General features: G+C 39.7%; 3 protein-coding genes across 5 annotated transcripts; all 3 read right to left on the reverse strand.

Annotated features, from left to right (window-relative positions):
* Positions 1 to 18,587: 18,587 nt before the first annotated feature.
* On the reverse strand, positions 18,588 to 34,606 carry UBAP1L (ubiquitin associated protein 1 like). Its single transcript, XM_078151624.1, has 6 exons — positions 34,429 to 34,606; positions 29,471 to 29,678; positions 29,013 to 29,332; positions 26,358 to 26,567; positions 20,016 to 20,117; positions 18,588 to 18,722 (listed from the first exon to the last, which is right to left on the reverse strand). Exons 1-6 carry the CDS (start codon positions 34,546 to 34,548, stop codon positions 18,588 to 18,590), a joined length of 1,095 nt encoding a protein of 364 aa, XP_078007750.1. The 5' UTR covers positions 34,549 to 34,606.
* A 9,489-nt stretch (positions 34,607 to 44,095) lies between these two features.
* Positions 44,096 to 53,210, reverse strand: PDCD7 (programmed cell death 7). Its single transcript, XM_020983405.2, has 5 exons — positions 52,284 to 53,210; positions 51,027 to 51,165; positions 47,717 to 47,953; positions 47,203 to 47,290; positions 44,096 to 45,542 (listed from the first exon to the last, which is right to left on the reverse strand). The coding sequence occupies exons 1-5, from the start codon at positions 53,130 to 53,132 to the stop codon at positions 45,416 to 45,418; spliced, it is 1,440 nt and encodes a 479-aa protein (XP_020839064.1). The 5' UTR covers positions 53,133 to 53,210; the 3' UTR covers positions 44,096 to 45,415.
* Positions 53,211 to 53,565: 355 nt separating this feature from the next.
* Positions 53,566 to 103,435, reverse strand: CLPX (caseinolytic mitochondrial matrix peptidase chaperone subunit X). Of its 3 annotated transcripts, XM_020983376.2 has the most exons (14): positions 103,147 to 103,434; positions 94,533 to 94,693; positions 91,588 to 91,705; positions 82,801 to 82,955; positions 80,885 to 81,044; positions 77,852 to 77,893; positions 75,670 to 75,846; positions 74,931 to 75,095; positions 73,948 to 74,036; positions 72,200 to 72,364; positions 69,497 to 69,796; positions 60,848 to 60,940; positions 60,301 to 60,407; positions 53,566 to 55,434 (listed from the first exon to the last, which is right to left on the reverse strand). In XM_020983376.2, exons 1-14 carry the CDS (start codon positions 103,217 to 103,219, stop codon positions 55,344 to 55,346), a joined length of 1,896 nt encoding a protein of 631 aa, XP_020839035.1. In that variant the 5' UTR covers positions 103,220 to 103,434; the 3' UTR covers positions 53,566 to 55,343. The 3 variants fall into 3 exon arrangements, 2 of the variants coding, with proteins under 2 accessions (XP_020839035.1, XP_020839044.1); XM_020983385.2 differs by lacking the exon at positions 77,852 to 77,893; XR_013485339.1 differs by lacking the exons at positions 53,566 to 55,434; positions 60,301 to 60,407 and adding an exon at positions 61,060 to 61,192 and having other exon boundaries at positions 60,879 to 60,940; positions 103,147 to 103,435.
* Between the last annotated feature and the right edge of the window lie 33,015 nt (positions 103,436 to 136,450).

The following is a 136,450-nucleotide window of genomic DNA, read 5'->3' on the forward strand; positions in this document are numbered from 1 at the left end:
TGGAAATAATATGACCTCTTATACACTTCTAGGACTCCCAGCCTAGGCAATACAACAACCCCAGATGTCTCCAATGACCCCCACAGTATCCAGAGGAATTCACCAAAGATTGTCAGTAGAAAATTAATTTTAATTCACTTTAATTTGAAATGTGGATACCCAGGCACGTAGCTATTAGATGATTCTCTATCTAAAGTCTCTATCTAGGATTTAGTACAAAATAAATCCATCTTGGATACCATCTGAGGATCAACCCTCTGGAAAATTATGAAGTGGTTGAAATCTATCTCTGATATCTTTTTCCACCTTAGAGATGTGCCTGTGCCTACATGTAGCAACTTCTTCTCATTCCATTTAATTTCTCCCCAGGAAGATCAGGAGAGATGCACAGAGGAGAGGAACGGCTCTGGCCACATGTAGTAATATGTGCCTGTACAAAGCTTTTGGTTATTGACGTTTGTCCTTCATTTTTGAAGAGGAGTAATGACCTCCATGTGATGGGTGATATCTTGACTTGTTGGACTTAAGTGAGGCAGGATTGCACAAAGTCGTCAGCCCCATTCTCTCTTCCAGAGTATTCGAAGTCTAGTGGCGAGACAAAAGTCAGGATGACTGGCAATGGCCCGAGATGCCATGGATGACCTTGGTGTCAGAAGTCTTCTCATGCTTGGTTTTACTGAGGAAAAGGAAAGAAATGCCTTGTTAAAAATCTGATTTTTTTTTTCTGCTTCAGAGACAGAGATCTTAATTAGGAGGACAAACTGAACCTACCTGACAAGGTCCAAAGATGAATCAAGAGTAACTAGATGAGAGTTTGAAAGTCATTTTGTCCTGATGTCCACAGGCTTCCAGTGGCCTCATTCTATCTTAGCCCCTGGCCATCTTGGGACCCTATCAATGGTATTCCACTTAGACCTGGATTCTCTGGGCAGTTTCTACCTCTATGAGGACTCTGTTCCAGTGTATTGGGCCAAATTGGAGACATCCAAGACCCAAATACTAAAGTCATCCTTGGAGGTGGAGGGTGGGGGTAGGGAAGAGGAAGAGTATTGGAGATACATGGTTAGGACCCTCCTAGCAGGGGGTGATAATATAAAAAGTAATAATATAAGTAATAAGTAATATACAATTAAGTATTATATAATTAGCCTAGAAAGATTATTAAAAGCTTTAAATGCAAAACAGAGGAATTTGTATTTTATCCTAGGGGTGATAGGGAGCCAATGATGCTTTTTGAGCAAAGGAATGACATGGTTATAATTGTGCTCAAGGATGGATTGAATAGGGAAGTTTAAAGACAGGGAGAACAATTAAGGAGGCTATTGCAGTCATCAGAGCAAGAAGTGATAAGGGCCTGAAGCAAGGTGGTGTTGTGTCCTGGCCCTGAGTCAGCTATTCATTAGTTATATGACCATGGGGCTTGTCATTTCACATCTCTGGCTCCTAGTCTCTTCATCTAGATAATAAGATCCTGTTTTCCAAAGACCTTTCCAGATTTACACGCTGTGATTCTATCAGTGGTTTAGCCAATCTACCTAACTGGGGCTTCCCCAGTGTATATCTGTAGTCACAGCACTTTCATTTACCAAAGATGTTATAGAGGAGGGGTGCCATCCAGAGATGGAATACCATTGATGGGGTCCCACGATGGCCAGGGGCTAAGATAGAATGAGGCCACTGGAAGCCTGCGGACATCAGGGCAAAAGAACTTTCCAACTCTCATCTAGTTACTCTTGATTCATCTTGGGAGCTTGTCAGGGAGGTTCAGTTTGGAGCTGCTAGTCAAGATCTCTGTCTCTGGAGCAGAAAAAAAGAAAAATCAAATGTCTTTTAACAAGGCATTTCTTCCCTTTTCCTCAGTACACAAATACTAAAACCAAGCATGTGAAGAATGAGTGGTATAGGGGAAGCTAGGTGGCGCAGTGGATAGAGCACTGGCCCTGAAGTCAGGAGGACCTGAGTTCAAATCTAGCCTCAGACCAAACACTTGACACTTACTAGCTGTGTGACCCTGGGCAAGTCACTTAACCCCAATTGCCTAAAACACACACACACACACACACACAAAAGAATGAGTGGTACAAAGTGTCTTGGGTGTTCAACCTCAAATGTCAACTCAGAACACATGTGAAGGACCTACTCATCTTGACAGCTTTGGGAAGTCCCTGGAGGGTCCTTAATGAGGAACTCCAGCTATCTCATCGTCAACAAACCCTGGCAACACAGAACCAGGAAACTCAGAATTGAATGGATTCTCTTTTCTGATGGATGGGAGACAGGAAGACCTAGGAACTGAAAAGCCTTCCTCCTATATATTCATTATCCCCTGAAGTATTGCTTGGGCATGATATAGACCCAGAACAGCTCTGCTTATTTTCTTTCCTGCTCTGAGTAGCTGGTCTTTTTTCTTTTTACATGTTAACTGTTTTGTTATAAATTGCTGTCACTTCTTAGAAGCCAAGGGAAATTACTGCAGTAGGAAATTCAACCACCAGCCTGCCAAGACTCTATTTATCACCCTCACTGGCTGAATCATCTTGGAGCCCCGAGACTATGGGATTCATGAGCTTGCAAACACATACTCGTGCCCAGCTCACGTGTCAGGTATACCAACTGGGGATATCAATCAGGCACTGTCTCTTGCACCCATGTGAATCCCTCCCAGTAGCACTGACATTGCTGGGGTGGGGCTGGGGGGCACGAAAAAAGGGAGTCCCTCTTCAAGAAAGTGCTTTTACAAAGGGTAAGAGGCCCCCTTTTTTACAATGCCAGTTTGTAAGGGACCTTGGAGATCATTTAGTCTAGAGGTTCTTAACCTTGGGTCCAAGAGCACAATAAAATATTTTTTTAATAACTGTATTTCATTATAATTGGTTTCCTTTGTAATCCTATGTATTTTATTTTATACATTTAAAAACACGATTCTCATTCCACCGGACTGCCAAAGGGGTCCATGATGCAAAAAAGGTTAATGATCCTTCTTCTAGGCCAACCCAGTCATTTTACAGAAGTGGAAACTGAGATCTATGGGGACTTGGCCAAAATCTCACAAGCTAGCCTGTGGCAGATCTGGAGCTGAAATACTGATGACTAATAGACTGGTCTTCTCCTTATATCATATCATTTTTATTTTGAGAGATTTCTACTCTGAGGAGGAAGCACTTATGCTCCCACTTGCACTTCTGCTCCCATCCTGAAATATCTTTATTTGAGATGCTATATGGGAAATCCTTCTGTCCTCCCTAAACCCTGCTCTTGGGTAGAGCTCAGACAGGCTCCTGTTGTGCTAGGGAGACTAGGCAGCAGAGAAGTGGGGTATGGAAGCTTGGGTGATTTAGTGGGAAACACATTGAAGTCTAGAGGCTCTGTCAGGGTAAGGAACTCACTCTGTAATATTGGGCAAGTTACTGGATTTTTCTGGGTCTCTCTGATTGCTCAAATGCATAATAAGGCAGTCAGCTTAAACTGCCAGTAAAGTCTTTTCCAATTATTTTTTTTTGCTATTGTTCAGTCACGTGTGACACTTTGTGACCCCGTATAGGGTTTTCTTGGCAAAGATACTAGAGTGGTTTGCCATTTCCTTCTCCAGCTCATTTTACAAATGAGAAAACTGACGCAAACAGGATTAAGTGACTTGCCCAGGGTCACACAGCTAGTAAGTGTCTAATGCCAAATTTGAATTCAGGTCTTCCTGACTCTAGGCCCAGCACTCTATCCACTGTTCCACCCAGTTGCCAATGCTTTAGTAGTCTATAATTTCCAACCATTGTTTCTAGAAGACTCCTTTTTTTTCCCCCGAAGAAAAGAAGGCAGATGTTCTAAGGTCTTTACATAACAGGGGCCCCAAAAGGTCAGATTTGGTTCCTGTCAGACTCTGTCAACACATCTAAACACTTCTAAAGTGCCCAAATCCCATGGGGAGTCAGCAGCAATGTTGGTTAAGAGCAGAGATGACGATTCTTTCCATTTGGATAGGGCAGTCCTCATTACAAGGCACTCTCATATTCATTTATCTCATTTAATCCTCACAGCATTGCTGAGGTAGGCCAGGCAAATTAGTTTTCCTATCATTAATAATGACTGTAATGAGTCAGCCTGACAGAATGGGGGAACGGGGGAGGAATGACAAATGAAAGACATAGGAACACAACAGGAATTAATAGCCAGGGTCTCATGGCCTCTGGCACATGATAACAGTGAAGAAAACAATGACCAAGAGAGTGTTAGCCTAGGAAACAAGAAGGCTGATATGTAAGGCCCATGTGGCTGCCTCAGACACTGTGTGACCCTGGGCAAATCACTTAACCTCTTAGTGCTCAGGCAGCTCTCTAAGACAGTAAATCAGCAGCTGATCTGGAACGATAGAAAGCCTTTCTTCCCTGCAATTCCGTATACTGTTGAAACCATAGATTTGGACTAAAAAAAAAATCATTCTTGAGTAAGGGGATTGAATTTAAATCCTGCCTCTCATGATTTTTAACCTGTGTGATCCTGGACAAATCACTTAACCTACCTGGGCCTTAGTTTCCTCATCTGTAAAAAAAAAAAAAAAAGAAGGGGTTGGACCAAGTGGCCTCCATGGTCCTTCCCAGATCCAGTTCCATGATCTTAGGAATGTCTGAGGAAATAGGGAAGGGCTCAGAAGGTTTGTTCAGGACACAGACCTTGCGGAGCATGTGACAACAGCATCATTGCTGTTCTCTGTGCCTTAAGACTGCTAGCAGCTGATAATGCAGCAGTCCATTGCATAAAGTTCTCCCCAGGGTCACAACACATGTGCACATACATACACACACACACACACACACACACACACACACACACACACACACTCAGAGCAAAAAGAGGGAAAACCACTCACTTGGGGAGGTTTCCAGAGATGCCTCGCTTCGCCTCAGAGGGATCTCACCTGATTCTCTCCTGCTCCCTTTTAGCCCATTTAACAACACCTGCCCCAAAGCTTAGGCTAGTGTTGTTTTTAAAGGCTAGTTATAGGCACCCTCAGAGAGGGAAAGAAAGTCAACGTCCTCCTAGGTATTACTTGACAACAGCAACTGCATTCCAACTACATCAATTGGTCTGCTTCAACCCCCCACCTCCACCTCCCCTATCGTGGTAACACCAGAACCAAGTGGTTATTGCACAGCTGGGTGATGGAGAGAACTCAGGGCACCGGGGAAAATGTGAATTTTGGTCCCATCTTAGTAGTCTGATTGCACAATGATGGGAATGGAGAGGAATGTCTTATCAAATATTAGAGAGCTCAAGGGGAGAGGGAAGGGGAGGTCCGTGTCTTAGAAACAATTTGAATTTAAAAAAAAATCTGGCACTTACAAAGCTTAAGATGAGTAGTTGGAAATACAAACAGAAACAGAGCCAAATGTTCCTATTGGGACATGCGTGTTCACTCCAGGGAATGAGACTTCGGATTTTTTTTTTCTCAAAACACATATTTAAGAACCAGGGTCCAGCTGGAAAAGTCCACTTGGTGTCCCAGGCTTCCAAAGCAGAACTGTTTGACTTTGGTACCACGGGGCTGTTATTGCACAGCCTTGATGACCATTCTCAGCTCTGTGGCAGAGGCCACGGCCTCAGAGGATGTAGGGAGGTCCTAACCTTGTTGACTAGGTGCGCTACTCATTCTCCCTTTAAGCAACAGCAACAGCAACAGCAGAGATAATCCTATAGGTGTAAAAGTCAGGAAGATCTGAGTTCAAATCTAGCCTTAGACACATTAGCTGTGTGACCCCAGAAAATGTCTTAACCTGTCTGTTTTAGTTTCCTCAACTGTAATGGTTGTTATGAGGATCAAATGAGATAATACTTGCACAGTGCCTGGCACACAGTAGACACTTAATTAACACTTGTTTCCTTTTCTTCATCCCTTCCTGTGACATAGGTGAAAGTATTTTTATCTCCATTTTATAGGTGAAGAAACTGTATCTCAGAGAAGTGAATGGTCTTGCCGAGGGTCAGCTGGTAACCGCTGTCAGAGCTCAGACTCAAACCCAATGTTCTAAGATCGGTTATCTTTCTGCTACACCACCTGGCTGCTTGACAGAAATGCAAACAAGCCTCCGTTTCTTCAAAGCTATCATTAAAAATTCACCCTCTGCAGTAACCTTGGCTGTATCTGCATACACAGTTCCTGTGCTTATTTATACAACCCAGTCATGTTGTAACTAAAGTGCCCCTTGACTAGTGGAACTGGAGCCAAAGTCAGGTGGCCCGGGCTCCCACTCTGGTTCAGCAATTAATTTATTGTGTAACTAACCTCAGGCAAGTCACTTTTTCCTTCTCTGTGCCTCAGTTTCCTTATTTATCCTATTTCTCAACCCTCTCACACCTACCATGTATCTCTCCATTGTCCTCTGGGTGATAGCTGTTTTCTGTCTTTGTCTGATGATCTATTATGTGTCTCACAGTGACACCATAATACTAGCAAAATATTGGGATAAAAATGACGAGCCCTTGTTTCTGGGAAAGTGTGGGGTCATTAAAGGAGTTTCGCAATTTACTGAAAAAAATCTATCTTACTTTCCTCCTGGTTAATTCCAGGCTCAACTTCTTCCTTTATATTATCGTTCCAGATATACATTTTGATGACCAAGCTCTACACATCGTGGATGATAATGTGAACAATGGATACTCTTCACCCGCTTGGTTTTTTTCTGTGTGGGTGGTCAGGCTTGACTCTCTGGGGATAGTTATAGACCTCTTCTAGGAGGCTCTGCAATGTCCTGGGAAAGTATCTCAGTGTTCTTTTTTCTGGTTTTTTTCTTAGCTTCCAGATTGTGAGTTCCTTGAGGGCAAGAGCTACATATTTTCCTTTTTCTTTTTTTCTGTTCTCTCTGACATGGCTGAGTCATTTGGCATGCTGGGCCTTCGAAGAGTCAAGTCAGGACACCTAACTTGGAATCCTGGCTATGCCACCATTGTATTCGCTATATGGTTTACTGTCAAATCATTTCCCTCTCTCTGAGTTTCAGTTTCCTCTTCTTTTAAAAAAAACAAAAGGCATAGCAGAGGGCCTCTTAGAGAGCGTCTCTAAGGCCCCTGGCAGTCCTAATGTCCTAAGACTCTATAGTTCCAGAGGCCTTTGTTTGGAAACAGAACTCCTTAATTCCGCCCAAGTTGTTGCTCAGAAGACCAGAGCATCAAGCCATACTACCCAGGTGAGCCTTGTGGTCTCTCCAATCCTGTACCTGAAGGGCACAAGGGACAGACTCGGGGAGGTTGAGGCTGTAGCTTCCTTCCCTGCTGTATCATTTCAAAAACTGGGGGATGCACCCAAATACTCTGAGCTTTTGTATCCAGAAGCATAGCTAAACCTTTCTTCAGTCAATTTATTATATTTTCACCCAGGGCCTGCTATCTGGGTGATGTGTTCCATCCACTTACTCATTCCCCCATTGAGTAGAACTTTAAAAATTTTGTCCTGATATTCTCCTTCAAGCTTGGGGGGAGCCCTTTATCCCTTCTGTTCTGTGATGATGAGGAAGCCTATGTTCACTCATTTGAGTCAGCTGGATAACATAGTGGATAGAGCCCCAGGCTTGAAGTCAGGAAGACCTGAGTTCAAAACCACCTTCATACACTTACAAACTGTGTGTTCCTGGGCCAGTCACTTAACTTCTGTTTGCCTCAGTTTCCTCAACCATAAAATGTGGATAATAGAGTTTGTTTTGAGGGTCAAATGAGATAATGTTTGTAAAGTGCTTAGCACAGGGTCTGACATAGTAATAGGTGCTTAATAAATGCTTATTTCCTTCCTTTCTATTCATATCTGTCCTGATATTATGGACTTTGGTCCTAATTCCTCTCAGTTTTCATCTTTTCAGTCTGAAGAGCCCCAGACTTTTTGCTTTAATGCCTGACACATTTCAGTCATTTCTTGGTTGTATCTGACTCTTTGTGACCCCATTTGGGGTTTTCTTGGCAAGGATACTGGAGTGGTTTGCCATTTCCTTCTCCAGCTCATTTTACAGATGAGGAAACTGAGGCAAAAAGATTTTCCAGGGTCATACAGCTAAGAAGTATCTGAGGCCAGATTTGAACTCAGGAAAGTAAGTCTTCCTGACCCCAGGCCCAGCATTCTGTCTACCACACCACATAGCTGCCCCTTTCCTGACACACAGTGAGTGCTTGATAAATGTCTATTTGCTGATCTATCATCTGTCTGTCTAGTTACAGTCTGAAGAATAATAGACTTAGAACTGGAAAGAATCTTAAAGTTCACCTAGTTTAATCCCTCTCTTTCTAGATTGGGGAAATGATGTTCAGAGAGGCAAAATGACTCGCCCAAGGGCCCATAGTGAGCAATTGATGGAGCTAGGATTCAAACCTAGGATTCAAACCTAGAATCTTTGGCTATAAATTTAGTGTTCTTTCCAGTAAACCAGAGGATTTAGAGTTAGAAGATCTACCGGGGGGGGGGGGAAACCTGTAGCCTCAGTTTACTCTTTTGTCAAATTAGAGTGTTGGACTAGGAGCAGGGGTGGGGAACCTTTGGCCTCAAGGCCACTGGTGGTCCTCTAGGTCCTCAGGTGCGGCCCTTTGACTGAATGTAAATTTCACAGAACAAATCCCCTTAATGAAAAGATTTGTTCTGTAAAATTTGGACTCAGTTGAAAGGCCACACCCAAGGCCACATGTGGCCTTGAGGCCAAAGGTTCCCCACCCCTGATCTGGTCCAATGTATTCATTTTATGGATTAAAGAAAATGAGACCCAGAGAAAAGAAGGTCACACCGTTAACAAGCAGCAGGAGCATAATAAACACAAGGTCACACAGTTGATAAGCTGTGAGAGTGTAATTTGAACCCAGAACGTTGATTCTAAATCCAGTGGTCTATGTACTAGGCTAGTCTCTCTGTCCCCAGAGGGCAGTCCCTCCTACTTTACTTTATGTGAGTTGCCCTTCTCCTACTCTGTCGTTTGTTTCCAGAAGGGCAGCACCCAGATAGACCTATATACAATTCAGTCCTATATCATCTGGTCAAGAGCATCTTTTTACAAGACTTGATCCACCAGTCATCTGGGGTTACTCTTCAGAACTCTACATTGGATCCAGCCCTTATCTCCCACTCTTACCTCTCACTCTCCAAGGCCTCTCACTCCATCTATGACTCAACTTGGACTGGAAACCTTTATTTTTATTTTAATCAAAGGTTAAAAATTTCAAGCTTTAAAAAATGAGATGACATCACTTTGGCCACAGCCAAGAAGATGCAAAACGTTGGTCTCCCAAGTGGGGTCTCCTTATAAGGACGTGTTCAGAAATAAGAGCCCAGGGGAGCAAATCAAAATCACACACTGGCGAGGGAGAGCGAGCTAACTAGGGATTTATGTGACAAAAGCTGTTGAGGAAGACTGGCTTGATGAGTGTGGAGGAGGAGGAAGGAAGGGTTTGGCAGGATGGAAATGGAGACAGCTTTGAGGAAAGACATGTTCAGTCATTTTCAGTCATGTCCAATTCTCTGTAATCCCATTTGGAGTTTTCTTGGCAAACATATTGGAGTGGTTTGTCATTTCCTTCTCTAGCCCATTTTATAGATGAGGAAACTGAGGCAAACAAGGTGAAGTGACCTGCCCAGGGTCACTAGTGAGTGTCTGAAGCTAGATTTGAAATCAGGAAGATGACTCAGGCCCAGCGCTCTATCCACCAGTGGAAATATAACAGTGCAAATAACACTCCCTTTGTCTCTTCTGCACCTATCATCTTGATCTATCCATTAAAGTATATCAAAATCACTGGGAAGTCAGACTTTGAGGGGACTTTAGTTAAAGATCATCAAATCTAATTCCCTTGTTTGACAGATGAGGAGACTGAGGCCCTCAGAGGTTAGATGGTTTTTCCTGTGGTCACAGCATCAAGAAGTAGTAGAGTCAGGATTTCAATCCGGGTCTTCTGAGGTCCAAGTCCAATACTTTTCTACTCTATCACATTGGCCTCATCCGTAAAATGAGCTGGGCTAGGTGGCCTCTGGGCTACCCTCTAGATCTGTAGCTGCGAGTCTAACTCTCAGTTACATGTTTTCTTAGATATTGGTTAATTGCTTCATGGGTAGTGGCTTCTTCTCCCCAACTAGGGTCAACACCTTTAGCAAAGGAACTACATCTTCTATTCAGTCCAACTCAACAAACATTTGTATTTAGCAAAAAGTATAACTAGACATTCTTAGTCAAATGGGGCAAAAAGAGTTAGATATGAAAAAATGGTCCCTGTAAGGACTGGGAGGGGGCAGGGAGAGAAGGAGGCGGCAACCTGGGGGTCGTTGTGACATAATTATCATAAACAAATTAGTTCAGGTGGAGGGCCAAGAGGGAAGTTCAGGGATAGATGTTACTTCAGAGAGAAAATACCCCTCACTGGATGTCAGCACCCTGGAAAAAAGCCCCATTCACCCAGTGTTAGTTCTGGCTCTGGGCAGCTACATGGTAGAGCAGATGGAGAGCCAGGCTGGGAGTCAGTAGGATCGGAGTTCAAATCTAGCCTTGGACACTTACTATCTACATGATCCTGGGCAAGTCACTTAACCCTGTTTGCCTCTATTTCCTTATCTGGAAAATGAGCTGGGGAAGGAAATGGCAAATCACTCCAGTATCTTTGCCAAGAAAATCCCAAATGGGGTCACAAAGAGTCACACATGATTAAACAAAAATAAGTTCTGGTTCTCCTACCATTAACTTCCTGAAGCATTAAACTGCCTGGCAAAGCTGCCCCTTGCATGCAGACAAAGTAGGAGGTTGTTTGCCTACATTATATGTTTGAGGAATGCTGGAAAGGCTCCATAGCCCAAAATATCTATCCCCCACTAGATTGCCACTGATGCCTGAAATTCTACTTTTACTATATCATTCCTTTGGAATAAAGGTTTCCATCTCCCTGAGGGTCCTCTTCAAAAATGTTTTTAATTAATATCTTTTGTTTTTATATCACTCTCACTTCTTTATTCACTACCACATCCTTCTTCCTCCCCCTTCAGCAATCCCTTGTAACAAAGAGGAAAAGAAAGCATTTCAGCAAGATTAACCAACATATCAACAGTAGATCCCATACTTCACACTCATTCAAGGAATGGAGGAACCTATATGTTCTTCTCCCCAAAGGCGATTTAAAAAAACACAAACGTTCTTGAAGAATTACACCTCTGTAATGGAAAGATTGGAAGCCAGAAGTCTAGCTTTTGAATCCTGCTCCTGACACTTATTAGTTCTTTGGTCCTGGAGATGTCACTTTGTCTTCCTAAGCCTCAATTTTCTCATCTATATAATGGGAAGGGAGAGGAGATTGGACTAAATGATGTCCAAAATCCCTGCCAAATTGAAATCCTACATTCTGTCTACTTCCTTAGTGTGAGGGAGAGTATTGAGATGAAGAAAGCTCTGGGGGTGGGAAGGAGAAGCTGTAATGGGAGGTGAGAGCGAGCTTAAGGACAGGCTTTGCCAACTTCCCAGCATTGCCAAGGCCTGGCCCTGCTCCCCGTAAACCAGGCTGCAGGCTTGGAACACTCTGTCCCAACTTAGGTGCCCCAGGATGTAGGAGGCCAGAACAAAGAGGAGGGTTTGGCTCAGAAGCCAGTGTGGGGACACAGCGGAGGCCTTCCGAAGTAAACCCAGAGATCCAACAGACAAGCCCCAGAAGTATATTTATTTAAGTGAAGCAAAAGCATTCCAGGGAGTGTCATTGGACTATGTGTCAGAGAGTAGGGAGTCATTTAGATTGCCTTGGCTAGAGATTCCCTTCATTGATGAGTTTGCTCAGATCCATCACTTTGGGTGGTGGCTACTCCTAGGTTCTTACCTACATACAAGCAGAATAGATGACCACTTATAGAGTGGGATACGAAAGTTACCAGAAAGGCTTCTTCCCATTCCTCCCACCCTTTCCAATTATTTTCCTGGCTGATGACTGAAATTTTACCATTAGTGATTAATTCCTTTTGGTTAAGCATTGTCTTTTTCCCCCATGGCCCTTTTTTTAATTAGAAATCCCCTCAGGAGGGATCATAGTATTTATCACAGGTATCATCGGCATTCTACTGGAGGACAGATATTTGGGGGCAGCAGAGCCTTTCCAGCATTCTTCAAGTATATAATGTAGACCTTAGGAATGGTTTCCTAAGTTATCTGTGGCCAAAAAACATTTATTACTCTACAGTCAAACTTCTGGCAATCAGCCTTTCTGAGCTTAGCTCAGTGGATTGTCAGAGGATGGTTATAAGATTATAGGATCAGAGATCTGGAGATGGAAAGGACCTTACAGGCTAATCTCCTCATTGTATAGATAAAAGAAGTGAGGCCCGTGGGGTTAGGTGACTTACCCAAGATCCCTGAGCATAAGCTCAGTCTATCAGAAGCTCCCAAACTCTCTGTACAGCTATTATCTTTCATATCTCAATGGCAACTCAGGGAGGCCATACCTATCTCCCTAATTAGACTGCAAAGTCCTTTAGAGTAGAGATTGTGTCTGGTATATTTTTGTGTCCCTCTCAGTAAACCTTTTACACAGTGTTTTCATGTATGTGCAGGGCACAGAAAAATCACTAGTGGCTAAAACATGGTATTTGGAGTTAGGAAGGCTGTGGTTCAAATCCTGCCTCAGCTGTGAGACTCTGAGTCTTAGCTTCAGTTTTACCATCTGTAAAATGGGAATAGTACCTGGTACCTACCTCTCACAGCTGTCTTTAGGGTCAAGTGAGATAATAATGCAAAGCATTTTGCAAAGCTTTAAGTATTATGGAAATTCTAGCTGCTCTTACAATGATTATTGCTATACTAAAATCCTACTGGCTGCCTCATTGTGGGAAGGAAATGATGCTGGGGTTTTGAAAGCTCTGATGACTGAGCTTAAACTCTGGCAGGTGGTACTAAGCTGGAAAGGCTTTTAGCAGTGGCCTAACTGGTGAGTGAGATAGCACAGTGTACCGGAAAGATCGTAAGTGGAGAGCTCTGGACACTGATGAACTGGGTTCAAATCCTGTCTCTGAAGGCTAGCCTTCCCTTCTTTGCAGATGCGTGGGACTATGGATGTGGAACACTGCTGGTAATGCCAGTTTTTTTTAATGTGTTGGCTAGTTTTGGTTAAATGTTTTCTCTCTCTCTCTCTCTCTCTTTTTTTTAATTATGAAAGCTAATTCTGAATCCAATGACCAACCAGTGTTCTAAAGGATGAAACATGCTATCATATACCTCTAGATAGAGAGCTGGTGGACTCAGAACTGAAGCATATTTTCTTCTCTTTCTTTTCTTCCTTCCTTCCTTCCTTCCTTCCTTCCTTCCTTCCTTCCTTCCTTCCTTCCTTCCTTTCTTCCTTCTTTCCTTCCTCCTCCCTCCTTCCTCCTCCTCCTCATTCTTTTTCTTCTTGGACAAGGGTAATAAGGGAATTTGTTTGGCATGACTATACATATTTGAAATGGGTTTTGGTGGTGGTTTTTTTTTTTTGCCTTCTCAGCGAGTGGAAAAGGGGGGAGGGAGAGAATTCAGAACTAAAAATAAAATAAAATTTAATTTGAAAAATAAAATAAAAGATAGCTGTCCAGGAGAGGGAGAGGGAGGACTACACTGGGAAATGCAGGTGATGCAAAGACAAAAGCTATCAATAAAAATGAAAAACAACAATGACAAATCCCACCTCTAACACTACTTGTGTGATTTAGGGTAGGTCTCCTAACTTCCCTAGGCCCCAGTTTCTTCATCTGTAAAACAAAGGAGGTGGATGTCATGTCTTCCATGTTCCTTTCCAACTCCAGATCTCTGAACCTATCATCTTATGCCCATTCTCTGATGATTCAACCAGTGAAGCTCAGAAAGGCTCCTTGCCAGAAGGTGGGATCCTGAGGTAATGAATTATTTTTCTCATTTTTTCAAAAATTATTTTAGGTCAGCTAAATGGAGAAGTGGATAGAGCACCAGCTCTGGAGTCAGGAGGACCTGAGTTCAAATCCAGCCTCAGACACTACCTGTGTGACCCTGGTCAAGTCCCTTAACCCTGTTTGCCTCAATTTCCTCATCTGTAAAATGAATAGGAGAAGGAAATGGCAAGCCGCTCTAGTATCTTTGCCAAGAAAACCCCAGAAGGGAACACGAAGAATTGGACACAACAGAAAACGACTGAACAACAATAAATTATTTTGGCCAAAGAAACTTATGAAGCCATCCACAAAGCCATGAGGGCTGGAGTAGAGAGAGGCACCTATTCAAATGAGACTACAGACCTTTCAAAGCATTGCAGTATTATTATGATTACAAAAAGTTGCCCTATACATAGCTGCTGAATGAGTAAAGTGTAACCACAATCTTCTTCAAGAGTTCATAATAATAACAGGACTTTGAAGGTTTTTTTGAAGTGCTTTTCATAGGATCACACACCCAGAACTAGGGACCTCAGAAACCATCCATTCCAACTCTTCATTTTACAGGTGAGGAAACTGAGGCCCGGGGAAGGAAAATGATTTGCCCAAGATTGCACAGCTAAGAAGCATACGTGGTGGGCTTTGAAGCTAGTGAACCTTCCAATGGACTTTCAGTGTACCATACTCCTTCCCACAACAATCCAATGAAGCTGGTCATATGATCATTATTTATTTCCATTTTATTATTATTAGGAATAGCTAACATTTACATATCACTTCAAGGTTTGCAGAGTGCTTTACCCAGAATGCCTCATTTGACCCTCACAACAGCCTTGTAAGGAGGTGCTATTATTAATCCTATTTTACAAGGGAGGAAGATGAAAGTCAAAAATTAAAGGACTGTGCAGGGTCACACAGCTAGTTTGAACAGCAATTCTCAAATATATCTGTTTCCTTTTAGAGGAGGGCTAGAGATGGAATTGGACAGCTAGGTGGCACAGTGGGTAGAACGCTAGGCCTGGAGTCAGGAAGACTCAATTCCTAAGTTCAAACTAGCCTCAGACAGTTACTAGCTGTGTGATCCTGGGCAAGTCACTTAACCCTGTTTGCCTCAGTTCTTTATCTGTAAAAAAAGAAACTGCAGAAGGAAATGGCAAACCACTCCAGTATCTTTGCCAAGGAAACCCCAAATGGGGTCATGAAGAGTCAGACATGACTGAAACAACTGAACAACGAAAAGAGATTGAGCTATCAAAATGGAAAAAAGAAGAAAAGTAAGAAAATAGGGTCATTGATGCATTTTTTAAAAATGCAAATGAGAGAACAGAAGGCAGGTCAGTAGGGAGCCCAGAAAATCAGGATAGCTTTAAAAATAACATATTCTGTAGTGTACTCCAAGGAACAGTGAGCTTTACATATTAGACATTGGTGGCTGCTTGAGTAAACTTCTTTTCTGTTGTTCTATGTAGATGGAAATGCTCGTCTTGGTGTTTGTTAAGTTCAGAATAAAAATGAAACAGAATAAAAAAATTCATTTGGAAAAACATAAGATCTATAATGTCAAGGCAAATAATGAAAAGAAGAAGGGGCATAGTACTTTCAGACCTCAAATTACAAAGCAGCAGTCATCAAAGCTATCTTGTATTGGTTAAAGAATAGAGAGCTAAGCACCAGCCCTGAAGTCAGGAGGACCTGACTTCAAATCCAGCCTCAGACCTAACACTTGACACTTACTAGCTGTGTGACCCTGGGCAAGTCACTTAACCCCAATTGCCTTAAAAAAAATAGAGAGAGCTAGATCAATAGAACGGACTAGTCAAGGGAGTTTCAGAAACAATTCAATAACCTAGTGTTCGAGAAAGGACAAAACATAAATTAACCAGGAAAAAAAACCATGTTTGATAAAAACTGCTGGAAAAACTGGAAAGCAGTCTGGCAGAAATTAGGCTTATACCAACACCTTACACCACATTCCACAAAACATTCTAAATGGCTTCTTGTTGTTTTGTCAATTAGTTGTGTTCCACTCTTCGTAATCCCAGGGGAGGTTTTCTTAGTGAAGATACTGGAGGGGTCTGCCGCTCCCTTCCTTGGACTCAGGTCCTCCTGACTTCAAAGATGGCATTCTCTCCACTGAGGCACTTAGCTGTACCTCTAAATGGATAAGAAATCATAATATTAAAGATCATACTAGAAAAAAGTTAGAAAAGAAATAGATCCTATACTTCTCCTAGCTATAAAAGGTGTATTCTTAACCAAATAAGAGTTAGAGGACTTTTTCAACATATCAATCAGTTATATTGATTTTATTTTCTTTCTAAAAAATACTATTTATTATATGGGATGGCTCTCCGGGAAGAAGGAAGGAGGGATACTTGGAATGATTATGATGATGTACGAAACAGAAGATATCAATAAAAAACTTACTTCAAAAAATGAAATAATTTTAAGCCAAAATGTTTTCCTTTTCAAGTTATTGAAGTTCCCTTTTTACATCAATTTAGTTCAATGGAAGTGTTTGTTAGCGTATCCTGAACAAAAAAGTCACAAGAGAAGGTTTTAGTTGGGTAAAATGTTTGTTCAATTGAAAAACAGCCTTTTGGGGCAGCTAGGTGGCGCAGTGGATACAGCACCAGCCCTGGATTCTGGAGGACCTGAGTTCAAATGTGACCTCAGACACATAACACTTTCTAGCTGTGTGACCCTGGGCAAGTCACTTAACCCCATTGCCTAGTCAAAAAAAAAAAGAAAGAAAAGAAAAGTAGCCTTTTGATTAATTTTCTTCCAGCTTCTCTTTTTCATTTTTTGGTTGGAGGTAGGGCCTGGGGTCTGGATCTATAATTTCATCATTTTAGGGACCTAGTTGCCTCAGATGCAGATCAGCAACTGGTCTGTAACTTAGTCTTAAGAAGATAACTGGGACACAGAGAAGTTAAATTTGCTTGAAGTTACACAGTATGTATCAAAGGAAAAATAGTGGGCTCCAAAGCTGGCATTCAATCCACCGATTATTGAATCAACAAGTATTTATTAAGCACCTGCCACTACAAGCTCCACCATGCCAGACTCCTCCTCACCCCAGGACCACCACCCAGAACTATGACCCAGATCCAAGCATGGGCAAAGCAAGAGAATCCTGCCTCAGCACCAGCAAAGAGATCCCTGAAATCCCCCTCTGATCAGCAACCCGATTCCCTCTCAGTCTGTGGGCAGAGAGCTCAGGAAGCAGCCACTGCTCTGGGTCTAAATCTTTTCTTTTCCTTTCTTTTCTTTTCCTTTCTTTTCTTTTCCTTTCTTTTCTTTTCTTTTCTTTTCTTTTCTTTTCTTTTCTTTTCTTTTTCTTTTCTTTTCTTTTTTCTTTTTTCTTTTCTTTCTTTTTTTCTTTCTCTTTTTTTGGGGGGAAAGGCAACCAGGGTTAAGTGACTTGCCCAGGGGCACACAGCTAGTAAGTGTTCGAGGTAGGATTTGAACTCAGGTCCTTCTGACTCCAGGGCTGGTGTTCTATCTACTGCTCCAGTTAGCTGCCCACTCCTGGCATTTTCACTGGCTGTCCTTGCCTGGAAATTTTTCCCTCCTTGTTTCTGCTTCTGGGTTTCTCTAGATTCTTTCAAGTTCCAGCTAAAACCCTACCTTCTGCAAGCCTTTCCCAATCCCCCTTAATGCTAGTACCTTCCATCTAAAATCAGTTTCAATTTACTTGGTCTCTATCTTGTTTGTACACAGTTGTTTGCGTGTTATTATCTCTTTGCTGAGACTGTGACTTCCTTGAGAGATGGGACTATTTTTGTTGCTGTTGCCTTTCTTTGTATCCCAAGTGCCCAGCACATAATAGGTTCTTAATAAATTTCTGTTGACTTGACATGACATTCTGTAGAAGGCCATAGGCCTGTTTTTGTATAGCCCATGGGCTAAGAATAGTTTTCACATTTAAAAATACAACAAACCTTTATTTTAAAATGCAAAAACCATTCTTAGCTTGCTATATGTACAAAAATAGGTGGAAGCCAGCCAAGGCCCATGGCCCAGAGTCTGCTGGTTTAGGTGATCTCTGAAGCCCCTTCTTGCTCTATGATCCTGTGAAGAAGTTGATTAAAAACACTTGGAGTTGAACAGAACCTGAACCTGAGTTTATTTTACCCCTCTGGTCCTCAGTTTCCTCATTAGTGAAATGAAGAGGTTTGACTAAGTGGATTTCTAAGATCTCTCCTACCTCAGAAATCCAGCGAACTTTCCAGATGGGTGATAATTACATTTTAGAGCTTTGAAGTTTGCAAATCACTGGACCTGTACAATTTCCTTTGATTCTCAGAAAAGCTCTGTGAGGTAAGCAGTTGTATATTAGCATCCCCATTTTATAGAAGAGTAAACTGAGACCCACTGAGGTTAAGAGGTTCATGGTAACATGGGTAATAAATAGCAAAGTCTTCTGATGCCAGACCCGTTTCTACTCTATCATGCTGTCTTGAGAGGTTAGAGCCCTTCCAAGGTTTGCACAAGCGTTTATGACAGTGGACTTGTTTCTAACTCTGGGATCATGTCAAGATTGGGCAGACACCTAGATTGGCCAAGCCCACCCTCACACATTGGGTCAAAACTCCCAGGCTCAGGAGATGCACTTCTGAAATGGAGAAGCCCTACTTCTTCTGCTCCTGGCTAGGGGTTCACTAATTACCCAGTGAGGAATCCCTTTTCCCCCCAGAGTCCATCAGGGTGACAGTCTTAGTGTGACACCTCACTGGGCTCGAGTCATGAGCTCCTCCAGAGCATGCTCCCGGTGATTCTCATGAAGCAGGAGGACCTCCTTGATCCTGTCTTGTTGGAAGCCCATGTCACTGAACTGCTCCCAGAGATGCAGAAATTCCGATGCCTGTGATACCGGAGAGAAAGAAGAAAAGATTGGTGGGTCCCAGCTCCAGGATATGAAGCAATACACTCCAACACAGGAGGCCAGAGCAACTGCTGCTTCTCCCCACAGTCCATCTGGAACAGACTGTCTTTGATGGGGACAGAAACAGTACAGACTTGGCCACTAGTCAGGGAAGAGGTGTCCTGTCACTGGACACAGATGTTGCCCCAGATCCCTGGAGACTTGCAAAGATTTGGCTTTCCTAGACTAAAAGAAGGTACATAGGAATAGCTAAAATCCATCTCTCACATAGCAAGATTCCATCTTCTCATTCCCATCAAGGAGCAAATAAGCAATAGCCTTCCTTGGGGGGAAAAAAAGTCCTGACTGCTCTTCTCTCTGCCCCCTACTCTGACCCTAGCCCTCTTCTCCTTCCACCTGGCCTTTGGTCATTCATCTCTGCTTCTCTCTCTCTCCTTCCTCCACTTGACCTTTTGTCTTCCATTTTCATTTATGTCTCCTTCCATCACCCTCTTCTCTGCTGTCATCCTTCTGTCTGCTCCTTGCCACCCTCTTTCTTTTTGCCTCCTCCTGAGGATTGAGAATAAAAGTTGATTTAGGTTGCTAACTCCAACAGGTCAGGCAAAGCCATAAGTAGGAATATTTTCACTTGGAATATTTTTACAGTTGAGCGGGGTCAGGAAGGCAGTGGCACCAAGTACAGTCTGACCATGGGTGCAGAGGTACTGGGCAGGGATGGGGGGGGGGGACAGTTCAACCCTTGCTGAGGATAGAGAAGGAAGGAAAACAGATCCTTTGAGAGGGACTTCAGAGGAACTGGACTCTAAGTATATTGCTCTTCCCGCTGGGCTACATTGCCTCTCCCTTATAGGCTTCCATCTGTAAAACTCATCCTCTCACATTCCGTCACCCCTTCCTCTAAGCTCCTTCCAACTCTAACATCTTTCTTTGCTCCCTCATCACTGCCTTCTGGTCCCTCTTGACTCTGTCCCCTGGGTTCACCCCTCCTCCTCCTTCTGCTCTGACCCACTGGCTTCCTCTGTACCTCATGGAATCCTGCCTGGGCTGAGCTGTTCCAGGATTGCCATAGTCTCAGATGTTCCCTCAACTCTGGACATGAAACCTCACAAGCTCAGACTTCAGCAGGGCCTTTCTCGCCAAAGAGAACCGTGAGGTGGTGGGAGTTGGAGTGGAGAAGCAGAATGAGGAATGCATAGGCTGGCCTCAAAGGCAGGTTTAGGGGCTGGGGTCTAGGTATAGAGCTCTGTGCTGAGCACCTGAGCCTGGCCTGACCTTGCTCTCCGAGTACTGAAACATCTCCATGGACTCCTCCACCAGGCTCTCGGAATAGCCCTGCTTGACCAGTCGATCACATGTACTGAGGTAGCTGAGAAACTACAGCAGAAGGCAAGAGACAGAGAAGGGAATGGTTAGAGGACCCAAAATAGGTTATTGGGGGTGGTTGGGGATAATGAGGAAGAGTAAGGGGATGGCTGAGTTGGAGGTGGGGAAAGGGGGAGGATAAGAGGAAGGTAGGGGGAGGATTCTTCTGGAAGGGGAAGGATTTGGTTCATGGAGAAATGTTGTTGGAAATGAGCCAGGGACAAGAATCTAGGATTCTTGGGCCTGCACAGTCCTGGCCCCTACTTAACTCAGCAGCCCTGACCTCCTCATGGGTTAGCATCTCTAACTTGCTACCCCTCCCCAGAAGCACGTAGCCTGTGGTCAAGTGAATAGGGGTCAGTACTCCTGGGCATCCCTGAGTACTGTCCAGGGGTGTGTTAGAATCACTTCTTGCTGGTTCAGAAGAACAGATACATTTTTAAGATTTCAGAATGCACATTTATACCTTGGAAATTGAAAATCAATGCAAACCAGGTTGATCTATTATTTTGTTAATTGTCTAGACTTAAAAAAGTGAGGGGAAAATGTTAACAATTCAGATTAAATTTAAAAGTGTGTCCTGCATATCCCTGGGTGTTATCTATAATTGAGGCTTCCTTTGGGGAATCTCTTGGAACCTCCACAGACTTCAGTCTACCTCCTCTTTTTCCTTCCTGGCCCTTGGGAAGAGATCCTGAGAGCCCAGGCTGAGCTCCAGATTAAGGAGGGTCCTAATCCTTGAGTCAGTCTGAGACCTTTCCTCACCTGTAGGGAGGGAGCATGGCAGACAGGTAGGAAACTGAAACCAGAGAGGCATGGGGATTCAAATACTGTCTTATTTACACATTCACTAGCTGTGAGACCCTGGTCAAGTCCTTAACCTTGAAGGGTCTCAGTTTCCCCATCTGTAAGATGGACTCAATGGCCTATAGTGTGTCCTTTTCAACTTTATGTCTATGATCCTATGACCCTTACTCCAGCTCCACAGGGGTAGGGGTGGCCAGACCCTCAGGGCTGGGAGGCTGAATCTCCAGCCCACTCATGGGCTGAAATAACCTTCCTGCTGGTCTAGACCTGCAGTTTTTGAAGAAAGCAAGGTAAAGCTATGGAAGCTTTTAGTGGGGAATAAGCTCAGATTCATTGAATTTTTGGAGCTATGAGAAAGAGACAGAGAGAGACAGAGAGACAGAGACAGAGAGAGACAGAGACAGAAAGAGAGAGAGAGAGAGAGAGAGAGAGAGAGAGAGAGAGAGAGAGAGAGAGAGAGAGAGAGAGAGAGAGAAACTTAGAGGTAGGTAAGTGGCACAGTGCTGAATCTGGAGTTAGGAAGACCTGAGTTAGAGTTCAAATCTAGCCTCAAACACTTACTAGTTGTGTGACCCTGGCCAAGTCATTTGATCTCTGTCTGTCTCAGTTCTCTTATCTGTAAAATGAAGATAATAATGACATCTACCTATTAATAGCACCTATCTCCCAAGGTGGTTGTGAAGAAAAAATGAACTATTTGTAAAGTGCTTTGCAAAGTGCTATATAAAGTGCTATAAAACATTATATAGGGTGTTATATAAACAGCCTTAAAACACTTAAAGTTCTATATAAACTTAAAGTGTTCTATAAACACTAATTATTATTATTATGCAAACATATCTTGTGTTCTCTCCTTTCCTTGGCCAAGTGGGCTGCTTTCTGTCTAGTGTCCCCATCTAGAAGACCCTTCCTTCCATTTTTCTTTTCTATATCAGGGTCCTATCCATCCTTCAAAGCTCAGCTGAGCTCCCCACTCCTCCATGAAACCTCTGAGAAGTTGACCATGCTGGCACCAAGTATCTCTCAGTCTTTTCATCTACAGCCCTGATGATCAACCAGAGCTTTGTACCTGGCACACATTGTCACGGTTATGTTAGACATACACCATCTGGTAGTTATACTTTTATGTGTATACGTGTGTCTGCCTTTCTTACAATCACAGAAAAAAAGAATTTCGGAATTTGGTGGGACTTCCACAGGTCACATAGTTGATAGGCATCTGAGGCTAGATTTAAACTCAGGTCTTCTTGAGCATCTAAGTGGTGCAGTGCACAGAGTGCTGGGCCTGGAGTCAAGAAGACTCCTCTTCCTAAGTTCAAATCTGGCCTCAGACACTTTACTAGCTGTGTGACCCTAGGCAAGTCACTTAACCCTGTTTGCCTCAGTTTCCTCATTTGTAAAATGAGCTGGAGAAGGAAATGGCAAACCACTCCAGTATCTTTGCCAAGAAAACCCCAAATGGGGTCCCAAAGAGTCAGTCACAACTGAACAATAGTAACTTCCCAACTCCAGGCCCAGCAATCCACTGCTCTACCTAGCTACCTCCATAAGCCTTATTGCAAGACTCTGTGTCTTATGTATAGACACAAGCACAAACATATATGCAGGTGTGCATATATGTCTGGGGAGTGGGGAGTGGGGGGGGGAAGACACTGGGGAGAGATGTGTTTAACCTCTGAGTACCACCTCCCAGGATGAATCTCCTCTCACCACTTACTATAATGGGGCCAAAAATAATCACTGACATTTACTTAGTAACTTAAAGTTTACAAACCACTTTATATGCATTTGCTCATTTGAGCCTCACAACAATCCTTTCAAATAGAGATGATAGCTATTATTAATCCCATTTTACAGATAAAGAAACTAAGATTGAGAGTTTAAGTGATTTATCCAGGGACACCTAAACTAGCTAGTGTCAGAGTTGGGATACAAATTTTCTAACTTCAAATCCAGCATTTTTATCTGTTATGTCACAGTACGTCTTAAAGGACATCTGCTTGTAATTATTTGTATTTAAAGTGCATTTGCACAGATGGGAGAAAGACATATTTATTATCAAAATAGATTTCCTTGTCAAGTGACATACCTGGTCCCTCTAATGTTTAACCTCTCTGGGACTCAATTTCCTCATCTGCAAAATCAGGATAATAATGGCACCCGTTTCACGGGGTTGTGGGGACCAAATAAGATAATATTTGTAAAAGATGTTGCCAACCTTAAGGAGCTATAGAAATGCCATTATTATCCTCATTTTGCAGATGAGGATACTGAGGCTCAGAGAAGTTAAACATTAGAAGGGTCAGGTATGTCACTTGACAAGGAAATCTATTTGCTAGCTATTGTTGTTATTATTACATTGTCACCTGGGAAACAGAACCATACTCCAACTCCTGCATAAGACCAAGCCAGCCTGGAACCAGCTTGGATGGAATCCCGCTGGCTCCAAAGGAAATGGGTTCAGAGTGTCACCTTTCCTCCAAAAGTTTGAAAAAGTCATAAACTCTGTGTCAGGGAAAAGAAGCACTGTGTGATGGGCTTGGCAAGATCAAAGAGGTAACAGCACATTCCTTCAAGCTACACTTAAGATGGAAAGAACATCGTCCCCTCCCTCTCCTCCATCCACCTCAGGGTGGATGCCCTGGCATCGTCTTATCTGCAGGGAACATCGCTTACTGCCTGTCTTTCCTCTTTCTGGCCCTTGCAGGGCTTCACTTGTCAAAGCCTGAATTTCTTGGCCCCTTATCTAGGGATGAAGGTTCACGGATCTTCCCCTGCCCTCCTCCACATCGCTTCTAAAGGAAGCGGGACATAGACTCTGACATTTCATCTGGACAGGCTTTTGGAGTCTAAGCAGAACCTTCTACAATCATGGCCCGAATCTGGAGACAAAATGTTCTCCTTTCCCCTGTCCCTAAGTTATGGCCTGGATTGCTCTGTTCTTATTCCCAGAACAATTTTTAAAAAAAGTTTTAAATACTAGGTCTTTGAGTTCTCTCTGTCCCTTTGGTCAGGAAGGGTTAAGTAGATCTGTGTCAATGTTCCCCTCTCACCTAACAACGGCCTTCATAACGAATCACCTTGTAGCCTCTCTGATATGTTCCAGGACTTATCTATTATCAAAGATTTGGAATTACATCCATACAACCTGCTTGCAGGACTCTCACAGACATTCGGGCTGTTGGATCTGTCTTATAAGGTTCTTGCACATATTTGTTAATAATAATAATAATAGCTAGCATTTATAGAATGCCAACTATATGTCAGGCATTGTGCTAAGCACTTTGCAAATATTATTTCATTTGATTCTTACAACAACCCTGGTACTATTATTATCTCCATTATACAGTTGAGGAGATTGAGACAAACAGAGGTTAAGTGGCTTCACCAAGGCCACATAGCTAGTAAGTAGCTGAGGCTGGATTTGAACTCAAGTCTTCCTGATTCCAGGTCCCAGTACTCTGTCCACTGTACCACCTAGTTGCCTCCTACAAGGACTTTGTTTTTCTCTTTTTCCAGTGGGGTATAGAAAGGGTGATAAGGATAGAAAAAAAACCCAGAAGCACTGGGGCATTTTTTTTTACAAATATAATGGGGGTCTGGTGCCTTGCGCAATGGCAGTCTAGCTTGCTTAGACAGTATCTTCCTGTCTGCCTATATGCTAGACCCCACGTTTATACTAATGCAGAGGAAGAAGGCAGAAGGCCAGAAAGAAGCACAGATAAGTGGACAGCATTGAAAGCTACAGGTTGAGCTTATTATATACTTAAAAAGAAAGCTGGACATAATAGAGGTCTGCAACTTCATGGGCAATCCTCTTTTTCTATTCTATTGTGTATATGGAAATGCTATAATGTCAATCATCTTAACTCTTTCCTCTCCATCACTTCCCATATTGATGAGTTGGGGTTTTGGTTTTTTTTTTTTTTTTTATTTCAGTCATGCTTGACTTCGTGACCTATTTAGGGTTTTCTTGACAAAGATACTGGAGTGGTTTGTCATTTCCTTCTCTAGCTCATTTTACAGATGAGAAAACTGAGGCAAACAGGGTTGAGTGACTTGCTTAGGATCACACAGCTAGTAAGTGTCTGAGGCTGGATTTGAACTCACCAAGAGGAGTCTCCCTGAGTCCCAGCGCTCTATTAACCGTGCTACCCAGCTATCTACTTCCCATATGCAATCAATGGCCAAGCCTTATTGAGTCTACTACCATAACACATCTTGTATCTGTTGCCTTCTCTCCATTCTCATGGCCGCCAGCTCATCACCTCTGGCCTGGCTCACTGTAATATTCTTTGGATTTGCCTCCCATTCTTCTCCTCTTTCTTTTTTTTTTTTTAAAGTGTATTTATTTTTCTTTTATTAATCTCTTAACTTTGTACCTCCATCTCTCAGATAACTTTGCACCGCTATCATATGATTTCTTTTGTCTTCTTGAAAGATTCCAGATAAGTTGACTGACTCAGGAAGGAGCTTCTTCAGAGCAACAACACTTTGTGTCTGTGTTTTAAATTCTTACTCCCTTACAGACAAGTAATAAGGAACAATGTCTTGGCTAAGTTAAAAAATGCATAGTATCAAGTCAATTCCTCAAGAATATGTTATTTCATTTGGTCCTTACAACAACTCTACAAGGTAATTCCCAAGCTACAAGGAGCTCTATAATAATTTTTCAGGAAAATGGGATTTGGAGAGGTTAAGTGACTTGCCCAGAGACAATGTTAATAAGGATCTCTAGCAGGATTTGAACCTAGAACTTGGTGACTGTAAATTTAGAATTCTAGCCAATATGCAATTCTGCCTTTTTTTTTTTGCAGGGGGAAGGGGTGGTTTTGAACATTCCAAAACTATCAGGATTTTTACTTTCTGAAATTATTTTAAAAAATCCAAAAAAAATAATAATCATTATTTTCAGCTGAATAAGCTACCCTGGGGACAGCTAGGTGGTACAGTGGATAGAGTGCCCCTGAAGTCAGGAGGATCTGAGTTCAAATCCAGTCTCAGACCAAACACTTGACCCTTACTAGCTGTGTGACCCTGGGCAAGTCACTTAATGCCAATTGCCTATTTAAAAAAAATGAATAAGCTACCCTGTATAGAGAGAATCTGTGGGGTGACTCCCCTTTCTTGATTTCCCAAATCATTATTGCTTTCTCCCTCATCAAATTCTTTTGTATTTCCTTCTGTGTTTATGTTGTATTCTCCTCTTCCTCCAGTAGAATGTCAGGTCATTGAAGACAGGTACTGTTTTTGGTTTTATTTTTGCATCCCCAACACCAACCTAGTGCCTTGCAAACAGCAAGTGTTTAACAAGTGTTTATTGAATTGAATTATTGAAGTAAATGGCTTTTCAAGCCATCTAGAAGCAACACTTCCCTGCCCCACCTTCTACCATCTGCCTGCTCCAGACTGTCTCACTTACTTGATTTGGATTCCATCACTCACCTGGCTCAGGCTCTGCCTCCCTGTCCTCTGCAGAGCCAGAACGGCCCTGCGCAGGGGGTACCCTAGAGCCAGTACAGGTTCAATGAGGTCTCGCTCCTCCTGACTCAGGGCAGACAGCAGATCAGCAGTGGAATCTGGGTGGCTGTTATCAGAACTGAGAGGACTTGGAGTGCCAGGACAAGGTGGGAGGCAGGAGTATGGGCTGAGAGACTGAAATATGAAGAAAGTGTAGATTTTGTATGAAATACAGGAAATGAGGTACAGAAATCTATCCTGCCCTACAAGAAAATAGAAGGGGAAGGGGATAAGAAAAGGAGGTGGGGGAGAGATAGAAGGGAGGGCAGACTAGGGGAAGGGGTATTCAGAATGCATGCCATCTTGGGGTGGGAGAGGGGCAAGATGGGGTGAAAATATGGAATTCGAAATCTTGTGGAAGTAAATGTTAAAAACTAAAAATAAATAAATTTATATAAAAAAAAGAAAGGGTAGATTTTGGGAAGGTGCACTGAGATCACTCATGGGCAAATCCACAATGAAGGAGGAAACAGGAGGTCCTGTTGGATCTTAAAATTCTGTTTTCTTCAGATCTCAGTGGACACGTGAAGCACAGTTTGGGTGCCAGCTCCTATCTGGGGTCTTTCCTGATCCCCCTAATTGTTTTCTGGTCCCCTCTTGCAACAAACTACTTTGCATTTACACTGAATATATATTATGCAGACTTATCTGTGCGTATGCTGTTTATGTAAGTTTTTTGAGGGTAAGGACTGTTTCACTTCTACCTTACTACCCCCAGCACCACGGACAGTGCCTAGCATGAAGTAGGCGGTTAATAAATGCTTGTTGAATTAGATTGTGCTCTTCTCTCCATGAGCTAGAGTTAAGTCGAGCAGACTTAACTTGATCTATTCCAAGAGTGGGACACAAAGGCAGAGGATTTTCCCTCTTGTCTACACTAGCCTTTTTTCCCCTATTATATTCTCTTAAAAAAGCGTATTGCCAGCTTATTTCTGCAACAAACAGACTGAATCTAATATGCTTTGTTATGTTGCTTGGGAAACCTCAAACAGTCCTGTGGCCAAAACTGATAAAAATCAGAAGACAGAAGGCTTGGGAAAGTCTCAGTCTGTTTTGTTTTAAACATCTCCCTCTCCCCCAGATGAAAGAAAATCTCCTTTTAGTTATTCCATAGGTCACCTGGAGAAAGAAACATGTAACTATAACGAAAACCATCCTTCCAAGACTCGCCCCAGAAAACCAGACTTAGCTATTGGGGCCTGGATGGGAATTCTTCCTGTACCTGTCCCACTCCTCTTCCTTGCCATGGTTCTATGATGTAGCAGAGAAAATGCAAGACTAGGAGTCTGGAGACAGGCTCTAGTCTAGGCTTTCCTACTAACTTGCTGTGTGATTTTAGTTACACAACTTAATCCTCCTTCTCTGAACCATGGTTTCTTCAACTATAACATGGAGTTGGACTGTGATAAACTTTAAAGATCCTTCCCCCACAGCAGCTAAGTTTGGTGCAGTGGACAGAGCCCTGGAGTCAGGAAAACCTGAGTTCAGGCACTTACTAGCTATGTGATCCTGGGCAAGTCACATGAGCCTGTTTGCCTCTGTTTCCTAATCTGTAAAATGAGCTGGAGAAGGAAATGACAAACCACTCCAGTATGTTTGCCAACAAATCCCCAAAAGAGGGCACAGAGAGTCAGACATGCCTGGAACAACTCAACAGCAACCCTCTGTAGTATTCTATGATTTTAAAGCACAGGATCTGTATATTGTGTGCCTGGCACATATTAGGTGCTTAATAAATGCTTATTGACTTACTGACAGTTCAGCTATCAGTAGGAAAGCCCACTTCTGTCTCTGTCACTATTTCTCACTACCAACCTATTTGTCCTTCGTAGCCTACCTCCTCTCTGAAGATTTCCCAAATCAAAGCCCTTCCATACATTTAGGCCAGTGCCCTCATTTTATAGATAAGGAAATAGGTTCAGAGAGGTTAAATGACTTGTCCCAGGTCACATGGGCAATAGATGGCAGAGCTGGGCCTTGAACCCAAGTTGTCTGCCTCTAAATCCAATGCTCTTCTCACTTGTCTGCACCATCCATTTGGCAGTCACCACGTACTGCTTTGTGACATCTGCATTCTTATTGCTACTTCCTTTTCCATGTGTTTGTCTTCTTTCTCTACCACCTGTGCTTTTATGCCCACATAAAAATATTTTAAGTTCTATACCCATTAGGGCATCTTGTATGTATGCGTAAATGCTATGTCCCTCCCTTCCCTCCAGTATTCCTGCACCCACAATATTTTCTTGTGCATAGCAGTCATCTAATATATTTGTTGAATTGAATTGGTTCAATGAACGTTTCCTGCCTGGCTGATTGATTAGACCTGGCACTGGCCAATGCAGGTAAAGCCCCTGTTTCTGGGAGGCCCCAGGATCTGCCAGTCCACACTATTTCTCTCCTCTCTCTCTCTCTCTCTCTCTCTCTCTCTCTCTCTCTCTCTCTCTCTCTCTCTCTCTCTCTCTCTCTTCAGGTTAAAGCTTGGTGGTTTTTTTTGGGGGTGGGGGGACATGGGATAGTCAAGGGCACTGGTGAGAAAGGTTTTGTGGATATGGGATCTGAGCCCACAACTCCTAGCCTTACTGGGACCGTGGGCTTGTGACTCCAGATGGGAGGGATACAGCCGGCTGTGGATGGTCTTGGAGGCGTTGTTGGGGGTGCCGGGGGAGGCACGTCAAGGACAGGTGCGGTAGAGGTCATGGTCCTGTTGTTCCTGAATCGGTGGTAGAGAGCCAAGGACTTGGCAGCCAGTCTGCGCTCGGGTGAAGCGGCCCGACTCAATGGAGGCAGCAGCAATGATAACCTTCTTCGGACACCCTCCAGCTCGTTCTTCACATTGTGGAAGATGTCTAGAGACCTCCTCCGATGGCCTAGACTTGGTGACCCTGGGGAGCTAGTATAACCTTTTTCAAGGAATGGCCTGGGGCCCCGGAAAGAGCTGGGAGATGGCATCTCCTTGGGGCTACTATCCTCCTCCTCCTCCTCTTGCTCTTCCTCCTCCTCTTCTTCTTCCTCCTCCTCAGTGAATCCATCTTCCCCACATTTCCAGCTCCCAAGTTGAGTAGAGTTTTTCTCTCCGTCCTCTTGTTGCTCAGCTTCAGCTGCACTGGATGTATCCAATGAGTCAACCAAAAGGAGCCAACACGGAGGTGCAGTGGCCATCCCAGGGGCCTCATTTCCCCAACTCATCTCTTGTCTTGTTGCAGCCTCCAACCAGTAAAGCACCTTTCTCTCCAGGGAAAAATCATGCTACAGGAGAAAAAGCAAGAGTGAGATCCAGTATCTAAGACCCCAAAAGACAAAATTATTTCAAACATTTTTAAGTCTCCCCTTTACTCCCCCCTCCCCAGTTGTTTTGAGGCAGCTAGGTGGCACAGCGGATAGAGCGCCCAGCCTGGAGTCAGCAAGACCTACATTCGAATCTGACCTCAGACACTTACTAGGTGTATGACCCTGGGCAAGTCACTTAACCCTGTCTGTCTCAGTTTCCTCATCTGTAAAATGAACTGGAGAAGGAAATGGCAAACTGCTCCAGTATCTTTGACAAGAAAAACCCAAATGGGGTCACAAAGATTCACATATGACTAAAACAATTGAACAACAAAAGACAGTTCTTTTATAAGGTGGTGTGGTTTAGGTCAAAGGTATAGAGACCTTCTGGTTTGGGGGTTTTTTTGGGGGGAGGGTGTCTCATCATCACCTGCTTCATCTTCCCTCAGAAAATTGTAAGCTGTCCACCCATTAGGGTATCTCGTGTGTGTGTGTGTGTGTGTGTGTGTGTGTGTGTGTGTACGTACCATATCTCTCCTCTTTCCTCCTCCTCTCCCTCTGCCCCAATATCCCTAGAACCCAACCCAGTGGGTACTAATAAAAAAAGAAAAGAAAAAGCAACTGAGAGTTACATAAGCAAAAGTAATAAAGAAACTAATTTAGTTAGGTGGTTTGCAGCTTTTTCTTTTTGAGAGAGAGAAATAGGAAACATTCCATTCATTTACTTTTAAGTTTGAGAATAGGGTACATAGAATTCTATTTTTAAAAAATGTTAAAAGACAACAACCTCACACTCTAATTATAGCCAAGTTAGGAAAGAAAAGATGGGCAAAGTTTGAGGTGGGCAGAGGAGTAGGAAAGAGACAAACATGAAAAAAATGTATGCAGAGACACACACAAAGAGAGTCCCACACCAGTGATGAATGGGGGACACTCTGAGAGGTACTCACACAGAGATACACAGAGAAAAAACAGAAATAGACACATACAAAAAGAGACTCAGAAAGGAAGATTCACATGTGAACATAGGTTCACAGATTGAGAGCTGGAAGGGATTATTAGAGGTCATCTAATTCCAAGCTCTCATTTTACAGATAAGGAAACTGTAATCCTTAGAAGTTCATCAATTTGCCTGAAGTCACCCAGGTAAGAATTGGCAGAATCAGAATCTGAACCCAGGTCCTCTGTCTCCAAAACATCTTAATATTTGTTCTGTAGCTTTGTATAAATTCAGCCTCTCATGAAACAGGGAACACACCAAAGGTTGTTCTCAGCCACAAGTTTCTGCCCCTGTTTGTCATGTTCCAGTATTACTTTTGTTTTGTTCAGTCATTTCAGGCATGTCCTGCTCTTTGTGACCCCCAGGACCTCTGTCCATGGGGTTATCTTGGCCATTTCCTTCTCCAGTAGCAAACAGAGGTTAAGTGACTTGCCCAAGGTCATACATGTTTCTGAAGCTGGATTTGAATTCCGGTCTTCCTGACTCCAAACCCAGCACTCTATCCACTGCACCACCTAGCTGTCCCCTCCAGTGTTGCTACTTGAGGATATGAAGACTATGACCTTTCTTCATTCTTTCCTCCTCTCCAGAGGTGGTATTCCTTCCTCCACTGTATCCTTAAGTCAGTCAGTTCAGGCGCATGACTACACTTTACTACCATGTGAAGAAGTTCGAAGTATGGATGATACACAGCTTGTACTGAGTTCTGGTGGCGCAGGTTTGGAGCACCAGACAGGAGTTTCCAGGGCTCCTTGGCACTTTCCTCTTCAGGCCAGAGAAGGACCTGGCTATTGCAGTGTTACTGCAAGGATGAACTCACCCTCTGGGTCTCCCAGGTCCCAAGAGAAGCAGAACTTTTTTCTGTCTGGGCCCCAGAACCCCTTTCTTTGGCTTCTGGTTGAATTGTTCTTATGGCTGCCCCCTAGACCACCCATATACTGGGGATCCCACAGATTCTCTTTCTAACACAGGGGTTCTTAACCTGAGGTCTGTGAACTTGTTTCAAAAAATTGAAGGAGGGGGTTTAACTAATTAATTAATTTCCATGTAATTTTGTGAATTTGCTGAAATTTGCCTTTGGAGGTTCCATTTCTCTTTCCTATCCCCACCCCCACCCCACTACCTTTAGTTCCTAAATCCATAAGACACCTACTATGCTCATGCTTCCCAAGTCCCTCCTTTCAGGATGGAAAAAGATACTAAATTTATTGACTTATTCTATCCCTTTGCAGAGGTGGGGGTGGAGGGGTGGGGTTTTTTCAGGATTTTTTTGTGTACTGATCAGTTATGCTGATTTTTTCCCTCTATCTGTCTCTCTCTCTCTGCCTTTAAAAATATTATTTGTTAGATGAAATGGCTCTTTAGGAGAGGGAGGAAGAGGAGTATGTGTGGGAGAGTATGGTGATATAAAAAAGACATCAGGGCAGTGAGGTGGTGCAGTGGATAGAGCTCTGGCCTTGGAGTCAGGAGGACGTGAGTTCAACTCCAGTCTCAGGCACATGACACTTACCCCTTTTCTTACTGGATGAAATCTAAGATCCATCTGAGTACATAAATCTCTGGATAAAAGGTTTTTTCTCTTTTACTCATAACTTGGTAGTTGCCATCTTCCAGGTCAAGAGAACAAGATGGTGGAAGACTCTCAGAGACACTGATCTATCACTGGGGACACTGTGTTTCTATTCCCAAAAAGCTAAACTTTTGGATGGATTTAGCAATAAATCAAAGGAGGCCAGATCACCAATTTTCCATTCTCCTCTGTTGACAAGTTTGATTGGTGCCTCAGAAGGACAGTGTAATACTGCCCCCCTCAGCTGAGACTGGGTCAGAGGGACTTGGAGAGCTCTCGGTTGATGCCTATCTATCTGTGACTCCCCTCCCCCCGCCCCCCATACATTTCTATGTGTCTGTAATCTGGTTAAAATGAATGTGGATGAAATTCCGAGTAATTGCAATGACCAGTCTTGGTTAGAGAGACCAGATAATGACGAATATCTTCCTCCTCCCGGTAGAGAGAGAGGGATGATAGGACCAGAATGCCGCCTATATTCTCAGATATAGGCTCACTGGGTTTGTCGTTTTTTGCTGACTGAGGGTTCAGTGCTGCAGTAGGGTTGGGGCAAGCTTTCTCAGAAAATGACTGTGATGCAAAAATAAAAGGCCTCAATAAAACTCACAAAAATAAGTAAAATGAATGCCAAAGGAAAGCTTGAAGGCAACCAGGCGGTTGCCTTAAGGTGACCGCTTCAGTTTCTTCATCTGTCAAAAGGGGATAATCATAGCACTGTGATGCAGTAGATAGAGTGCCAGGCCTGGAGTCAGAAAGACTTCCTGAGTTCAAATCTAGCCTCAGACTAGCTGTGTGACCCTGGGCAAGTCATTTAACCCTGTTTGCCATAGTTTCCTTATTTGTAAAATGAGATGGAGAAGGAAATGGCAAACCACTCCAATATCTTTTCCAAGAATTTTTTTAAAGTCCCAGATGGCTTCTTCAACCCCATCAAATTTACAAATGGGGTCATGAAGTCAGACATGACTGAAATGAGTGAATAACAACCTTTCAAGGGTCGTTGTGAAAATAAAATGAGATGTATTCAAAGTGCTTCACAAATCTTAAAGCAGTAATGTAAATACTAGTGATGATGATGACAATGAGATGATGACGACCAGAAGACAGCCCAAAGGGGTTTTATTTGGGGAGGAAAGAGAAACAGGGTAAACTCCTTCAGGAAAAGGGATGGTTTCATATTTGTCTTTGAATCCCCAGCGTCCAGCCCAGTTTCTGGCATCATCACAGGTGCTTAATGACTACTTGTTGATTGAATGATTGATTGATTCCCTAAGGGTAATTCTCAGGGAAATTTGGAAGGGTTGCTCTCATTGGGAGATGAGTCCAGACCCAATGAGGTCCAAGACGTGGGACAAAGGCTCCCCCTTGTGGTTCAATAATGCCATACAGCCTGCTATCAGTCACAGAACCTGATTCCTATAGAATGTCAGAACTGAAATGGATCTAAAAGATTACCAGTCTAAACCCTCCCTTGTACGGAACAGGAAAGTGGGATCCAGAGAGATGAAGTGATTTGCTCTTAAGGTCACATGGGGGCTAGAAGTCAGATTTCAAAGCCAGAGCCTTTGACTCTAATGGTCTACCCGATGCTCTACCCTGCTTCTCTCTATTCCCATGGTGTAGCTATATTCATTTCCCATATCTAGAACTGCAACAGAGCTGGCAGAATTCTTGGGAAAAAGGAGTCCAGGAAGTAAATAGTTCCTTCTCTCCAAAAGACATTTAACTTGAGAGATTCTCAAAGGTACGGGCTGGATTAATGTGTTCTCCACTTTAGGTAACAGTTGAATCTGAATGGAGGCTTTCAGGATTCACTGCTTCCACCAATGGCTTGCCAATGGTTTACCATATTGGTGAGGTAGAGGTGTTAGTCAGAGGACTCCTGGGGACCCTCAAAATTATAGCTAGAGGTCCGTTTACCCCACCCTTAAAGCTAACCAAGTTATTTAGTCTAACTGCTTCATTTTTTCCAGTCTTAAAGGAATGAAATCACCTGGTAAAATTTTTGCCCTATGCACATAAGAACACACGTACCGTTAACTTCTGACAGCATGGGCTTTCCTCCAAAAGACCGGAATTCTGGGATTCTCTAACGTTCCATCAACTACAAGTGTTCATGGTCCCAGACTAAAAGGGAGCTGGCAGACAGACATACTCACCATGGAGCCTAGCAGGAGCTCTCTGCAGTCAGGTACACAGAAGTTGGAGGCTGTGGTTGGTTCCCATTCTACCATAAAACTCTTGGAAACCCTGAAAGGGACTCCATCCAGGTAACTCATCCTGGACCCCTGCTGTTCAGTAGTTCAAAGATGATCAAAGGAATCCAGAAGACTTCACTTAGGCTCTGAACAGCAGATTGTGGAATTTGGAGGAAGACCCAGGAAGGAAAAAGGTGAAGAGGCTGGCACTGCCCAAGGAAGAAAAAAACAACAATCCAGGGATTACGTTATCAACAATTATACTATAAACTGCTGATATTTATATAGTGTTCACTTAATAATAATAATAGCTCATATTTATATAGAACTTACTATGTGCCAGGTACTGTGCTAAGCACTTTATAAATATCTTTTTTGAGCCTCATGACAACCCTGGGAGGTGGGTGCTATTGTTATCCCCATTTTACAGATAAGTAAACTGAGGCTGGATTTGGACTCAGGCTTTCCTAACTCCAGGCTGGGTGCTCTGTTGTCTCCAACATCTAGCTGGCCCCCAATCTACCTTTCTAGCCTTATTATTTCCCAAACTCCTATTTCGACCCTCTTCTGCCAAAAATGGTTTATTAATGAGCTAAACCACCTTTCACTCTTCCTCTTTCCACCTTCTGTTCACGCTATTTCTTCCAGATGAGATGCTTTCTCTACTACTATCTATTAGAATTCTATGTGTCCTTCAAGGTCCTTTGTCCTCTGCCAAAAGCAGTCCCTAAATACCTGTGCCCATGGTACTCATGCTCTCTTCTACACAGCACTTCTTGTCTGTACCCCCTCTTTGGCACATAGAAAACACCATCATGGTTATCCCTTTTACTGTTGTTTTGAACCTTCTTAAATCTTAGGTTGCTATCTACCTTTTCAAGTGTTTATGTTCTCTTTCCCCAACTAGACTGTCAGCCGCTTGAGGGCAGGGATCATGTTTAATTCTGCTCCTGTATTCTTCACCTCCACAGCATCTAGCACAGGACCTTACATACAGATGGTGCAGTGGATAGAGCCATGAGCTTAGAGTCAGGATATGGAGTCAGGAAATCCTGAGTTCAAATCTGTCCTCAGATGCTTACTAGCCTTATGACCCTAGGCAAGTCACGCTCTTTGCCTCAGTCTCCTCATATGTAAAATGGGGATAATAATAGCTCCCTCAGCCTTGTTGTGTGGATCAAATGTGATAATAATTGTAAAGCACTTAGCACAGTGCCTGGCAAATAGTAAGCACTATATAAATATTAGCTATTATGATAACTATTTATTCATATTGTTTTGAAGAACTTTACATATATAACTCAGTCTATAAAGGTGTCTATTTGTCCTGAATTACATATAACAGTGGAGCTGCTCAGAAAAGCTTCGAGCTTGGAGCCCTCCAGGCATGATAAGTGACAGCTTCCCCCTCTCTCATGGCCATCCATGACCCTCATCCAAGCCCTTTCCCCATAGATGTCTCTGAAATGCTTTAGTGATTTTGAAATTTCTTGCCTTTAATTATAACAGGTTAAGAGCAAAGAGGAGTCTCAGAGGTCATTTATGCTAATGCCCTCATTTTCACAGGTGACATCATTGAGGTGTTCAGAGATAAGGACACAGAGTCAACTAGTGGCATAATCATGACTTATGATAATAATAACTCACATTTACAAGGCATTTTCTTCACAATCACACTTGAGGGAGGTAGGTGACTCTATAGTGTTACAATAATCCATGTTGTACGGGTCAAAGAATCAGATTTTATATTATCTATATCTTTATCTGTAAAGAACAGCTAGTTGGTGCAGTGGATAGAGTGCTGGACCTAGAGTCAGGAAGACCTGAGTTCAAATGTGACCTCAGACACTTATTAGCTATGTAACCTTGGGCAATTCACTTAACCCTGTCTGCCTCAGTTTTTCCATCTATAATATAAAATGGGCTGAAGAAGGAAATGGCAAACTACTCCAGTATCTTTGCCAAGAAAAACCTCAGATGGAATCAAGAAGAGTCAGACATGACTAAAATGACTGAACAAAAAAAAAACCCTGCAAAATATGTTTTTTCCCCTTGACATATAGCCCCAAGAGACCAGGGACTCTCTCTTTCATGACAAAATTTAGTTAAATGTAAATATGTTGCCTTTTTTACACAAAAAAAAATTATCATAGTAGAGGATGCACTTGGAAGAAGTAATGAAGGATTCCAATGAGTTAGCCACACTGCCAATGGGTCTTCCTTGAGAAAAAGGGAACGTTTTGGCCAGATAATTAGCCATGGAGAAGACCTAGTTAATCTAGAGAGATATGAAGCAGAGAAGAGACTTACTAGTACTGCTCTCTAGACAATGAATCAAGGTACTGTGTCTAGCACAGCGCCTTGTGTAATCAGAACTGCCCCCCAAGATAGACAGGGTGGTCATTTTGGGGTCCAGTGGGTTTTTTTTTGGGGGGGTGGATCATCTTGCTTCTCACATCAAAAAATTGGAGGCAATGGCTCCAGTCATTGGGAGAGAGGAAAATATAATTGGCACACAGCAGACAATAAGTACTTGTTGGCTGATGTTGGCCGGTGCTAAAAAGGACAGGGGGCTCCCGTACACTCAATCAGGTTTGTAGAGTACCCCGCCATTAGGAGACCGTGATTAACAACCAAGTCCCCACCCTATTTTCCATATTCTCTCTACTCTGGCTGCCTGAATGGTACCCTTTTGTACTATCTTTTCTCCTTCTTTCCCTCTTCAAGGCTGCCTTTCAAGTTCGTTGAAACTAGTTTTTGTTGGCACCAAAATGCTTGGGGCGGAGGCAGGGGGAAAGCAAGGTGTGAATTCTTCAAACAGCATCAATTTAATATCGTTCATCAGTAACTGGTGATAAATTGCTCTGCTAATGGGAAATACTCCACATTCCAGGGTTACCCCAATTTTTGTCCATGGTACTTTCTTTGCTGGTACCAGGGGGAGGCATAGCAAGGGATGGGGCTTTGTGAGAGAGAGAGACACTAGAAAGAGAAGCTACAGAATTCCACAATGGACTAAAGAATAGAACACACGGAGCTGCCTAGAGGGAGAGGTGTCAATCATTGCATTTCCTTTTTTTTTTTTTTGAGCCAATCACTACAGACCAAAATGACTTCATCTCTTTCTTCCTTCTTTCCAGATTTACATATTTACACACTTAGGATGTTTCTCATTGGCTAACCCCACAAAGATGATCTGTATCTAAGGAGCCAGCACTGTGAGATGGTCTTCCAAGGCTTTCAGATGCTGTAATCACAGAGGCTCCAGGGGATGTCTCAAGGTCAATAGAGAGCCCATAGACACATCAAAGAACAAAGGAGGAAAACTGGGGTCTATCTTTGTGGTTGAATGTTGGATCGGTCAGATCATATTTCAACAAAACAGCAAAGGTGGGGTGCGTGGCGCCGTTTTCCCACATTTTGGGGTCTTGTTGGTCTTTTAGGTGACTTCCCCTTAAATGGGTTCAGGCAGGAATAGAGTGAAAGTTTCCCAGACATGTCAAAAGTAGATGTGTATGTGTAGACGGTTGTTGTTCGATTGTATCCGACTCCTCACAACCCCATTTGGGGTTTTCTTGGCAAAAATGTTGGAGTGGTTCACCATTTCCTTCTCCAGCTCATTTTACAGATGAGGAAACTGAGGCAAACAGGGCTAAGTGATTTGCCTAGGGTCACACAGCTAGTAAATATCTGAGGTCATTTCTGAACTCAGGTCTTCCTGACTCCAGGCCCAGGGCTCTATCCACTGTATTTCTTCACCTCAACGCCTGGTGGCTTATTGTTAGATCAGTGTGAATTTTTACACCATGGAAATCAGCAAACACTACTAATCTATGACTTGATTTATTGTTCTGTTGACTCTTTAGACATAAAAAAAGATGGAGAAAACATTAACAATGAAGATTAAAGTTAAAAGTGTGTAGTTTGTGCAAACCTACCTCCCCCTTCTCATCCCCGAAGAGAACCAATTTTTTAACACTTACCAGCACATACCTATGGGTATCCCTAAAGTAAGAAACAAGGTAGCTCTTTTCCTTTTAAGGACAAAATTTAAGATTGTACTGATAGGTTATAATACCCCACAGGACCTAGGTTCGAGTCATTGCCTGTGCAATTTTGGGCAATTCATTTCACTTCAAATCTCATTTTCTTCACTTGAAAATGAGCTATCCATTCAACCAGAGGATAAGAAAATTAGCCTTGCAGGCTTGCTGTGCGGAGAGGTCTAGGAGGTCCCCAAGGTCCGTTTCCTTCCTAACCTGAATGCTGTGATCCATGAAACAACCTTTGCAAGGACTTAGTAAGCTTCAAAGTGTTAGAAAGATGGGACCTACTGCTCTATCTGTTGGTAAAACGAAGCTAGTTAAATTTGTTGATAATCTGCAGTTATGCTGGGCTCTTTACCTCAGCCAGACACTTTGGCACAGTCAAGTGATTTAACTGTTTTTCTTTGTTACAAAAGAGGATTCAATGAGGTGAGGGCTGAGGGGGAGGCCTTGCTTACTGTGTAAGGGATTAGCATAAATCCCCCACCACTTCTGAACCAACAGCTCCAAGCATCCTCTTACACAAATGATGACATCATTCCACGTGGGAAATAGGGTAATCTGAGCCTGGAAAGGTAGCATAAGGCCATCTGGCTAAACCTCTTACTTGTCAACTCTGCCCCGGCTCTGCTCACTGCAGCCCTGCTGTGTGGCAAGTGTCTGCTCTCCCTCCACAGGGGAGGAAGAACAGAGGGGCAAAGAGCCTAGTCCAGTGCTCAAAGGTAAATCATCGTCAACACACCTATCAGGGAGCAATTATGTCAAAGGCGCTATGGAAGGTGCCGTGTGTGTGATGTGTGGAGAGTAGGAGGGAATATGCAGAAATGAGGGCACACCTGAGTTCAAGGATTTTACAATCATCTTATTGGTGAGGCTAAACACATCCCAAATTGCTAATCGAGACAAGACACCATATACTAAGCGCCAAACAATAAATGGGAGGTCTACATTTATTATAAACATTTATTAAGTGGCTACTATGTGCCAGGCACTGTGCTAAGTGCTGGGGATACAAATAAGAAAAAGGCAGTCCCTGCCTTCAGAGAGCTTACAATCTGATAGAGGAAGACAATAGTAATAATAATAATATTTAACACTGTCCCTACTTGGGAGAAAACCCTGTGGGTTTGAACAGTTGCTGAAGGCCTTATAGTAGGACTTAAGTTCAGCCTTAAAGGATAGGTTGTTCAATTGTGCCTGACTCTTTGTGACCCAACTTGAGAGTTTCTTGGCAAAGAGTGGTGTGCCATTTCCTTCTCCAGCTCATTTTACAGATGAGGAAACTGAGGCAAACAAGGTGAAGTGACTTGCCCAGGGTCACACAGCTAGTAAGTGTCTGAGGCCAGATGGGAACTCAGGAAGATGAGGCTTCCTGACTCGGGCACTCTATGGACACTGACGCCACCTAGTGGCCCTCAGGTAGGACAGGCAGGATTTAGTTAAGTGGAGAGAAAGCAAGTCATCACAAGCAGTGCAAGCAAAGGCACTCACTATAACAGTGCCCTGTGCTTTGGGGAAAGGGAGTATTAGTTTGGCTCTGGCAGGTGACACACGGGGAAGACTGAGGGAATAAAGCTGGAGAGGTGGGTTGTGGCCAGATCGTCGAGGGCTGTGAAAGCCAGGCCAAGGAGTTTGGACTTGATCCTCTTTGGAAGCAGACTTGTGTGTAGGATCTTGATATACACACAAAGCAGTGTTCGAAGTAGAATCTTTCAGAGATGGACTGGAGATGGGGGAAAGCTAGAGGCAGGGAGATTCAGAAGCACAGTGGAAGCTTCTTGAGGGGAGGGTCTGTTTCATTTTTATCTTCGCATGGATCCCCAGAGCCCTAGCACAGTATCCCGTCCCTAGCAAGAGTTTAATAAATGTTTGGTGGGTGGTCCAGCATCTAGCCACAATTGACTTAAAAGATCTGGACCGGGGTGGTGTTAGTGAGAATGGAGGGGAAATGAAAGGCAGAGCCAGGAAGCAAACTCCTAAATTACCACATAGGCATAGGGAATGCAGTGAACTGGGTTTGTTTGGAGACTTGCTGCCGTGATGAATTTGCTATACGTTAAGTCTCAAATTCTATTTTAGGTGATATCTGTTATAGCGAAAAGCTCTGTATAGACTGTTTTGCAAAGTTGACTTTTGGGAATCCAAATCTTGAGACGTTTCCCTTTTGGCCTGAAGAGAGAAATCCTTTCAGGAATGGAAACTGCAGCAGAATCACCATCCTAACTCACATTTCCCCCCTAATAACTAACGTCAGTGAGGTCTCTAAATGTCTGATATTTGATTAAAACACCCTTGGTTCTGCAGAGTAGGTACTGTCAGTTGAACCAAAGACCTTGTCCATGTCCAAGAATCTGAATAGTAAGCAAGAACACAAGACTGCCTCCAAAAAGTTAAATCATAAAAAAAAATCTAAGTAAATTAAGTGGTTAATTTAAATTTAGTTAATTAAAAGTTAATCATATTACATCCCACCCACCCCTATCCTGTTTTTATTTTTGCTTCAATTTTATGTTCTGAATTCTCTCCCTTCTACCTCCCTCTCTCTGCCTCTTCCTCCCCCTCCCCAAGTCAGAAACACAAAACAAGTTATAAATATGTATAGTCAAACAAATCAAATTCCCATATTAGCCATGCCCTCTGCCCCTCAAATGTGCCTCAATCTGTACTCTGAGTTCATTATCTTTCTGCCTGGAAGTAGGTACCATGTTTTATCATGAGTCCTCTAGAATTGTGGCTGGTCATTGTGTTGATCAGATTTCCTAAGTCTTTCGATGTTGTCTTTACGATATTGTTAACATAAATTTTTCTTCTGGTTCTGTTCACTTCTGTTTGCATCAGTTCATCTAAGTCTTTCCAGGTTTCTCAGAAACCATTTCCTTCATTATTTCTTACAGCACAATAGTATTTCATCACATACACATACTAAAACTTGCCTACAATTGATGGGCACTCCTATGCACAGTTGAACAGTTTTAGGCACATAGTTCCTCATTGTTCTCCAGAACGACTGGACCAGTTCACAGCTTCACTAACAGTAAAGTACCTGTTTTCCCACAACCCTCCCAGCACATCATTTTCCTTTACTGTCAACTTAGCCAATCTGATGAGTATGAGGTAGTACCTCAGAATTGTTTTAATTTGCATTTCTCTATTAGTGATTTACAGCATTTTTTCATTTGGCTACTGATATCTTGATTTCTTCCTCTTAAAACTGCCTATTTATATCCTTTGATCATTTATCAACTTGGAAATTACTCTTATTCTTATAAATTTGATTCAGTTCTCTATTTTAGAAATGAGACTTTTATCAGAGAAACTTGTGGCAAATTTTTTCCTCCAATTTCTTTCTTCTCTTCTGATTTTAACTGCATTAGCTTTATTTGTTTAGAAACTAATTTTATGTAATAAAAATTGTCCATTTTACCTCCTGTAAGCCTCTCCATAACTTGTTTGGTCATAAACTCTCTACTTGGGGTCTGTTTTGGAAAAAATTCTATGTGGTAAGGTTAGGTTGGGCCAAGTTGGGAAATCACCATGTGGACAACTAGTTAGCCTAATGCCAGCCATTCATTATCTTGGAATAAATTATCAGTGCTAAATTAAAATATCTGTCTGTCTATAGATATACATTTTAAAAAGAGGAGTATGATTTACGGTGTTCCTCCCCCACAACCTGGTAATATATTGCCTTTCCCCTTAAACACACAAACATAAAACAGTAATTCCATATGTAATAAATGGCCCACAGATCATATCAAATGCCAACATTCCATGCACACGTTAGTGCTTACCTGGCAAGGATGCAGGGCAGCTTCCTTCTTCTCATTGGAGTGGATGGAGCAGTAAGGCTGCCTTGATGGCTATGACACGTGGATTTTCTTTGTGTTCTCTTACATGTGGAGGCAGTGACATAGGCTTAGCAATGTGAATGGCTTTAGATCACAGGAAGCAAACCTAGTGGTTTATAGCTACAAATCCTCTCACAATGTAACCCTAGTTACTAGGCTGAACATCCCCTGATGCTGTATTTATGTAATCAAATTCTGCCGTTTAGCCTTCCACAAATCTTTGTACTGGATTATCGCATCTAAAATAAGCTGTACTTTCCCCTAGCATGGCATGTCTCAACTCAGATGCCCTTTCTACAGTGAGAAAAAAAAATGTATATACAATAACCTCGATGTAGAGATACTTTATAATACGGCATTGAACAAATCAACTGTCTATAATGCTGATTAAATCTGTTGTCAAAATAACCCAGTTTCAACCTATAGGCATTATGGCTCTTGAGTTTGGGGTGGTGTAATAAAGGGGAAATGAACTACATATTCCCTAATATGCGTTGAAAAATTCTAGACATGGCAAACATGATTTCCTCCTTGTCTTTTTTTTCATAATTCTCTATGCTTTCCTCTTTGCCTATTAAATTCCTTTCCACCCTTTAAAGCCCAACTCAAAACGCCACTTTGACATATCTGAAGTCTTTCCTAACATTCCCGTTGGGTAACTAACCCTTCTCTGTCTCAAACTTCACATTGGTTTTTCCCCTTAGGAGACAGCACGGAGGAGTGGAAAACAAAGCACTGGCTCCAGAATCAGAGAACTCGGGTTCAGATTTCTTGATACTATGAGCTGTCAGCCTGATTATCACCGAGTCTCCCTAAGCCTATACCCTCATCTGTAAAATGGGTGAGTTGGAGTAAGTAGTCTCTGAGCAGCCTTCCAGCCAAAGATCTACGCTCCTGTGTTCATCATGGAAAGCAGGAATTGGCAACCTACAGCAAGTGGCCCGTTTTTGTAAAAAAGTGAAAACTATTCTTAGCTCACTTGACTGGCCTTACAAAGACAGACATGAGGCTGGATTTGGCTCTCAGGCCACAGTTTGCCATCCCAATACATTGTCTGGTTTTCTGTCTGTGTCATTGTCTCACCAGCCTACATGCGCAACAAAAGAAGAGATCGTGTCTTTCCCAACTTTCTATTTCCCCCAGCACTGAATGGAGTGTTCTGGACATTTCTTAAAACTCCATTATTTCATAGGTCAAAGATTTCATCCATAGACATTACCTCCACTAACGAAAATCATGACTCTTCTATAATTTACCCTGTCTCCAAGTTTCTGTGGCTGACCTGATGAGATACATTTCCAAAACTGGAGAAGGCTAGTCCTTGGAACAACAGACATGGAGCCCATCACGTAGCCCACACTCAGATTATTTGGTTGGATCTGTCGGAGCCTGTGCTCTGTTGGCAGATGTTTACACACATTTGTTGAATTGAATTAGAGGGGCAAAATGTAGAAGTGGTCTATATTCTTTAAATGTCTTTAAATGGGACAAAAATTTTTGTCTCACACTCAAGGATTTTCCAGGTTGGTAATAATATTTGCCTCTAGGTTTGAAGGTGGCAAATGTTCTATTTCATTCATCAAAGGAGAAAGGTTTCAGCCAGTAGGACCAATTTTTCTGAAGAATTACTGTTGCTTTCACAATTTTAAAACAATTTAAATATCTTTTGCATAGCAGGCTATGTACTTTATACAATCATTTGTGTGTGTGTCAAACAACTGAGAAAAGCCTTGATTTAAAAAATAAAATATTTATTTGACTTTATAAAAATATAAATTAATTTTATACCATCTGGCATAAAGCATGTGTAAACTCTTATTTTACAGTACTGAACATCTTCAAGAACACCATTTCATTGATGAAAATAAATTTTACTCTGTGAAAATCTGCCCTCTCAGCCTGTGCTATATATAGCTACATATACATAGCTACATATACATATTTGCATCTATATCTCTCTCTATATATATATAAATGCTTTAGCAGCATTTCAACAGACAGCTCATCTACAATCAATGAGCTAGCAACAGGTAAACAATATGACTGACTGTATATACGGCTTTTACATAGCTGTATATTTCTTCCAATGTGTAACAGTTTCAGGTTAGGAAGTCTGCTCCCAGAGGCACACTACAATCTTTATTAATGAGGATATGGAACCTTCCAATCTCTATACAGAAATGTATTTACGTTAGAACTTTCAATCTGCAGAAAAGGCATAGCTCTACAATTAAGGCAGATTCATCTAACCTGTGGAAAGAAGCATTCAACACCTTGTTCAAGTTTCCTGAAGAAGAAAGCCCGGATCAGAAGACACCCTATCCAAAAACCACAGGTGACCCAATGCAGGCTGGAACCAGTGGAGAAGCACCAACATGTTTTCTCCTGTTGTATGGATAAAAGTAGTATTGACAATGAAGCTACAAAACTATGGTTGGGAGAGGGCCGGCAAGAGGAAGGCAGCTTACGGATCATTCTCATCAGTGCTTTATCTGTTTTTAAATGTGCAGCCCTTACTCCAACAAAGGACTTTAAAACAAGCTTGTGTTATTTTTGCTTTATAAAGACTATTAGTTAAAAAAAAAAGACCATTAGTATCAACCTAGGACTTATGACTTGAAGCGAAGAGAACGAGATATTTGGCCTTAACACACATTAGAACCCTCTGTTTTCAGGAAAGATCAGCTTTTTTTCAAATCTTTCAGGAAAGATCAACAGTGCACACCTGGATTTTCTCTTTGTGTATGTGAACACACCCACACATATTGCATAAGAGAGGTTACATTTGACCAACCCCCTCAAAACAGGGACAAATTAAATTTAAAAGTGCAACAACAAAGGCCATTCTATACAGTAAGAGTACAATTTGCATCCCTTCCTCCCTGTCCTTTGCCTTTCCTGAGGATCAGTATTAATCTACTGACTCCTAAGGTCCCTCTAGCACAGGACTCTACATCATGAAAACAGAACTTTCACTCAGAGCTGCCCAAGAGAGTTCAAAGGTTCTGTCCTGGCTCAGTCTGTAGAGACACAAGCATGTTCATGAGACCATCTTCATTGGTTCAGTCTGAGAGCAGCTGCCCAGGCATCACTGCTGGGGAGTGTAGGAATGACCCATCCTTGAGGAACTGAGGTTGCTTCAGGGTGATCTGCGGGCACCAAATACTGATCCCATTCGTGCCTTTTGAAGAACATTTCAGAACAAAAGTTTATTTCAGTTTTACTTCAGCAAAAACATACAATTTATTTTTGTTACACTATTATAGAACCTGTCTTGTTCTAAAATGTAAAAGACTAAGTTTCTCAAATGTAAACAAAGAGAGGAAAACATTCTTTATTTGTTTCTTTTTTCAACTACAAATACTATCAATTGATTAAACTCCTGACTAAAATATGGGAAGTTATTTTTGGAGGTTCAGAATTGTATCCAAACATAAATGTTTTGTCCTTCATCAGAATAAAGTAAGTAGTTCTCCTTAGTATGGAAAATGTTACGTTCTTAGAGAATCATAAAATGTGAGAGACGGAAGGGATCCTGAAGGTTATCTATAGTCCCGTTCCCCAACTCTACAGATCAGAACCGTGAGATCAAGGCAGATTAAGTGGCTTGCCCTAGGTTATGTGGGTTATAAATAACAGAACCAAGACTCAGATACCCACCCTTGAAAATCCCTGTCCTTTACGTCACAATTTAATTCCATTTCAGAGATGAGGAAAATGGAGCCAGTGATTTGCCCAAGGTCACCCAGATAGGACAAGGTGAAAACACAGGGCTCCTGCTCTCAGGACTTAAGTCCAGAACAGATTTTGCAAGATTATTGCTGTCAGTTCCACTGTCAGTTGTTGTTGAGAAGTTTGTTTTGCATTAGCATGAAGAACTGGAAAAATGATGCTAGCACTTCAAATCAATATTGTTTGAGTGTCAGTACGGTGAAAAGGAAAAGTAACCTTCCCTTTTTTTAGCAAGTGTATTGCAAGACCCCAGTTATAAGAGGAAGTGCCAGAATGAGGAAGGTCATAGTTATGTCCTGTACAGATCAGACCAGAATTGGGGTGGCATCTTCCCCTGGGGTTTCACATTTTAATTACAATGACATGGTGGAGTACATCCAGAGAAGGTGAGTAGGATGATGAGGAAAGAGGAGACCATGCCACAAGAAGATGGACTGAAGGAACTAGGGATGTCTAACCTAAAGAAAAAAAGATTCTGGGTATGTGGACAGGGAGAAATGATAGTGCAAGGGACAGTAGACATTTCTTATTAGCCCTGGAAGACAGGACTCAGAGCACCAAGCAGAAATCACAGAGGTAGGTCTGGCTTGGTGTCAAGAAAATCTTCCTAACACAGACTTATCAAAAAGTGGCTTGTGGGGTAGATGGGTTGCCCTTCACTGGAAGTCTCTGAGTGGAAGCTAGATGGTCACTTGTCATGTGAATTATACAGAGGGTTCCTTTTCAGAAACAGGTTACATCAGGTGGCTTGTGGAATACCTTCCACCTCTGAACTTCTGTGATAAAAGTCAGAAGACCTAGGATTCTAGACCAGACTCTGCCATCAACCAGCTACGTGGCTCAAGGGAGTCAGTTAAACCCTGTTGGACACATTTTGTCATCTATGTAATTGAAGACTTGGACCACATTATTTCTCAAGTCCCTTCTTAGCTCCTGGCCTTACAAAAATAATAGCACTAACATTCTGATTCTAAAAGTCTATTTCATAAGTAACATGATACACAAATAACTTAACAAATTAACATAACTCTACTATGTCACATGGACAACTTCTTATTTATTTACTGGAAAGGGAGCTTATCATGATGACAAATAACTAATGCTCTTACCTGATCTGAATGAGAGCTGGTAAGGAATGCTCTGCCTGTAGGTAATACTGCCTGAAGGGCTGTAGGAGGTGACTAAGTGGAAACTCAGCTGAAAAAGAAAAAACAAACATAGCATACAACTTATTATTTCTTACATTCAGAATAACTTATAAAACTATGGTTAGCAAAGTACATCAACTTAGTCTATTACTGTGATTTGATAGACTTTTATATCGTTAATCATCTCATTCCAATTCTTACTATTTAAGACCCTGCAGAAATAAACAGTTTATTACCTACCAGCTTTCTAAAGCAATTTCTGGTTATCTATTATCAATATTCTTCACCTTTTCTGTGTGTCCTAGACCCCTTTGGCAGTCCGGTGGAGCCTATGGACCCCTTTCTCAGAATAGCGTTGTTTTTAAAAAATCATAACAGAAGGAAATACCAAGTTTTAGTTCGTCTGTGGAGACCCTTGCTTAGTAATTCCTGCTATGAGAATTCCATCCATTTCTTCTTTAGTTACAGAACATACCTGGATCCCCAAATAACTTGGAATTAATTTCTTGTTTTTGATGTAAAATCTTCTCTTTTTCTTTTTTCTGTTTCCTTTCTAATTCTCTTTTTCTCTCTTCTTCTTGTTCTCCCTCCAACATAACTCGTAGTGCCCTTTCTTCAGCTTCATAAAGTTCAGTGCGTTTTTTGATTAATTTTCTCAGTCTCTCTATGTGATGTTCAAAAGCTTCATCTGCTGAGGCAGGTGGACAAACACCTGCAAAGAAAGAGCCAAATAACAATTTAGACACATGTATCTAAATATCTGACCTGAGTAACCAAACCTATTACTTTTATGAAGCCAAAATCCCAGCTACAGTATGAAGATGTCCACAGTTTAACTGCTGGCATCTCTCAAAGTCCTCACCACCCAAATGTGGACCAGAACAAACATAATGGAGAGTACTCGGCCAGCATTCACTGAAAATCACAAAAGCGATCATAATTTTTGACAGAGATTAAATTGCTACAACGTTTTCCTTAAAAAATCATTAAAATGGGCGGGGGGCAGATCTCTTTGCACAAAAATATTTGTAACTGCAACAGCAAGAAAATGAAAACAACTTTTACATTCAATGACTAAGGAATGACTGAATTATAGTATTTTAATGTAATGATATTAAGGTGCTGTTAAAAGGATGAAATGTAAGGAAATGGATAGAGCAATATGAAACAATGCAAAGTGAGAACAGCAAAACCGGAACTGTATACACGTTGACAATAACTGTGTGTATATGTGTGTATATACATATATATAATATGTACATATGGGTGTATATGTATACAGACACATGTATATATACATACCTACATGTCTATATGCATGTATGTGCATACAGACAGACAGCCTTTATAATACATTTTTTAAATTACACATATCATTGTACAAAGTGTGGAACTTGCTTGACACATTAGTTCTTCTGCTGAACTGCAAAAACCCTGACTTAGCTCCTTATTAAATCATTAGCTGGTTTCCTTTAACTGCCTGCTGGCAGGTCTCACTTTATCTCAGATAGTCCCCAATCTAGTCTATCTCACGTTAAGCTTCTAGGCTAATCTTTTTTGCTTGTTTGAAGAAGAAATATGAGAATTTTTTGGCTAAAAAAAAAACATTTCCCTTTAAGTAAATTATATATACCAAAAGTATACTATGCCTAGCATGAGGCATGGGGAATTCTCCTATTCAGGAAATTCCAAATCCAACTCTGAACATAGGATAATGAAGGAACAAGACTAGATGATCTTTAAAGTTTCTTTCAGCTCCAAATTTTTGTTCTATGAGAAGGCAATGAAAGCTGATAGCTACGCCTTTCATCAGGATTACTTGGAGGCTGTCATAATGTCTACCCTCAGAAGAGCTAGGGAACTAGAACCTAAATGAGTTTACAGCCCAGATAGGCTACTAAAAGGCACACAGTACATTTTTTCCCCAGGCCAAACTTTTAAAAACACATTTATGAAAAAAATAAAAAATAAATAAAAAGAAAAAAGAGAAACACATTTATGCTTATTTTATACTGTCATTGTAAACTACTCATCTGTTGTTTATTAATTAATTTGCTTTACATGAGGTTTCCTCTAGGACAAATTCTTTTTCATCCCATAGTACTTAGCATGACACTTCAAAAACAGTGGGTACTAAGTTTAAAAAAATTATATAAAAGTTATAATTGTTGGAGTGTTAGAGGCCAGAGAGACCTGGAATTAAATCCTGATTCTGGCATTAACTGTGTGATTTTAAGTTAGTTAGCTCTTTCTGAGTGGGGCTCTTTCTAAGACTTAATTAAGAAGAATGTGGTCCCTAGTAATCAATATAACCAGGGTCACATTGCTAGTTAGTGGGGCAGTCAGAACCAGAACTCAGGTCTTCTGATTCCAAACCATAGTAATAAAAGAAATTTACATGTGTTTTAAGGTATGATGATAATATTAGCTAACATTTACATAGGCAGCTAAGTGTCAAAGAAGATAGAGCACTAGGTCTGGAGTCAGGATGACTCATCTTCATGAGTTCCAATCTGGCCTCAGACATTTACCAGCTGTATCACCCTGGGCAAGTGACTTAGCCCTGTTTGCCTCAGTTTTCTCATCTTAAAATGAGCTGGAGAAGGAAATGACAAACCATTCCACTATCTTTGACCAAAAAACCCCCAAATGGAATCATGAAGAATCAGACACTATTGAAATGACTACACAGTAACAAAACATTTAGATAGGCTGACTACGTACCAGGCACTGTGCTAAACACTTTACAATTATCATCTTATTTGATCCTCATAACAACCCAGTGAGGAAACAGAAGCAAAGAGAAGTTAAGTGACTTGCCCAGAATCCCACGACCCCTAAGAAGTGTCTGAGGCCAAATTTAAACTGAGGGCTACTTGACTCCAGGCCCAGCATTCTGTACATTATAGCGCCACCTAGCTGTTGCTCACAACAATCCCATGAAGTAGGTTTTATAGGAGACCCCCTGAGAAATGTCAAACAAACATCAGAGTCAATATCTGAACTCAGTTCTCTTCTATCTCCAACACATTGTTTCTTTGCTAATCAAACTGCTCCACACTTCATGAATGAGTGACTTCTATGGGCCAGAAACAGTGTTAGGTGTGTGTTACAAAGCCAGAACGTAGTTCTTGTGCTCAGGGAAGAAGTTACATTCTATCAGGGCAGACACTGCAAACACATATAAGTAAATACAAAATATATACAATGTAAATTGCAAGGAAATTTAACTGGGGGGGCTAGGAGGAAGAATGCACTAGAACACACCTGCAAGACTCAAGAAAGGCCACCTACAGGAGGTGGTGAGAGAACTGGAGGCATGGGGAGCAGTCTCTACACAGGTACAGACACAAGAGAAGGAATGTGGTAGGAAAGAACAGAACAAAAGATGTGTCTGTCTCAAGAAGAGGAGGAACAGATAATGAGGCTAGAAAGGTTGGATGGAGCCAGCAGGTAAAGTGTTTAAACAGAGGATTTTGTATTTGATCCAGATAAAGAGCCAAAGTAATTTACTGAACAGGAGAGTGACTGGATTAGACCTGAGATTTAAAGAAATCATTTTGGCAGTGGGCATGTTCATAAAACAGAATCTTGGGGGAAAATTATATCAGGCACACTTTAAAGCTTCATCTGCATTACTTAAATCTCGCCCATCACTTTCTTAAGTCCAATGAAACCCTGATACGTAGCATTTGTTGATTTCTAAAGTGTAAATGTTCACACTGAAAATTTAACAGGTACCAGCTCGCTCCAGCACGCCTCAGGATGAAAGTATGTTTAGTTACCTTTCCTGGCGGCAGCCTCTTTTCTCAGTTTCCTCAGTTTCTCTAAGGCTCGAAGAATATCTACCATTCTCTTGGTATCTGCTTGCTTTTTCCTCACTTCTGATAAGACACCATCAGCAGCAATTTTGAGTTCTTGCTCCTGGTAAGAAAACAAATTACCAACCTCTATCTTCAAGGTCAATCTTATAGTAAGTAGTTGCCTAGAAAGTGTAATTTTAAGGGTGGCAATAAAATCTTCCTACCTAAAAAATCTTCCCCAATTTAATTAAGAAGCACCTGAAATATCACAGGTAATAATAAACACCCTTTGGATTACTGGGCGAAGGAAGAAGAATAAGCTGGTATGAATTAGTACTACTGTGTATCCTTCACATAACCTGACTGGGCCTCAGTTTCCTAATCTGTGAAATGAAGAGGCTGCCTTAGAAGAATTCTAAGGTCCCTTCCAGCTCTAGATTTATGATTTTTTGAGTTATGTGACAACTGAGATCATGACACTGAGGAAACAGGAGTTTTGACTGTGAGATGGCAGGAGGAAGGGATAACTATCCAGGTACTGAGCAGAACTCTTTGAGGGGAAGGGAGGGGACAGTGCCTCGAGAGCCAGGGGGCACGTGGACACTAATAAATGCAGCACAGGCAGCCCTGCGGTGCTGGGCCTGCAGTTGGGAAGATCTGAGTTCAAATCCAAACTCAGACATTTACCAGCTGCGGGACTCTGGGCAAGTCACTTAAGTCGTTTGCCTCAGTTTCTTCATCTCCAAAATGGGGATAATAATAGTACCTGCCTCCCAGGTTGTTGTGAGGATTAAATGAGATAATAATCACAAAAGTGCCGGGCACACAGGAAGCTACACAAAAGTTAATAATTACTGTTATACAATGGAGAGATTAGGACGTGACCACAGAACATGGGGGGAGGGGAGGGAGATAAGCGAAAGCCCATTTTCTTTTCTTTTTTGATGGAAAACTTCCAATCTTGCCTAGGCAGCTAAAACCACATACGGTGGTATTACAATCTAAGAAGAAGGAATTTGAGAGAAATTCTGAATGTTGCTCTACATTTGCCTGCCCTGCAACTAGGACTACTTCTAGTCTTTCTTCTACAGGGGAGGTGCGCCAGGGAGTGGGAGTCACCCCTTCCAGGCTGAGGACCTCCAGGTTCAGATGACGGAATCACAAGTTCAGGGCTGGAAGAGCCCCACGTCAGGACCAAGAAGGGAGGTCGGGCGCGGTGCCCTCGACCTCCACGCTTACCCGGGCCTTCTCCTCCACTTCCTGCACACACTTGTTCCTCCAGCGGTCGATCTCCTCCTCGCGCTCCGCCGCCCGGGCCTGGGCCGCCTCGCGCTCGGCCTCGCGCTCGCGGGCCCTGTCCCGGAGCCGCTGCCGCCGCCGCCGGACGCGCTCCAGCTTCCTGCGCGCGGCGCCCACATAGGCAGGCTGGCTCAGCGGCTCCAGGTCCCCGCGCAGCTGCTCCCGTAGCGGAGCCGCCTGCTGGTGCAGCCGCTCCCAGGCCTCCCCGTCCGCCTCGGCTTCCCGCAGGGCCCGGCACAGGCCGCGCAGCCGGCTCACCAGGCGCAGGGCTCCGCGCAGCCGCCCCCGGAGCTCGCCGAGGCTGGGCCCGGGAGGAGCAGCCGCCGCTGCCGCTGCCCCTGAGGCCGACGGGCCATTCGCTCGCCGTGGGGCTGCGAAGACGGCTTCTAACCACTGGCGATCCCGCTGGCGCTGCAGGGCCGTGTCCCCGAGCCCGTCGGGTGGCGGGGCCTCTGCCCAGCGCTGGGCCCATGGAGGGGCCGGGGAGGGTGGCGGAAGCCGTTCCCCGCCCTCGAGCCCCGGGAAAGGCGTACACTGGGGGGGAGGAAGGGGTGGCGGGATCGGGGGCGGGGGTGGGATCGGCGGCGGCAGGAAGGGGCCCGAGCTAGGGCCTGGAGTTCCCAGGAAGGGGCCCAGTCGCGGAGGTAGCGGTGGAGGCGGATAGGCCTGGGGAGGCGGGGGTGGCCCGAAGGGAAGGCATCGGAATGGAGCAGGAGGGGGAGGAGGAGGTGGCGGCGGCGGGACCGGACATACAGGGGCAAAGCGGCCGGGGTAAGGCGGCAGAGCCATGGAGGTGTTAGCTCTACCGCCCAAGTGGGCCAGGAGACCCGGAAGAAGCACCGAGAGGTTCCTAGGGCAATTCTTCCGGATATGACGTCCAGCTGAAAGAGCTGACAGTTCCGCCCCAAGAGCCTACGAGCCAATGAATGAAATTTCATTTTTCGCTGGCCCCTCCCCGTAAACGCTGTCCCTTCGACCCGGGTGCTGGCGAGATTAACACCAGGCTGGGATGACTAAAAGAAAAGACAAACTACAGAGGCAACAAAGTCAGCCGCCAGAGTCTCCAAAGTGAATGCCCGGAGTTCTTTGTTTCAGCCACATTATTTTAAAGCACCTTTGCGCTCAAACCTTGGCTGTTCCCTCCTCCTACCAACACCACCCCCCCACCCCGGACTATCTGGTGCTTGTTGCTCACTATTTCATGGAGATGACAAGATGGCTGTTTCATTAATAGCTTCGTTTTATTCAAATGCCAAAACATAAGTTCCAAGGTACAAATTGTAGTTACATTACATTTGTCTTTGATTTAAAAACATCGATCATAATGTTATAAACAACTTCCAAAACTAAATGCAAGTTGTTTTACTGTTGTCACTATGTCTCCCAGTCCATTTCTGAAGGATTATCCTCAAAAGAATAAAAATCTACTTCGATTTTCCCACTCTACAAAAAGGAAAATTATATAATAAAAGAAAGTAATGAATGAAGTTACAACACTGTATCAAGGACTTCCTGAAAGTAACTTTAACCATTACTGGGGAGACTAAGTAGGATTCTTGTTCCTGCTCATTGCTACACAAACCTGACTTGGTGAATGTGCATCTCTGTACCTATCCCATCCAAAGATATATTTCACAACTCTCCTATTACCTAAGTCATGTAAAAGCCCTAATTAAATTGGCTCTTCAGTACAAGATAAGGGCTTGTAATTAAACTGTTATAAGCTTAATGTTTTTTCTTCCTGACAAAATGCATGAGGAAAATCCTCATCTTTAGTAAGCAGGCTAAATGATGAAAATAAACGAATGTTTAAATCAGTGTTAAATTCAATTTTAAAAAGTCAAACTAGACGAATAACAAGATGAATAACAATAAAACCTGCAGCAATATCTTAGAAGGGGAAAAACTGAAAAGTATCTGAAGATTTTGGTATTTTAAATTTTCTAAAAAAATCAAAACTCCTTTACTAGTTTCCTAAGTTTTCTGCTAAAGGACCATTTTTTTCATGTTTTAAGTCCTCCAAGAGATTCAGTTTTGTTCCTCTTTGTTTTGCTGCAAGTCCCAAAACAATGATGACCAAGAAAAAGATGTACAAGAAATGAGAACAACTTAGAAGTCATTTTTGTATGAATAAGTTCACTACTGATTACAGAAAAAAATATACATTTTCTTTCTTTGATGTGGAAATAGGAGGTTGGACAAATATCCAGCACCAAAAAACTGATGCACACTAGAGCTCCTTAGGTAATTGCACAATATTAAAAGTATTTTACTTTAAATAGACCTACATGCTATATTCCTCATTTGTTTTTCCTGTGAGAAATTCACTGAGATTCCAATTACATCTGCTTTTCCGTTGCATTGAAGTGCATCTCAAATGGCCAATAAATCAGACTGGCCAATAAGCAAATTGCCTTTTATACTGAAATCAACTGTTAAGTTGGTGTCATGAATTAGCAAAGCAGCCTAAGAACATAACTAAACATCATCAAAATTCAGTAATCTTGGGCACTTTTCCATTACTAATGTCACCATTAGTATCCATTTCAATTTCAAATGTGAATAAAAAGTCTGATCTTTTCAGGAAACAAATGTGGATAAAAAAAGTTGAACTAATGGTATATCAATATTCAGTTTGTAAGGAAATTTATTTTCCCATTTGTAGAGTAACATTATTGTAAAATTCATTAGTTACTGGCAACACCTGCATTGCTTAATATAACTCTTCAGAATTTTGTTTAAGCATATTTTTAAAAAACTGAACCAAAAAAATGTACATTTTATTTTTGAACACTGTGCCATTAAAGTCCACATAATGTCCACTGCATAAAATCAATGTGATGTTACAATAACATACATGATCTTGATTCTTATCCTAAAGGCTTCTGACCATGTATAATATCCAGGATAGATCCAATGCCTTTAGTGTCAGACTGTAAAGTCAGTTACGATCTTAAAACAAAAGGGAGAAATTTCTATGGGATAAAGGTTTAACGGTGTTTAACTGTTTGCAGCATCTGCTTGCCGAGGCCATCCTTCCTCTTCAACTCCAGAGTCATACTCCTCTTCAGATGACTCTTTAGTTGGAGCCCTATGATGAAAAGCAATCAGTTATTTTAAAAAAAAAACAAACTGAAAAGTGTGTGTAGGTATGTTTTTCTAGATGCAAATAAAAATAAATTCCAATCAACATGTCAGTGTTTCATAGCTGGAAAAAACTCAATTAACTTTAACACAATATTTATCAAACATTTTCCCCAACACCTTTAATACTGGAACAAGTAAACACTATACTGAAATGTTCACTTTTGACATTCATTGCTGGCCTGGACTAGTGCAACAGCTTCCTAATGGTTCTCTAGTTGCTCCTCTTTCTAATCCATTCTCCATACAACTGCTTAAGTACTATTCTAAAGCATGGATCTGGCAGTGTCACTTACTCAAGAAGTATTGCTGGGTAACATTTTGTCTTTGTGATGGAATATATCATTCTTCTATCTGGCAATTTAATCTGGCAATTAAAGTCCTTCCCAGTCTGACTTTCAAGCTATTTTCCCAGGCTTATTCTTTACTACTTCACCATACCCTCTACATTCCAGATAAACTGGCCCACTTGACCCAGTAAAACTAAGTATAATTCTTCAGGGGGAAAAAATGGTCATTCAATGAAATAGAGGACTTTCAAGTATTCTTGATGAAAAGACCAGAGCTGAATAGAAAATTTGACTTTCAAATACAAGACTCAAGTGGAACATGAAGAGGTAAACAGGAAGAGAAATCATAAAAGACTTATTAAGGTTGAACTGTTTACATTCCTGTATGGAAAGATGATATTTATAACTCATGAGACCTTTGTCAGTATTAGGGTAGTTGGAGGGAAAAAATTATATGTATGTAGATAGACAGATAGAGGACACCGGGTAAGTTGAAGATTAAGGGGTCATATCTGAAGAATAAAATCAAGGGATGGGAGAGGATTATACTAGGAGAAGAAAGGGAGAGGAGAAGAAAGGGAGAGGTAGAACGGGGTAAATTATCTCACAAAAAAAACAGAAAAGAAAAGGCTCTTACAGTGGAGGGAAAACGGGGGAAGGTGAGAGGGAAGGGTGAATCAAGATTTGGCTTAAGGAGGAAATAACATACACGTTCAATTGGATATGGAAATCTGTCTTACCCTACAGGAAAACAGGGGAAGAAGGGGACAAGACAGCAGGAGGATGAGAGAGGAGGGAAGTTTGGGAAGGTAATTAGAAGCAAATACTTCTCAGAAGGGACAGGATCAAAACAATAGAATAAATGGGGGGGCAGGACAGGATTAAGGGAAATAGAGTTAGTTTTTCACAATATGTCTACTATGGAAGTGTTTTGCATAACTGCACATGTATAACCTATATTGAGTTGCTTTCCTTTTTTTTTTTTTTTTGGTTAGGCAATGGGGTTAAGTGACTTGCCCAGGGTCACACAGCTAGTAAGTGTTATTGTGTGTCTGAGGCCGGATCTGAACTCAGGTCCTCCTGAATCCAGGGCCGGTGCTCTATCCACTGCACCACCTAACTGCCCCAATTGCTTGCCTTTTCAATGAGAGTGGGTGGGGAGGGAGGAAGGGAGAAAATCTGGAACCCAAAGTTTTAAAAACAGATGTTTAAAAAAAAGTTTTCACATGCAACTGGGAAATAAGAAATACAGGAAATGGAGTACAGAAGTCTATCCTGCCCTACAGGAAAATAGAAGGGGAAGGGGATAATTGCGGGGGGAGATAGAAGGGAGGGCAGACTAGGGGAAGGGTATTCAGAATGCATGCCATCTTGGGGTGGGGGGAGGGGCAAGATGGGGTGAAAATTTGGAACTTAAAATCTTGCAGAAGCAAATGTTGAAAACTAAAAATAAATAAATTTATATAACTGGCCCACTTGCAGATTCCCATACTCAACACTCTATGCCCTGTCTTGAATGCACTCCCTCCTCACTTCTGCCTGTTGGAATCTTGACTTCAAATGCCTCTCCTACAAAGAGCCTGAGCTCCTTACATGTTTAGTACCCTCCCCTGAGAAAACACTTTGTTTTTATTTTGTGTATGTTTTGTGTTGAATTAATTATCTATGTTCCACATCCCCAGCTCCCACCCCAGTGGAATGTAAGTAAACTCTGAGGATAGGAACCTATTAATTTTTGTCTTTGTAACTCTCCAGAGCTTTCCACACAGAAACTGCTTTAAAATGCTTGTTGAATGAGTAATACAGAGAGCAACCAGTCTGTGCCACCTCATCCCATGTAACTCTAGTCCATAAACCCCCTCTCAGCCCTCCAAAGGGGTCTACCTAACATGCCAAAGGGTTTCCTTCAGATCTCTCTACCCATGAAGGTAGGTTTTCCCCTGTTCTACCTACACAGTATTGCTGTATCACAGATTTAATGCATTACCTACAGTATGGCCTCTATATATATCTTGGGTTTGTTTTAATTCCACATAACATCTCATGTTAATTCTAATTTGGTTCACGGTCTGACTACACAGCTAATTTTTCAATCAGTTCCTATATTAGTAACTAGTTGTTTCCCAAGTGCTAGGATATTAAACAATTTAATTTCTCATGCTTATTTGGTATTTGCCATGTCAAGTGTCTCCATATCTTTTTCTTAAAGAGAGTATTCATAATCTATGTGCATTTTTACAATGTCTATAAAAGCCTTTGGTCTTTTTTGTTTCTTATTTGATCCATTTTTTGCAATTTTTTTTTTAGCTATAATCTTCTATGTCCATCTTTGGACAAAAGCATATACTGAATTAACCTAGAGGGTTTTGGACAGTTCTTTGTAAAATTTTCATTCTCTTCACCTTCCACAATATATTCTGGCACAGGTATAAAATTATTTTCATGGTTGGTTTTCAAAATCAAGTAAAGCAAATATGGTTAAAATCAGTCAATTCTTTCTAATGAAAGAAAATAGATGAAAGAAAATTTATGATTAAGCTAAAACAAATGCCTTCGTCAACTTTACCCTTTCTCCTTTGTTGGTTTTCATTAAATATTTGAAAAATTATACATGTAAGTATATATGTACATATATACAAGTATATATGCACATATAAACAAGTATATATGCATACATATAAGTATATATGCAAAACCCTGTAGTGTGGAAAATTAATAAGGCAAGGCCTCTGATTCAAGGAGCTTATGGTCTAGAAAAGGAGCTAAGACATACATAGTTATCCCTTCACATCCTGACTTTCCCCACTGTAGTTCTGATACATCACAGGCAGGCATAAGAAATTAGATGGGAATTTTTGGGGAGTTTTGCAGATGCCACAGATGCCACACAAAGGCCAGCAGATGCCACAGAAAAAGTTTAGAAACTCAGAAATGCATAAAACATATGTATAGTATTGTATAATATCAACCCAAATTTTATAATAACGTACTGTAAACACCCCACAGAAGAAAACAAAATTCAGACTTCTTGTCTGGTACAAAGGGAGGCCAAAAAATTTTACACGGATTTTCCAGAATGCAGGGGGCACTGTGCTCCTAAACCCCCTACAATGTGGAAGGGATAAATGTAATATGAGGCAGATATGAAAATGCAATAAAAGAGGCATAATGCACTCCTAGGCAAAGATTTCACGGTGAAACTTGAAAAGATGAGTGGCAAATGGGGAACGAGAAGGAAGGGAATATGTGAGCAAAGTGTTTGAGAAATGTTCTCTTATTATGAGACAAAGCTGAAAAAGTAGGTTGGGAGGGATTTGAATGCTTTGGAATTGACATGGTAGACAACAGAAAGTCACTGAAGGTTTCTGAAAATGAGAATGGGGATTTCACATGATCAGACTTTTTCTGAGGAAGATTAATCTGACAATCAATTTAAGACAAATTATGAAGGGAGTGACTAGAAGGATGTCCAGTAGATTACTATAGTAATCCAAGTGTTAATACATGAAATCTGAATTAGGATGGTAGTTGTAAGAATAGAGAAAAGGGAACTTACATGAAGAATATCAAAGAAGCAGAAATAGGACTGATGACTAATCAGATGTTGGGTGTTAGGAAGAAAGGGTAAAAAAATGCAGAGTTTGAAGCCTGGGTGACTGTAAGGGTAGTGGTATCATTTAACAGATATAGGAAAGCTAGGAGAAGAAACAAGTTGAGTGTACATGGGAGGATGATATATTGAACTGCAGGTCCTAGTGGAACATTCAACTGGCAAATATATCCATTAAGCTACTGGAAACATGGGTCTGTATCTCAGAAGAACAGCAGTGCAGTTTCCTTGAAACCAAAAGAGATTAGAAAGTAAAAGGAGGAAGGAATGGGCAACAAGATGGATTACTGCACAGAAGACAAGAAGGATGAGAGCTGGAATTGGCAATTAGAAATTACTGGTGACTTGAGAGTACATTCTCAGTAGAGTTGCTGGGGTAACAGGAATCATACTGGGGGAACTAAGGATCAAATGAGTAGTAACAAAGTAGAGCCAGAAAGTATAGCCTATTCTTTCAAGAAGTCTGGTGGTAAAGAGGAAAGAAAAGGAAGTTTCCCCTAACTGCCAAGATGGGGAGGTGTAAATGTTTTGCAGGAAGAGGACTGGTAATTGGTAAGGTGCCAAAGGAAAGGAGAAAAAGTAAAGATACAAGAAAAAGAGGAAGTAATTGAAGGAGTAAGGTCTCAGAGAAAGCAGGATATAAGATACAGGATAAAAGTAGAAGAGTTCCCCTGAGATAAGAAGGAACGCTGTGTTGTCAATTCACATACACTACACAAACATTTCACCTACTTATTCATGAATTCAACCACATACGACCTTTATATTTATTTTTGTTTTTTCTTTAGGTTGAAAAAGAATCAAGTTTTATATTTTTTTTAACAAGGGCTCATAAATACTGCATTTTACAATCCATGTAATAAATTATCTATACTTCAAATTATAAATGTTTTGACATAACAATTCATATTACCTAATGTATCCTGGTTCCTTCTTTCCTTCTACAACTTCTTTGTCAACTTCCACACATACAATGTCAGAATTTGGTACTTCAAACATTGGTTCTAGTAACAGCTTTTCCTAAGGGAGTAAGAAAAAGACTACATAGAAAATTGGAAGTTCCACCCTAAATTCTTGCACTTTGTGTACAGCCACTAAATGATAAAAATATACAGTGGATAGGCTCCTGTTTTATATTCAGCATACCAAAAGGTAACTCTCAGTTCAGAATCAGCTAGGTTTCAATAACTACTATAGTTTCCTTAAGTATTCCACTGGCATATTTACAATGGAAGGCTTGCACTCTTCCCTCCCCCCCCCCAATGATCTCTTTCTGAACCGAGTTACTGCTTGGTGTATTGAATATTTACATGTGTGTGTGTTTAGGTTTCTGTGCATGTATAATCTATGTGTGTGTATACGTATGTAAGTGCATGTATATATACACACACACATACACATTTTTCTTTCAAAATTTAAAGTAAAAACAATATAGTTCTTGTAAGGCAATGCAAACTTACCATGATAGAGCGGAGGCCCCTTGCACCAGTCTTCCTATCTAGTGCCAATCTGGCTATAGCCTTTAAAGCATCTTCAGTAACATTAAGCTCACACTACATATTAAAAAATAAAGAGGTATTTGTTAGATATTTGATAAAGCTTTCTTAAGTGGCCATAGGGTATTTTACCCTTTAACCAACACTGCCACCGCCCTAGTCCAGGTCTTTATTACCTTATGCCTGGACTACTGCAATTGCCTAAAACTGGTTTCTTTGCCTCCAGTCTCTCCTCCCTGCAATCCATCCTGCACACCATTTTGATCATGTCATTCCCCTCCTGAAAAATCTTCAATGGATCCCCATTGCCTAGGAAATAAAGTACATACTCCTCAGCTGGCATTTAAGGCTTTCCATGATCTGACCCAAAAGCTATCTTTCTAGTCGTATCTCCCACTACTCTTCTACATATTCTCTAAGTTTTGACAAAATTTCTTTATTCTCTGAACATACTTTGTCCTCTCCTGCTTTGCCCAAGTGGCTTTCCCTTATGTGAAAAGCCCTCTCTCCAACTATCAAATTTCTATCCATCCTTCCAATACCCATTTCACATGCTATTCCCTCCACTGAGCATCCTTTAATCACCCTCCCCAGAAGTAATTTCTCCCTTCTCTGATATGGCACAACATATTGGCTGTATCACTCTTACAGCACTTATCACATATTCCCACACAGCAGAGTGCCTGGCACATACAGTAGTAATGCTTTTTGATTTTCTTATGCATGTACATATCCTAGGGCGGGGACCATTTAATATGTGTATCCAACATACCACCTAACACAGGGCCTTACTTGCTGAATGAAATAACAACTAGAATTTATATAGTACTTCAAGGTTTTCAAGGTACTTAACAAATATCTCATTTTATCCTCATGTAAACTCTTGGAGATAGATAGTATCAGTATACTGATGAGGAAACTGAAGTAGTATAGATTAAGTAACTTGCCCAGGGTCCCACACTTACTAAATGTCTGAGGTTGGGTTTAAATTGGGTCTTCCCAATTCCAGGTCCAACAATCTATCCACTTTGCCATTTATTTGTAACAAAATACTCTAAGGTAGACACTACATACATTTAAATACTGACTTTAGACATTATCTTATTAATTATGATATATACTACATCATTTAGAATCATTCATTAAGAACGTATGAGGTTGGGGCAGCTAGGTGGCACAGTGAACAGAGCACCAGCCCTGGAGTCAGGAGGACCTGAGGTCAAATCCGGCCCCAGACACATAACTCTCACTAGTTGTGTGACTCTGGGCAAGTCACTTAACCCCAATTGCCTCACAAAAAACAACAACAAGAAAAAAACCCCATAATGTATGAGGTTAAACATGTACCTAACAAAATAAGATCTCTAATGTAGCCTGACAGAAGTTTCTCTTATCCAGGATTCCTATTATTTCATATAAAACAAGATAATCAACCAAAACAACTAACTATATTCTTATTACTACATGAAAAGAACTAACTTGCATTTGTCACCAATGTTACACCTTGACTACAGCCAGAGCTATGAGTAGAAAAATGAACGGGGAGGAAGGAAGAGATCCTCTTACACATCACTTTTTATAAATGCACATGTTTTTACTCAGGAAATTTTGCTCTTATGTGGTATTTATTTTTGCATGTCCCATGCCACATATGCTATGGTGAGGGTTTGACTCTGCTGGACTTTTTAGAAAAATAGGAGCATGGTTTTCATGCCTCACTGAGAGCCCACAAAGGTCTCTCTGCCCAATACATGTGTACACTGGCATGAAGATGCTGGAAAGCGGAACCACATTTTTAAAAAACCTGCATGAAAGATGAAAATTCTACATTACTCTAAGAGGCAAAATATGGAATATATTGAAATCAGTCAGAGGAAACCAATTCAGCCAAAGAAAAAGTGGCTAACTGCATAAAATCTCATGTCATTTAGTCAAATAAGTATTTAAAGTAAGAATTCCAAATAGAAGACCAATGATCACCTTTGCAGATTTTAGGAATGTAATTACAACTACGATTAGAAAATAAACACAAGGTATCACTTTACGCATCCTGGAAAAGGACTGAATTTTGGTAAGTTAAATGTACTAGGAGAGCTTAACTAAAGGAATTCTCTAAACACTCCTATAAAGCCAGAGGCAACTGGTTGGCAGTGAAGAGAGCACTGGGTGTGGAGTTAGGAGGTTCCAATCCAGTTTTAACACTCACTAGCTGTGTAACCCTAGGCAAGTCATGTAACCTCTGTTTGCCTCAGTTTTCTCAAATATAAAATGAGGATAATACCTACCTCAAAAGGTTGTTATGAGGATCAAGTAAGATAATATTTGTAAAAAATGCGTAACACAATGCCTAGAACAGAGCAGTCACTATGTAAACATTTCCTTTTCCTTTCCCCTTCCCCACTGAGAAAATAATCATTCACTCCTCTGTCTCCCAAATCTGTATTTGACTTAAGCAGAGTACACAAGTGTATTTTTTAAAATGCAGAATACCCTGAAATGCTGTTGTTATATTCTGCACAAATATCCTGTTAGCATATGATTTCTGAGACACTGTCCAATATCACCTTGAAATTCTGAAGGGGTTGTAGAATTCAAAGCAGGTTAAAGCTCATTTTTCCTCTCAACTAGCTCTGTTAATAAATAAGAGCATTCTGTCAAGGAAGCCAAGGATTCAGGTTTTATTTCAACATTGGCCACAAAATGCTCCCTGATTTTAGTTATCCTTCTAAATCCACACAAATGGCCCAAACAAGAGAACATAGATAACATCAATACAAAATCAACACTACTGGCAAAAATCGATAAAACCACATGCCCAACTGACTGTGTGTCAGTTACATCAAGAAGTTTTTCAAAGATCAAAAAATCTGCCCTTGGTTCTGTTATTTACCATTCTATGATTTGAAAGAAGGTATAGATTGAGAAGTTAATCAAAATTTGCAGCCAACCCCAAGATGATAATAGCTAAAATACTGAATAACAAGATCTAATGGTAAGATGGAATTTAAAAGGAATAAGTATAAAGTACTGCACTAGAGCACAAAAAGTTAATGAGCCTCATCAAGTTTTGAGATAAGCACAGCATGAGCAGGCAAGAGTTATTATGAAAAAGATCAGGGTGTTTTTAGTGGACAGCAAGTTCAATGAGCTTACAGAGTATGACAGGGTAGCTAAAAACGTTAGTATGGAATAGAATGGAAAAGCATGACTTTTCCATCCCATTATTAAGTGCTAGACATTCTGCTGAGTGCCAAGGAGACATACAAGAAAACAAAACAGTCCCTGACCTTTTCCTCTGGAGAATAATGTCCTGTTTTCGAGGCCACGTTTCAATGCAGGGCATTAACAAAAAGGGGATGGGGAGACCGTCTTAAATTATCTGAAGAGTCATTTTGTGGAGGACACGTTAGACTGGCTGTGTCCCAAAGATCAGTACAAAAACGAAAGAGTGGACGTTACAGAGGCAGCTTTAGGGGCAATGTAAAGAAAACTTCTGAAAGTGGAATGGGCAGTTTCTGAAGGCAGCAGTTTCTTATCACTAAAGGTCTCTAACCAGAGACTGGATATTTTAAAGACAAATCTTATTCAGGTATGGGTTGGACTAGAAAACCTTTGAAATCTCTTCCAACTTTTGTGATTCTGCACAGTCCCATTAAAAATATTATTCTGTGTTATACTTTTTAAAGATTTAGTAATTCAATAAATGAAAAAGTATCATGTTCAAAAAAAAGAAAAATAATTAGCAAAAAAAATTGTTACAGTTTTATTAACCCTTCTGTTACAATGGCTGGTTTTTAAAGTATGATTTCATGCATCTGTGCATTCATGCAGACTGTGTCAGCAAAAGAAGTACTGGTTGAATTTATTCCCTGCTTTAAAATGTAAAATTTAAGAAATTTCAAACTGATTTTTATTTATTAATGGTTAGAGAATAAATGATATCTTTGGAAACACTTGTGTAAATGCAAATACAATTAATGAGTGAGACAACTATTTTGTCCTAATATAGACATCACCGGTGGAGCAGCAAGGTGGGCAGCGGACAGAGTGCAAGGCCTAGCATCAAGAAGACTCCTCTTTGTGAGTTCAAATCCAGCTTCGGACACTTCCTAGCTGTGTGACCCTAGACAAGTCACTTAACCCTGTTTGCCTCAGTTCCTCATCTGTAAAATGAGCTAGAGAAAGAAATGGCAAACAACTGTAGTACCCTTGCCAAGAAAATCCAAAATGGGGTCACAAAGTGTGTCAGACACGACTGAAACAACTCCACAACAACAAAGACATCATTCAATTTAGTCTTTAACGACCAATATCAACTCCTTTGGCTTAGGTTTTATATGTTACAAAAAGTAGGTCTTTCATAATATTCTTAAATTAGTGAAATCTCACTAATTCAGAATGACTGGAGGACAGCCTGAACCGTTAAGAAACAAACTATGCAATGCTTGTCAAGAAATGTACTTTACGGGCAGCTAGATGGCGCAGTGGATTGAGCATTGGGCCTGGTAGTCAGGTGGACCTGAGTTCAAATTCAGTCTCAGATCAGATACTTGACACTAATTAGCCATGTGACCCTGGGGACAAGTCACTTAACCTCAACTGACTCACCAAAAAAAAAGTACTTTAAAAAATTTGTGAGGGGCAGCTAGGTGGTGCAGTGGATAGAGTACTAGACCTGGAGTCAGGAGGACCTGAGTTCAAAGCCAGCCTCATACCCTTACTGTGCGACCCTGGGCAAGTCATTTAACCCCAATTGCCTTAAAAAAAAATTGTAAGTAGATGTCCAGTAACAAAGTTTATACAAAGGAAAGTTTCCTCAAGGGTGTTTATTTTAATGAATAGCTATAAATGATTTGTAATAAGCTTTCTCAATTTTTAATGTAAACAAATATATCTAACACAAATTTCTCTGAATTACATAAGTACAGACTACTAGAAATGGAAAAGTCTTCAAAGATTATCTAGTCCAACTAATATAAAAAAGGGCACAGGTTGACACCAAAACTCCTGTCCCATAACCTTCTGCTTCTCTCTCTTTTTTTTTAATCGCTGGACACTGGAGAATAAAACTGTAGTCCCAGTCTCTCTGAGAGACTGAATTTGGAGGCCTCTTGCCCTAAAGGCTACTACTATATTTGAAAGTAATAGCTACCTGGTGATTCCCCATCAAAACCAGTATGAGATAAAACAACAATGTCCAGGTGTTCTTTAGTTTATGGCCAGTTTCTCACTGCTAGGACCCTGCCCAGGACTAGAGAGCTTCACATATCAGGACTAATGAGCAACAAAGGGTACACTCCAAATGCAGGGTATTTTCCAAATACTGTTGCATCAGACCTCATCTTGAGATGAGGTGAAGGAAATGCTTGGATTACAGTATCTGCCAATCCAAATATCTAACCCCATCTCCTGGTTCACTCAATATCTACTTCCCTAGTATTTGAAAGTCCGACACTATCTTTTGTGTCCCTATAAGGTAGGAAACCCAATCGATTGTTCCCCTAATCTATGGCTAGCAAACTCCCACACCAAATTCTCCCTAGTCCCTTTGATTCAACTGCCATCTAGTGAGATGAAAACTCCCTTCTCCTAAAATTACATTACCTGTCTCTCTCATGCCTGCCCACATCAGCTTTATGCCTCTTGTCTTTAGTGTCCTCTGCGGTCAATCTTCTGTTGTGCCCTCTGCAACCTCTATCACTATAACCTCCTTTCATCCCAGATCTCTTGTACTCTTTCCAAATTTTTTTGTACTCAGAGAATTGATGTCCCTTTGGAAAACACTGTATTGCTAACCACCTTTAACAAGGTCTCTTTCTTGTGTTTCTTGACAAACTGAGGGGGTGTAGGGATACTCCCTGATCTTTTACTGCAGCTTCAATTCAAGTTCATATGTCTCTCTAACTCCCATCACTCAGCAACCTCCTCCTTCTTTGAGGTTCACTCCATCTGTTTCTATCTCCCAGTTCAGATAGTGATTCAGCCATCTCTTTGTCTCAAGATCATTTTCCTTTTTTCAATTCTTGGCTTTCAGTTTTCCTTTCCACCCTACACTTGCCCTTGACAACTTCAACATACATACTGATGTCTCTTTAAACACGTTGGCCCCCTAGTTCATCAACCTTAACTTTCATTATTGCACCTTTATTCTACCTTGGGCACACACAGGGATGATCATACCCTTGATCTCACCATAACTCATAACTGTTCTACTAACATGATCCATAACTCTTGAACTGAACTGAATATTGTTTAGCCCATATAAATCCTTAGTCCTTACCACGATCTAGAGTCACACCAACCCTCTCCCTGATTTTCCTAGTCCACAACCCCTCTAATGCCTTTGTTTCCCTTCAGCCTCAGTCCTATTGTTTACTACTTCAACCATATTATCCCTACCCTTGAATCCCCTACCTCTGTCTACCACTGCCCATGTTACACCAAACTCCAACCTCATATCATCCCCACGTGTCTTCTGTTCCTACTCACAGGTTGCTTCATGTTCCAAGGAGAACCATGACGACCGGGTCCTCTAAATATCTGTCTTATCTAATCTCAACTGGGCCCTTAGTGCTGCATGGCACTCTTATCTTTCATCTACAGCTGACTACCATACTCTCCCACAGCAGTTGTTCCAAAGATTCTCTTTCTACCATTTTTTCCCTCAACAAAGTACCTTACCTACTATTTTATTAGGAAAATAGAACTCATCTACTTTGAGTTCCTCTATTTTCCTCCTCTACAGTTCAAAATCCCCTCTTTCGCACCAGTCTTTGAAAGAAGTAACTCTTCTTGCCAAGACCCTCTACTTGCGTCCTTGGTCCATCCCCTAGCATCTCCTCTGGGAGAATGTTTTTTCAATTATTCCCTCATCTTCAGTCTTCTTTCTGGCTGCCTATAAACATGCCCAGGTTTCCTCTGTCCTAAAAATACCTTCATTTGATAATGCCATCCCCTATGCTGTCTTGTATCTCTTCTTTCTTTCACAAACTAGAAAGTCATTTACATGCATTATTTCTACTTTTTAACATTCTATTTACTTCTCAACCTCCTTCAATTTGGCTTCTGATCCCATCACTAGATTGAAATGGCTATTCCCAAGTTACCAATATTCTCTTCACTACTAAACCTAATGGCTTTTTCTCAATCTTCAGCCTACTTGAGCTCATTTTAGTTTTTGACACAGATGACCAACCCTTTCCTAGATACTTTTCCTCCCATTTGCTTACATGAAATGCTATATCCTGGTTCTCCCTACCTATCTAATCAATCCTCAGTCTTCTTTGCTGGATTATCCATAAGTAATGAGTATCTTCTCTTCTATCTCTATACTCTTTCTCTTAGACATCCCATCAGCTCCCATGGATTCAATTATCTTTCCACAGATGACTACCAAATCTATATATCCAGCCCTAATCTCTTTCCTGAGCTCCAGTCTCACTCTACCAACTTCCTAGTGGACATCTTTAATTGGATATTATCTCAAATTCATTATGCTCAAAACAGAACTCATCTTCTCCCCTGAACCCACAGCTTTGCCAAACTTCCCAATTTCTTTTGGTAGTACCAGCATTTTACCAGTCACCTAGGTTTGTAACCTTGGAGTCATCCTCTTTCACTATTCTCTGTATCTAATCAATTGCCATGACTTATTGACTCTGTCTCCAGAACATCTCTCACGTTTGTCCCTTTCTCTCCTCTCATATAGGAAACCTAGTTAAGCAAGAAATTTTCTCTCATCTAGACTACTGTAATAGTCTAACTGGTGTCCCTGCTTCTAATCTCTTTCCTCACCAATCTATTCTCCACACAGTTGTGAAAATAATCTTCCTAAACAGCAGTTCCAACTGCATTACCCTCTGCTCTAAAATATTCACAGGCTCTCTATTGCTTCTAGGATCAAATACAATTTTCTAACCCTAGCATTTAAAACCTAATCTCCCACTTACCTTTCCAGATTTATTTCATGTTACATCCCCTTTTGCACACACTCCACTCCACTCAAACTTGCCTACAAAGTTCTTTTCTGAAATCAACATTTTACATTTTAGCCTCTGTATAGGTTTGTGCCCTGTGCTTAAATGAATTCCTTTCCCAGTTCCATCTCTCACAATCCCTGGTTTCCTTCAGAGTTCAGCTCAAGTACTAGCTCCTATGTGAAGTTTTCCCTGATTTCCCCAGTTCTGAAGTGTGCTCTTCCTTGAATAAGGACTCTGTAGTAAACTATTTACCATCTTCACTCTATAACTATTTTTTTAAAGTAATGGATATATGATAATCCCATGATGAGAAGGTGACATCCTAAAATGGGCACTGATACATTCCCAGGAGGCTGTGATATGACTTGATGCTACATGTTTCTGGGTTTTTTTTTTAATCACCATTACCACTCTATAATAAGGAAGAAACAAACCACCACCATCATAGCTCCAATTGTGTGTGCCTTCCTCTCAACTTTTTGGATCTCACTGTCTCCTATCTTTGGTGAGCTATCATTGGGTATTCACAGCAGTGGAAGTGGCTTTTTTTGTTTTTTCGGCAGGGCTAGTTTAGAGAATTCCACAAGGGAAATTTTAAAATAATCAGGTTGAATAAGAGGAAAAATGATCAAACCTTGTCCATGCTGAATAATGCCTGGTACTGGGGAATAACTGCATTACGTGGTTCAGTAAGAATCTGTACAAGTGTTTTTTCATCTAGGCTATGCAAAGGAACTACCACGGGTAACCGTCCCACAAACTCAGGTATCATGCCAAATTCAATAAGATCTCTGGCTTCCACATGGCGTAATAAACGATCTTTTTCTTCAATGTCTTGGTGAGTATTTGATTCTCCACTTCGGTTGGCAAGATCTGCTGCTGCTGCAGCCCTCCTGCCTTTTCCTAAATTAGCTGGTGTTCCAAATCCAAGATACTGTTAAAGAAAAAAAATACACAATTATGAGAAGTTCTAAGATTAAAAATGGATATACTCAGTAGGGTTTTATGTTATGGACAAAAATCAAAATGATAATTATAGAACAAATATCAGTTCTAAAGTAAAAAAGAAAATAAAATCATTACAACTGTTATTGAAAACTGAAACAAGTATAGATAATCAAGAAATGTAATCATTCTTCCTTTTGAGGTTACTCTTTTTACAGAGCTTTCTGAAAATTTTATTTTTTAAAAAGCTTTTCTTACAGACAAAACATGTAAGAAAATTGGAAGAGTACTCCTATTTCATACGCACTAGTAAAAAATGGAAAATATAACCAAAAAAATAGGAAAATACTAATTAGCATCAGTTCAAATGTAAAAAATTCGTAATATATATGCATGTACACACACACACACACACACACACACACACACACACACACACACACACACATCCAGCTGAGACTAATCAGAAATGGGGAGGGGATGGCTAGGTGGTGCAGTGGATAGAGCACCGGCCCTGGATTCAGGAGGACCTGAGTTCAAATCCGACCTCAGACACATAGCACTTACTAGCTGTGTGACCCTGGGCAAGTCACTGAACCCCCACTGCCCAACCAAAAAAACAAAACAAACAAACAAACAAAAAAGAAATGGGGAAAGAGTTTTTGAATGAGAGATTATAAAATGACCAAATACAGAAAGATAACCTGTATGCATGAATTAAACCATGAGGAGGTAAGATGTAATTTTACGTTTACATTTATACAGTTCTCACCTTTGAACTGTCAATTTATTAAGAGAAGGTATACACATACTTCCAAAAATTAAGTCTGACCAAAATACAGTAGCAGCAAAAAGTATTTTTGCATGTTGTTACAGTAATGACATCTACAGCTTTATTTCTGTCTGATAACAAATGTTATTTTTAGAAAGCATATAGCTAGAGCAGCTAGGTGGCGCAGTGGATAGAGCACCAGCCCTGGATTCAGGAGGACCTGAGTTCAAATCCAGCCTCAGACACATAACACTTACTAGCTGTGTGACTTGACCCTAGGCAAGTCACTTAATCCCATTGCTTAGCAAAAAAAAAAAAAAGCATACAGCTAAGGTAATTTTTTTACATTAAGTAGCTATAGAAGGAACATATATGCTTTTTATTATAAGAACACAGAAAACGCATCCTGAAAAACCCTGGGAAGTAGGTACCATTATGATTCCCATTATTATCCCCATGAAGAAACTGAGGCAAACAGAGGTTAAGTGACTTGCCCAGGATCTATGCACTACACTACCTACAAAGACTATTTTACAGAGAACTCAAAGAAGGCAAGTGCTAACATGGTGGTCAGAGGAGACAGTGCGAGGACGCTATCAAGGTCTCTCTGAAGAACTTTAATATCGATTATGAGACATGGGAGATGCTGGCAGAGGACTGTCCAGCATGGCATGCCTGCATCAAAGAAGGTGCTATGCTCTATGAGCAAAGCAGAAAAAAATCTAGATTTGTGGAAAGACGCACAACTCTCGAGACATCTCCATCCCAAATGTTCATATGGACTATTTATGCCAGACTTGTGCTAGAGTCTTTGGAGCTCATATTGCACTGATCAGCCACAGCTGAACACACTTGTACTTTGACCCCAACATTTGTCATTTGTCCTCTGAGTATGAAGGATGAACAAGTACCTACTACTCCCAGACACTATCCTTTGCTGGGGACACAAAGACAAAAGTCAAACTGTCTCTGCCCTCAAGAATCTTATAATGTATTGGGGAAGACAACATGTACAAATAAGTATATGCAAAAATATGAAAAAAAACCCCACAAACACAAGTTACTGGGGGCATGGGGAAGCACAAATAAATGTGGAAGAGATGATCAGGAAAACCTCAAAATGCCAGAGACATCTGTATTTAACCCTTGAAGTAACAGGAAAACATTGAGGTTTAAAGTAGAGAAGTGACACATAAGACTCATGTTTCATGAATATCACTTTGGTGGCTATGTGGAAGATGGGACTGAAGTGGAGAGAGACTTGAGGCAGAGAGATAAGTGAGGAGGCTGCTGCTGCAAGAGGTGATAAAGATTTGAACTACAATGATAGCTAAGTGAACACAAACAAAGAAATGAATGTTAGACATGCAGTGGTGATAACACTGACGAGACTTGGCTGCTTACTGTACATATGAAGTGAGGAGGGTAAAGGGTCAAAGTTAACTCTGAGGCTGGGAACCTACATGATGCTCTCAACAAAAAAGTTTTGAAGAGGTGGTAGATTGGGGGAGGAAGATGATGAATTCAGTTTTGGACATGTTTAATTACTAGACCAAGTAAAATAAATCATTTTAATAGTAATAATTACTAATGATCTCATTTTATTAAGCCAAAGCTCACCTTCTCATTTTTCCTCCTGCTGATTATTCTGTCTAAGCCATTAAAAGCACCAGATGCAACAAACAATATGTTTGTTGTATCAACTTGCACTGTTTCTCCACGAAGTTTACGGGAATTCTTTTCTGGAACATTGACTATTGTACCTTCTAACAGTTTTAACAAACCCTAAAGAAAAAAATGACAAGCATATAACACCATATAATAGTACATTAGAGGATAGGGGGAAAAAGAAAAACTGAAACTGCTTTTCTCAAAGAGGAAAAAGCAGACAGATACTAATAGATTAACAAACAAAAAATCCCCAATTTTCACACTCAACAAAAAAATGTAAAATATAAATTATAATCTGTTGTTCATTTCTTTCTCAAGTATTGCAAGACCCTGTTACTCAAGAAATCAATTTGAATTTCTTGGCTCATGTGATCAAGTTTTTCAAAATTTATTACTACTATTTATTTCTATGGAGGTAAGTTGCACATAAGATTAGAAAATCTTCAGGTAAATAAATTTTAATTTGCCTTTAACATAATTAAAAGGCCTTTTTGTATTCCTAGTGTTAAACACTGAGATTCCTTAGGTCCTGGGAAACCTTTCATAAAATATGTCTACTTAAAAACAATTTTACAATATTCAGTACATTTAAAAGTGTGATCATATCTCTCCCTATGCCTCAGACTAGGGAGGAGCTAGTTACTCAACTCAGAATTTATGAAGTTTTTCTGAGGTGCTGCTTATGGCCTGTATTCCTTTCCCCAGCCCTCAAAAAAAGGGGCATTTTAATTAAGAAGTATCCTTTAAACTTAAGAACTCCATTCAAAGCAATAGTCAATTAGATTCCAGAAGACTGATGATAAAAATGACACCCACCTACTATTAGAAAAATGATGTGCTAATATACAGACTGAGGAAGACATTTTTAGACATGACCAATATGAGAATGTTTTGCCTGTCTGTGCTTATCTGTTACAATTTGTTATTTTTATTTTTCTGGGAGAATAAAGTTCAGGGGGCTTATATTTTTTGAATATTAAATAGATGAAAGAAATCAAATGATGTTATAGTTTAACAATGCTTCAACATATAAGAACAAAAACATTCCCCTCACCTACACTAAAATTTGAGACCAAGCTTATTAAAAAATTAAATGATGGAAAAATATCTATTTTGCTTTTATTTATGCATTTCTGCTGTTTATTCCTTGCTCAAAATCATAAACCGAATTGGCTGATTACTGTAGCAAAGATAATGCAAGGAACACAAAACTGAGAGTCAAGAGACTTGAAGACACTTCACAGATGATTTCACTTCTTACTCTACAAAGAACTCTTTAAAAATTAATAGAACTATTTAAAACACGTCTTCTAACTAAGTATAAAGCAAAAAGAAACAGACAAATTTATGCATGTGTAAAAATAATAGAACTCTCTCTAAACAGGTATAATTTGTGAGAAAGTCCTTTCTCAAATGTCACTGAAGCTTAATTTAAGGGCTTTGGAAAAATGACGCTGAAAACCAAAATTCATCTTTTCCCTTTGAAATAACCTGAATTCTCAGTAGTATGGTATTTAAGCATTCAAAATAACTTTCTGTAAACTCTAGGATTTTGCAAGATTACACATGAAGTTTATTGTGGAGACAGCAGGAATAATATGGACTCTAATTGAATGTCAAACCAAACGTACAATATCTGGGAAGTTGATGTATTCCCTTCTTTTTAGTGGGCTTGAACAAAATATTCAACTGCTTACTTGCTGAACGCCTTCTCCACCTACATCCCGTAACTGATGAATGCCTGGCACACTGCCAATCTTATCTACTTCATCCAGAAAGACAATTCCTATAATTTAAGGAGGATTCTATTTATAATATGAAATATGAAATACATACAATAACCTCATCCTTAAAATATTAAGTAATGAAAGTAAGCTTATTAAATGCTATGCTTTAACGTATGCATTTATTTGTTATTACACAGACACACTGTTTACCCCACTCATCTTTTTCATGCCTTATAATTTACAGTGTTATCAGATAACTACACCCTATTCATATTTTCTCCCAGGAATGTGTGTGTGTCTCTAACTCATGCTAAAGGTTTCCAGTTCTTTCTCCTGAGAAGAATCTTGGAAAAGAATCTGTCCTGGCAGGCCTTTCTCACTTCTATTGGGCTTATATGCTTGTGCTAATGCCCCAGAGAAATGCAGGCAGGGGGAGGGAAGGAAATGATGTGCCGGTTCTGTCTTTAAGACTGGAAACAGGGAGTATGATGACAGGGAGAAAAGACGGGACATGGCGCAGCAGCTATACACAGGATCTTGTACAAGGCTACTTCTATTGTTCCTTTGTCTCCAATTAGAGTAAAAGTCCACACATCAACCAATAAGCATTTGTGCCCCTAAGTAGTTGCTCTGTTTTAGCCCCATGACATTGGCAGCGATGTGAGTGGCAGACAGAGCCTGGCAATAACAAGCTGGGGGTTCCTGGATGGCTGAGTCATCTGGCCCCTCTTCCACCTATACCGTCAGCTTACCAACTTCCTTTTGGGGTAGACTTTTCTGGAGCACACTGGGTGTGGTGGATTACATGACAAAATATACACTTCTTAACATTTAGAGGATTTTATTTCTCAAACCAAAACAAAAGCCAGCATTCAAATACCCCAACACAATTGCTTCAGTAGCTTTATTTCTACATGGTGTCAATTAGGGGACGTAATTCTAGAGAGACATACCTTGTTGTGCTTTTTCTACATTATAATTGGCATCTTGTAGCAATTTGGCAATCACAGATTCAATATCTTCACCAACATATCCCGCCTGAGTCAAGGTAGTACAGTCACAGATAGCGAAAGGTACATCAAGGCATTTAGCTAGAGTCTGGGCCAGCAACGTTTTACCTACAAATAGAAACAATAACCAAGAGTTCTGCTGGACCTATACTGGCACATGCTTTGGAAATACAGCAAAACTCAAAACTGAATTCTGGGTGGAATATAGTCATTGTGCTGCTTCTCCACCATTGAACTGTGAGCTTCCTGAGGGCAAGGCCAGTCTCTTGCCTCTCTTTGTATCCCGAGCACTTTAGTCTAGTGCAGGGCACCCAGGAGTTTCAAAGATGTGCCAGTGACTGGCAGCAGTTGTCTGAGCACTGAGCCAAGTGGTCCCTCTGCTGAAGTCCCCAACTCCTCTCCAACCCCGTTCCTGGCTCTTTCATTCCTCTAATTTAAGGACTTTTACAAATCAAAGATGTCCACACTCCTGTGCTAGCCTCCAAGGGAGCAACGCCAGGCCCACTGCTGAGCATGAAGCCTACATGAAGCTGACAACTTATGGTAAGACTGATCCTTTAGACTTCCTTCTAAAGAACCACAACCCTACAAAGAAGGGTATCAAAAACAAATCCTAAACCTACCCTTGCTATATATAATACAATATTTTCTCAAGGAAGAGGAAAATGTTTGAGTTACTTACCTGACCCAGTTGGTCCCAAAAGCAAAATGTTACTTTTTTCCAGCTTTATGTCATCATGGGCAGAATCTAGGACTTCACCTCCCCGTTTTTCCTGAGGTATTTGCTGATTCACCTGTTGCTGCATTGATGCTCCTAGAGCATTACCATGTGGACTAATGCCAGCAATCTGAAGCAATTCTGAAAATATACCGAGGACAGTTTCACTTATTGTTATACCCCCCCCACACCCCCCTAAAGTCAAGTGCCAAAAGAATTATGCTGACGTGAGATTTTATTTAACCTGCAAAAATGCTTTGTGCTGTATTAAGACAAAGGTAATATCACAAAACCTTTTTATAAGATACACTTCAAGCCAAGAAAATTAACTATTTTTCTAATTAATTTTGCCATCATCCCTATTAAATGGTGAAGTGAAAAATACCAGCCAGAGGCTGACTGAAAAACTAAAATACACAGATAAGTGGCCTGGCACAAATAACATAGGTCTTCAGGTCTAGAGGTAGGTTTGCTCCTGTTTGCATGACTACACATGGGATAAGACCCTCACCCAATACAGATCAGCACTTTCTAAGAAATCAACTGTCTTGGGGGGTTTATCTGGGTCACTGGAGGCTAAGAGACTTGGCTCAGAGTCATACAGTTAGTATTTGAATCTACATCTTCCTGGTTTTTAAGCTCCTTTCTGGTATCAAGAAGTGACATTTACACAATAATTTACCAATCACTTTGTATCCATTATCTCATTTGATTCTCACAACAGACTTGTGAGGTAGACAGGATAAATATCAATTTTTCATAGGGAGAAACTGAGTCTGAGAGTCTGGGACCTGGGTTAAACTTGGGCTTTCTGACTCTAACACGTAACAGTTTTTCCCAGCAGAAAGGGCAATGACCCTATTCGATAACAAAATTAGGATCCAAAAAAAACCTAGAATAAAGATAAGAATCTAATAAAACGACATTTAAATAGGATAAGTATAAAGTCTTACATTTGGAGTTTAAAAAAAAACCAGGGGGCAGCTAGGTGATGCAGTGGATAGAGCACTGGCCCTGGATTCAGGAGGACCTAAGTTCAAATCCAGCCTCAGATACGTAACACTTACTAGCTGTGTGACCCTGGGCAAGTCACTTAACCCCACTGCCTAGCAAATTAAATTTAAAAAAAAATCAGCTTCTAAAGTAAGGGATAGGAAAAGCCTAGCTAGACATGTGGAAAAGATATAAGTTTTAGATCAAAACGAATCAACTATGTGATGTGGCAGCCAAAAAGGCAAATGTGACTTTAAGGATGCATTAACAGAGGCAGCAGAGTAGCCAGAACAAGAAAGGTGATAATCTCACCATACTATGCTCTTCTCCTGGTCAAACTACTCAAGAAACATAGTTAATTCTGGAAGCTACATTTTAGGAAGGACAATGACAAGCTAGAGAACTTCCAAAGAAGAGTGACCAAAATAAGGAAGCATGTGAAAATGAACAAGTCACTTAAACATAACGTCTCTGGGCCTCGGTTTCCATCATCGAAAGTGGTGCTAAAACATCTGTCATATCTACTCTCTGTGGCTATCGTGAGATTATATGACAATGGATGGTTTTTTTTCTGTTATTTTTTCAAGCTCCTAATACAATGCCCACATAGTAGGTGTTTAATGTTTATTGAACAGAAATTAATTGGAGCGGTCATTTTAAATTTCCTAAGTGCCCTCAAGTAAAATGCTTTGCAAATACATTAAAATGGACAAAATGACCAAAAGCAACTAACTACAAGATAACTGGCCCTATGATGCTCTTTTATCATTAATAAGTGAGTCCTATCTGCAGCCGAGTAGTTTATTTTTTGTAATCTGACAAACAGGACACCCATAAATTATAAAGTGAATACGCAATGACAAAATTATTTACATAGAAATATTGCTGAATATTATTCTGCATATGAAAAAGAATCACAACAGAAAGGAGCTAAGAGTACCAGATAGAGCTTGGTAAAGCAAACTACAAACTAAAGCTGAAAAAACTTTCCCAGATTTGTATATTTCATACAGAGTAAACACATGTAGAAGGCAGCAAGTTTTCTCAAAGATATACATGCAAACAGAGTCCTATCATTACTACTGAAATATTTCACTAAAGCAAAATTTAAAGGAATAATGTAATACAGAGGAGGACCTGAGAAGTCACTTACTTGTAAATCTGTATTCATCCTCCCGCCTTCTTATCTCTAATTCTAAGAGAGAAATAAAACAGCCAAATAATCACTGTTATATCACTGTTACATATGGGCCCTTCTTGGGTATAAAAATGGGCTCTTTGCATTTGCGGGGACCCCTAGAGAGATTCCCTGACCAGGACTTTAAATTCTGAACATAGAGTTAGCAATCCTAGTGAAACTTGTTAAAAAAAAATTTAAGTTCTCTAATCAGTTGATTTTTCCCCAGTGTGTTACCAAAACAAAATAGTTCCACTGATTCCTTAAATGCTTAAATATTGATACTTTTGATCTATCAGTTATGAGGTCTTGTCATTTCTATCCTCAAAACATCTCCACATGTATCCCCTTTTCTCCTGTGACTCTACAACATGGTATAGACCTTCACTACCTCACTAGACTTCTGCAGTAGCCTGCTGGATGGTCTCCCTGCCTCAGGTCTTTCCACACTCAGCTGTCAAACTGATCATCCTTAAACTCGGGTCTAACCATGTCACCCCACCACCTCCATTCAATAAACTCCAGTGGTTCTCTACCACCTCTAGGATCAAATATAAAATCCTCTGGCTTTTATAGCCCTTTATAACTTTGCCCCTTCCTACGTTTCCATACTTCTTACTCCCCCCCACCATGCACTCTAATCTGGTGACACTGGACCTCTACTGTTCCTTACACACGACACTCCCTCTACCAAGCAAAGGCCATTCTCACTAGCTCTCATGCCACCTCTTACCTTCCCTGGCTTCCTTCAAGTCTCAGCTAAAGTGCCGCTTTCTACAAGAAACCATTCCTAGCCCTTATTAATCTTAGTGCCTTCCCCATGAGAATACCTCCAATTTATTCTGTATATAGCTTGTTTGTACACAGCTGTTTGCAATGTTGTCTCCCCCATTAGAGTATCAATGACCTGAGGGCAGGGACTACTGTCTTTTGTCTTTCTTTGTATCCTCAGAACTTAGCATACAGTAAGTGTTCAATAAATGCTAGCTGACTTGACATAAAAATATTATGTATTTGCTTTGCAGGGTGGAGGTTAAAAAAAAATCCTACCCCCTTCCCTCTTCTGATTATACTAAAAGAAAAACTGTTTATTAATAAAATTTCTTTCGAGTTTTACCTTTTAAAAAACTTACATGCTTTATTTTTTATATTTTAAATATAATTTAAAATAATAACAAAATACATAAGAGATAGATAGATAGATAGATAGATAGATAGATAGATAGATAGATTAGCCTATCAGGACATACAGAAATAAGATCTATAAAAAAACTAGAAAACAATTTTTACAGAAACAGAGCAAAAACAAATAAATGTAGAGAATTACTGAATGTATACTATTTGAACAACATTATCCAAATGAGCTTACGGTTTAATGCAATAGTAATCATAATGCCAATGGCTGTTTCATAGAATCAGAAAGGGGGATGACAAATTATTTGGAATAACAGAAGATTAAGGGAAATCATGAAGAAAAAAAGAGGGAAGATTTGCATCAACAGGTCTTGAATTACATTATAAAGCAGTAATTTTAAAACCATCTGGAAAAATTAATAAATAATTAGATTAACCAATCCTGAACTAGGATCAAAAGTTTACAACAAACCAATTTTTGCTAAATCTTTAAAACAGCAAAACACTGGGAAAAGAAAAATTTTCCAATAAAATTCTGAAAAACTGGATAGTAGTACAGCAGAAAAGAAGATCACATCTACATGACATACTATATACCAATATATTATAACTAGATGATCTATTTTTAAAATTTTTTTTAATAAGAAGATAATAGACTATTATGCCTATGACACACTGAGAGACAGAAAATTCTTAGTTATGCAACAAAAAGAAGAAATTACAGGATGCAAAACAAATAGCTTTTACATATGAGATTGTATACAACAAAAGGCAATGCATCCAGAATAAAAAAGAAAGATTGGGAAAAGGTCCTTGGGAGCAGGGATTATATAATCTCTGTATCCATAGAACCTAACCTAGTACCTATTATACAGTAGGGAGCTTAATAAATACTTGTTTATTGAGATGCCATACTGACTTCTCTGTTGTACTATATGTGACAAATATAAAAACAAAAAAGAAAGCTTACTTTCTTTTTCTCAGTTCAAGTGATGCAAAATAAAGAAAGCTGAGCCAAAAACAACACCGTGACTATAACTATGTAAATGATAATAGCAACAGAAATCAGAAAAAACACACAAAATAAAAAATTCAAAGGGGACATGGAAAAAGAGTGCTCTTATTACCATTAATAAAATAAATACTGTCTTTAAACAAAGTGCAAATAATGAAAATTTATAGTTTCGTGTACCAACTTTTAAAATTCCTATTATTGTATGTTTGAGTTTATTGATGGTTACCATTTGATAACAAGATTCAAATACTTTATCCTCACAGTATTATACTTAGGTGATATCTTAGATTTGTCACCTACTAGAAATTCGAACTTTTAACAAACAGACATGTTATGTGTGTACATTGCTATTTTGTGCTGTATTATAAATAAATAAAATAAAGATACCAGTTCTTCCATTACCTCACACTGCCTTCTAAAAATAAAGTAACTGATTCTACTGTAGAGCTATTTTGTAATATGTTCAAGATGCAGCCTCACTTAATCAGTTCCATATTCAGTCACTGTAAGTCATCCTTAAATACTATGGTCACACATGTTTAATAAAAAGTTGTAGCAGTCACTAGTTCCTGCTACTTAAAATTACTGTATTTATCAAACTTTTTTTATTGACTATGTCATTGTCCATAATATGTCAAGACGATAGCTGTTTGTGGTATCACAATTTACCATTTATAATGACAACTAAGTGAGCCATGGATGCAAATTCTTCCAAAATATCAAAATAACTGTCATAAAATTGAATCTCAAAAAAATTCCACATCTCCATAGCAAAAGAACTCAGAAAAGACAAAAGGGAAAAACAGCTACTACCTCCTAAATGGTGAAACTACATTATAAAAATTACCAAGAACACTAACCTCTAGGAGTTAATGATGTCTGCTTCTCAACTTCCGCTTGCTGCCTCAGGTTGGCTGGGATATTATTATAAATTCTCTTGTAATGATTGTACACAGCAACTGAAAGCACTTTCTTGGCAAACGACTGACCAACAACATATTTGTCGAGGTAGTTATAAATCTGGAGGGAAAATGATTAGGAATGAAAAAAATTATCAGAATTTACTTAACAAAGGTATAACACAAAAAATATCAAGCATATTTTACTTTGAAGAAATTTGAACTAAGATGCTAAGAAATGAAATACAGCAGGAGCGATCCCTTCTTTGCATCTGTAGACCACAGAGCCTGGCACACAGCAGGCAATAAATGCTGACTTAGTTAACTAATTCAGAAGCACAAAATTCTTAATAAAGAGAAGCTCAACTTTATGTTTTTAAAGGTACTTTGCACTTTTATTACTTGTGCTTTGTCTGTCTCTAGCACAAAAAACAAAGATGTCAACATAAACAAAAACATTTTAAGACCCACAATATAAATGAGTATCAAAACAGTTTTTCTCACTGTTGATCAATAAATTTTCCAACTTAATCATATGAACTCTTACCTTCTTCACAAAGACAGAGATAAGAACTAGAACCAAGGTTTACCTTTTCAGAAAAAGGTATTATATAACTATCAAATAATCACAATGTTCATAACATATAAATATAAATATAAATCAGATACATTTAAAATTTGACAGACATGATGAAAAATTTAGCCAGATGTTATGGCTCTGTGGAATGACAAGTAATTAAGAGATTCAATTCTATTTTTATATCAATAGCTTAGGGCATAAAGGCAAAAAGTTTCTTCAGCCTTTTGAGTAGGACTATACCCTTTAAAAATGATCATCTACATATTTTCTAAAGTGTCATCTGAAAATAGATGCCTAGATTCCACACAGAGTAGCACAAGATAATCTTAAAGGCTACTTTTTCCTATTTTGTTATTTTACACAGACAGTTTCTAAGTTCACAATACACATTTTAGTACAATTCTTTTCTACACTTTTCATTTATCTAACACACACACACACACACATCACATCTATAAATCAAGTAAATCTGTCAAAACACACCTGAATAGGGGAATCCCTAAGCTCACTTATAAAAACTAAATGATGAGGGAAGGTGAAGAAAAGGGGTGGGGGGAGGGATAGAAAAAGTAGAAGCATAATGAGAAAACAAGCTGGAAATGAAAGAAGTCACCCTGTGGTAGAAGGAAGGGAGATTCTCAGTCTGGGTGCTGCCTGCGAAAAGCCTGAGCAGGAGGCACCCAGTCAATGACAAGGGCTCTAGGCTCTCCATGAAAGGGCCAGGTCATTCCACAGTCAAAACTAGTTACCACCAGCACTACAAGAAAATACAGTAGGACACCAGTGAGACCAGGCACCTTGACCAAGGAATAGTTTCTGTACATAGTTTAAAGTGCAGATTTGTAGACATGTGAAATACAGTATTTCATTCCCACTGTTTAAAAGGGGAAAGTCATAATAGCATGCTGATTTATTTTGGTACACAGGCTAAAACTAACACAAAAATGATTATAGCTGCTGCTCATTAAGGACCATGTAATTTTTTATTTAAAGCTACTTTAATAATATCTGAATATTTTTTGCTTTTTATTAGTATTTAAAAGGAAAAAAACATTAAAATTACAAATCAATGCAGCAAGTATGATACGATCACAAAAAGCAGATAATTTCTCTATCTAAAAGTTAAACACTAAATATCTACAATATTTCAGATCACTATACCAAGGTTTGGAGTCTTATCTATGTTTTATCACTATTAAAGATTAGAATTCACTACGGACTTAGAATTTATTGGGGGGGGAGGGGATGGAGTATTTTAAGGAAAGAATGCTTACAAAGATTAAACTAAGACCTATACCTTTTTGGGGGGAGGAGGTGGTTTCTGTTGGAATGCCAATTTTACAGCTTCTGCTGCTGATTCAGGCTCTTTAATTATGCTTTTCTTTGAGTCGGCTTCAGATAGCACAACAAAAAAATGATGACATTTTTCACACTTCACAAATCGGGTGGAAGCTGTGAAAGAAAAAAAGTGAACAGGGGCAAATAAAAGAGAAATTATTCAAGTAGCAATTATTTTACCTTATGGACTCAATATAAATGAAAGCTATACCCCTGACCAAGAGTGCCCTGATAGCCCACTCACTAGCAGCAAAAAGGCCTACAACAAAAAATTATTAGTGCAAGGTAACACTAAACGAACTATAAAAATAGATAGGTTGAGTTAATATGAAGCCATGTTAAATCTTGGCCAGTCTTTTCTCCAAAAATTATGTTAAATTAATAAAATCATTTAGAGGAAATAAATAGAAAAGAAAAGGCATATTTGTGCTGAAATAATGTAATATACTGTGGTGGTGGCAGTTTGTAGAAAGCTGAAATTAAGTCACTAGGACCAGGCATTTTGTCAAATAACTAACATTAACTACTCAGATGCTGATGAAATTCCAAAGTTGTCAAATTTTTAAAGTAGCAAAGTACAGATAAAGTTCATTTCACCTGTAAAAATGCAAAAGACATACAATCCAGGAGGTCAAATGTGAACATTTATAAATTATCTAACTTTAAATAATCACAATTATTTCAATATTTACTTCACTATTCAATTACTAATTCTTCTTTTAGCCTAAAATCACTTTGTTTACAAGAGGGAAACTCATGAAATAAAATAACTAGAGTAACAAGAAGAAATATATAAATGTAAATACCACGTATGAATAAGACAGTGCAATACGTGGGCCAAGTATATCACCCAATTGTATGTGATTTAAAAAAAAAAAATCAAGCTGATGAGCTTTACAAGCCAATAAGGACAAACCAGGAAGGATGGAAAAGCTTTCTCAGTTCTAAACAATAAGCCATTGACATATAGTGCCCTAAGCTATGGGACTACAGTTCCTTAGAAAGACAAAATCAACAATTCTGTTCACATTAAAAGAAAGCAGGAATAGATAACCTAAAGCAATGACTAAATCAGTGTTTGTCTACATGGTTTTAGAATGTAGTCAGAAACCCAAATGCTTTTATCCCTTCCATGCCCTCTTCTCTCTCCACTCAATTCTTGTTTTGGTGGTCTCTAGGGCCTCAAGACCACCAATGTTACTGACAACTGGATAATAATAATTTTACTTTTTCTTAGTGTCTTTCTATAATACTGTAACAAATGCCAATACTGACAAATTCTAGAAAACTACAAGGAATTGTTTTCCTTTTAGGAAAGCTACAAATACAAACTTATCTTTATTAATATCTACATTGCATATTTTAGGGGTAAATGTATTAGCAAACACACCTACATATTCACATAATAATTCAAAGGAACATATGATAAAGGCAAAGCTTCCAAATTTAGAAAACAAATGTTCATAGTAATGCAATTTTGGTTTATGTTTTCATTTTTAGATTCAAGATAACTTTCAAAATTTATCTTTCATATATTTAATACATTTTCAGTGGCAAATTAGGAAAATGGATTATTCATCTTCTACTTCTTTTTTAAATGTCAACGTGAGAACTGAGTAGCTATTTAATAAAAGAAAAGCCAACCAAGTCTGCACATAACCCTTTTCCAAATTTCTAACAACTTTTCCAAAGGGCAGCTGTCCTCATCTTGTAAGGAAGCACCTATTTACAAAAGGTTTAGAAGGTAACCAATGCCAAGAATTAAAAACTGGGGGGGCAGAGCCAAGATGGCAGAGTGAAGGCAGTGACTTGCTTGAGCTCTCCTCCGGGCCCCTCCAAATGCTCATGGGGAATGGCTCTGGACGAATTCTGGGGTGGCAGAATCCACAGAGACGGAGTGGGGCGGATTTCCAGCCCAAGACAGCCTGGATGATTGATCAGAAAGGTCTATCGCACCAGACTGGGAGCGCAGTGCAGTGAAGAGTGGGTGTGCAGGCCTCAGTGAACCTGAGGCAGGCCTTGGAGGAGTGAATCATGGGCAGCTGTGGAGGTTTCCAGACTTCTCAATCCACCAATGCCAAAGACAGCTTAGAGGGTCAGTGGGAAAAGTCTGTTTCTGTCGGTGCTGAGGGGGGAAGGCAGGGTTTCAGCTCCATTCCCCAAAAGCGTGGCCCTGGGGGGGGGGCGGCTGCTTCCCGAGCTTCTGGCCCCCAGACTGAGGGGGAATCCAGTGGCTGATCAGAGAGGGACTGCAGGGATCTCTTTGCCAGTGCTGAGGCAGGAATCTCTTGCTTTGCCCGTGTTTGGATCTGGGTCACAGTTCTGGGTGGCAGTGCTGGGGTGAGGAGGAACGCTGGCCTGGTGGAGCTTGTAGTGGCTGTGGAGAGGAACCCCGCCTCACAGTTACCGGACAGAAAGGAATACTTGTGGTCACAGGCCAGGAGGGGAGTAAACACCTCGCCCCTTATCATACCACCCTGTGAGAACTGAAAATTTACAGGTCCCTCCAAGTATCTCTGAAAACAGCTGTACAAACCCCTGAGCTTGGGACAGTGCATTCTCCACACTGGAAGCAGACTCTTACCTTGGCAAAGAGTTTGGAACAAAAGTGGTTGGATCGTGAGCGGGCAGCGCAGAAAGAGTCAGACTATATTATCTTGCTTTGGTAACAAGGAGGATCAAAATGTGCAACCAGAAGAAGACAGCAGGGTTGGAGCTCCTACATCCAAAGCCTCCAGGAAAGATGTGAATCAGTCCCAGGCCTTGGAGGAGCTCAGAAGGGATTTTAAGAGGCAAGTAGGGGAAGCAGAGGAAGGACTGGGAGGAGAAATGAGAGTGATGAAGGAAAATCATGAAAAACAAGTCAACAGCTTGCTAAAAGAGACCCAAAAAAATACTGAAGAAATTAACACCTTAAAAAATAGCCTAGCCCAAATGGCAAAAGAGGTCCAAAAAGCCAATGAGGAGAAAAATGCCCTGGAAAGAAAAATTGGCCAAATGGAAAAGGAAGTCCAAAAGACTACTGAAGAAAATACTTCCTTAAGAATTAGAATAGAGCAATTGGAAGATAGTGACTTTATGAGAAATCAGGACACTGTAAAACAAATCCAAAAGAATGAAAAATTAGAAAACAATGTGAAATATCTCATTGGAAAAACAACTGACCTGGAAAATAGATCCAGGACAGAGAATTTAAAAATTATTGGACTATCTGAAAGCCATGATGATCAAGGAAGGAGCCTAGACATCATCTTTCAAGAAATTATCAAGGAAAACTGCCCTGATATATTAGAACCAGGGGGCAAAGTAGAGATTGAAGGAATCCATGGATCTCTTCCTGAGGGAGATCCCCAAGGGAAAACTCCTAGGAATATAACAGCCAAATTCCAGAGTTCCCAGGTCAAGGAGAAAATCTTACAAGCTGCCAGAGGGAAACAATTCAAGTACTGTGGAAATACAATCAGGGTAACACAAGATTTAGCAGCTTGTACATTGAAGGACCGCAGGGCATGGAATATAATATTCCGGAGGGCAAAGGAGATGGGATTGCAGCCAGGAATCACCTACCCAGCAAGGCTGAGTGTGGTCCTTCAGGGGAAAAAGTGGTCATTCGGTGAGGTGGAGGACTTTCAAGTATTCCTGATGAAAGGACCAGAGCTGAATAGAAAATCTGACTTTCAAATACAGGACTCAGGTGGAACATGAAGAGGTAAACAGGAAAGAGAAATCATAAGAGACTTGTTAAGATTGAGCTGTTTACATTCCTGCACGGAAGGATGGTATTTATAACTCATGAGACCTTTGTCACTATTAGGGTAGTTGGAGGAAAAAAATTATATGTATGTAGATAGGTAGATAGATAGATAGACAGACAGAAAGACAGACAGATAGATAGATATAGATAGATAGATAGATAGACAGACAGACAGACAGATGGCACAGGGTGAGTTGAAGATTAGGGGGTCATATCTGGAGAACGAAATTGGGGAATGAGGGAGGATTGTGCTCGGAGAGGAAGAAAGGGAGAGGTGGAATGGAGTAAACTATCTCACAAAGAAAAAACAGAGGGGAAAAGTTCTTGCAGTGGAGGGGAAGCGGGGGAAGGTGAGAGGGAATGAGTAAATCTTATTCTCATGGGATCTGGCTTAAGAAGGGAATAACATGCACATTCAATTGGGTATGGAGGTTTGTCTTACCCTACAGGAAAGTGGGGGAAGAGGGGGATAAGAGAGCAGGGGGATGATGGAGAGGAGGGCAGATTGGGAAAGGGTGTGATCAGGGGTAGGTACTTCTGAGGAGGAACAGGGTCAAGGGAAAGAGTGGAATAAATGGGAGGGCAGAATATGATTGAGGGAAATAGAGTTAGTTTTTCACAACATGTCTGCTTATGGTAGTGCTCTGCATAACTGCACATGTACGGCCTGTGTTGAGTTGCTTGCCTTTTCGGTGAGGGTGGGTGGGGAGGGAGGAAGACAAAAAATTTGAAACCTAAAGTTTCAGAAGCATGTTTAAAAAAAAAAGTTTTCACATGCCATTGGGAAATAAGAAATACAGGACATGGGTACAGAAGTCTATCCTGCCCTATGGGAAAACAGAAGGGGAAGGGGATAAAAGTAGGGGGGAGAGAAAGAAAAGAGGACAGACTAGGGGAAGGGATATTCAGAATGCATGCCATCTTGGGTGGGGGGAGGGTGAGATGGGTTGAAAATTTGGAACTCAAAAACTTGTGGAAATGAATGTTGAAAACTACAAATAAATAAATTTATATAAAAAAAAGAATTAAAAACTAGAGTTTCTCCTACTTTCAGATGTGATAAAAAAAATCCTTCCTGCCCAAGAATGCAAGAGTAAAATATCCCTCCCTAAGGGAAACTAGGTCAAAGGGAAAGCATTGCCAGTATGACACAACCGTTTAGTATCAAGAGATTTCTTGATTTTTACCTGAACTAGAGTGACATTGAGCTGGATTTTAAAATATATCCAACATAACAGAGAAGGAATAGATTTTGCATGTTTCACTTGAACTTGTTTTCCTGGTACCCCCTCCCTTTACCAGCACTTATACATCATAGAATAAATCCTTAAACTTTACATATCAAAATGAAATTTTTTGTTTAACTAACACAATACTTAAGGAAGGGTGACAAGTTTTAACATCTCATAAATATATTAAAATTTTGAATCAGAAATTCATTAATGATTTTATAAAACGTAAAAGTATATTCCTTGAAATGATTTCCCAAGTATTTTATATTCGATAATAAAACTCAACATGATGAAAATCTTGAATTTCTTGCCTATTTTGAAGGCCTTCTTTCTCTAAAAACCATCATGCAGTTTTCTACAGCACCAAAGACAGAACAAGGCTGCACATGTTTGTCAGATATTGCCTGAAGATTTCTTTATTGAAATTTCCAACAATTATGAACTTTCTATCAGAAGCCACTAAGGAGAGCTCCAAATCAACCAAAAGTTTCAAAGGGATTAAATTTTTAAAAAAGAAAGAAAAATTATTTCAGGAAATTATACATTAACTTAGTCACCCTGGCCTCGCCCGCCATAAAGTTATTTATAAGCCCCAAGAATCCTGGGATTTTGTTGGCTGTTCATCCCTGTGATCCAATAGAGGAGTGTCTTGCATGGAGCAGAGAGTAGGCATTTAGTAAACTGAACTGAACTGAATCAAGAAGTGCTAACTCAGCAGGGCTTCTTCTGTGTCAAATTGGGAAGACAACTTCAAAACTTCTGAACAGTGCATTCCTTTTTCCAAAGAGGACATCCATATTTTAATATTTTAGGTCAAGCTTTAAGAATTTCAAGGGATCCTAATGAAGTATCATGCTGTCCACTTCCAGAAAGAAAGGTGACAGAATTGGGCACAGATTGAAACCCATATTTTTAGACAAGGTCAATGATGGAATTTGTTTGGCTTGACTACATGTATCTGTTAAAAGGGTTTTGTTTTTCTTTTTTTCCCCCAATGATAAGGGGAAGTAGAAAGAGAAAATAAGATTTCTATTGAGTGAATAAGATAAAATAACTGTTTTTTAATTCAGAGGGTTGAAATTTCCTACAGAATAATAATCTGAAAGGCACATCATAGGCAGTTATCCTTCTAAAATTTAAGTTTTTGCAGGGACTTTTAAAAAATAGTTAACAGATTTCAATGCTAATTAGAATATTTAAAAATTTAAACAATGTTCTAAGTAAAATAGCTATACATTTTATTAGTCAAAAATTTTAAATGTAAATAAATTTTATGTATTAAATATTCTTTAGTTTCACTTTAATTTTGACTCATAACTTCCCTTCCTGTGCTTCCATGTTGTTGCCTATTCCCATATTATCTTATTTCCAATTTAAAATAATGATACATAACATACTATGGATTCATTCACATGGTATGGGTCCTAGAGTTCTCTTAAGAATACTTATAAATAAAGAGAGCCCTTTCTCCTCTTCCCTTTTTTCTTGATTCTCCTCCTTTGACACTGAGGTGTGAAAGACAAAAATTTTAACCCTATCTCTATCACAGAAGAAGAGTTTATTACCCAAATGCAGTTCCAATTGGTGGAAATATAAAGGGGATAGTTTTGAGCAAGGGAATCTTCTGGTAATTCTTTACAGTCAGCTACCCACAAAATACCAATTCTCACTTTGACTAGAACACCAAAAGGTAAATACATATACATGAAATTCACTTTGTTTAAATAGTATGTAACTAAACACCATGATTCCTCAACTTCTCAAGCAACTATAGATTCCATAGGACTTAGCAAAATAAATAGCTGTCATTTGGGACAAGAGTAAGACTTACTCAAAGTGAAATGTCCAAAATTTAATTTTTAAAAATTCAAGGAAGAATCTAGGAATATAGTCTTCTGAACATCTAATTTAACATTCAATGTCCATTCATTTGTAGAATTTTCTTTGCAATTAACTTTAAAAATACCAAGCTATTTTCTAGGTCCATGAAACTTAGAAATTTCTTTTAAGACAAAGATACTGGTGTTAAAACAACCACAAACTATGTAATACTACTATTAAAGACTGAATAATTTTGAATCTAATAATCCTAGCTTTAATCCGTTCATACTGATTCTTTCCCCTATCTCTTCAAGGAATAACAATATACCTTTAAAAATCATAAAAGAGGGCAGCTAGGTGGCGCAGTGGATAGAGCACTGGCCCTGAAGCCAGGAGGACCTGCGTTCAAATCTGACCTCAGACCAAACACTTGACACTTACTAACTGTGTGACTCTGGGCAAGTCACTTAACCCCAACTGCCTCGCTAAAAAAAAAAAAATCATAAAAGGAAGAAAAACTCTTCTCACACTAATCTCAAAAGCACAAACTTCTTACACCGACCTCAAGAAGCAAAATCACATAATATTAGTTGTAGAAGAGTCCTTATAGATCTAAACTTCTCCCACCTTATTTTCTGGGTGAAGATACCAAAACACAAGAAGTTTAAGTAAATTATCCATGGGCACAGATGACTTCTTAGTCTAGTTTCCTCACAATTTTCCTTCACGGGTTTAGAAAAAGGTGAGCATCAATTTTTGGGCTGAGGTTTTTTACTGCCTGGGTCTTTTTGAGATTGTAAAAAATAATTTTTTAAGAATTTTATGCTTTTAAATGTTTCAAAATGACAATCCGAACTAATTACAAAATATGAATTTTGGAACTAGGTATATTTCAAAATGGGTGTGGTAGGTTGGGGTCATTATAATTATTTTTCCAATTAATAATCACAGACTCAAAAGCTTGACAACCTTCTTTCACCTGGAACAATTAAAAGGAGAAGGTGAGTAGGGCAGTGCCTTCTGAATAATTTTTTGAATCACTGCCATTAGCTTAAGTACTGCTGGCAAATGTGACATTTGGCTCAGAAAACAACACGAGTAATAGCACCTTTGGATTTGGAAAACTAATACTATTTATAAAGGTATGGTACAATATGGATTTTTTTTTTACTAATTAGCAATGTCTTCATTCTCCTATTCTCTATATTACCTTTATGTCACTTATTACAAACTACTTTATTTCATACATGCTTTATATCTCCCCTACTAGATTTAAAATTCCTTGGGAGCTCCAATCAGTTCCTCATTTTTTGTATACACTCAACCCCCTAGAATGTATCACTGCCTTCCTTGTACTCAGAAGTATTCAATAATGCTTACTTGGTGAATTAAAACCTACTTAAATGTATTCTTGACTTTAAGCCAAGTCTTATGCCACACATTAAAAATACTAAAGACAAAAATAAAGTTAGTAATCAAGGGTCTAAAACTATTTTCTATACCAATGGTGTTAAATTCAAATAGAATCAGATCCCCACTCACCACATATTGACTAAGAAAGTCACAAATTATCTAAGTGGTACTATATTTTCATTTCATTTACTTATTTATTGTGTTATTTATTTACATATTATATATACTATATTATTATCTATTTACTGTATTTTATTTTGTTAAATATTTGCCAATTACATTTTAACATGGTGCAGGTAGAAGTTTGATACCTCTGCTCTATACTACTTTGACAAATATAAATTTTAAGTATTTGCAACACTGCTTGTTTTAAATATCATGTAGGAAATACGTATAATAAGGAAGAAAACAATTCTAGTTTCAAAATCACTGCAATTAATTTACAGAAATGGTAATAAGAAAGAGGAAAGAAGAAGAAAAGAGGAAAGAACACTAAAAGAACACTAAAAACAATGTTAATACTTACACACAAAAGTCTCCACATGTGTGCATAGATCACCACATTTTGGACATCTCAGCTGGTTTCCTCCTTTCCCAGAACTCCCAGAGCCTGATTTTTTACTGCCTCCCTCACTCACTGGTTTCTAAGTGGGAGAAAAAGAGGAAATTGTTAGCTTCATGCTATTATTTTATATACAGTTTACCAATATACAACATTTATACTAATAATATTGTAAAATCCACTAATATTTTTATTCCAACTTCTAATTCTTGAATGTATTAGCATAACTGACTTACAAAGTTTTACAATCTGATTTATTCATTAGGACTGTCAATTTTATTTCATTTTAACTTATTTTTTACAATCACATTCATTTCTAAATATATTCCTCCCCCTCCCCAACCAAGTAAGCCTTTCCTTGTAACAAAGGTTCAAAACCAATCAACATGTCAGCTGTATCTAATAGCATGGGCAACATTCCAAATCCAGAGTCCCGCATTCCTCTAATAAAAGAAAGTAGTACAACCTCTTAACACTGCTCTTGGTCATTATAATAACACTGTGTTTTGTTTCATTTTCTTCTTCCTGTTTATGTTGGAATGATAGTATCTATTGTTTTCCTGGTTCTTAACTTCACTATTCTGTGTCAATTCACATCTTTTCATGTTTTTTTCATATTCATTGTTTCTTGCAGCACAGTAATATTCCATTATAGTAATGTACCACAATTTACTTACACATTCCCCAATTAATCAGCAGCTTTGTTTCCAGTTAAGACACATATGTACAAAAATATTTATAAAGGCATTTCTTATGATGGCAAACTGGAAACTACAAGGGAATAGCCTAACTATATTAGGACATACGACTGTATTAAAAGGATATTATTAAACCACATACAATTATTAAAGGGATGGTTTCAGAGAAACTTGGGAAAATTTGTATGAATTAATGCAGAGTGAGTATACTATCCATCCACAGCCAGGTGATAGACTCCATGCAAAATGAGACATTTTTTTTTGACAAGACCATGTGGGAATTTCTTTTGCCTATGTATGTGTTACAAGGGTTTTGTTTTTCTTCCCCCCTCCTCCTTATGTTGGGAAGAGGAGGAAAAAGAAAACAGGGAAAGGGACAGTTAGCATTGGTAGGCAACTATAGCTTCATATAGTTGAACCAAAAGAGGCATGGTAGACTGTAGTCTTTGTGCTTTTTGCTCTTCAATCTTAGATAATCCCAATTCCTTTTCGAGTACAAAGTGGGACTCCCCACAGGGCATCACAGAATAAAGTACTTTACCACAATGCAACATGTGGGGAAAATACAATCTGTGAAAAGTACAATTAGCTGTAGGAAATTAAACACATGCTAGTATACTGTTGGTGGAGCTATGAATGAGTACAACTATTTTAGAAAGTAATTTGGAATTTTGTAAATACAGTGCCTAAAAAGTCCACATTCTTTGACTCAGAGATTCCACAATTAGGTTTACATTCGAAGGAGGCCACTGACAAGAAAAAAGCAACTACATATGCCAAAATATTTAACTCAGCACTTTTTGTGATGGCAAAGAATTGCAAACAAGCTGTGGTGCATAAATGAAATGGAATATTATTGTGCTATAAGAAATAACAACTGAATACGGAAAATAATGAAAAGAGCTATGAACTGAGAGAAAGTGAAGAGCCAAAAAAATTATATATGATGACTACAAGAATGTAAAAAAAAAATAACAAAAGCAAAACTGTATGTTGCAAAATTACAAAGAATTACAATTACAAAATTACATAGCTCCAAATAAGAGACACAAGAAGATGCCCCCACTCCTCTGCAGAGATGGAAAGCCCACAACTATGTTAAGCTGCATATATTTTCAGACTTTGTATTTATTGATCAATTTTGCTGATTTTTTCTCTCTTTTTGTCTTTAAAAAAATACTACTATATGGGGTGATTTTTTGGGAGGAGAAGGAGTAGGGATGAATACTGGAGGAAATTTTGGTGATATAAAAAAAACAAAGGACATCAATAAATTTCTAAAGTACTATAACAAGACTTTTTGTGATAACAAAAACAGGAAAGTAGATATTCACCATTTAGAAAAAGCTGAACTAATTGTGGTATATGAAAGTCAGATATTACTGAACCATAAGAAAAAACAAATTAGGAATTTGAAGAAACTTGGAAAGACCTGTACATACATAATAATCACAAAAATATTAAGGACTGCAACATTAAAAGAAAGCAGATTCTGAGGACCACAATAACCATTCTAGATTGACTAGACTGACTGACAATGAACATTCTCTCTCTCTTAGCAAAGGATGGAACAGACCAGGGATGAGGAATGCTACACGTGTTATCATACATTATAGATTTATTAGTTTGTTCTGCTTACCAGTTTATCTTTGTTACAAGAAAGGATGGGGGCAGTACTGAGAAGCAACAGTGATTTAATAAAAACAAAAGAAGAAAAAAAAAACAAAGCACTGTCACAGGCAAAATATGCCCCAAAAAGGGGAAAATGCTATCAATCCTATTTGCTAACTAAAGAGTAACTCAATATCATGTAAACATCAAATAGGCAATACTCAATAACTATAAAAGATGAGAGAGGATGAACTTAAGTCTAAATGTATTTACAGTAGGCAGGAGATGGCTTTAAGTGAAGACATTACATCATGTTAAGAACCAGAAAATTCCAAATAATACCACTGACTGGCTCAGATTTCACCTAGATCAATTTCTGTATCATCTGTCTCAATTAATGTATATTAAAATTCATGCATATAAAGGATGAAACGTTTACTGCATATTTATATAACATTACACCAAGCATCTGATAACCATTTTCTCATCAACAAATTATATTCAGCTTCAGAAACCAAAAGCAAAACCTACCAAGGAACCAGAATTTTAAGTTCTTTTTTGAAAGAGATGTTTTAAACACACTAAAGTTATAATGACTACCTTATTTCCATCTCCAGAACCATCTTTGCTAGTCCCATCTTTTGAAGCAAAGTATGCTGGTGTTTCTGAAAAAGTCCTAAAAGGAGTTCTTCGAAGAATCTGTGTCTCAAAGGTCCCCAGCCTTCCTAAAACTGGGAAGTGACTTCGTCCACAAGAAATACCTGGGAAAAAAAAACCCATAGCTGGTTAGCCTACAAAACAGAAGTGGCACACGGTATGTAGAGCTAATAAATCACCTGACGATAATAAAGTTGTCTTTCTTTTAACAAAGTCAGGCCTGGGTTCAGAGGAAGTTGGAAGGATGCTGTAGTCAATTCAGTGCTGGGTCAGTGACATTGGACGCTGAGGAAGAGATAAAGATATCATTCAGATATAGGCCCATTGTGAAAAAATGGGCTAGGATTCAGCCTGGTTTAAGTACCAGAACTGATATGGCCTCATCACTTGGAAGTAGATGGAGGACAGGCTAGCCTCCTGAGCATCACTGTATGTGGCCAACCTATTACGGAATAAGCACACATTCCAAAAGAGGTGAGGTAAATAATGAAGGTCAAGGACCTAGGACCTACCTCAACTTTTAAAGAATAAAGAAAGAGTACCCTATAAAACCACAATCCTAAAATGTAGTCAAATGCCTCCTATATTATTTCTACCTCCAAAAATGACATTTCTGAAAAAGATGACTATCTTTGGAACACATACTCTTCCTGCAATTTTTATGACAACAGACACAACTCTTCACAATCCAGAAAAGTCAATCTACAACCTGTTTAAAAAAAAAAAGGTATAAAGCCTCAGCCTATTAGAATAGTTTCTGTTATTACTCATATTCACAAAAGTTAGTTAGCTGAATAAAATTTTCAGCTCTCCAATTACACAGTCAGGACATAACTAAAAGTTTATGTTTAACCAGAACTAAAATGCAGAGAGTAACATCTTTGACAAAGCAAGATCTAAAACTTGCAAATGATTCCCTTTTTCCCCCCCCAAAATATCAAACTGGATGTCTGAATTTTATTTACTACAACACATGGATTTTTAACATATAAACAAAATGTATTCAGGATATATCTATACTCAAAAACTGATCTAAAAATAAAGGGTTGAATTCAAACCACCAAATTATTTTTTTTTTAGATTTGTTGGTCTGAAACTGATTTCTCAAATGAGAACATCAGGGGGAAAAAAACATTTTGCAAACCGTTAAGGGCTAGAGGCAGCCTATTTTTATGGATCCAGGATATCATATAGGTCACCACTCTTCCATAACTTTTCAACATATGCAACTCTTGTCCATGTTTTTCTAAAAATGCCAAAAACCACTTTATCATTCAACCTAATTTTCCTATTCTGGGTCCCCCCCCCCAAAGAAACAATGTATCCACTAAAGCACTTGAGGAAATAATATTCTTCAATTATTCCTGAGAAGAGTTGATTGGGAAATATATTCATTCACCACTCTGCCTAAACCTACAAAGGACTTTCCTAAAAAGTTTAAAAGGTTCACACCACTCCAAGCAACCTGATCCGTTTTCCTAAAAATAGCACTCAACAACAGTATACAGATGAAGAGTACACAGATGAATCACCAAGTACAGTGGCTTATAAACACAGATATGTACAGAGAGATAAGGAAAATGGTCATAACAAGTGGCACACACAGGATTGGGATCCAGATCCTCCCAAGTCATAACTCTTTTCACTGCATGATGAACAAATGGGAAAAGGAAAAAAAAAATTCAGCTATTCATCCTACACCTAATATAGCCAGTTACAACTAAAAAGAGATTCCTTTTCTGTTTAACTTCATTTTTCTAATGCAGCGGTTCTCAAAATATGGTCTAAAAACCGCTGGGGTCCCTGTGGTCAAAATTATTTTCATAATAACACTATGATTTTTAATAATAGCTAACGTTTATATAGTATTAGTCTGCGCCAGGCACTGCTAAGAACTTTACAATTATTATCTCATTTGATTCTCACAACAACCCTGGCATGTAGGTGCTATTATTATCCCTATTTTACAGTTGAGGAAACTGAGACACACAGAGGCCAGGGTCACATAACTTAGAAAGTGTCTAAAGTTGGATTTGAATCAAGTCTCCTTGACTCTAGGCCTAGTTCTCTTAACAGCTGCGCCAACCAGCTACCCCAATTTTAAATTCTAATATCAATAGATATAACCCAAATAGATTAAAAAAAACTTATTTAGAGGTAGGTCCTCAATAATTTGAGTGTTAAGGGGTCATCAGACAAGTAAGTTTTGAGAACCACTGTTTTAATGTAATTATATTCCTATCTTTGCCTCCAAAACAAATACTCTATAAATATTTCTATTAATGCTGAACAAAAACTTAAGGCAGACAATCTGGATAAACTTTAAGCTAAACATTAACAACCCCACCCCCTCCCCCAGTACATAATGGGCCCAGCAAAATAGGTCAAATAAATATGCAAGCTAAAAAGAACTAGCATAATTCAGAGAGCTTTTTATAAAATTAATTTATAGGTCACTAATTGTAAGTGGGGTTTTGTGATTTAAGTTTCTTGAATGTTTTATTTTGACTATTTTTAAATAAACATTTTCAACTACTCCAAAAGCAAAATGATTAACATATCTTTGAGATCTTATTAACTTAGAACATAAGTAATTTTCTTTCCCAGTAAAAAAAATTCACACACCACCCCCCTTTTCCAAGTACTTTTTAAGACAATTTCAGAAAGATGCAGTAATATTAGTTTACCTGTTATTAGAAAAAAATGGCATAGTATAACTCTTCAAGAGAATCTCATTGGAGAGATTTAAGAAAAATAATAATGTTAATGATCCTGATAAGTAGAAATACCCTGGTTTTGCAAAGATTTGAAATGCGTGACCTCTGGGATAAAGAATTTACTATGGAAGCAATTCAACTTTATTAACCAACCAAAAGAAAATATTACCTATTAAACACATAACATGATTTTTTTTTTAAATTTCAGAATCTAAATCTTCTTAGTCTCTTCACATCAGTAGTACGTTATAGTACTGTTTTAACAAGCAGGAATATTTACATCTAGGGTCAAACTTAACCAACTGACATCCAAACTGCTATACCTAAATGACTAGTTCTAAATAAATATCTTCTAATTCAATCAAGCCAGAAGAAGTTAAATCATTTGTTTCATTAGATAGAGCCTGTTGAAGAAATCAATCTACACAATTTCACATTCATAAGCTCCACAAGTTTTATGAGAAATTAAGAAATCAATTCATATTAAAAATGTAAACAATTACAGCTTGGCAAAACAGACCAAAATAAGGAAGCATTTTGTGTTACATGTTGTATTTCACAAGATTACTCTTTTCATAACTTTTGTTTTTACTGGAGCAGCCATTTTAAAATTATTCCAATAAAATATTTTCACATTGTCAGAATGGCAAGAAACAGAAGAATAATTTACCCAATTTTTAACACTTGCTCTCTTCTGTTAAATTGAATTATATAATTTTCAACTATGCATACATTCTTTTAGAATAATAAGATTATTCAGTGTACAACAGGAAATGACCTTTAATCTTTAACAATTCCAGAGTTAAAATACTGAGCAAGAAACTTTTAAATGTTACATTTTCCCCTTCAAAAACCAAAACTTGACAAAGATCTTTTATGATCAACAATTTTAAGTATACACATTTTAGTCTTAAAGTTATCAAATACATTGCTTGATTAAACACTTGGTTTCCATATAAATGTTGTTTGCAAACAAAATCAATAAGGATAATTAATGTTTTCCCAATTTTGTAAATGAGTCTATACCTCTAGTTTCTACACCAAAGTAGTTTGGTCAGTTTTCAAAGGATCCTATATTCATAAGATTCATTCCTATTCATAGCATTAATTATGAATAACAAAGCTCTCAACTTTTAAGATCTCTTTCCCTATTTTTATACTCTGAAAAGTCTGATTTCTGTGGTGTGGGTTCTCTCAACTAACACAGACCACATTCTTGTTTCTTCTCCAGCTGACATTGCCACAAAATTCAACATCTGGCGAACAAACTGTGATGTAATAAAAGTTTCAGAATACTTGTTGGGTTATCATTAACTAGCCCAATGGTTTCAAGAGGCAACTCGTAAGAGAAACACAGGCTTGCTACAGCAGAAATGGAGATGATTTAGCATTTATCCATTTTGTTGATTTATAACCCCTGTGAAATTTATGTGAGCAAAAGCATCTGAACAACTTTAAATCTTCACCTTAATCCCTAAGAAGCTACTCCCTTTGATTAGGGAAGAAAGGGGAACAGAAGAGTTTCAGGATATCTGATTTTGGCAATCATCATAAAAAGCCTGCTCTTAGAGTTTTCAGATGAAGTCAAAGCTATATAGATAGTCATATTTTTTAAATGCTCCAAAACATTACAATATTAGAGAAATGCAAATTAAAACAACTGAGGTATCACCTTATACCTATCAGATTGGCTAATATGACAGAAAAGGAAAATGATGAATGTTGCAGAGGATGTGGGAAAATTGGGACACTAATGCATTGTTGGTGGAGTTGTGAACTGATCCAATTACTTTGGAGACCAATATACCCAAAGGGCAATCAAATTGTGCATACCCTTTGAGCCAGCAATACTATTACTAGGTCTGTATCCCAAAGATATTAAAAAAAAGGGAGCGGGGAGGAGTTATTTGTTCAAAAATATTTATACCAGTTCTTTCTGTGGCAGCAAAGGATTGGAAATTGAGGGGGATGCCCATCAATTGAGGGATGACTAAATAAGTTCTGGCATATGATTGTGATGGAATAACATTGTGCTATAAGAAATGATAAGCAATCTTTCTCGTGGTTACTCCTATTGGTTCTAATTCTTCTTTACAACGTGACTAATGTGAAAATATGTTTAATAGGAATGTATAAACAGAGACCATATCAGATTGCATGCTGTGTTGGGGAGGGAGGTGCAAAGGGAGGGGAAGAAAATTTAAAACTCAAAAGCTTATGGAAGTGAATGTTGAAAACTAAAAATCAATTAAAAAAATGATGAGCAGGATGATTTCAGAAAAACCTGGGGAAAACTTAATATGAACTGATGTAAAGTGAAGTGAGCAGAACCAGGAGAACACTGTACATAGTAACAATATTGTATGCTAATCAACTGTGAATGACTTAGCTATTCTCACCAATACAATGACTCAAAACAATTCCAAAGGACTCATGATGAAAAATGCTATCCACCTCCAGAGAAATAACTGATGGAGTCTGAATACAGATTGAAGTATACTCTTTTTTCACTTTATTTTTTGTATGGTTTTGTTTTTTGCTAGGGAATTAGGTTAAGTGACTTGCCCAGGGTCACACAGTAGGTGTCAAGTGTTTGAGGCCACATTTGAACTCTGGTCCTCCTCACTCCAGGGCTGGTGCTCCACTGTATCCCTAGCTGCCTTGGTTTTTTTTTTTCTTTTGATCTGTTTCTTCTTTCACAACACATGGAAATATGTTTTACATGACTGTGTGAATATTAAAAATTGTCTTTGTGTAATTGGGAAAAAATAAAATACTTTTTAAAAAATAAAAAGCCTACCCTAGAGTCTGAAAGACGTGGGTTCATTTTAAATGTTGCCTGACATAACTATATTGGCTGTGTGACCCTGAGCAAGTCACTTAATTCCATCTTGCATTGTTAGAGGAGGTTCCCTATGTAAAGAAAAATAAAAAAAGAATTTGTCTACCTTACTGGCATTCAGGATTGGGAAGAGGGAATTGTGGTTTTGGATAATTATATTTTTAGAAAGTAAATTTACTTGTAGAAGCTGAAACTAATTTTTAAAACATACAACATTAAAATTGTGTATATTATTTCAGGAGAAATAAAATTCTGAAGGAAAAAAAAACAATAGTCATACCTGACTTAATTGGTTCTGAAAAAACATGACATTAGGTGGAAAAAAAACATAAGGGCACACTTGGCCTATATAAAAACAATATTATAAATCAGTGATCAACCAAGTAACATTATAGCAAGATTATGAAACATTATGGTTCCATGAACATAACCATGTTGGTCTCTCAGCAACGTTATGCCAGCGTGCCTACATGATATGTGGGTAGGATGCCTACCCTCTTCTGATAGGAGACATATACGGATCATTGCAGTGTCACAGCCATTACTGTTTACCATATAATCCATTTTTCAAATTTCATTTAGAAATTGGAAAGGCTTGAAATGATCAATAGGGTATCTGAAGCGAAGTCTGGTACTTCACTGAGTCCACTACTTTATATTCATTTTGCTTTCCCCAAAAATAATAAAATTAGTTATCTGTTAATTTGTTAAATTAATAACTACAGTTCACAAGAAGTTCAATCCTATTAGTTACTGAAGATACAAACCTGACTTTAAAGTAAGAACCTTATATCAGTATTTTAGAAAAATGAAGTTAGCATCAAGCCTATAAAAATTATTTTAGTAGATATGAATATAGACATTTTATCAAGAAATTTAAAAGCCATAAATAATAAAGGGGCAGCTAGGTGGTGAAGTGGATAGAGCACCGGCCTTGGAATCAGAAATCTTCATGAGTTCAAATGTAGCCTTTACTAGCTATGTGACCCTAGACCAAGTAAGTGGTCACAACCTTGCTTGCCTCAGTTGCTCATCTGTAATATGAACTGGAAAAGGAAATGGCAAACTGCTCCGGTATCTTTGCCAAGAAAACTCCAAATAGGGTCACAAAAGAACAATAACATATTATGTGGACACTGTATTTCAAACATTTTTAAAAGGTTTATTATTATCCTTACAGCTTTAAGATTCTACATTTCACAAAACTAGTGGTGATATATACTAATGGCCCAGCGTACAGAGTGCTGGGGCTTGTATTATAGTCAGTAACACCCGAGCAGAATTCCTGCTTCAGACACTTAATAAGCTGTGTGTGACTTTGGTGAGTCACTTAAACTGTTGGTCTCAGTTGTAAAATGGCGATAATACTCCCTACACTTCCTACCTAGAGTTGTGAAGATCAAAAGAGATACATGTAAAGCATCTAGTTATTATGTAAATGCTAGTTAAAATTAGTAGTAACAGAGCAATTCCCAAAGATGCCTTTAATTATGACTGACAATCCTAATATTCTATTCATTTTTTTCAGAATTTTTTTTAAAGAGCCCTGAACAAAAACTCCACTCTCCTCTATTACCACCCTCCTTTAAAATTACATTACTTATACTATTTTCAGAGAGTATTTCCTGAAATGTGTCAAGCAATCTAAATACCAGGCTCTCTCAATTACTCTTAGTTGCGAAACTGATTCTTGGAATGGGGAGTTTTACCTGTTGAGAACAATTATCCGTAACCAAATTTAGACGGCAAAACACAGGCCTAAGCCATACTGTGTACTATTGAGCAACTGTTACTAAAATCTACTAAAACTATCCCACAGAAAATTGTGCAAGAGGAACGTTTTACTTTTCCAGAACTGAAAAAAAAAAGTTAACAAAGATCATGGTCCTATGATTACAAATTTGTCTTACTAGGCAGGAAGTAATGATTATTTAGGTCTAGGCCTCCTTTACTTTAAGTGTATGGCACTTTTGGGATATGTACTCACGCTTAATTGGGAAAAGCTTTTTGGTTGCTGTCCCATCTCTTTCACATAGGCAGAGATATGGGGAAAAAAACCACTTGCTGACCAAACAATTCCATGCTACTGTGGGGGGAGGGGGGAGAAACACACACACACGGCTGTCTAGTTATGAAAGCTTGCTAACATTCACAGAGAAAGGATAGTATTCTCCCCTTTTTCCCATTCCCTCCTCCCTAAAAAGAAAGAAAATTCCAAGGGGAGTTTTTCCCTGTCTTGCGGACCTCGTTCTTTAAGTTGGCAGAGCTGCTTTGGGATCCGTTTCCCAAAGGGATCACGGGATCCATTAAGTATTGTGAGGCTTGTTTATGTGTGTGTGTGAGCATGACAACACAACGACGGAAACTAGACGTGGGAGGCCCTCAAAGCGCCCTATGCCCCAGAGGTTGCAAAGTGACCGCTCGGGAGCAAGCCCGGACAGGGCAAAAGCCGCGGGATAATGACTAATTACCCCCCTCCCCCGAGAAACGAAGCCAGGCCGTCACGCACACAGACACAGACACGCACGTACAGCCCCCCCCCCCACGGTCAAGTTTGCTAACAAACCACTGGCGGGGACCTTGAGGGTGGGGAGGCTGGGGAGGGGGCGGTGGGACTCGGGCCGCTGTTTGCTACCATCTCCGATTTTCCCCCCATGACACTGAGATCCGTGGTTCTTTCAGTCGCACCCAAGAAGTCTCAGCCCCAAGGATCTGGGGGCCGGGGGGGTATGATGGGAAACGAGGGGATTCACTTTAGATGAGGGGAGCTATCTGAGCCCGCCCCTAATTTGTCAAGAAGGGGAGCGTGGGGGCGGACCCTCCCAGGAGGCGAGAGGACAAGCGAAACGACACAACTGCCCACGGCCCAAGGAGGAAGAAGGCCTCGCCCCCTGACTGGGGAAGGTCCCGCTGTCAGGCGGGCAAACTAGTGCCGCAGCGAGCGAGTCGTCTCCCGCCGCACGGTTGGGGAAAGGAGGAAGAGGGACTACTTTCTTACCTCTCTGCGCGGAGCCGAGCGAGGAGGTGATGAGTCGCGCGGCCGCGCAGGTACAAGCACAGCAGCCGGACATCTCCGCCGGGCCTAGGCCGGGGCTGTCCCGCCGGCTGCCCTCCCGCTGCCGCTTCCCGGCCTTAGCCTCTTTCTCTTCCCCGCAGTCAGCTCCGGCTCGGCTCCGGCCACCCTCGCCTGCCCCGGGTTCAGTGCAGAGCCTGCTATCCTCTTCACTAGGCCGCACCGCCCTTCGTGGCCCGCAGCCGCCGGCTCCGCATCTAACCACACCCCCCCACCCCACTCTTCCCTTCCTCCCCCCCACCCCCTCCCGCCCACCGGGCCGGGGAGCGTGCGCGCGCCTGCGCCCTGGGATGCCGAGGGGGGAGGGGAGGGGGCTTGGGCACGCGGGGGATGGGGGTACGTGAGACTAACGTGAGGTGGAGTAGGAAAGAAAAAGGGGGCGGAGACTTGAGCACGCGACCTCGCGTACCCAAAACTCTATTTGGGGACTACAAGTCCCGCCAGGCCATTCACGGGGGTGGGTGCCCTCCCCATCCTCGGATTGGAAGATGGGCGGCATAGATCCCAGACAGCCTGCCGGGAATTGTAGTGCGACACTTGCTTACTGATTGGCTGGTGGGGATTGTATAGAAATTCTTTCCAGTAGAAGCAAGATAGGAAAACTAAAAGGCAGCCGGAATATCCCCTGGGAATCCATTAAAGTGGTCCAGGAGGGATAATTATGCTAATAAGTCGATGTTGAATTTTAGTCCTTTTTATGTAAACACATTTTAGTAGAAAAATGTATATATGCATTTCAGTGCTCTCTAGATTTTTTTTTTTGACATTCAGTTTGACTTTCCTGAGACTTGAATTGTCCAGTTGAGGACAGTTAAGGGTTTTTGTTCATTTTAAGACATTACAGCTAAGGTGACAGCTTGCAGTTTATTTCAAGCGGTAACTTGGTAGGCTGTGGTGCAGTTTCATGTTGAGATGAATTTTGGAGCATCAAAATTTTAGAGTTGGACATTACAGGTTATGTAATCCAACTTACATAGATGAGTAAGGCCCCAAAAGCTCAGTGACTTGAATAAGTAGCTGAGCTAGGACTCGAACCAAGGTCATCTTATTCCAAATACAAAGCTCAACCGTAATGATTCAGTCCATAAAGGAATCCTATGACTCCAGTTCTTCATGAATAGTTCTTGAATACCGGTCCAAGAGACCTAACAATTATTCCTCCAAATCACCTCAAAATGGCCTTTGTATCTATCCAGGGAAGTTCAGTCTGAAGAAAAAGTTACCTATCAGCAGCCAGTGAGCCTTAAGGTGGCTGCCACTACTAGACTATTCATTTCTCTAAAATAATTTAATTACAGAAGAATGTTGTTACATTGTTTGTAATTTTTGCCCAATGTTGAGTTTTTGAAAAAAATGAATTCTCCTATGTAATTCAATCCAGTGGATTCATGGAAATGCTAGTTTAACCCTATTCTGTGTATTTTCTGAAACATTAATTCTTTTCACCTACTTCTTTAATGGATTAACACTATTAGAATAGTCTTCAAAGAGAAAAGTGGGATTTAATAAACTATTCTAACTGGGTAGTATTGGCGTTTTTCATTTAAATTTAGTTGTGAATTCATCAGATTTATTAATAAATGGTAAAGATGTAAAACTAAAAATAAAAGAGGCCTGGGATAAACTGAAAGCCAAAATATGCCAGCTACCTCAAGGCTCAGTGGCTGTGACAGGTATCCTTTTCACGAGACTGAATTCCCCTGGAAAGAGGCAAAGGCTATTCTGAAGTGATTTGGAAGAATAATTGTTACATCTCCTGGACAGGAATCCAAGAACTGTTCATGAAGAATTGAGGTTATACCAACATTTCATACCTTAAATTGAGATAAGGTCAAAATGGATACATGATTTAGACATAAAAGGGTGATATGATAAATTAGTGGAGCATGGAATACGTAACCTGTCAGATTTATGGATAAGGGAAGAATTTGTGACCAAACAAGAGACAGAGAGCATTACAGGGTGTAAAATGGATAATTTTGATTACATCAAATTAAAAAGGTTTTGCACAAACAAAACCAAGGCAGCCAACATTAGAAGGAAAGCAGGAAACTAAGAAAAAATTTTACAGCAAGTTTCTCTGATAAAGGCCTCATTTCTAAAACATGTAAAGAAATGAGTCAATTTTATAAGAATATCAGTCATTCCCCAGTTGATAAATGGTCAAAGGATATGAACAGTCAGTTTTCGGAAGAAAGCAAAACTACCTGTAGTCATATTTTTAAAATGTTCTAAAACATTATTGATTAGAAGAAAGCAACTTAAAACAATTCTGAGGTACCACCTCACACCTATCAGATTGGTTAATATGACAGAAAAGGAAAATGATAAATGTTGTAGGGGATGTGGGAAAATTGGGACATTGATGAATTGTTAGTGGAGTTGTGAACTGATCTAACCATTCTGAAGAACAATTTGAAACTATGCCCAAAGGGCAATTAAACTATTCATACCATTTGAGCCAGCAATACTGCTACTAGATCTGTATCCCAAAGAGATCAATGAAAAAGGAAAAGGACCAAATGTACAAAAATGCTTATAGCAGCTCTTTTTGTGGTGGCAAAGAATTGGAAATTGAGGGGATGCCCATCAATTGGGGAATGACTGAACAAGTTGTGGCATATAATTGTGATGGAATACTATTGTGCTATAAGAAATGATGAGCAGCCTAGTTTCAGAAAAACCTGAGGAAGAGAATATGAATTGATGCAAAATGAAGTGAGCAGAACCAGGAGAACATTTTACACAGTAACAGTAATATGTATGATGATCACCTGTGAATGACTTATCTATTCTCACCTATGCAATAATCTAAGACAATTCCAAAGGATCATGATGAAAAATGCTATCCACCTCCAGAGAAATAACTAATGGAGTCTGAATGCAGATTGAAGCATACTTTTTTTTTTACTTTCTTTATTACTCTTGGGTTTTTTTTAATCTGCATTTTTTTTGCAGCATGGCTAACATGGAAATGTTTTATGTGACTGTACATGTATAATCTATGTCACATTGCTTGTTTCTTCTGAATGAAGGAAGAAGGGAGAGAATCTGTAACTCAAAATTTAAAAAATAAATGTTAAAATTTTTTGTTTACATGTAATTGAGAAAAAATAAAATAAAAATTAAATGGTAAAAGTATATGTCTGTGTTCTATGTGTGTGTGTGTGTGTGTGTGTGTGTATGTGAGAGAAAGAGAATGTGTATACATGCTTTTCTTCAAATTTATTTGATCTCATTAGCAAAATGACAGCCTAAAGGTTAAAATGCTCTTGCCACTTAAAAAAAAAAAAGAATTGCGGTCATAGGATTCCTTTATGGATAGGATCAATGTGGTTGTGCTTTGTATTTGAAAGAAGACCTCAGTTTGAAACCTACCTCAGCCCCTTACTCCTTGTATGATCCTATAAGCAAGCCACTTAACTTTTGGAGTCTCACCCATCTATATGGATTGGACTATATAACCTATAAGATCCAGGATCAAAACTCATCAGAACATGAAATTGTACCATAGCCTAGCAAGACTTAAGGGAACTTGGTACTTTTCTTAGTTTTTAACAGCTGAGCTGATTAAAAATAATGATAGGTTATATTAAGTTCTGTCTTCAGATTACCTGGGAATATCCTGCTCTGAAGTCTCATTGGGGTGTGGAGGTGAGACTAAATTCTTTAAGGCTATATACCATTGGAGCACAAGCTCTGACAAGTCAGCAGATTATACTGGCTGGGTAACATGTGTGGGAAGAACAGGTACACAATAAATATTTGATTGATTAAACACTTTATCCACTTGCCCCCTACCAACTGCCCATTCTGTAACATTTGTATTCCAAAACTTGGGATATTGACTTTACAAAACCACCACGCTGATGTTTGTTTGCCTAAACAATCCCTAAACATAAGTGTCTTTATCAAGAATTCCGTTAGTCATCCATCTCAACAAATATGCCCTGTTTTGACTTTTGAGTATTTTTCAATACTCTTCCTAGGTGAATTGAGAGTTTTCTCTCAAAGATGATAAACAGGAAGGAATTGTGCAATTTTTTTTCCTCAGAGCTATGAACAAGGTTCATGCCACTTTGCAATCAGGCCAGTGAAGTCTTCACATAAATATCTCATTTTGATTACTCATTATCCAAAAGCTATATTCACTGGCGGGTACATTTTAGCTAAGTAGTAATTAGCTCCTCATTTACCTTTGGCAAGTAGTATGGGCCTAGTGGATAGAGGAGCAGCTTTGTAGTCAGGAAGAGCTGGCACAATGCACTCCAGAAAAGCTGAGGCAGTGATTTAATGCTCTTACCTCCTTACGCTGCTGGCAGTGTGGTGAATGAAAGCAGGACTTCTGGGCATTAGAGGATGTGAAGCAGTGAGGAAGGTAGACTGTGTACTGAACCTTAGAGACATATGGGACATCAGGAAAAAAGGAATATAAACTAAGTAATACAGCTATTATCTGCTCTTTCCTCCTGCAGGGCAAGGAGGGAGAAAGATAGATGCATGTGATCTTGTTAGTGAGCTACAAAGGGCAAACAGCTCTTGGTAGTGTAGTGTTCCTGTTCCTTTATGATGTCATCATAGAATCATAATTTTAGAGCTGAAAGAGATCTTACAGATCATAAAGTCAGTCATTCAATCAGCAGGTATGTATTGAGTGTCAGGTACTATGTAAGCACTGGGGATATAGGAAATGATGAAACACTGCTTGCCCTTTAGGAGCTCATATTCAGATGAGGGAGACAACATATAAATAAGTATATCTAAATGGAAGATTTTCAAGGGAAAGGCACTAGCAAGTGTGGGATCCAAGAAAGGACTCCTACAGTAGGTGGAATTTAAATGAAGGAGACCCTTCATTTTATAGATGAGGAAACTGCATCTCAGAAAGGTTAAGTGACTTGCTTAGGGGGTCACATAGCTGATAAGTAGAAGAGTTGGGATTTGAATTCACTGTGACAGATTCTGACATTAAGTATCTGTTGACTTCTGTTACCCTTACAACAATTTAATGAGAAATCTTGCACAAGGTACTGTGCTAGTCACTGGAATTATATTGTCGCATTTCAAGTATAATGTGGTTTTCACCCAAGCCTGGGGTGTTTTTGTATGGTACTGTGTACAAGACACACCTGGATAATAGAGAGAATGCTGACCAGATATGACACTGAGTACCCTATCCAGGGAGTGAAATTGGTACCAGAACTTGGGGAAAGATACTTATGGTGAGACACACACTCTTGAGGAGGAGAAAAAGAAACTTTGGAAGCTGCAAACATGTAAAGGAAGCTTGATTCTCAACATGTCTCTGACTGCCAGCTTACTTAACAAAAGACTTTGAGGACTTTTCCCATGAGTGAGACTGCAGCCTCTGTCTCTTTGTTTGAGGTGAGATGTCATCTCACTTTCAGCAAAGAGGGCTCATTTACTCTTGCCCATTATCTGATATATTCTAATCTCTATAACTTATATTTCTGCTTGCTTGAATAAATGGGTTTACTTATTCATTATTCACTATGATGGTCTTTTGTGTAACCAGCATTTGGTAGGAAGGGACCAAGCTGGATAGTATAAGTTTGAGGCTATTCTCCAACTGGAGGACCTGGAGGAACTCCAGCAACTGGGGAAGCACCCTTTTTTCCGAGCTCATTGAACCCTGGGACCAGCAGTTTTTAAGGGGAGCTGACATAATTCTAGTGTTAGACTCCTGTTGGAGTCAGCCAGTAAAAAAGCATATACTATTCTAGATGCTGGGGATACAAAGAAAGGCAAAAGACACTCCCTGCCCTTGAGGAGCTCATAATCTGATGGGGAAATAACATGGAAACTATGTACAAACAAATAGAATGTGAGATTTTAGCTGGGACTTGAAGGAAGCCAAGATGTGGAGACTTTCTGGGCGTGGTGATGAGGATGGAATCTAGACCTCAAAAAGGAAAAACCCTGGACTTTCCCACTTGGCTATATCTCTGATATTCCCCTGAGGCTATAATCCCATCAACTGGCTTTTCTTTGTGGCTACACCCAATCACCCAATTCTGTGTTACCCTTAACCTAAACCTAGCCCTCCACTTCCCACCCTTAATCCTAGCTAGGCTCCATTCTCCCTTGGCCATTGTGGTTCCAGGTCCCTGGCATTCTATTACCTCACAGTCCCCTGCAAACTACTTGGCCACTCCTAGATCACTCCCACAGTCTTTCTGAATATAAGGTCCATCTTGTTTCCATTAAGGTGCTCTGATTCTTATAATCTAGCCACTGCTCAGATTTTTACAATCTAGCCAATACCTCACAGACTCTCAGATTCCTTAAGAATCTTTAGTAAACCTTGTCTTTAGCTGAAAGAAAGCTTTGGTTGCCTAGACTTGAGAGGTCAAGGGGCAAGTAGGGCCAGAGTAATTGGTTAAAACCAAGAATGTAGCCACCATATTAGGCAAGGGAGAATGGAGCCTAGCTAGGATTAAGGGTGGGAAGTGGCCAGGGGACATAGGGAGGTAAAACAATGGAGGGCTAGGCTAGGTTAAGGGTAACAGAGAATTGGGAGATTGGATGTAGCCACAAAGAAAGGCCAGTTGATGTGATTATAGTCTCAGGCGAAGGCCAGAGATTTGGCCATGTGGGAAAGTCTAGGGTTTTTCTTTTTAGAGGTTTGATTCCATCCTCATCAATAGGGGATATCCATGAGAGCCTGAAGATGGAGTGATTGGGGAAACAGTGGAAAGGCCATTTTCACAGGGCTGAAGGTGTAAGACTACGGGGGTGGGGGTGGGGGGAGGTTATGAAGGACTTTGAACTTCAGAGTAGACCTAGCAATACTAATACTAAATCTGTACTTCAAAGAGATCAAAGAACGAGGAAAAGGGAACAGATATAAAAAAAATATTTATAGTAGCTCTTTTTTTTTTTGTGGTAGCAAAGAATTGGAAACTGAGGGATGCCCATAAGTTGGAGAATGGCTGAACAAGTTGTGGTACATAAATGTGATGGAATGCTATTGTGCTGTAAGAAATGATAAAGGGCATGGTTTCAGAAAAACCTGAGAACGCTTGTATGAACTGATGCAAAGTGAAGTGAGCAGAACTCAAAACAATTTATATAGTAACAGAAATATTGTAAAGGTAATCAACTTTGAAAGATCTGATCAACACGTTGACCAACCACAATTCCAGAGGACCCATAATGAAGCATGTTCTCCATCTCCAGAAAGAATTGAATTATATTTTCTTCTGTTTCTTTCTCTCTCTCTTTTTTTTCTTTTGGGAGGTGGTGTGTGGTGGAAGGGGTAATACAGAAATCTATTTTGAATGTCTATACATATTTATAATGGGGTTTTATTTTTCTTGCCTTCTAAATGGGTGGAAGGAGAGAATTTGGAACTGAAAATAAAATAAAATTGAATTTGATGTTACAATTTTTAAAAAACACCAAACAAAAGATTTTGTACTGCTTACTAGAGGTGAGGTGATAAGAATCCACTAAAGTTTATTGAAGAGAGTCTTGACATGATCAGACCAGCACTTTAAGAAAATCACTTTGTTAGCTGAATGTGGGATGATGGACTGGAGGGGGAAGAGACTTGAGGCAGGCAGACCTATGGGCAAGCTATTGGAGCAGTCCAAGGGGCCTGCGCCAGGGAGGTAGCAGCATCAGAGGAGAGGAGTATTCAAAAGATGCTGTGAAGATGAAATTGACAGGCCTTGGCAATAGATTGGATATGAGAAGTGGAGAGAAGGTGAGGAATCCAGGATGACTCTTTGATAGTGAATCTGAGGGACTGATAGGATGGCGTTGCCCTCCATAGTAATAGAGGAGTTTAGAAAGGGGTAGAAAATGTCTACAGGAAGGGGCAGCTAGGTGGTGCAGTGGATAGAGCACTGGCCCTGAAGTCAGGAGGACCTGAGTTAAAATCCGGCCTCAGACCAAACACGGAAACACCTGACACTTAACTAGCTGTGTGACCCTGGGCAAGTCACTTAACCCCAATTGCCTAAAAAAAAAATATCTACAGGAAATCCAGTCTGAGATTTCTAATAGGCAATTTAAGACTGCAGGTCAGCAAAAAGATTAGCACTAGTAGATTTAGATAATCATCAACATAGAGAACTGAATCTATAAAAGCTGAGGAGTTAGAGATTGAGAGAGAAGGAGCAAACACCTAGCCACAGCCCTTCTTCCCTCAAGGCAGAGATTTTGATCTGCTTTGGAGAGGGGTGGGCCAGATTCCAGAGATCCATGTTGCCTACAGACCACATTTAGACAAACCTTGTGGACATGCATAATCTCTATGGACATCCACATCTTACACAGGCAAGACCCAGCCACCAAACTTCATTTGATTTCCTACTTTCCCGCATCAGCCCAGCCCCAATAACTACCTAGCTGCCAGTGGAGATTATCCCTCCCCTCCTAATTAATGTATTCTTTCCTCTCCCCTCCCTCCCATTTTAGTTCTGGAAAGGTGATCAGATCTACTCCTGCCATCGTTCTTGAAGGACAATGTCAATCTACTTCCCAAGGCCCTATTCACTACCTGGTAGGTGGTATTTCCAGACCAAAGCAGATTCTGCTGATTCTTACACCCTGAAGGCAGGAACTGTCTTTTCATTTGTGTTTATATCTCAAGCATAGTGTTTGTCACCTAGTAAGCACTTAATAAATACATTCATTCACATTCCAGGTAAGGAAAGGAGCTTTCAGAGCCTAGCAAGAATGGCGATAGATGTGGAAGCTCAGGCTAAAAGTAAGATGGAAGTTAGTGGGCCACTGAGGCACATTTTACCGAAATTAACTTCATGAACAACAGTTAGGGAGCACACCTGTTATGAAATGTTTACTGTGCTTGTAGTAAACTTTTACACTATTGTATTGAACAGTGATAAATTAAAAAAATTTTAATTTAGTGTTATGAACTTGACAAACCTGAACAGACACACACATTTCTTTAAATAATGAACAGATAAATTTGGTTGTTCAGTCTGTCCAACTCTTCATGACTTGTTAAGTTTGAGATAAACTGGCGATGGGATCTGGACCTCTAAAAAGAAAAGACCATGTCTTTGAAAGCAACCCAGTTCCTGAATTTTCCCATACATTTCAGCAGCCCAGATCACTGGACCACCCCAGACTACTTGATCACCTAATTAGCTTACTTGACATGCCTTTCACTGTCTTTCTTAGCCCACCCCAGACTATTTACTAGTCTTTAATCTCATCCAGATTCTTTCACTGTCCCTTTTGTATATAAGCATCAGTTTCACTCCCATTAAGTTGCAGGTTCCACTAGGAACCCTGCCTACTTCTATAAGCCTTACAATAAACTTTGAAGGTTGACTGGAAGATGGTTTGACTACATCAATTCATTTGGGGGGGGGAAGAGATACTGCCCTGTACCCTGACATTTCAGGGTTTTCAGCAATCCCAACTTAGTGTGACTGGGGACATCCAGTTTGAAATGTCAAATAGATGATTATATAGAAATCCTTGCCAGAGTTTATAGTAAGAAAACTAAAAATTTAGATTTTTCTGTCTGTTGTGAATTATGGGAAGAAATCTACTATCTTTTGGTCAAGGCTGACACCGATGATATAACAATGTTTTGGGACCTCCCTTACCTTAGTTGACCCTTTTTAATAGCGACCGTCAAGGATTGGCCAAGAAGTCACTGCCTTTCATTTATAATTTGTTAAAGAGCTCTGATTTAGAATTTATCATATAAATTCCAGAACTTTTGGCAATGATTTCCATATAATTGCCAACAATCCCTGCTAGTAGAGGAAGCTGAGGCTGGTGGATCACTTGAATGTGAAAGTTCTGAGCTTAGCTGTGTGACCCTGGGCAAGTTACTTAACCCCAATTGAAAAAAAAAAAGATTGTTCATGCAAACCATTCAGGGCATCTAGGTGGTACAGTGGATGGAGCACTGGCCCTGAAGTCAGGAGGACCTGAGTTAAAATCTGGCCTCAGACCAAACACTTGAAACTTACTAGCTGTGTGACCCTGGGCAAGTCACTTAACCCCATTGCCTAAAAAGAAAAAAAAAGTTCTGAGCTGTATGCAGTAGAGCTAAAGTTAATCAGGTGTCCTCACTAAATACAAAACCAATGCAGTGAGCCCCCAGGATTAGGGGGGTCACCAGGATGCTTAAAGAGAAGCAAACAGTGCAGGTTGGAAATAGCAGATTAAAGCTTTTGTGCTGATCTGAAGGAGGGATTGGTTCTGTGAGTGGCTGCTGCACTTCTAGCCTAGGCAAGATAGGGAAACCTAGTCTGAAAAAAAAAAGAAAAGAAAAAAGGAACTAGATTACTCAATCCCATCCTTATGCTCTACTGTTTGCTGATATCTCTTGATAAGCACACATGTTTCCTGTCAGGAACTTATGAGGTCTGTCCTATTCTTCTGGAGCTTACCATATTCTCTGAATCTTCATCTAACTAGGAGCTATATGTATTCCATATTGACTTAATACAAGGCTAGGCCTTGCTGCTGACCTGGCTTTCTGTATTAGCCCCTCATCTTTCTATCTACTTCTATTTTGAATGATTAGTTTTGACATCTTAGCTTTTTAACATTCTGCACTTCAAATTTTGTTGGTTGTCTGTTTAGCTAAACCCATGTATGTTCCCTTTTGTTCTGTTAGCAAATAGACTTGACTGGTTTCTTAAGAATGAAATATATTCTGTTCCACATGTGTACTTTTTCTAGCCAGAAATTAAAGAGGTAGGATTATGTACTCATTTTTGCAAGCAGTCTGGTAACTATCATCCTTAACTGTATTTGATTTGGGTTAGAAGTTCCTCTACCCGAGATAGCACAGGAAAATGCCTACCTATTTTCTACCAGATTATCCTTTAGGCTACTAGGTAAAAGTGCAGTTACTCTCTACAGTAATCCAACTTAGCTTAGAAATCATAGTTGTTTGTCCTTCTTTCTCGAAAAGGACCAGTGACATCAGGAAGATAACATCATAACTTGCAAGTGAATTGGATTTAAGTGAGGGCAGGCTGTGCAAAGTCACCAGCCTCACTTTCTCTTCTGGAGCCATCTGAGTCCAGTGGGAAGATATAGATCAGGACAAGTGGAGATGGCCCCAGATGTAGTGGGAAACCTTGGCGTTTTTAAGCTAAGGTCTCTCCCAGGTCTCAGTTTGTCTGAGGCAATGCCCATTCAGTGATTAAGGCTAGGTAAGAAGTAAGGCAAAGAATGGCTTCTTTTACCTAGCCAAAAAAAAAAAAAACCCCAACAACCTAGGAGGGGAAGAACCTCAGAATTTCTGGCCAAAACAGAAACAATTGCTATTTACACTCACTGAGGCATCAGAGCCCAAACAGTGACCAAGTGAGGGTTGGGAATAACTCAAATGCCCATGAGTCATAATTCATCATCTCTTTTTGGAACATAATATATCCAAATCACAATATCCTTCTGCTCTTTTCTGACAAGTTAATGATGCTTGAAAAAAAAAGTCAAATGTAATTTTCCAGCTCAAATCCTTTCACTTGGGGAGCTGACACTTTGTCTTCAGTTATTTACCTTTTATGTGCTGCATATCTGAAAGCAAGTTTTCTCTTTGAATGACTTTATTTTCTGTAGAACTCTTTTCTTTGAATTTATTTCAATATTTTCCTTGCACCTTCCATTACTGTAAAACTAAATCTCTTGTTTGTGAAAAGTAGAAACTTTAGAGTTTATCAGTTAATTAATTGGTTGGCATCATTGACCTAATGTGTACAAAGCACTGGACTAAGCCCTGAGAGAGGATCCATGGGAAATACAAGATTTATTCCTCATCCTTAAGGGGTTAAAGACTGAGTTGGGAAACTCAGAAGACAGGATGAGAATAGGAAATAGCAAGTAGACCTATTTTGCTGGAGTATAATGTCCACAAAAGGGACTGCTGGTTATAGGAGAAATAAAGGAGGAACTTAGGTAACTCATCTCAAGTCTGGAAGAAAAGAGAAGCATGACATAGTAGTGATAGGAAATTTCAGTTATCTGGATATCTTCTTAAATCCTCTTCCAAAAAAGGAAGAAGCTAAAAATGTCTTGGCTTGCCTTAATGTTAATTTTGTCCTTCAAAAAAATGGATGAACTAATGTGGAGCAACTGATGACTAGAGATGAGAACTTTGGAGGGAAAGGGACCACTCTATCATAAAATTTGTGATGGAAGACAGAAAAGCCAGGTTTAGTCTAATAGGTGCCCAAGATTTTTAGAGAGCAGTTTTTGAAGGGTTCAAAGAGTTCAAAGAAAGGAAGCTGGAGTCTCATAGACTAAAGTTCTCCAGGGGCAATGTGCCCAGAGGAGAAGTTCTCAGTAAGGAAAAGAAACAAAAATAGAATTCCAATGAGGAATGAAAGGAGGAGTTGTTTAAGGAGACTAATGTAGATGCCCTAGAAACTCATCAGCCACCTTTGATTTTTAAAAGATGTATTGAAGATGGAAGTAAGAGCAGTGAAAATGAAGGTGAATACAAAAGTAGTACAATGATGTAACAAGTGTAAAGATGATGAAAGGGGTTTGGTTTTTTTAAACTATATTGAGGGAAAGAGGGAAGGGAAGATAATGAAAACTGGAGAGAAAGCAGAACTACTGAAGTTTGTTTTCTTCTGTTTTATCTGTCAAAGAGAGTAATGGGCATTAGACTAAAAAGAGAACAAAAATAGCTAATAAGGAGTAGAAACCTCCACATAAATAGAGCAGTAATAAAAGTTCTGAAGTGCCCTTAATAAGTTCATGTCACCTGGCACAGAAAGATTATATTACAAGCTAGTGAAAGAGATAACAAAAATAATTACCAAGTCACTTCCAATGATCATTGAGAGATATTGGAGAATGGGTTCCATTTAAAAAAAAAAAGGAGAGGATAGATAGACCCTGTAAACTATAGACCAGTGAGTTCGCCTTCAATTTTTGGCAAAATGCCAAAATGTATTATTAATGGGTCCCCAGGGATAGCAGAGAATGAGATGGACAGATAGTGACATGGGAGCAACAAATATAAGCTTGGACAGACTTCAGGAGAATAGAAGGGCTTGGCAGGCTATGATCCATGGAGTCATGAAGAGTCAGACATGACTGAATGACTGAACAAAAAAAATTATTAATGAGAAGGTTAGTGAACATTTAAAAATCACAATTAGCCAGCATAACTTAATCACAAACAAATTGTGTCAAACTAATCCCATTTTCTTTTCTGATAGGATAATTAAACTAGTAGTTTGGAGAAATGTCACTATAATTTACCTAGATTTTTATCAAAGCATCAGAATAATGTTGTTTGTACTTTCTTGCGGAAAAAAAATAGGGAGAGGAGGAGTAAAAAATAGTGGATTAAGCATTGGCTAGATGGATGTACCCAAAAAGTAATCATTAATGATCCTATGTCAGTTGGGAAGGTCATTAGTGGAGTACCCCAAAGATCTGTACTTGATTCAATGGTGTTTAACACTTCTATAAATAACGTGGATGAAGGCAGAAATGGAATTTACAGATGCCACAAAGTTAGAGGGAATAACTAATACTCCCAATGACAGTCAAGTTCTAAGGAGACCTCAATAGATTAGAACTCTGAGCCAGATCTTCAATTCTTTGATAGATCTGGAACCTCATTAATGTGGATACTTATTTCAGTGATATAGATTTTTGTTTGTTTTTTGGTGAGGCAATCAGGGTTAAGTGACTTGCCCAGGGTCACACAACTAGTTAACCGTTAAGTGTCTGAGGGTGAATTTGAACTCAGGTCCTCCAGATCCCAGGACCAGTGCTCTATCTGCCCCTCAGTGATATAGATCTTAATCCATCCATTCCTTGTCGTCCTTTGTGTCTTTTGTCCAGGCCCTTTAAATCCCCTATAAGGATACTCAGTGTGCTAGGGGGATTGCTCTTGTTCTGACATTGAACAGATACCCATAGAACGCACAGGCTATCAACTATTTACCTCTTACCGTTGCCACATGATTAGCCCACCTTCTTTTCTGGCTATCCATTACTTTTATGATATCCTTTACATTGCTTCTCTTGCACAATTCTTGACTAGTAATATGTTTCAATCCACAGAAATAGGAACCTATTTCAAGGCTTTGATCACCATCTTTTGGTGATGTCATCACCCTGCCTTCTACCATGTACCTCTTCATTCCCTTTGAGTGACCTGTAACTTAACCCTTTGGAGACTATGATATCCTGTAACTTGGAGCCCTGCAGCATTGCTTGAACATTATTGGTGTTAAAAAAAAATGGACCTCTAATTTATAGAGAAGCTTAGGGCAATTTAAAGCACTGTGTAATTTCCCAACGGCAATTCAAGCCAGTTTTCTTCTGTTCAATTCTGGACCTAAAGCATTGTCCATACATAGCATCTATCCAAGTTATATGTTCTGATTGATCAACTCTACAGGTTGTCCATCTAAGTGAATATCACAGTTGGGACAATAAGCTTAGTTCATTTCCTTCTAGTGTGGATAGTTAGGTCAAACTCCTTTGATTATAGTTCTCATTTACGAGGCTTTGCCTGTTACAACGCTTATTATCATTTGCTAACGAGAGCATTTGGAGGGTTTATGGCAATGAGGAATTCTTCCATTTGGACTCTGCACTAGACACCTTTAGCAAATGTACATCTCCGTTCTGTACCTTGATTTATAATAATCAAATGGTAACTACTCAAATTTATCTCAGCTCTCAGGGGATCTTACACAACTTTGACAAAATCATGAGAGACAGTGTTGGAAAAAAAAGTCTTTAAAGCAACATTTTGCTCTGCCAGATCAAATGCTTTTTTATAGTCGAACACAGTGGGATCCTTTCTTCTCTAAACCTTTCAGTCAATTGTGTGAATATAAAGATGTAGCCAGCTATTGTTTGCAAAACCTAGCTTGTTCCCTGCTTATAACTTCATCAAGAATACTCTAGATATGTGTATAGATTATACTCAGAAAAAGTTTGTGGAGATGAGAAAGTAGGCTTTTAAGTTATCAGTAATTAACATTCTGTCACTTTTTTTTTAATAACAAAAGGCTTGAGATTCTTTTCTAAGCCAAATCTAATAAGATGAAATTTAAGGACAAATGTAAAAATTTTATATGGGCTCAAAAAATGACCTTTATAAGGTATAATAAGGGATAAGTATGGCTAGACAGAAGTTTATGTGTAAAAGATATGGGGCAAGAAGATAACACGACCTCGGGCTTTATTAAGAGAGGCTTAGAGCCCAGAATGAGGAGGGAATACTCTTGAGCCCTGGGGTCAAACCACATTTGAGATACAATGTTCTCTTCAGGGTGTCACATTTCAAAAAGGATATTGATAAGCCAGAATGTTCCCAGCATAAAATAACCAGTATGTCAGTGGACCTGGAGATTATCTTGTATGATAATAAGTTCAAGGAGCTGGGGATATTTAGCCTGGATAAAGAAAGACTTATTACAGACATAATATCTGTCTTCAAGTAGCTGAAGGCTGTGGTGCAAAAGAGGGATTCTAGTTCTGTTTGGTCCTTGGGGCAAAGCCACGGTTGGAAGTGGAAGAGGTAGATTCTGTCTTGATAGAAGACATTTTCTTTAAAAAAAATTTTTTTTGAGCTCTTTAAGAGTGAATTGAGTTGCCTTGAATAGTATAGGGTTCCCTATCACTAGGGAAAAGACAGGGTTTCATTTAGAGAGGGAATTACTGTTCAGGTGTAGCTCACTCCCAGCTGTGAGATTCGGTGAATTCTACGAGTAGCAGAAGATGAAATTGTTGTTACTGCTCAGTCCTGTCCGACTCTGCATGGCCCCATTTGGGGTTTTCTTGGCAAAGATATCAGAGTGGTTTACCATTTCCTTCTCCAGCTCATTTTACAGATGAGGAAACTGAAGCAAATAGGGTTAAGTGATTTGCCCAGGGTCACGTAGCTAATAAATGTCTGCAGCTAGATTTGAACTCACAAAGATATGTCTTCTTGACCCTAGGTCTGGCACTCTATCCACTGTGAAACCCAGCTTCCTTAGAGATCATACTAGAAAGGTAGGTTGGAACTAGATTTTAGAATACCTTAAATACTAATTAAACTATGGAGTTTTAGTTTTATGCTTTAGGCAGTAGGATATGACTCAAAATTTTTGAGCTGGAGAGTAATTCAGTCAGACCTCTGCAAAGGTAATTTTGGTAATTATATGTAAGATATATTGAAGATAAGAGAGATTTAGGGTAGAGACACCACCTGAAAGTTTATTATAATGCTCCAGGTCCTGAAGTAGAAGGTGCAACTAGATACCAGAAGTTGGGTGTGAAAGATGTTTTAGAGGTTTAAAAAAATAGGAATTTGCAAATGCTTGAATATAGGAGGTGAAGGATAAGAAAGAATCAAGTATGATTTGGAAGTTTCCCAGTCCTCTCACTATCCTAGTCAACTTCTTCTGGAAACATTCTAGCTTGTCTCTGTCTTTCCTAAGATTCTAAGGTAGGATCCAATGTGGTAAAATGTTTCAGAGGAAGTCAGCCCAGGTGAGGTAGGAGATGCTCAAATGAAACTCTTACACATGGGAAACAATTCGAATACGGAAAAAAAAATGGGATGTGTCTGAAGAGATCAACATGGATGGAGGGGGAATTCACCAAACAACCTAGATTTTTAAAAGATGGAAGAAAGGTCAGGTAATAGAAGATGACAAAAGAGAATGAAAATGATCTTGTAAAATTCTTATCAGGAATGCTAAAGCGCAGACTGAACTGAGACTGGTAAGGGAAGCTAAGGACAACAAAAAGGGGGATTCATTGTTTGTTTTAGCTATATTGGGAGAAAATGGGAAAAGAAGATGGTATGGAACCTTTGCTTAGGGTGGATGGGATGATAATAACTGACAACAGAGAGGCAGCAGAGCTACTCAATACTTTGTTTCTGTTTTCTCTTCCAAGGAAGATGACCTATACACTGAAAGTAAAAGAATTCCTAGCTACCCTTGATGAATTCAAGTCAAGAAGAATGGAGAAAGGCAAATATTGTCCTGATTTTTCAAAAAGCAAAGAAAACAGAATCAGGTCAGTGAGCTTGACTTCAATTATTTTTTTTTTCATTTTTACAGTTCATTTTGTTTTTAATTTGACTTCAATTCCTAGGACACTCTAGAACTGATCATTAAATCAATGGCCGGCAAACCTCTGAAAAGAGAAGCAGTGGTTACCGAGAGCTAGAACAGTTTTATCAAACAATTCATGCTTGACTAACCTCCTGTCCTTCTCTGAGACAATTACTGAACTAGGGGAATGCTGTGGATATACTTTATTGGGATTTTAGCAAACCTTTTGAGAGAGTATCTTGTGCTATTTTTTTCATGCTGTTTTTGAGGAAAGGATAGAGAGATATAAACAATTATATAATCAGATGGATTTAGAACTTGCTGGTTGGCCAGACTCGTAGAGTAGTTATTAGTGGATTAATGCCAATGTGACAGCAGGAGAACCTTACGGATCTATGCCTGGTCCTGGGTAATTTAATATTTTTATCAGTGACTTGGATAAAGGCACAGATGGATGCTTATACAATTTTCAAGTGGCAAAAAGCCAGAAGGGATAGTTAAAAACTGGATTGGCAGAGTCACAATCCAAAAGCTAGGGCAGGTAGATGACACAGTGAATGGAGGGTTGAGCCTGGAGTCAGGAAAATCTGAGTTCAAATCCAGTCACATAATCTTACCAGCTTAACAGCTGATTGCCTCAGTTTCCTCATTTGTATAATGGGGGTAATAACTTAAATATCTACCTTGTAGGGTTATTGTGAGGTTCAAAGGAGATAATATTTGTATAATGCTTTGCAAATCTGTTTTTAAAATTTTCTTTTATTTTTAGGCAATTGGGGTTAAGTGACTTCACCAGGGTCACATAGCTAACAAGTGTCAAGTGTTTGAGCTGAGGCTGGAGTTGAACTCAGGTCCTCCTGACTTCTAGGCCTGTGCTTTATCCACTGCACCACCTAGCTGCCCCCATGCTTTATAACTCTTAAAGCACTATATGATGCTAGCTATTATCATTATTCCCTCCTCATCTCTGCCTTTTGGAATCTTTATCTTCCTTTAAGGCTCAATTTAGGTTTCATCTTCTCCATGAAACTTTCCATTGGATGCTCTTTCCCTCCCCAAATTACCCTGCATTTATTTTTTTGTGTATGGATGCCTCCAATAGAACCCTGCCAAGCTTGGTACTTTACCTCTTCCCCACCCTGAGGCCCTCTGATTGGAGGGTGGGGCCATGAAGCCCAAACCCTCCATGTGAGGAGGAAGCTCAGCTCAGAACATCTGTAGGGCTTCTCTGAATTTCCTGCCCTCATCAGGTACCTTCCCTGTCGCCTCCCCCCTCCTCCAGCACTTTAGCTTCCCTTTGTGTGTTGTCCTTCCCACGTTGGACTGGGAGCTACTTGAGGGCCCAGCTATCTTTTTTGTATTTACACCTTCAGGTGTTGAACACAGTGCCTGGCACATAGTAGGCACTTAATAAACATTTACTGATTGATTGATTTATTGGTTGACTGCTAGAATGCAGACTCCTTGAGCAAGCAAGCAAGGATGTATCTCTTAAATACCTTGTAGGGGCCAGGCATTGTGTCAGGTGCTGGAGCACAGGGATTGTTCCATTTTGATTCTGGTATTCCCAGCACCCAGCACAGTACCTGGCTCATTGCAGCTGCTTGGTAAATATTTGCTGAATTGATTTAGCTGACTAGGAAAATCAGGGAAGATTCCCTGGCGGAGTTAGAATTTAAGGTGGGCTTTAAAGGATTGGTGGGAAGTCAGTAGGTGAAAAGGGGTATTCCAGACACAGAGAATAGCATGAACAAAGGCATGGAGGCGGTGAAACGTAGGATATGCTGAGAGGATAGAGAGTAAATAATTGAGTTTCTCAGTAGGTGAAAGAAGTAAAAATGTAAGATAAAGCTAATTTGACATTATAGAGGGCCTTGAATACCACGCAGTGGAGTTTGAGTTTTACTTCGTAGTGCGGTGCAGCTAGGTGGTGTAGTGGCCTGGAATCAGGAAGACCTGAGTTCAAATCCAGTCTCAGACACTTACTAGCTGTGTGACCCTGGGCAAGTAATTTAACCCAGGTTACCTCAGTTTCTTCATCTGTCAAATGGGCTGGAGAAAGAAATGGCAAACTGTTCTAGTATCTCTGCCAAGAAAACATCAAATGGGGTCACAAAAAGTCAGACGTAACTGCAATGAAAGAAAGAAAATATCAAGTTGTAGTTGGTTAGTAAGCTACTGAAGACTTTTGAGTTGTGGAGTGACATGACCAGATCTCTGGGTAAGAAAGACTACTTTGATGGTGGTCTGAACCCTAGAATAGAATGGGGAGAGAATGGCTATATTTGCAGTACTTCAGGTGGGTAGAAATTAGACCCTCTTTTCCAAGCTATTGACTCTCTCTTGCATACTTCTTATTTCTTTTCCCATTTTTCCCTCTACCTCTCTCATTTGACTTTTAAAATCCTTCTTGAGCTCTTCTAAGAAGGCTTTTTGGGCTTCAGACAAGTTCATATTCCCTTTTGAGGTTTCAGATGTGGGTTTGTTGACAATGTTGTCCTCTTTTGCCTTAATCTTCACTGTTCCCATAGTAAGAATCTAATGTACGTTTCTTTTTCTCATGATGTTTGTTTATCTCCTGGCCTTTAAAGAGATTGAGTTGTCCTGCTGGGGAGCAAGGGGCATTGACCCGAGCTTCTTGTGTTGGGACCCTAGAGCCTGGTGACTGGCTTTGTGTTCTGGGGCCTCCAATGCTGGCAGTTGGAGGCTGTAGGGTTCTTGCAGCTTACCTGGTGTTGGGCTGGAATCAGCAACACTAGAACTCTAGGGGTAAGATTGGGTAGTGTGGCTCCTCACCCAGGCCTTTACTTCCTTTTGCTTTCTTCAGCTCCTTTGAGATGAATGTTGCAGGATGTTTATCTGCCTGGGGCCCTTTGGAACACTGCTTCCCACAGTTTTGCTGAGGCACTGGGAGACTCAGAATGCCAAGGCACCTGGTGGTTTTCCAAACTGGTTTCCACCAGTTTCCCCACCCTCACTGAGGCACTCAGGGGTCCTGGTGTTGGTGTTTGCCTGCTCCACCACTTGGGTTTCAGGAAAGCAGTTCTTAGGGGAAGTTTTATATCTCTAAATGCTTACACGAATAAAATAGAAAAAGAGGAGATGAATGAATTGGGCATACAACTGGAAAAAACTAGAAAAAGAACAAATTAAAAATCCTCAGTTGAACACCAAATTAGAAATACTGAAAACCAAAGGAGAAATTAAGAAAACTATTGAACTAATAAATAGAACTAATAAATAAAACTAAGAACTGGTTTTATGAAAAAAAAATAGATACACTTTTGGTCACTTTAATTAAAAAAAGAAAGAAGAAAATCAAATTACCAGTATCAAAAATGAAAAGGGTGAATCCATCACCAAGGGAGAGGAAATTAAAACAATAATCAGGAATTATTTTGCTCAACTGTATGCCAATAAATTTGACAATTTTAGTGAAATGGATAAATATTTACAAAAATATAAATTGCCCAGATTAACAGAAGAGGAAGTAAAATACTTAACCCCATCTCAGAAAAAGAAATTGAACAAGCCATTGATGAACTCCTCAGGAAAAAATCTCCAGGGCTAGGTAGATTTACAAACAAATTCTATCAAACATTTAAAGAACAATTAATTCCAATACTATATAGACTATTTGGGAAAATAGGTAAAGAAAGAGTCTTACCAAATTCTTTTTATGGTACAAATATGGTGCTGATACCTAAACCAAGAAGAGTCAAAACAGAGAAAGAAAATTTTAGACTAATTTATCTAATGAATATAGATGCAAAAATTTTAAATAAAATATTAGCAAATAGATTACAGTAACTCATCACATAAACAATACACTATGACCAGGTAGGATTCATACCAGGAATGCAGGGCTGGTTCAATATTAGGAAAACTATCAGCATAATTAATCATATCAACACCGAAACTAACAGAAACCACATGATCATCTCAATAGATGCAGAAAAAGCTTTTGACAAAATGCAACACCCATTCCCATTAAAAACACTAAAAAGCATAGGAATAAATGGAGTCTTCCTTAAAATAATAAACAGCATCAACCTAAAACCTGCAGCAAGCATTATATGTAATGGGGACAAGCTAGAAGCTTTTCCAATAAGATCAGGGGTGAAACATGGATGTCCATTATCACCAGTGTCATTCAATATCATACTGGAAACATTAGCTTTAGCAATAAGAGAAGAAAAAGAAATTGAAGATATAAGGATAGGCAAAGAAGAAACAAAGCTATCACTCTTTGCAGATGACATGATGATATACTTAGAGAATTCTAGAGAATCAAGTAAAAAACTACTTGAAATAATAAACAACTTTAGCAAAGTTACAGGCTATAAAATAAACCACATAAATGATGATCATCATTTCTATATATTACCAACAAAGCCCAACAGCAAGAGATAGAAAGAGAAATTCCATTTAAAGTTGCTGTAGACATTATAAAATATTGAGGAGTCTACCTACTGAAACAAACCTAGGAACTATATGAACACAATTACAAAACACTTTTCACACAAATACAGTCAGATCTAAATAATTAGAAAAACATTAGCTGCTCATGGGTAGGCTGAGCTAATATAATAAAAATGACAATTCTACCTAAGCTAATTTACTTATTCAGTGCCATACCAAACTACCAAAAAATTATTTTACAGAGTTAGAAAAAATAACAAGATTCATTTGGAATAACAAAAGGTCCAGAATATCAAGAGAACTAATGGAAAGAAATTCAGGGGAAGGTGGCCTAGCCATTCCAGATCTTAAATTATATTATAAAGCAGCAGTCATCAAAACTGCTTAGTACTGGTTAAGAAATAGAGTGGTGGATCAGTTGAATAGGTTAAGTATGCAAGACACAGTAATCAATGACTATAGTAATCTATTATTTGATAAACCCAAAGACCCCAGCTTCTGGGATAAGAACTCACTCTTTGACAAAAACTTCTGGGAAAACTGGAAAAGCATATGGCAGAAAGTATGCATAGATCAAAATCTCACACCATGTACCAAAATAAAGTCAAAACGGGTTTGTGATTTAGATATAAAGGCTGATACTATAAGCAAACTGGGAGAGCAAGGAATAGTTTACCTATCAGATTTTTGGAGAACAGAAGAATTCATGACCAAACAGGAGATAGAGAACATTATGAAAAGTAAAATGGGTAACTTTGATTACATTAAATTGAAAAGTTTTTGGGAAAGAATTTTTACAACCAGCCTCTCTGATAAGGACCTCATTTTTAAAATATATAGAGAATTAAGTCAAATTTGTAAGAATACAGGTCATTCCCCAATTGATAAATGGTCAAAGGATATGAACAGGCAGTTCTCAGATGAAGAAATTAAAGCCATCTATAGTCATATGAAAAAATGCTCTAAATCACTATTGATTAGAGAAATGAAAATCAAAACAGCTCTGAGGTACCACATCACACCTATCAGATTGGCCAACATGACAAAACAGGAAAATGATAAATATTGGAAAATTGGAACACTAATGCATTGTTGGGGGAGTTGTGAAATGATCCAACCATTTTGGAGAGCAATTTGGAACTATGCCCAAAGGGCTATAAAAATGTACATACCCTTTGACCTAGCAATAGCACTTCTAGGGCTGTATCCCAAAGGGATCATACCAATGGGAAAAGGACCCACATGTACAAAAACATTTATAGCAGCTCTTTTTGTGGTAGCAAAGAATTGGAAATTGAGAGGATGCCCATCCATTGGGGAATGGCTGAACAAATTGTGGTATATGAATGTAATGGAATACTATTGTGCTATAAGAAATGATGAACAGGCTGGCTTCAGAAAAACCTGGAAAGACTTGTATGGTCTGATGCTGAGTGAAGTGAGCAGAACCAGGAGAACATTGTACACAGTAACAGCCACCTTGTGCGATGACTAATACTGATAGACTTAACCCTTCTCAACAATACAAGGATCTAAGACATCTCCAAAGGCCTCATGATGGAAAATGCTATCCACATCCAAAGAAAGAACCATGGAATTTGAATGCAGATCCAAACATACTATTTGCTTCTTTTTACTTCTGTTGTGTTTTGTTTCCTCTTTCTGGTGGTTCCTCCTATTGGTTCTAATTCTTACTTACATATCACTAATGTGAAAATATATTTAATAGGAATGTATATGTATAGCCTATACTAGATTGCGCCTGTCTTGGGGAGGGAGAGAAAAATTTAGAACTCAAAAGCTTATGGAAGTAATTCTTGATAAATCAGAATAAATTAATTTTTTAAAAAAGAAAGCAATTAGACCCTGTGCTCCCACAGAGTCAGCGAGAAGAGAGAGAAAGGGGACTGATACAAAAGATGTTACCGAGGTGGACACCCAGGACTTAGTGAGTGGATAGGAAATAGGAAGAAAAGCCCAGGTCACGGAATGATAATAGCTAGCATTCACATAGCACTTTAAGGTTTGTAGAGTGCTTTATATTTTTATCTCATTTGATTCTCCCTACAACCTCGGGAGGGAGGTGCTGTTATTTTTCTCGTTCTACAGATGAGGAAACTGAAGCAGACAGAGGTAAAGGAAACTGCCCACAGTCACGTGGCAGGATCTGAACTCATGTCTTCCTGACTCAGGGTCTAGCGCTCCTGGCTACTTACATGACAGACTGGGAGAATGATGGACAGATATGGTGGAGTCAGGAAGGGATAATAAGCAAGCCCTTTTTATCTTAAATAGCATTTAATTCTTGGAGTCAGTGAAACAGCCAGATGGGGTCTAGAGTTCAGCAGAGAGGTCAGAGCTGGAGAGAGACTGCTTGCTAACGGTCTCAGTTCTGTGACAGAAGAACGTGTAGGACCTCTGTCTGTGGACTGTGGTTCTCTTGACATCCCGCCAAACGTCATCGGTCATCTTATTTTGATGTTAATGGCAGAGTTGAAGTTGACAGTATAGTGGGAAGAGCATTGGATTCACAGCCAGAAGCCCTAGGTTCTGGCCATGCTACTCACTACTTGCGTGTCCCTGGGTACCTCAGTGCTTGTTTTGAGTTTCCGTTTCCTCCCCTTTAAAATGAGAGGGTTGGATTAGATGAATCCTTCAGGTCACTTTCAGCTCCAAATTCTAGCATTCTGAGGTGGGGCCGGATGGGGCGCTGGGCTCCCACTTCCTGATGTTCAGGGAATGGATCAACAGATGGCGCTAATACACCATGTGTGATCCGACCCGTTGTTTTACATTACCCTTGTCCAGAGGGAAAGGGAAAAATCTCACTGCATAAGTGATTGTGTTTTCCAAACAAAAAAATTTGAGACCTGTGGTCTGACAAAGTTAAAAAAAAACAAACCCTTATTAAAAATATACTCTCTCTTATGAAACACAGGACTGGAAATATGATCTCCATATTGAAGCCAGTCAACTTGTTGACAACTAAACGTTAGAGTCCCACCTAGAGTTTATATATAGTGTTGCAAATTATGTCTTCACGAATATGTTTTGAGTGTTTTCTTACGTGAATTTTTTTAACAGTTCAAATTTATTGTCCTGAAGCTTCTTTCTCATGCCTCTTTCTACTTTTATCGCATCGCTTTAGTGCAGGGAACCTTTTCATTTCAAGTGGAGAGCTTCCTCAGGTACAGGGAAGGGGTAGAAGTGAAAGAGGGCTCGTTCTGTAAGCACTTTTACATTTATTTGATCACAGGGGGGCACTGCTGCCTCGTTTCCTGACCCATTTTTTGGTGAAGGCCAGGGATTAGCAATTCCAGATTCACCCCAGCAGTTACTTGCTCCATTCAACCCCAGACCTGCTAGAGGGAGAAGCCAAACTCTTTGGTTCTCACAGAGCTGACACACTCTATTTCCCTAGCTCCAACAGTCCTCTCTTTTGTCTGGAGTTGTGGTTACAGTGGATTTATCCAATTTGTCTTTTGGCTCAGCCCTCACCCACAAGGAGACTGACCTCTTTCCTTCTGTAATGGATTTAAGTGGATTCCAATCACATATGTGTGGCATGATAGAATAAACCACATATGTGGTTTAGCTGTGTATTATCCCTTACTTTGATCAATGAAGAGAAAGGAATAAAATCAAATATGTTGGAATCCATGGGAGTTGCATAATTATGGCTCCTTCCAAACCTAGGCCCCTTAAAATCAGTCTATAGGCATACCCCAAACCTGGGAGTTTAAGAAAAAAACACAGGGGCAGCTAGGTGGTGGGGGCAGCTAGGTAGCATTGGCCCTGGATTCAGGAGGACCTGAGTTCAAATCCAGCCTCAGACACATAACACTTACTAGCTGTGTGACCCTGGGCAAGTCACTTAACCCCATTGCCTAGCCAAAAAAAAAAGAAAAGAAAAGAAAAGAAAATACACAGCTCAGTTGCTTAGACTCAAATCTCCAGCTCCCATTGCCTCAGCAGGGATAAAGCATTAGCTATTGGGGGGTGTTTAGGCGTTTAACTAGTTCCCCATGCCATTCTTGGTTAGCTGTTAGGGGAAAACATTCACCTAGCACTTTACCCCATGTTTCTCTCTTTTTCTTTGTCTTTACTTACCTATTCTCTTTTAAAGTTGAAGCACTGGCCATATCCCATGTCATTTTCATCCAGGGCCTTGTGCTATTTATTATCCTCCCTCAGCAGCAAAAGCCTGAAATCTCTATGGGCCAGGACACAAATAGCCACTTTTTTCTTCTTCTCACGCTCTCATTGGTCAGGAGTAAGGAGGGGGTTATAATTATGTTAAACTTGATCAATTTGACTGGTATTAAATTAATAAGAAAGCATTTGTTTTTATTATTATTATGCATTATTTAATAGAACATCAGAGTAGAATTTCCCTTTTTTTCCTCTTCTTTCCAATTTATTATTTATTTAACATTCTTTTCTTTTGAAATGTTGAGTTTCAAATTTTCTCCCTCCCTCCCTCCCACCCCCTGAGAAGGCAAGCAAAATGATATCACTTATACATGTGAAATCATATGTAGCATATTTCCATATTAGCCATATCACAAAAAAGCAAGAAAAATAAAGAAGGCAAGAAATTGTACTTCATTTTACACTGAGTTCATCAGTTCTCTTTCTGGAGGTTGATAACACTTTTTCATCATGACTTCTTTGGAATGTGCTTGGGTGATTGCATTGATCAGAATAGCCACATCTTTCACAGTGATCATCATTACAATATTGCTGTTACTGTGCCAGACAATCCTCTGGTTCTTCTCACTTCACTTTACATCAATGTATACAGATGTCGCTGTGGGGTGTGTGTGGTTTGTTTTTTTTTTTCGGAAGCCGTCCTGCTCGTCATTTCTTATAGCACGATAGTACTTCCTCAAAATCATGTGCCGCTATTTGTTCAGGCATTCCCCAATTGATGAGCATCCCTTCAATGTCCACAATTTGCTCCCACAAAAAGAGCTCCATAAGTATCTTTGTACATATAGGTCCTTTACCCTCTTCTTTGATGTCTTTGGGTTATAGACTTAGTAGTATTTCTGGGTCAAAAGATATGTGGTTTTAATAGCCCTTTGGAGAAAGTCCAAATTATTCTCCAGAATGATTGAATCAATTCACAACTCTACCAACAATTCATGGATATACCTATTTTTCCCTCATCCTCTCCAGCATTTGTCATTCCTGATGGGTGTGAGATGGTACCTCAGAATTGTTTTAATTTGCTTTTTGCTAACCAATAGTGATTTAGAGCATTTTTTCATATGACTAGAGATAGCTTTGATTTCTTCTGAAAACTGACTGTTCATATCCTTTGATCATTTATCAATTGGAGAATGGCTATTATTTTTATAAATTTGACTCAGTTCCCTATATATTTGAGAAATGAGGCCTTTATCAGAGAAACTTGCTGTAAAAATTTTTTTGGTATTACCTCACTGTCTATGGTACCTTTTAGCAAAGTGTAGTTTTTCTGCTTATCTCTTTTAATTTAGATCATTTTTGCCTTTACTTTGTGTGACATCATAATTGCTACCCCTGTCTCTGTTTTACTTCAGTTGAAGCATAATAGATTCTTCTCCAGCCCTTTATTTTAACTGTTTGTGTGTCTTTCTGTTTCAAGTGTGTCTCTTGTAAACAAAATATTATTGGATTCTGGATTCTAATCCATTCTAGTATCTGCTTCCCTCTTATAGGTGAGCTTGTCCCATTTACATTCAGTTATGATTACTATCTGTGTATTTCCCTCCATTCCATTTTCTTCTGTTTATCTTTCTCTCTCTCTCTTTGTATCCTGTTCTCCTCAAAAGTCTGTTTTGCTTCTGACCACTGCCTTCCTCAATATGCTCTCCTTTTTATCATTCCCCTCCCCTCCCACTAATCTTTTATCCCCTTCCCTTCCTGTTTCCCTGTGGGGTAAGACAGATTTCTACACCCACTGAATGTGTTCATCCCTCTTTGAATCAATTCTGATGAGAGTGGAGTCTAAGCATTACCCACTACCACCCCGCTATTTTCCCCTCACTAATAAAAGCTCTTACTTGTATGCCTCTTTTAGTTTTTTTGTTTGTTTGTTTTTGTTGTTTTAGACAGTGGGGTTAAGTGACTTGCCCAGGGTCACACAGCTAGTAAGTGTTATGTGTCTGAGGCTGGATTTGAACTCAGGTCCTCCTGAATCCAAGGCCGGTGCTCTATATGTATGCCTCTTTTATGTGAGAAAATTTTCTTCATACTAGCTCTCCCTTCCCCTTTTCTCTCCATGCATCCCTCTTTCTCATCCCTTCATTTTTTTTTAAAGAAATCATCCCAACATAAGCAACTCACACCTATGCCTTCTGTCTGTGTAGACTTCTTTTAACTTTCCTAACAATGATAAAGTTCTTAGGAATTACACGTGTCATCTTCCCATATAGGAATGTAAACAGTTTAACTTTATTGAGTCCCTTATGATTGTTCTTTCATGTTTACCTTTTTATACTTCTCTTGAGTCTTCTGTTTGAATGTCAGATTTTTCTATTCAGTTCTGGTCTTTTCATCAGGAATACTTGAAAGTCCTCAATTTCATTAAATATTTACTTTTTCCCCTGAAGTATTGTGCTCGGTTTTCCTGGGTAGATGATTTTCTTTCTTTCTTTCTTTCTTTCTTTCTTTCTTTTTTCTTTTTCTTTCTTTCTTTCTTTCTTTCTTTCTTTCTTTCTTTCTTTCTTTCTTTCTTTCTTTCTTTCTTTCTTTCTTTCTTTTTGAAATTGATGGGTTTTATTTTGACACAATCATTTCCAAGAAACAACCTCCTCCTTCCCAACAATGATACCTTCCCTTACTGAAAGATAAACAAACTGGATTTTCTGTAATATGCCATTAAACCATTCCAATAAAACACTCCCAGACCTTCTTAATTTTAGTGTCTTCTCTCTGACTATTAGGTAGGTGATTCTTGGTTAGAATCCTAGCTTCCTGAATATCATTCCAAGCTCTCTAGTCTTTTAACATGGAAGCTGCTAATCTTGTGTGATCTTGACTGGCTCCATGATATTTGAATTATTTCTTTTTGGCTACCTGCATTATTTTCTCCTTGACCTAGGAACTCTGGAGTTTGACTGTAATATTCCTGGGAATTTTCATTTTGGGATCTCTTTCAGGAAGTGATTGGTGAATTCATTCAATTTCTATTTTATCCACTGAATCTAAGATATCAAGGCAGTTTTCCTTGATATTTTCTTGAAATATGATGTCTAGGACAGCTAGGTAGTGTAGTGGATAGAACATCAGCCCTAGAGTCAGAAGGACCTGTTTTCAAATCTGGCCTCAGACACATAGCACTTACTAGCTCTGGGACTCTGGGCAAGTCACTTAACCCCAATTGCCTCACCAAAAAAATAAAATAAAATAAAAAATTGTATATTGTATATATATATATATGTACATGTACACATATATATATGTATGTATGTATGTATATATGTATGTCTATGCTCTTTTTTTTAAATCTTGGCTTTCAGGTAGCCTAATAATTCTTCTTTTTTTTTTTGTGAAGTAGTTGGGGTTAAGTGACTTGACCAGGGTCATACAGCTAGTGAGTGTTATGTGTCTGAGGCTGGATTTGAACTCAGGTCCTCCTGACTCCAAGGCCAGAGCTCTATCCACTATGCCACCTAGCTGCCCCCTAGCCTAATAATTCTTAAACTACCTCTCCTTGATCTATTTTGCAGGTCAGTCATTTTTCCAATAAGAAATATCTCATTTTCTTTTATTTTTTTCTATTTTTCATTCTTTTGACTTTGTTTTATTGTTTCTTGGTGTCTTATGGAGGCATTAGCTTCCACTTGCCCCATGAGTTGTTTTTTTAACCTTCTTTCGCATTTGGTCTGTTCTGCTTTTTAGGAAGTTCTTTTCTTCAGTGAATGTTTGTCTCTCTTTTACCATTAGGCCAATTCTTTTTTTTTTTAAGTGTTCTTTTCTTGAGCATTTTCTGTTCCTCTTTTACCAAACTGTTAGTTCTTGTTTTCATAATTTTCTTGTATCGCTCTCATTTCTTTTCCCAGTTTTTCCTCTCCTACTTTTATTTCTTTCTTAACTCTTCCAGGAATTCTTGTTGTTCTTGAGTCCAATTAGCATTTTCTTTGAGGCTTTACTTTTAGCTGTTTTCACATTATTGTTTTCTTCTGAGTTTATGTCTTGGTCTTCCTTGCCACCATAGTAGCCTTTTATAGTCAAGTTCTTTTTTTGTTGTTTGATAATTTTTCCAACCTTTTTGGTGAATTTGAACATTATGTTAAAGTTGGGCTCTGCTTACCTGGGGGTGAGGAAGTACTGTCCCAAGCTTCAGGCTTTTTCGTGCTGCTGTTTTCAGAGCTAGTTCTAGGGGTCTGCAAATTTTTGATGTTTCCAAGATGGTGTGACCTGGGGAGAAGTGTGGTCGCTGCTGTCCTGGTCTGTGCTCTGGTCTTCACCCTGCTCCCCAGCAGCCACAAGAGTTAGTGCCTTCTTGATCCTGGAACTATGACTAGGGCCCTTGCTCTCCTGCAACTACAAATGCTGGTGCTCCTCTCTGTCCTGGAACTGTAACCAGGGCCCCTGCTCCTGCTCCCTTGTGACCAATCACAAACACTCCTCTTTACCCAATAACTGCGAAACAAAACTGCTTATGGGTAATAGAGTTGCCAGTCAGTTGCCAGTCAACTCCATGCAGTGCTAGCAAAGGGTTCCTTGTTATCTCTTTCTACCCAGTTGTCTGACCCCTTTACTTACCCCTCTGGGCTGAAAGCTCCCAAAGGTTCTGCTGCTTTGCCATGGCAGCCACCTCCAAAGCCAACTGCTGGTGCTTCAATCATGCTCTGGGCTGATTCCTACCCGTGTTACAGACTTCTCTTGCCAACCTCCTATGTTGTCTTAGGCTGGGAAAATGTCTCATTCTGACTTTTTTGTTGTCTTTGCCACTCCAAAATTTGATTGGAGATTTTAAAGTTGTTTGGAGGACAGTTTTGAAAGAGTTCAACTGGGTGGCCACCTCTACTCTGCCATCTTGACTCCCTACCCAGAATGGAATTTCAACTTAGGGCTTCACCCCACAGCTAGAGCTTCTTACCAGATAAGTGTCCTTAACATTGTATGTTGCTTTAGATGTGGTCTAAAAAGGTTGGTTACCTGGTCTCCCAGCCCATACTATTGAAATGAAAGATGAAAGGTGGGAAAAGGAGTGTTGGAAAAGTATGTTAATTCACCCTTAAGAAGTGAGAACCTGACAGGAAGGCAGAATCAAGAGAGTCAAGCAATCAGAGGTCATTTAGTGTATGGTCAAATTGTCCCATCCACTCAATGATCTCTGAAAGTATTGCTGTATTATTGTACAGCTAATAATCAATATCTCCAATGATGATCCTGAATCATCAAGAGAAAGTTAAACTATATTGAATATCCTATTTAATAAGACAGGAATGTATGGGATATATTTTGGAAAGCTTCTATTCAACATGATTAAGTTTTTTTTTTTTACAGCACATAAAGGAATAAGCTCCAGTTATTTGGAAAATTCACTTATAAGAAGTAGGTCATTCCTACTACTTTAAGATAAATGAGGGATTACTCAATTCAAATGGCCAAATTCTTGGTCAAAATATTCAACAACTCTCAACAAATCTCTTCCCCTCCCATCTTTGCTTAAGCTGTTTATTCCTTCTGCCTGAAATGTTTTCCCCTATTTCTCTCCCCATCATTCAAGGCTTAGCTCAGATCCCACTCTATCATAAAGACTCTGCTGACCAAGTCACCCTTCTGTGGCCTTTCACCCTCCTAAGCTCTACAGTTGTACAGACTTCTCAGTATACATGCTATATCTTGCTAGTAGAATATAAGTTCCGTGAGAACATTTTTTTTTATCTCTGTCACCTAACACATTACCCTGTACACATCAAACACTTAATAATTACTTGTTGAATTGAACTGAAACACTTACTTCCTGGAACACTCATTTGACAATTCCTATAACCTCGATAGTTATTTATCTTTTTACTTACAGTGTATGCCCTATTTCCCTAGCTACCTTGTAAGTTCCTTGAGAGCAGGGATTATTTATGTTTTTTCTTTGTATCTCCAGAACCTTGCACAGTGCTTTGCAAATAGTAAGTCGTTAGTAAATGCTTGCTGTTCACAGGATCATAGATCATAGATTTAGAGCAGGAAGGGATCTTAGAGATAATCTATTCCAATTCTCTTAATATACAGATGAGAAAAACAGTCCCAGAGATGTTACTCGTCTGCATAGGTAGTAAGCAGCATAGCTGAAATTTGAACCCAGGTCTAAATTCAGTACTCCGTCCACCACCATGTTGATAATGGTGATGGTGACAATTCAACATACCTTCATGTTCTTTTAGTATCTCAGAGCCTCTTCTGAAATAAGCTAAAAAAACCCTTTTATCCTCATGGTACCCTCTGAGTATGTACAATGAATGTGGACATTTCATTAATAATCAGAGGTTTGGTAAAATGAGGGTTTTCAGAGAACCTGAGAATCTCAGTCTTTATCCTTTAGGGCTTTGGTTCATTGAAAAGGCATACAACTTGGGAATGAGGAGTCATTGTGAGTTGGCTTAAGAAGGGTTTTCCAGCTTCCAGCACTTCTGATAGAGTGTTAATTCACTCAAGGGAGCCAGGTCAGTAAGAAGTGTGAACTGGTAGGGAGAGGGAATTGGTAGGGAGGGCAGTCTTCTCAAACTGTCAGTGCCCTTGATGTTAAGTATTCCTTCCAAAGGGAAACACACAGGGCATTTTGGAACTTACAGCAGTGAATTCTGGCTCAGGAAGCTGGTAAAAAGAGTGTGGCTGCCTCCTTTTCTTTTCAGCGTGTGCTCCAGATGGCTGCAAAAAAGCCAGCATTGGTTCTTCAGCCCAACTGACTGGGCGGGCCTAAGAGGCTGGGCTGCAAGATGGTCCTTCTGGGAACTGGTGGACAGAAGCACACTCTGGAAATGGGTCAAGGAGCAATCACAGCCACACCAGACTTCAGCATCAACTAATTCTCTGTGACTTCAGGGATATGCTTAAATGACTTGAGAAATTTGTAATTGGCCAAGAAGCTTTAGGGAGCCCAGATGAGCATGAGTCAGGGGCTCAAACCCAGATCAGGATGGCAGTGGCCAAAAGGAGCTATTATATGGGGTCCAGGAAGAGAGTAGATGTTCATTTGCTCCATTTCTCATGAAATAGTTCTCCTAATCAAAAAATGCCTCCCACTCCCACCTTGGCTCTTTCTCTTGGCAGTCATAAGAGAAGGTCAGGGAACACTGTAGCTTGCCCTGGACTGTAGGTAGAGAATGAGCTTCAGGGTGCAGTATCCCTCTGGCAGCATGCACTAGCCTCTGATGTGCTATTTTAAACTAAGCCCTTTCCAAAAGAAAAACCACTTGGACTGAATGTTTGGCTGGAAGGGACACAGGTTATACACAACAGTGATCGGGTGTCTACAGAAGTTGTCCATCTTTAGAACAGCCTGGAAAAAAACAAAGAACAAAAAAGCACTACTCAGTGAGCTCAGCTAGTCCAGCTGGAGAGAGAGCCAGGCTTGAGGAAGCTGAAGGTCCACTTGGCACTGATCAGCAGATCCCCAGGCCAAGCCATTGCATAAGCTCCCTAATGCTGGGGGAAAGCATTTGATTCTTGTTCATCACATTACTTGAAGGACCTAGACTGTGCTCAGTGACCTACGGCTCTCAGCTTATCCTTGCTAATGGAAAATGTGATCCATAAGA

The sequence above is a fragment of the Phascolarctos cinereus genome, unplaced genomic scaffold (assembly GCF_003287225.1).
Source record: "Phascolarctos cinereus isolate Bilbo 61053 unplaced genomic scaffold, phaCin_HiC Scaffold_3;HRSCAF=262, whole genome shotgun sequence".
In the NCBI taxonomy this organism is placed as follows: domain Eukaryota; kingdom Metazoa; phylum Chordata; class Mammalia; order Diprotodontia; family Phascolarctidae; genus Phascolarctos; species Phascolarctos cinereus.

Coding starts and splice junctions, on each gene's coding strand:
- PDCD7 (XM_020983405.2), bottom strand. CDS start 53,132: ATGGCTCTGCCGCCTTACCCCGGCCGCTTTGCCCCTGTATGTCCGGTC. Junction 47,954..51,026: donor AGAGGCTGCCGCCAGGAAAG/GTAACTAAACAT, acceptor CTTTCTTTGCAG/GTGTTTGTCCACCTGCCTCA. Junction 45,543..47,202: donor CCAGCTCTCATTCAGATCAG/GTAAGAGCATTA, acceptor GTTCTTCAAAAG/GCACGAATGGGATCAGTATT.
- CLPX (XM_020983376.2), bottom strand. CDS start 103,219: ATGTCCGGCTGCTGTGCTTGTACCTGCGCGGCCGCGCGACTCATCACC. Junction 75,847..77,851: donor GGATGAATACAGATTTACAA/GTAAGTGACTTC, acceptor GTATATTTTCAG/AATTGCTTCAGATTGCTGGC. Junction 60,408..60,847: donor GGGGCCTCCGCTCTATCATG/GTAAGTTTGCAT, acceptor TTACTCCCTTAG/GAAAAGCTGTTACTAGAACC.
- UBAP1L (XM_078151624.1), bottom strand. CDS start 34,548: ATGAGTTACCTGGATGGAGTCCCTTTCAGGGTTTCCAAGAGTTTTATG. Junction 29,679..34,428: donor AGCTCCTGCTAGGCTCCATG/GTGAGTATGTCT, acceptor TTTCTCCTGTAG/CATGATTTTTCCCTGGAGAG. Junction 18,723..20,015: donor TTCAGTACTCGGAGAGCAAG/GTCAGGCCAGGC, acceptor CCGGTATCACAG/GCATCGGAATTTCTGCATCT.